Source organism: Lampetra fluviatilis, chromosome 6 (genome assembly GCF_964198595.1).
Source record: "Lampetra fluviatilis chromosome 6, kcLamFluv1.1, whole genome shotgun sequence".
NCBI classification, from domain to species: Eukaryota; Metazoa; Chordata; class Hyperoartia; order Petromyzontiformes; family Petromyzontidae; genus Lampetra; species Lampetra fluviatilis.
Genome location: NC_136280.1, coordinates 4,885,238 through 5,029,416, shown reverse-complemented (window position 1 = coordinate 5,029,416; position 144,179 = coordinate 4,885,238). Strand labels below are relative to the sequence as shown.

The 144,179-nt window shown below is 42.2% G+C and overlaps 1 protein-coding gene across 1 annotated transcript; it reads right to left on the bottom strand.

The window, feature by feature from the left end:
* Positions 1-47,702: 47,702 nt before the first annotated feature.
* On the bottom strand, positions 47,703-137,277 carry LOC144933073 (transmembrane protein 132C-like). The gene is made up of 9 exons (XM_078857573.1): positions 136,394-137,277; positions 121,328-122,201; positions 96,778-96,924; positions 86,521-86,719; positions 61,905-62,048; positions 55,789-55,994; positions 52,132-52,372; positions 50,124-50,315; positions 47,703-48,847 (listed from the first exon to the last, which is right to left on the bottom strand). Exons 1-9 carry the CDS (start codon positions 136,485-136,487, stop codon positions 47,792-47,794), a joined length of 3,153 nt encoding a protein of 1,050 aa, XP_078713699.1. The 5' UTR covers positions 136,488-137,277; the 3' UTR covers positions 47,703-47,791.
* Between the last annotated feature and the right edge of the window lie 6,902 nt (positions 137,278-144,179).

Here is a 144,179-nt window from a genome sequence, read left to right as displayed (position 1 = left end):
CAAAAATGACTACAAAAGATTTAGAAGTGAGTAGTTTTTCGAGATTTACGATTATACAGTAAATCATTTTCTAGGACCGGCCCCCAAATGTCGTCTCCCATCATGTTCTCGTTATACTGTCCTTGGTAGCGGCGTTCAAAGTCCAGTATATCCTGGTGGAAGCGCTCGCCTTGCTCCTCCGAGTATGCTTCCATGTTCTCCTTGAATTATCAAGATGAGCATCAAGGATATGGATTTTGAGGGACATCCTACAGCCCATTGTGCCGTAGTTCTTCACCAGAGTCTCAATCAGTTCCACATAGTTTTCGACCTTGTGATTGCCCAAGAAGCCACGAACCACTGCGACAAAGCTGTTCCAAGCCGCTTTCTCCTTACTAGTGAGCTTCTTGGGGAATTCATTGCACTCCAGGATCTTCTTTATCTGTGGTCCGACGAAGACACCGGCTTTGGCATTTGCCTCAGACAGATTAGGGAAGAAGTCTTGAAGGTACTTGAAGGCTGCCGACTCCTTATCTACAGCTCTGACAAATTGTTTCATAAGGCCCAATTTGATGTGCAGTGGTGGCATCAGCACCTTCCGCGGGTCCACCAGTGGCTCCCACTTGACATTGTTCCTCCCCACAGAGAACTCGGTCTGCTGTGGCCAGTCCCGCCTGTGGTAGTGTGACTTGGTGTCTAAATCTTTTGTAGTAAGATGTTGTATTACTTTAGTATAAATACATGTTAATTTTGATTAATATGTTGTTTTTTCTGACTTTACGTGACCGAAAATACACATTCGCCCGTTTTCTAATTGAAAATAGGTAAATTTGAAAATAGCGTTGTTCTGGTCACAAAAGCAAAGTTTGTGGGGAATAATAGCCATTTTCTGTACTTTTGAGCCATACGCAATTAGGAAATTACACTTACTACCAAGGAACAAAAACAAATTGTTACACAGTGTAATGTGCCGGAAAGTTTGTTGCAGTGAAAGGGGGCAAGGAGAGAGAGCCCGAAAGCGTAGATTGAGCACAAGGAGGAGGAGGAACAGAGATAGAGCAAAATTGAGAATGGGGAGGGCGAGAAGGTGACACGGAAAGATACAAGAGTGGCAAGATATGGCGGGGCAAAAGGTACAGCTTGGGGCTTATTGGGGAACAAAAAAAAAAGAATGACTTCATTCCATTTCCTGTCCTGTAATAAAAATTGTAAGCACCGGATCAGCAATATTCATTTCTCTCACGCATTAAAATTTAATCTACAGTATGTGTCTAGCTAGCTACCTATTTATATATTTATTAACTTTGCTCAGCGCTGTGTATACTGCCCAGGCATGCCAAGTAGCCTTGTAAAATATTAATTATGCAGACACCATCCCAAGTGGACCAACAAGGAAGGAAAATGTAACGTTTACATTAAAAAATCTATCCATAATACACATTTTAAATTACAAAACAAGATAGCTGTCCTTCTTCCCATGTGGATTATTCTTAGATAATATAGACGGCAAACTGATTAAAATGTGTAGGATTAAACATTAACAACGTGTTTTATTTACTTCACTAGATTTAATATTTTGAGTTGCAAGCATCCCCAGAGTTCACAAGAAATGTCACATTCTTTGCTGAATAATTTTGCTTCTGGCAGCAATTAGACGTATACGACTTAACACGGCATCTCAGTGGTGATATATATTTACAATGTTCAACTTCCACAACGGAATTACTGAAGGGGCCATATTTGAGCATGCAGACGGCATTCTATATCAACACACAGCATTTAGATTAAGGATGCAACAAGTCATCAAGTTCGAGGTCATACATTTTTGGGTGAACTCGACGCCTAAATAATTCATTAGAGGCATACCTCATCTATGCACACATCCGCTAATTTTGTTGAGGGTAAATTATGTATGAGAGTGGCAAGGCGCAGTATTTAGCGCACTGCTGTTATGAACTCAGCCGCCCAGGTTGACAATCACGGCTAACATCAGTGCAGAAAGATATTTGACCCAGACTTTTTCCCACCCACAGCACCACAACAAAGTGCTATGGCCAGCAGGGTGGAGAATGGCTATGTAACTCCCATGACAAACACGGTGTGAGGGAGGCCTGCATCCAACAGTTGACTGACAAAGGGCTGTAAATGTATGATGAGGATTACTGCTGATGGCGAGGTGTTACATTTTGAATGTTGTGCTATTGGCAGCAAAACAAGAATCAGAATATTAATTTCGAATCAGAATCTTTATGTAGACTGGAGGAATTCGATGAGCTATAAAAAATATTTTTTCATGTATGTATGTTGAACTTATTTTGCACCGTATGTAGCCAACCATGCAAATTTAGTCGGTTCACAAATGTGCAGTAGGTGCACAGATGTGCAGTAGGTTCACAAATGTGCAGGAGCTTCACAGATGTCCAGGAGGTTCACAGATGTCTAGAAGGTTCTCAGATGTGCAATAGATTCGCAGATGTGCAGGAGGTTCACATATGTCTAGAAGGTTCTCAGATGTCCAGAAGGTTCACAGATGTCCAGGAGGTTCACAGATGTGAAGTAGGTTCACAGATGTCCAGGAGGTTCACAGATGTGCAGTAACTTCACAGATGTCCAGGAGGATCACAGATGTGCAGGAGGTTGACAAATGTTCTTAGTGACCCTCTGACAATTGCTGATTGCCCTCCACGTCATTGCCTCATGTTCCCGTCGTTGTTGCCGCTTCCTCCCTCGACACAGTCTCCCTCCTTGCGGCTCTCTCCTCATGCTGTGCCTGGTTGCGGTGTGCAAGCCCTACCAGCTACTGGGGAAGACAAAGGTGGCCGGGTGTGGTGCAGCCCCACCTCACCGCTCTCTCGTGCACCACGCAGAACTTAATAGGTGCTCACGAACAGCACTTGCCCTAAAAGTCTGTTTAAATGCACGTGTGTTGAATTTCTCTCGCGCCGTACGTAGCCAACCCTGCAATTTGGAGGAGCAGGGGAAGGACCGCAAACTAAACCAAAAAAGCAGTTGTAAAGAAATGATATGTAGGCCACGTGGGTGATCTCTGTCTTTGTGTATTATGCATGCATTTGAATGATTTATGTTGTCCTTCCCCGCACCTCTGATTATCACGGTTGGCTGAGTACGATGCAAAAGAAGTTCAACATACACGTATATCACGTTTTAAAATTAATATTTTAACATTAAAATGCTGCAGCTTTAGATTATCGTGAATGTTTAAAACATAAGTCATGTTTTTATCAAGGAAAGTGACGGGGCAAAGAGGTGCAAGATACTTAAATCAATGCCATAATTCTGATGCCACCTTACGGGATATGTTTACATCTATTAAACATTTCACAAGCATGATATCATTATTGAGAGTGAAAAAATAAATACATTTGTTAATAAACACACGTATATGATCACAATTCTATCTCTCCTTGCAACATTGGGTGTTTGTTTTTCATTATCCTGCACTCCCGCATCTAGCACATTTTCACATCAACTTCTGCACGGTAGATTTTTTTTTCTCCCCCGCTCGAAGTGTGGAGTCAAATGTTGAAATCACCACTGGAACACGTGTATCCGAGAGCATTGGCAGCAATAAACTGCAACTTGAATCACTACATATGAGATCTTCACTCAAAACTGCTCTAGAGGAGTTGTACACCCATAGCTGCCACTGCTATTCAGTGGCCTAAAATAATATAAAATGTTTCGCTCCGGATGACCGCTGCAAAGTATGACCTGTGTTTTTAAATCCTTTATATTAAGTTCGCTTGCTTGCTTAGGACCGTGCAAATATTTCGGTCGTTTTTTAACCCACTTCCCGTGATCCAATCGAGCTGACATTTTCCACACAGACTCGTTGTGCGTGACAATTAATGTTCGTGAAAAAAAATTTTCTCAAAATTTTACACTTTTTAGGACAAAAATATTTTATTTAATTACCAATTGCTTAATGGTGCAATGCAATCATCTGACCCATAGGTGGCAGCCATCTCAAGCCAGAGGACGAGAGGACTCTAGCCGCCACGCATATAAAGGATTTATAGTGAAAAACTTTGTTTTTACGGGTTATACTTATGATTTAGTGTGCTGATCTTAAAGGTGCATTGAAAATGTTTGATACTTCGACTGATGCTCCTGCTGTTGTGGAGTGACTCATGCAGCCAGCTATGGCAGCAGGGTTTTGTGGTACATGTTGTTTATGTCGTTTATTGTGAAAATTCGGTCACAGTTCCTATGATCGCTTTTACATTTGCTTTTAAGGCTTTATTTTGGTGATTTCGAAAAGTTTTTTGGTTTGGCCATGTTTGTTTGTTGTAGTACGGGGTTAGACTGATGGCCTTAATCTAAATTGTCTTGTGATTTTTGCACACAATGTTGGTGTACGGTGCTTTTTCTGCAATATTTTGCTGTCTTTTCTTGGATTTTCTGTTTTCACATAATCACATAGTCACTTTAAGATGTTTTCTTGTTCATGTTTTAGTTTTTAGTTTGTTGCGGTTGCACCCGATTCAAGAGGCGAATGGCTCACAGGGCTATACCAAATAAATGAAACTGAAAATTAAACTGAAATGCAAAATTGACACCAAGTCCTGAGACTGATTCAGTTTACTCCTAAAAAGCGAGGTGATTTATCAAAGGACGATGTTTCGCTTGGCACGTCTTTATGTTTTTTTCCAAAGAAGGCCAGTCAGCCAAAACATACGTATTTCCTCTCACTGATGATGGTGTTAAACCTGAGATTATTATTTATTTATGGATAATTTTAAATCTAAGTTTACTTAACGGGGCAGCTGAATACCTTTTTTGGGGGGTTTTCACAATAATTGTTTTGTTTTAATACACAAAACAAACATCCAAACAACATTTAACAGCATGAGGCTTAATAATATTATTCACACATAAACCAAATTGATGTTTCAAAATTCCCAACATCAAAATTGCAATAATACTTAACACGTAGGGTTTATCAGCCAATAGTATGAATTAGAATAGATGATTGGGTTCGGCCATGTAGCGATCTAACTAAATTTGTGTCGGTAAGACCCTCCACCACCCAACACACCCAAACGATGTAATTGATTATTAAGTTACAATCTTTTCACGTGCTTACTATTATCGTTTTCAGCTCACTGGTAAATGGTAGGACGTCGTCAGGACAAGATCCAAGAAGTCAGAATAAAAATCCAAGAAGTAAGAATGACTAACGATATTAACACGTCATTAAGATGTATATTTTTAGAATCGCTGGATTGTAAAAGCGTGTTATGCTATTGTCTCGCCAATTAAAGACCTGCCTCAATAAGATATTGACTAAAATATTCTAATTTAAATGTAAAAAAAATTACGTGAAATATTAGCAGCGGCAGTAGGCGACGTTTACACATTTATTAGAGATTAAAATGTGTGCAACCTCACATGCATAGTACATGTTCTTACAGCAAATAATATGAAATTTATATCTGCACGAGCAAATTAAAGTTGATGCGTCTTACCACAATATAAATATAGATTGTATAAATTGAATATTGGGCACTCGGAGGCTATTTAAAATTTTGCACTCAGCAAATTCGTAAGATTGTGCAATGCAAATACCACACAGCACTTTACTTCATCACGCATGTCTCAGACTGCAGGCAGAATTGCATATAGAAGACGCACGCGATCATTATAAAAATGTACACACCCTGTGAAGCTCGTCATTTGTTGTTGTTTTGTAAAAAATTGTTCAAGCCACCGTTCTACAATTTTCTTTTCACACTTTTTTTTCTCCTGTACGGCGGCGTAAACGTACGTAGCAAGATGATATTTCATGAAATAGCTATTTAAAGAGTTAAACGCCTATTTAAACGATTGCATAGGGAGACGACAATGATGATTGCTGGCCTTGAGGGAGAAGAGAAAGGTAGTGTAAGGAGTACGGGTGGAGACGTTGGGTACATTTTTATTATTATAAGAACAAAATTAAATCGACAATCCACATGCCAACAATAATATTCTAATAATAAACGTTATACAAATAATATATAATGAGACATTCAAATTTTTACAAAGGAAAAATAAAGTACTATCCAAATGGGTTTCATGTTATGTTCTTTATATGTGTTTTCATCTGGCAGCCCAACTTCAGGAAGGACAGATGTGTGTCATGAGTGGAATCAAAGCAACACGCATTGGCTGTAACTGGCAATGTTTGGTAATCCGGCGATGTGTTTAATTTTGACTCGTGCGCATTGCATTGGAACGTTCTCACTTGTGTCGGCGCTAACGCAAGATACACCGAAATTCACCGTGTGGTTATTGCTTTGGAATTTCTTGAAATCTCAACAAAAAACAGGACACCATTCTTGATTGTTTTAGCCAAGAGGCGTTCATCAATCAAAAAAAGGTGATGACTAACTTGTTCTTCACTGTCGGCTTCATTTTAATGTCCGTATAGTACGCTAACTTCCACATAGCTATAAATGGAATAAATATGCATTAATTATTTATAGCGTTATTACATTTTAAACATGGAAAAAGGCCCGTGAAATTATGCTCACTTCACCTTTTTTTCTGCCTTCAGGGATTTCATGGGTAATGAATGTTTAATGGAGAGAATCAATGTCATATATTTTTTTAAATATTCAGCACAAATATTTCTTAATGAAATTGCATGCAAAGTACATAATAAGCATTTTAACAATGCATAAATTGTAAAGTTATTTAGGATCCTAGCTACAAGTATGCTTTATGGGGAGCTTTTTTATTTAATTTCCAAGCGTAGGTTGCGCGTATCTGCATGCACATAAAGCACTGTTATAAAAGTGTAACTAATGCCAATAGAGCTGCCAGGGACCGTTCAATCGGGTGTGTTTTCACATTCTCAGCTACTTGTCATGGAAATCCAATTTTTTTCACAATTATTTATTAAAAACAGATTTTGCCCCAAACACGTGCTTTCTCTGAAACTTATATTCTTAGCTGTAAACAAAAAGTTCCATGGATATCAACACTGTTTTCTTGATCTCAATATATTATTGCTGTGGTCTCTGATATCATGTACTCACAGATCAGGCTCCCTCCAGCAACATAACCTTTAAATAAATTATTATTTTGAAATACAATTTTATCTGGGAATGAAACATTAATTTTTAGTTTTTAGAAATAATGTATAAAAAAACTAGACGCAATAAAAAGGTTACATTTTGATTAAACTGCAAAAAACTATTATTATGTATTGATGGATGGGTTTGCAGCATAATGGAAAAATGGGGGACATTTCTTCGTAGACTGTTTCTATGTACGTGAAAACTAATGGAAATATATGGCTGGTGAGCTGTTGAAAACAAATGGTAGGTCAGAGCAATGCATATCCCAGCCATTACAAAAGCCACTCTTAGCTTGAAAGGAATGTATGTGGGAAAATCAGGATCAAGTACCATTACAGTATTGTTGTGCAAAACACATTTTCAAAGAATGTATGGCAATGTAAATCAAACATTTAATCACATTTCCCCCCATTCTTCATGATGTTAATTTGAACCAACTATCAAACAGCGATATCTTAACTAGCCTTAACGCCCCCTTCGCCAAGCTACACTGTCCAGGGTGGTGAGGTTTTGTAAAATGACCCCCCCATGACTGACATGGTGTGTAAGGAGGCCTTATACCATGAGTGGATAGACAAAGGGTTGTTTAAAAAAAAATCGACTTCCTGCAGGTTTCACCTTCAGTACCACATGCTGCTTATTCATTTGCATTTATTTTTGGTTGAATCTCCAACAGAGGCAATCATAAAAAGCTACGACCAGAGGCATGTCATAAATAGCTACTTGAGCTTCATGGCCGAGACATGCATGTATTCCTAATTTCTCTTTACTCTAAAAAGCGGTATTTTCTCAAATGAAATAAAATTGCCTCCAGGAAAAATCGTAGGTTCTGCTGGCTGGCACTCGAGCTCGGGCGAAAACATCAGTGAGAGGATCAGGTGCGGCGATCGCAGACTCCAGAGTTTCAGTTTTTTACTCGTCAAAAGAGGCCCAGCATCCTACTCGACCAGAATGTGCCGTTTGATCATCACGTGCAAAAATATAGTTGGGTCTCTGCAATTTTCATATCCGGGCTCTACGACACATTCGACCACTATTATTGAGTCGTGGCATTGCCAACACGCTTGATAATGTCGTCAAGGAGCATAAACCGTCATGCAAACTCCGGTCATCCTCGCAGTGGCTTTTGGCTAACCATCGAACAAAGACGGCCGCTGCATTGCGCGCTTTCAGATGCGCTTCTTCAGACATCTGGAATGTGCTTCCATCCGATATTAGGAAGCGACTGGAGCTATGCACTTTTAAATTTAGAATGAAAATTGTTTTCTTCTTGGTTCTTTCGATAAAGTCACGTAGAATGGAAATAATAAAATAATGAAAATAAAACATAATTAAATAATTCTCACGACGTTTCGGCCACAACGCAAGCAGCCGTCCTCAGGTGGAGAACAGGTCTGTCGAGAAGACAGAGTCTGTCTTCGTCACGTAGAATGGAAATAATAAAATAATAACAATAAAACATAATAAAATAATCCTCACAACGTTTCGGCCACAACGCAAGCAGCCGTCCTCAGGTGGAGAACAGGTCTGTCGAGAAGACAGAGTCGTGATAATTATTTTATTATGTTTTATTTTTATTATTTTATTATTTCCATTCTACGTGACTTTACCGAAAGAACCAAGAAGATGAATCCCTGCAGTCACGAAAGCTTTAAATCGAAAAGAAATGTTTTTCTTTATAGCTACGTATGGTGCAAAATAAGTTCAACATACACACAGAGTGCTCATGAATATATTAAATCAAACGTACCTGTCGTCAACAATAACAACCACCACAAACTGAGAGCTTTAATCACGTGTTCCTGGGCCCCCTCCAAGAACTGCTCGAGTCTGCAGGGATCCTCCATAAAATGTTATTCAATCAGCAACGTGTTCTATTCTCGGTCTGCACCCTTAAGATGGTGCAACAATGCCCGTTAGGTATCGGCGAGGCAGTAACATAGCGGCAAAGCTTTCCTTCGTTAGCGAAAATTTACGATCTTACGCACACACTGTGCAAATAACATAATGAATACATGTGTGTACTGCACGAGTATTAAGTGCGTGTATCATGACACTCGCCATTTGTATGGACAGATTCAGCTGCAGCAACACATTACTTGCTTACGTAACGAAACGTGCAAGCTGCCCGAACACGAGGTCAATAGATTTAGGCCACCAATTCTCGGATGAAGGATTTAATGCTGATATGCAAATGTTTATCCATTACACACGAAACAGCCCATAATTGTGAAAGGGCAGTTGAGAAAACCAAAAGCAAATGCATAAATAACAGTCATCAAACATATGGGGAAAGGGATTTAAAGTCTTAATTTTGACCGACTCGTACAAATGTATTTTCAATATAGCAATAGCAACATCAATCCATATATACACTGTATTCTAGTAATTAATTAAATAAGACTCGAGCAATTAGTTATTAATGACACTCAACACTATCAGTTCCTTATATCATTATTTACAACAACAACACCAGTTTTCACTGAACCGACGTGGGAAACGGACAATCTCAACATCGCCGTTACAATACGCGAAGACGTGGAATGCAACATAGCTGTTGTCTCGCCTGCGGTCAGGACTTGGTGTAAATTTTTCTGTTATTTATTCCGTTCGATACAAGAACTATGAAATGGCCGTATTTTTTTCCCCGCCTTCTATATAATTTGCAACCCGAGATTTCCATCCATTAAAGCTGTTCTTGGCCGTGTCTATCATTTCCCGGCCCTTAAATTTTTTTACGTACTTTTGCCATTTCACTAAAGCCAGCCAGCCCTCGCTCGTGACGTTGTTGGAAGGAAACGTCTTCAAGCTGATCTTGTTCAGGGTTACGGTACTTTTGAAAGTCAAGCGAGTCTGATGATTACCGATTCCTCTGAATACTTGAGGTTTAAAAAAAGATAATAATCTGATGTGTTGTTAGAAGTGATGAGACGATCACTTAATTGTTGTTTGTTGCGGTTTTATTTCTCTTTAAAGTGAACATTATCTTACGCGAGGTTGCTTTTAACAACCCTAATACTGTTTATGTAGAACACTCATATATTCTTAAATGGGCAAAATACAAATCAGTACTATATAACACGATTATACATATCATGCCTGTCACCAAATCACCCAGAATGCAACCGATCTCATCAGATGTCTTAAGCTGAGCAGGTTTGAGCCGAGATAGTGCTTGGAAGGGTGATCACTATGCATATGTAATAATCCTTCTTGAGACGGCTTCGGAATCAGTCCTTTTTATTTCCACTCCACAATACACTTTACTCACTCACTCTCCGTTGCTGGCAGACAACGGAGAGAGGACAGACTTCGCACTAAGTCCCCACCGCGCACGTGGCAACCCCAGCCCCCGTCCGCACGTGACCCTGCTCTTATCAGTCTCCAGTCTGCTCTCGATCGTTCTCTCTCACTCGCTCTTAATCCCTTCGTCACGTGGTTCCCCCAGCCAATCGTTCATGGACAGCTTCGACCATTCTCGATGGTTCCCTGTCAATCCCGGGACCACGCCCCTCATCCGGCTCCCCATTAGCTGGGGCCCCGAATGGCTAGGCCAATCACTCCTGATGACATGCCGTGATCACGCCCGGGCCATGCTCCCTATCTCAACCCTTATTGGCTACAAGCAGGACCGGCAAGCCAATCCCCACGTGAACCCTCTATGGCTGTTATTACACATAGATCAGGTGTTGTAAGCTGTTCCAAGGCTACATTGTTAGCTAAGGGAAGTGCAGCAAATTCGTTTGTTGTACTATGCTATATTCTAAACATATATAATCTCCCACTTCCCCAACCCACAATAACCAGAGTGGTGAAATATGGTTCGCTCCTTTAATGGTGATTTAAATTTGGTTATCTTCTTTAAAAGTACTTTCTTTTTTTTGGCTACAATGTAACAATATTATAGATGAATGCCATACCAGTCAATCTGAAATGTTATAAGTTTTTGTTCAAATACTACCAAATATGTTGGCTTAAAGATCAAAAGAACTCTAAATAGGAATTAATGTTTACAAAAATAATACACTAGAGAATAGGAATTAGGGTGGATTTATCCAGTTATGAACGGAGGCCTTGAGGGGGTGCCACTTACAAGTCCCTGGTGCCACTGGATGTCCGAAAGAAAAATCGCATTTAATGATGGTTTTGATATTCAGCCATTAGCGGCTAGCCTGAGACCAGCAGCTCATTACCGTGGTTATGAGAAACTGGTTTAATCTTCAGCGACTGCCAGAGTTCACGCAAGGAATCTTTCTATGGTGGCCGTTCAGTGTTCTGAAACCCTGAGCCAACTGGCCACCTCCACGGTTTTCCAAACTGAAGCACTTTTAGTAATAGGTTTTTACCCTTTAAACTGGTACAAAACTGACACCTTTATACAAGGCATCATGTTTGCAATAACCGCAACACAAGCAATCAAAATGCAAACAAAAAGAAACAACTCTTATAATGGTAATGATATGCACTGTCCTTGAATTTGATTGGTCCACACCCGAGACAGCTTTCTTTAGAGCCTAGTCTCCATTGGTGTTGGACCAGATGACGCCAAAAGGCGTACAACTCAAAAACAGTGCACTATCAGAGTATTGAGAGCTCGGGGTAAGCATTTACACTTTGAGACATCTCCTTTACTAGTGGCAAAATATAGTAGTAGGGTTTTCCCCTTTAAACTGGTACAAAACTGACACAAGACTGCTTGTGTTGCGGTTATTGCAAACATGATGCCTTGTATAAAGGTGTCAGTTTTGTACCAGTTTAAAGGGTAAAAACCTACTACTATATTTTGCCACTGGTAAAGGAGATGTCTCAAAGTGAAGCACTTTTAGTTATAACTATAGACGTTTCACATTTCTGAAATAGGATTATATGAGATAAATTAAGGATTCGCTGCACAAGATCATTAAAAGCAATGTAGCAGTTAGCAGCAGCCAACGATGTTGCTAATAGAGTTCGTCAGAACCGTCCTGTGATGCAATTTGCTCACTAATGTTAAAATTCTCGTTGTGCGTAAGGAAATACATCAATGAAATAACTCACTTATACTACTACACCATGAAAAGAGATGGATGGTCAGTGGTGACGATGAACAATTGCTGATGTAAGATTCATGGTGATGGATGGTTTTCGGATGGTGGATGATCGATTATGACAATGATCAAATTTACAAACTGGATCAGGTCTTATGTCCAAACCGTATTTAAACCAAGCACATTTTACATTTGCTTCCAATAAAGGCTAAATTAGTAATTATATCGAGCCCACACTAACAAGAATATCAGCAACGCAATTTAAATCCCATAGTAATACATTTTCATACTCACAGTGCACATGCTAACACGTTTCATATTGCCTGACTTGTATCGTGAAATACTGGGGGAGTGGAGATTGTGGTCCACTTATAAACTTGAAAAAAAAAACAGGACGCTCCAGGTGATGTGAGAGAAGACAAACTCGACGATTGATTTCTCAAGGTCGGATTGTAAAGGAATTTCCATGTATTTGCTTACATTGTTTGATGTGCTCGGCATATATTACTCATTTCAGCTATAGGTCACACCTGAACGTATATATGCATGTCATAACCTTTTCTGCGATCTTAATCTAAATCTCATTTGCTCATGTCTCACCCGAAGCAACAAAACCAGACAGACCTCAAGTACTTTTTTTACCTCCGAGCATTGCAGGTCAATGACTAATGTCCAAATGTCAGCTCTCTTAATACCGCCTGGAAAAATATATATATATTTAACATGACAGAAACAAAATCATGGCATCTTTAAATTGTTAGAGCGAAGGCTGGCAGCTATGCAAGTAGGTTAAGTGATTAATTGATGACTCGGCTTCTTTATACATTACACATCGAGGTAGTCAAAAATAATAAAAGTGCAAATAATTACACAGCTTCATAAACACGTGATATAACTAATACGTAATCATGTGCCTTCCTTTTTCCATTTCACCTGAGAAATTGACGTCGCAGCCATTTAAATGCACGCATTATCGAATCCCACTTGTGCATTGATGTTACTTAGTGTCACTTGTACGTACTGTATGCAACAAAAAAGAAAAACAATGTCGCACTGAAATGAAAACAATCAAAACGCATCTCTCAATGAGAATTTTAACCATCGACCACACCACACAAACCATTGCATAACGTTCGCGTGCTGCGGTCAACAGTCCTATCTTCTTAGCCGTGCGGTTATTGAAAGCAATTTTGCCGAACAATTCTTCTCGGATTCATTTTAAATATACGAATGACCCTAATGTTAATTGCCCCCCCCCCCCCCTAAACATAAATTAATAGATGAACTTATCAACGCTGTATTGTCAGCGCAGGCAGAAGAGTGAAAATTCTAACTAAACACAATTAAAAGCCTGCATTTTCCACCATGACTGTTTGGACTCCCCACCCTGGGGGTGGTGGTGGGGAGGGGGGGAAGGGGGTTGACCTTTGCTGCAGCGTTGTGCGTAATCAGTGTCAGCACAAGGCACTGGCTCACTCGCATGACTAGCTTAACATTTCTCCACCTAAGACACACGGGCTCCGATGTGTCAGATGCGTACGTAAGAAACGGTGCTCGTAAAATGACTGTACCGTGTAGCTGTCACGTCATCATTTTTTTTCCCATCACGGAGTCTTGCATATACTGCCCAAGATCACGATGTCACCATTGACCAAAGCCGTTGATGCTACGACCATATACCTCATTGCCAATGCTTTATACCCTCTGCCAGATTCTGCTGCTGCTGATGTACAGTAGACACGCGAACTCCAAACTGTTCTGACAGTCTCCCCAACCATCTGGTCTCGGTTCTCTCCCCCAATGCGCAACAGCAAACGCATAATGGGTTTGTGTTACGGTATTGCGTGTTGCGATGAACGGGGGTCCCATCGTTTCAGTGCAGCGCTCTTGCCAACACGATCTTGGTAATCGAGGTTTTGTGGTTAGATCGCGTAAATATAAATGTATCGTTAAGCCAGCCACCGCCCGACACAGCGAGTTGTGAGGTTTGTCACGTAAACTAACGCCTACGTGTTACACTGGAGATATTGGTAACCCAGCGGCATTTGTTTAGCAAGCCTGACTGCTGATTAGACCCAGAATTTGGAAACCAGTCCAGAGTTTGCTTTGTTTAAACAGATGCTGCTTGACAATCTTGGTCTGGGAAGCTAATACGCCGAGAGACTGAATGTTTGGTGTATTTGCGTGCAGAAACGGAACAGTTCTGCTAATTAACACATAATATTGCCTCATATTAGGTGATAAGAGTGTAATAAGCAGCTTTAATTAATGAGCACATGCTCTCAATGAATGAGTGCCAATTTTAAGGATAGCATGGTCAACTTGGAACGTTTTTTTAAGAAATAAAATACATTAAATTTTCTATCTACGTGACTTTACCGAAATAACCATAGAGTATGGATTCCTGCAGTTACGAAAGCTTCAAATCAAGATTAAAATACATAGGCGTTGACGACAGGAGTTAACATCTGGCAATCTAACGATGCCGGTCGTAATCACGAGTAAACGTCATCTGATTGTTAAATGGTTCTGGATTTCTCTTCAGCAAGAGCAATTGGTGTTTGTTCAGGTGCCAACTTGCATTGTTCTGGTTGTTGGGTGAAGGGTGTACGACACACTGGCATTGTACTCACACGGTAGGATCCATGAACAATTTACAAATCACTGTCTCCCGTATGTGCTCTGGACCAACATTAAACACTTTAGGGCAGTGGAAATATAGAAACTTCAACTCATCAATAACGCTCCCCTTAAGAGGGATAACTTGCGTATATATGTATTTTTTCAAACTTTATTTCAGTTGGTAGGGCCCTTTGGGCTAATATAATAGGTAGGCAATTTATCCAATGGCTCTCCTTAATAGCAGAGCCGGAAGAAGAGAGATTGCCCAAAACAACGCCTGTCACTTGCATGCGTTTTCAAATTTTTAAGGCGAGTGTTATAGGCGAATATGTTGTCCTCTTATCTTTCCTCGCACACCAGTGAAAAAATAATGCCAGTTAATTGAGGTGGACGAATACCATTTGGTTAAGGACGGTTGTATTTACATCCCACGATGAATAAAACACTGCGCTTGCACGCGGGAGTGGGATCATGGGTCACGGGACTTCAGGCCCTGGGCTATGAATCTGACCAACCCAAGTTTTGATTCCTGGCGAAGGCTCACATAGGTAGTGAGCGTTGACTGAATCGATTCAGGGAATTAACCTCCCCACCCCCTGCACCAACCCGCACTGCCCAGCGTGAAGACAACCCCCATGTTTTTATGGAAATGCGATGTGGCGCGACCTTTTATATAGTTGTAGTCAGGCTGGGCAAGGGGCCTCCCTTGGTGAGGAAAAAAATGTCTTATACACAAGATTTATGGATACACATTTACAACCTAATGCAATAATACACAGTGCTTTATTAGCCATGTTACTTATAAGAAAACCCCCATGGATTTTATTTTATAAATGAGCTTCGGTTGTGTCCGAATGTGGAATAAAATGTATTTTAGTCGCAAGGGAACATTTTTTCATTTTTACAATTCTTATTCTTCCCTGTCTCGCTCTTCTTAATATATTCAAAACAAGCTGAGATATATATATACGTTTATAAAAAAAATCATCCTGCATGCATTACGAGCGAGCAATTTTGTACACCAGTACACATCTGCAATGCACCAAGGTGTCCGTTGTGACATTATTTTTGAGGGGGCATAATGACAAACTTATTTTGATTATATTTACAGGATCCAATGTAATATTGGTTGTGTAGTGACATCGCGTGATGTCAACGTGCAGTGCCGGCCCTCGAGAGGCACGGCATGCGGTGTAACGACATCGCAGACACCACGGCGGTGTGGTTGTAGTACTGGCCCTATAGGGGCCCCGTCAGCACTGAGTGACAGCGCCGGATGGCACCACGCTTGGCGTGCAGTGCCAGCCCCTACAGGATAGGGTGTGGAAGTGCCGGCTGTAGGAAAGGGGTTACTAAAGGCCATGGCACTCCAGTTGACCCGAGACGACACGTGACCGGTCAAGTCTACAAAGGGGCCCCAAGTGGGGGCTAGGGGTGGTCACGTGGTCAGGGTCCAGCTCCTGCTGGAGGGTTCTGGAAGGTGGGCGTGGTCAAGGGAGGAGCCAGCCACTCCGCAGAGGATATAAGCCGGGTCCCCCAGAGGGATCGGCGTTGTTGTTCATCCTGAAGAAGCCTTCGTCTACGTTCTACCGAGTCTCCAACACGTGGACCTGGACACGAGCTGTGGTCCAGTCCGTAGTAGATAGTTACGTTGTGATTAGTGTAGTTAGCCTGGTGGTCACCACCCGGCTAACTACACCAGTTACGTTGTGATTAGTGTAGTTGGCCTGGTGGTCACCACCATAGGTTGTTATTCTGTTAAGGGGCAGTTACCCCGTGTGTTGGCGTTGAATAAATGTGTTGCCTCCAAGAGTACGTCTGTGCCTCGGTTGAATCCACTACACTTGTATTAAACAAATTCACTTGATTACGTGTTAAGCCCAATTTGCACACCTTGTGTGGTAAGAGGGACACACGACACTTTTGATCGAGATGGATACATTTGCATTTCGTTTCAGATATTTAAGAAACAGATTTTTTTTAAATGTTGTGAGTTGGATGCTTGCATTGTTATATCGAGTTTCAAAACTGATTCTGTGAAATACAGCTACTGTAAAACTTTCTTTGTATCTATTAAAGCTGTGACCATTGCCTAAAGGTGATTGTAAAAAAACAGACAAGCACCTGTAAACATTTCGACAAAGTACACAAATTAATCTTGAGGCATTAGCACGTAAAACATTTGTTTACAATTGTAAAGTGATCACAGCAGTAGCATTTCTAATTGATGTGTATTTCTTGATCTAACAGGGTGGGGGGGGGGCAACCCGCGGCTGCGAAGCCGCGCGTACGGCTCTTTAAGGACTGCGTCATAACGACGTTATTCACATTGCATGCATTGGTGGCTCTTGAAATATTAGTAATTTTTTTACCGAATTAGAAAAAAAAATCTCTATTCTTGTTATTTTGATTGCCGACCCCTGATCCAACAGATGCAAGTGTGTCTGCATGAGCACGTGGCCACTTCAGCGAAATGCAGTCTGAATTCTTAACAGTCGTGCCAAGGGAGGTATAAACTACCACTTCTGCCATGTGTTTTTGCTAAAGTCAAGCTGTAGGAATTAGATAATGCTGCTAGACATACAATTACACCCTCTGTGAACATGACAGAATGGATGGAATTTTCGAGTATTTATTGCAACACTAGGACAAGAACACTGGGATATGCATAGGGTTGTTTGGGAGAAATGCCTCAATAGCCAACAGTTAAGCACAATGGTTCTGAGCTGCCAAAATAAAATCTGGTTTCTAGAATTGTAGGTATTACTATTTTCATACAATTTATTTTGTGCTCTATATTTCAATACAGTAAAGGTGCATCCCTGCAATTTCTTGCTCATGCCACTGCTGACAGAAGGGACTTCGATAGAGAGAGCTCTGCAAAGTCCCTCTACGGGATATTTTGGCCTACTCTTCTATGTTAGCCAGACATCTTGGAAGAGTATCCACACTTGACCCTGCCAATCGAGTGTGGTGTGGGGGGGGGGGGGGCACAAATGTAAGAAGGTTGGTTTTTTATTGCTTCAACTACCACACCAGGAATTTGAATCGAACCTGTGACCTTCGGATTGCAATTCCACTGCCCTCACCACTGCACTACATTTGCTTCCCTTGATGGTACATGCATATTAATGTTTACTTTAATTTAACGTTCGTTAAATGTGTAGTGAGTCTAACTGAGTTGCAGATGCTGTCTTAGGAGCAACACTATTTATTTCACCAACTCAACATAAATAACACAACCTACACTTGGGTGTTGAATGCCCATCTAGCCACGCTACGGCAGAACTAGACACGGCTCGCTATCCCGGCCCGGACCACAAGCTGGGTCCCGGACCGCGTGGCTAGAGACAACTTTTACCCAACGTGGATCTTCTTCACCAGCAACACGAAGAACCCCTCGCCCCTCACGGGGCCCTGTTATAACGGCCTGGGCTGGGGCTGGCTCCGCCCCTCGCCCCGCCCACCTTCTAGATCTCTCGAGCTCTTTCCTGAAGGCTCCGAGAGCTCTTATATACCACGTGACCATCCAGCGGCCGCCGTCCACCGGTGGCCCCCCTCCAATATCATCCGGTCACGTGTCGGCAGGTCAACCAGCGTATCATGCTCCAACGTAACCCTGGCTGGCTGACACTCTCTCTCGCTCCCTCACCGGGAGCCCGCACCACACACTGTACGTGGTGCCTCCACGCTGACCAGCGCTCACCCAAGCCACGCTAGGGGTGGTATCTATGCCCAGTACGTGGGCTACACATAATGCCAACACATTCACAGTCACTACATATGTGAGAATACATTTTGCTGAATTGGAACCGCAAAGTAAGTGGCCTTGGGTAGAAGAGACTTGTGACAGAATGGCAGCCAAAGGACAGAACACAACCGAGAGGATGACAAGCGTAGAGACAGAGCGAAGAAACCGGCTGTTGTGGGGGAGTGAGATGGATTGTGGCATCTCTAGGCATGAGAGATGGTGGCAGCATGGGGAAGCTCTTCATCCAGCAGTGAATAGACTGGCTGATGGTGATGCTATGTTAATGGTACAAACTGCCGATGTAGACTAATTTAGCCATTCTCCCCAGAAATGTAACACGGAGGATAGATTATTGTATCACTGTACACACATGCGACTCTTCCAATAATAACATTGGTATCTGGTATCCATACACATGGCAGAAAAATTGTATGCAACATATTCAATTTATCTTTTAAGGTTTAACAAAATTGCATATATTTATTTTCGAGATGCCTAATTTAATTACTTGTGCTTGCAGTGCCATCTCTATATATCATCCAGGTAGCCAGGTCTAATATATTGTCCGGCATGGATTGAGATTAATAGGGCTGTCTTGATAAATTATTCTCAAGCGTACTACCCCTCCTAATCTTTTCCTTATTTTACCATCTTTCTTTTTTCAAACATGTTTCATAGCTTTTTTTGCCTCCCAGTTCAATACTACAGACCAGTTGGTTTAAACATGGGCATCTTGGGGGATTTAGTCAACGGTTGTCAGATTCATCTCTCCCCACCCCCAATAATTTCGGTCACAGTGTAAGTAAAGCGAGTTTAATACTCGCTTTAGTAAAGCGAGTTAATTGATATCTGGCTCCAAACCCATGGTACTGCATAAGCGTTCACGACACTTTGATTTAATGATCGAGAGCATATAATTGACTAATTCAAATCAGACACATCTGCTCATTTGTACTGGGCGAAGTGGCAGATGCCTACATTCCAGTGCTGATGAGGCAGTGTTTGGCAGATTGTGTAAGCAATGACATTTCAGTTAACATTACCGGGCAACAAGGTATGCCGTTGGTGCTAAGGCACGAAGTAGGCTGCTGACCTATCCGTGTTATTTGACTGTAACTGACTGTGTAGGGATCCTCCGAGTACTCCCAAGCCACACACTCTCTCTGGAAAACTCTCGTAAGGTAAAGGTACAGTTGTGCAATTGCTCACGCATGTTCATACTGGTGGAAAAGCCCCCATTAGAGAGAGGTAGAGCTCTATAGTCCCTTAAGAGGATATTTTGGTTTATTCTTCCATGCTGACCAAAGCATCTCAGAGGAGGTGGGAGTATTCACCCTTGACCTCACCAGATGGGAGCGACTCTTCAACTCACCGTCGTGTGTACCCATAATGCATTGCTACATTATGGAACTTGTCCTTTTCATTGATGAACATGCGATTGTTTAACACATTGGTAAACATACGGTACTTTTTGAATTGCATCTTATGTACAAATTACTTGTTCATGCCCCGCGGTGCCCATAGTGAATGGACTAGCTTTATAGGATATTACTCCTGCAACGGAAATGCATTTACTCTTCGACGATTGTTTTTTAAGCTGTTTTGGTAGAAACGTTAATCTAAAATACATTACCCAAAATGTAATGATCAAACAAAACAAAAACACGAGCGAAACCCTAATATATATGTTACAATGTAACCCTTACAAAATATTTGAATATGCAATAAATGATGTTCATATCTATATATGCATATTCAAATGGTGTCCCCAACAGTGAAACATAACAGAAACCCCATCTTTAAGGCGATACATCACATTGCTGTCCTAAAGTTGCAGCTGTTGCAATATAAAACACAAGCCAGCTGTGAAAATGTTCAACAAAATTACATCTACTGAAGTAGCAATGGTGCATTTCCAATTCGTAATTGTTTCGCTTAAAAAACAGCACGTTCAATTACGTGTCATTTGTTGAAAAATTTGGTGATGTGTAATATGAAATGAATGCAATGCTCCTCTAAGCCACCGTTAAGATTAAGCGTTCAATAGAAATATGAAATGAAGCTGGAAATGCCATAGGATTTAAGTTGACGTGCCACACTGTATGGCTTAAAATATCTGGCTTAATCAAGGTGTGTGATTTGGAAAATAAAAATAAAACGTCAAAGATATTTGAATCGAATACAAAAGAAAGCTGGTAAGTATTGCTAATCAATGGAATTCAGTCTAATTCACGGAACGGGGGTTAATAAATATGGTCTTATTGCTGAGCTGTGTTAATATTCCGTATTACCCCAGGGAGGCTTGAGACACTGGCACAGCAGAATCACGAGTGTGGTTTGGTTCAAAATATGATTTCATGACCACAACGATGCATTATCAGCGAGGAGCAAGAGAGGAGAACATCTATATATGCATAGTCAGCCAGGAGGGATGTGAAGATCATGAACACCTTTAAAAAAACACACACAAGCAGTCTCGAAAATGGACATGAGAGGAGCCCAAAGAGACAAACTCCATATTGTCAGAAGATGTCTCTAGCACTCGGCACGTTTAACACAGGAAGTGGTCACATCCCAGTAAATATGGAACGTTGGGCCAACGTTGATCCCAATTCAACGTTACCCAAGAGATGAAGCAGGGTATTACTGGCAAGAACAAGCCAGTTAATATCGAACGTCTAGTTCAGAAGATAAAAACTTGTTCTCTCATCCCTAGAGTGGCATTGTGATGAAATGGATTTAGAACTGGCCACTGTAATTAACTAAATGTGGTTGGTAATAGAAGATAGGGGACATGTTATCAACATGCATGTTGAAGAAAAGGAGATGTGAAAACATGTAATGATGGTAAACAGGTATGAATGACGATTATCTATATATATAAGGGAAATGTGTGAATATGTGTGTCGTTTCATGCTTTCACACCTGATGACGGACGCTTGTGTTGCGCCCGAAACGTGATTTATTTTATTTTATACCTACGTGACTTTACTGAAAGAACCAAAGAGTATAAAAGGGAAATTTGTGAATATGTGTCTGTTCGAAATGTTTAGTATACTTCCCAACATGCAACAAACTTGAAATTTGGCATGTGGGTAGCTTCCAGACTGTACACAATGCAAAACGTATAAAAATTTACTTTTGTTTTTTGGGGGGGGAGCGGGGGGCGCAATAATGCATATATTTTGCAAGGCAAGTGAGTGGTGATGTCACACCTGTGATGTCACCCGCATGCGGCAGCGTTCCGCAGTGTGCCTGCTGACATCACCCCCCCTCCATCCGCGTAGGCCGCGTATTAATCCAAGACAAGAATCCAAGTCCCGGGCGAAGCCGGGTAGTAAAGCTAGTATACGTATATAATGCGGCAAATACATCGTGAATATATCAACGACGTTAGTATCAATGGAGAAAGTCGTAACAAATTACTCCGATGAACGACGGGAAGTGGTTACATAACTTAATTTTGCCATTCACAGAGAAAGTTGCAGAGTAGTGATAAATATAATAATTTTAATTAAACTCCTTCCTCAACTTACGAATAAGATTCTGAAACACTTTTGTGGAGCACATAACCTATCCAATTTAGTTGAATGAAAAGGCAATTCAGAAATGTAATTATAAAAAACTCTTGAAAAAATCTAATTAGTTCATAATTGAATATCGTCATTGACCAATGTAGCATTTTCAGGCGCTGGTGTTGCCTTGCGATAGCAAATTTACCGCTTGTTGCAGATGTCCACAGTTCGGTGCCAGCGGCTGCCATGAGTGCATTAAGCAAAATATATATAGACCAGCTTTACTACCCTGCTTCGCCAAGGACTTGGATTCCACACGCCCGGCCGCCTTTGTCTCCCCAGTGGCGATGTTCACACACCACACCAGTTACTCGTTTGAGGCTGAGTCGACCTAGGGGAGGCCCAGGACCGGTTAAAATAATCGTCACCGGTGGTGGCCGTGAGCGGGAATCGAACTCGGGTCGCCGGGTTCGTAGCACGGCGGCGCTAACCACTACACGACAATGCGTTACGCTTCCACATGGGCGGGTCACGTGACAGATTTGACGTCACAGCTCACTTGCCGTGCAAAAATATATGCATTATTGAGCCCCCCCCCCCCCTAAAAAAAGTTTTTTTTATTTTATTTTTGCATGGTGTACAGTCTGGAAAGTACCCACATGGCAAATTTCAAGTTTGTTGCATGTCGGGAAGTACGCTAAAAATTTTGAACAGACACACATATTCACAACTTTGCCTTTTATATTTATGGAGATGTACCGTCTGCTTCACATTGGACGTTGAATATCCCGTTACTTTATTTGCAAGAGTAAGGCCATTGCATGGTCCAAGTTTGCCAATATTTGTTAACTTAACCCACAAATTACACCATTATAATATACACACGTGGCAATCATCACCCACCTTACTGCTCTGAAACTTTGCAGGAGCCTCCTGAAAAATAATAATAAAAAAAAAATCAATCACCAGATTCGGTGAGGTTTTAAATCACAGTGAGGTAAATAAGTATAACAATGAATAATAATTTGTCGGTAAAATTTGTTATACACTGTCTTCGTACATTCTTTTTATTCATATAAATGTTGTCACTATTGGAAACTGGTGCACTGGTGGGTCAATCTTCAAAGCATTTCAATTTCATCTACGCGCTTACCATCAAACGAGATCTAATTAATATATAATTTCCTTTCAAAGACTTGCATGCTGTTTGTGCTTTTTCCTCTCTTCAACTCGGCTCAAAACCCCATAGAGTGGCACCAGCTTTTAAAAATATAGGCAATTATAGTCAAGCTAGAGGTGATAAAAATGAAGTGGCTTTTTCTGACCGTTGTGGATTACGGCTCTGCTCGGTGATATGCAATTAACCAGTGCCATGCGAGATAAACAAACCATTAATGCAAGCTGATATTCTAATACTTCACCAACAAGTCGCTTTATTACGTGGGATCCATCGTCAGTAAAGGCTTTCCTTTGTACATTCTCATTTGCTATAAAACGAATTGACTTTCAATCACCAGGTATATAGCTTGTTTTCAGAGATATCCTCCAACAATGCCAAGCCCTCGCAAATTTAGCTATTGCCTAATTAAGTAGAGAGCATATATTACCACAATTAGATTACTGATGAGCATGTAAACTACACTCAATATTTTTTTAGCCATTGAAGGACATACATTCACAATTCACATTGTGTTTGGAGAAATGAAATGCCGATGTAATATTGTGCCAAGTGGGGGGATGATCATTTATCATCCTTGAACGATATGAATGAGTCATCTGAAAATATGATTGGATTGCTTTTTTTTAAAATAAAAAGTGAACATACATTTGGTTTTGCAAATCCGATATTTCTTAATTTTTAATTTTGTGTACATATTATCAACCCCCCCCCCCCCCCCCATAGAAATATCTTGACATCAAATGTCAACATTTAAATGTTTCACAGTACTAGCTACATTGTCAGTTCAATCACGTTCAATGCAAGAGAAAGTGTTTAACAATTTGACCAACAACTTCATGTGGAATTGCACTATGTGCTTTGCTACCAAAACTGTCTAGAACAATTCCTCCCAATATTGCGCAAAAATTGAAATGCGGACAACTGCCCAAAGTCGGACTAAAGACATTACAGCTTTTATTGCTTAAAAAAAAACAATGATAAAATCGTGATTATAAATAAAATGTATGATTACTACGTGAAGATAATCCTTGACTCCGCAGTCCACTTACTTTTACTTCAGGGCGAAAAGCTTTACCAAATGCACTCGGTGCTGAATGATGTCTTGACATTTTAAAACGTGGTGTCCGTTTGGCCGTACAATATGGGGACAGAGAGAAAGAGAGAGATTTATTTCTCAATACCGATGATGAGTAGTGTTATCACCAGTTAATTTTGGTGAAACCCGTGAAGTGGGTACACACTTGCCACTGTGATTTCTCTCCATGATGTACATTGCTTTGTTGTTTGTGGAATATAAAACAGCGTTGCGCTATGTTGGAGGCCAATGCTTCAAAGTAATATAAATAACCAAGTGTTAAGCCAGTAATACTGTGTGGCTATAGCAGCTGAAGCTTTACACGTTACACGTTATTGGAATGGACACTGTCGGCGCAAGGAGCCCTCCATTCACGTATCTCCCAAATTGAATCCCTGCCACCACGAGAAGCACCTGGAGAGAAAGACGCAAGCTGCAAAGCCAAACACTGTTGGATAATGTAATCATTGGCGCAACAAATAATCACCACTGTAATGTCATCAAACTGCGTTCAGTTGTGCCATAAATTCACGATAACGTGCAGACGTAAAAATGGTGGAAACTACTACCATTTGTGCTCATGTATTTTTTTGTTATATTATGTTAAACAGATTGGGTTTTTTTGCATAGCAAATATTCCTGCACATTGATTATTTTGCAGTGTTAAATATTGCACTGTTATTTTTCGTCAAGGTATTGGGGTTAGATTCTAAAAGTTATTTTCTTTATTATATTTTCACTATATTTGGGTGGATGAACAAATGAAGAGTAATTGGCCCACACAAAGCAATGTAATTTGACAAACATTTTACGTCTTAAAACATTTGGGAATTTATATGGTTTGAATGTATGCCCACAATGAGTTTATCAAAAAGAAAATGTTTATACAACGGAAACCCTTATGCACTCACTGTGTAAGGCAACATGATTGTTATGGTCATTTCTCTACCTTTTAGAGCAGATGGTTGCACTAATGTGAAACCAAATTAAATCCTTTGAGGCTATAACAGCTGTGACATTTCTTAAAGCCATTTGAAGCAGCTTCCACAAGTAAAGCTTTGCTGCTAAATACAATGGCTTTAAACAACCAACAGTGGAACAAGTCTTTAAAAAAACTAAAATAATTTTCAAAATCTAAACTTTTAAATGCAGCACCTATGAATTTAAGTTGACTGTAACGACACAATAATGTTTATATTATAGGTATGCATCGGTTAATATACGGGTGATATTCATATATATGTATCTATTTGATGTTATTGATTTTATGTATTCATCCGTGCGCTATATTACAAGAATGACCCAATGTGGAAGTTTTGTTTAAAAAAAGTTTCGGAATATAAATCATAAAATTGCAGACACTAAGTAGCAAACACCTTGGTGGAAAATATATCCCGAGTTTAAGGTGTCCAAATTGTATTTTATTACGAACCATGATGTGATACTTAATGTCCCATGGGCCAAGTGTAATGGTAAATGGAAGGCAGAACAAGAGCGACCGCCATTCGCCACTAAGTGGCGGTGACGTCACCGCGGTGCTCGTGCCAGGCTTGGTGCACGTTGAGGTCACGTGAAGTGTGGAAGGCTCCCTGGGCAGGAGGTCACAGGACAGACCCAGGGTGTGATAGATTGACCGACTGAGACGACTGACAGATGCACCATCTCTGCTCCCTAATGTGCCAACTTTGTACGTTTTAGCCGCCCGGCGCTCTGCTCGTTTGTTCTGAGAGTCACTTACTGGCCTCCATTGTTGTTGTTGTTGGAGAGCGACTGCCTCCAACTGCCCAACAGAGTCCCTTCATGAGCCTCCTCAGTATGGAAAACATATACTGTATATATATACATACCAAGGCCATAGCCATGGAGTCAACATTGGGGGGGACCAAATATTCTAGGGGGTCTGGGGGTCCCCCCTCAGAAAAAAAATCTAAATTTGAAAACTAATTTCCTGCCTGAAAAAAAAAATCACTAACACGTGGGATTGACTTTTTTATTTTTAACAATAATGTCTAATCGTGTATTGTATTACATTGCTCTGTTTTTTTCTTTTTTTACCTTTTATTGTTTCATTGTAGGTAATGGCAGAGATTAGGGATTTATAAAGTACAACCATAACCACATTCATATGAACAGAAATATATTTTATAGCAATATATTTGGGGGGGACATTTTGAGCATATTTGAATATTGGGGGGTGGATGTCCCCCCACCCCCCAATATATATTATAATTACGGCCTTGACACATAAAATCCAGCACTTAACATGAAACTGTAAAATCACAAAAATTTTGGCATGCAATGCTTCATTGATTAAAACTATAAACGATAAAAACTATACACTTTTTATTTTACCAGGTAAGGCCCACTGAGCTATTTACTGTAGCTCTTTTTCAGAAGCAACCTGGCCACAAATGATAGCTCAACGAAGTGGCTAATGTGGAAATGTATAGCGGCCACATATTCTATATGGACGTTGATTCTAAATGTGGAGAAAAACATCGGTTGGACCGACCACGTTGAGAGAGAACACACAAATTCCAAAATATACAGCGGGCATCAATGTCGGGATTGAACCCATGACCTCTGACATATTAGGCGAGATAGTTAACATCTCGCCACCGTGGCGCCCCTTTCACCTATGCTTAGAAAGGTGGGTGTGGTCGGGGGGTGGGCAGTTGTCGGCCCCAGAAAATATTCCGTAATAAATTAATCTCCTTGTTTAATGTAAACGTTGTAGGCACTACCGAGCGTTACCAGTCTGCAATAGCAACAAATACCCACATTTTTAAGTGGCAAACTTCTACACGCTCCACTCCAGTCTATAAATGACGAACCAAGAACAGTCAAAACAGGGAATGTGGGACAAAATGAAGAGACTCGAGTCGATAATAAACAACCAGGTAATGAGTCTAACAGCAGCTGCTAGGACATCCCTGCCAAACCTGGCGTTGTGCAAAGCCAACACAACGTAACAATAATACTTTACAAATGCCTTGCAAATCTGCAGGATGACACAAAGCGATACAGGCCCACGGAACTGCCATTGATCTAGGAGAGTGCACTTTACACCACCCTGCCAAGAGCAATCCTTAAAAATAGGTTTCTGACATACTGTCGTTTACCTACAAACCAATTCTCCGCTTCAATGCCTTCCAGCACCTTAAAATGTACAAAATGCTCACTCTGTGTCCACCCGAATTTTGTTTTCTACAGATAAAAGGTCCACGCCCTGACCACATGCAATCTATGTAATTGAGCCTGAAAATAAGAGGTTTTAAACAATGTCTTGATTAGAGTGACAGTCTGACAAGAATATATGGGCAAATCTAAAAGAGATGCATTGTCATCATCAGCCATTGTCGGTCCATTCCTGGATGAATGTTTCCCCAATATGTACTTCACCAACTGTTTCCATGCAATAATATAAAAGAAGGTTCTTCTATTAAAGCCTATATCTTACTAACCCGGGGGGGGGGGGGGGGGCACGGACCGTTGGAATGTTGCGAAGTTTAGGATTTGCAAAATTACTCGCGCTGATGTTGGCCATGGCTGGTAAACTGAACTCGGTAAACGCAAGTGACTAGATTCACAGTGAAGTGCGGAAAATGCAAACATTTGAAACTTTATCAAACTATTGCTTTTTTGTTTTACTGGGTAAGTCCCACTGAGCTGTATAGCTCTTTTCCATAAACGACCTGGCTATCACAAATTATAGCTCAACGAAGTGGCATATCGCGTGGGATTCATAGCAGCAAAATACTCTCAACGCGTTATGTTGATTCTAACTTTGGAGGAAAAAACCGGAGGACCTTGAGAAAAACCCACGCGGCCACGGGGGGAGAGAGAGATAGAGACGCAAGCTCCAAATACACAGGCATCAGGGTCGGGATCGAACCCACAACCTTATGCAAGCCCCTCTACTATAACTATTTTATTTTACCGGGTAAGGCCCACTGAGTGATATAGCTCTTTTTCAGAATCGACCTGGCCACAAATGATAGCTCAACGAAATTGTATATCATCACGTGGAAATGTATAGCAGCCGAATACTCGAAACACGTTTCTAAATGCGGGGGGGGGGGGAACTGGAGGACCCAGAAAAAAATCCACGTGACCACGGGGAGAACATACAAACTACAAATATACAGCAGCAGGCGTTAGGGTCGGAATCGCACCCACGACCTCCTGTATACCAGGCGAGGCAGTTTAAGATCTCGCCACCACGACACCCAATCCACTAATGGCTGCAGGCCTTCCCGCAATCTTCTCGGTCATGGTGTTATTTAACTTTACTTCCCCACACTGGTCAGTGCGGGTTGGTGAAGGAGGTGGTGGTGGCGCATGTCCCGTTTTTTTACATCACTTGCTGTTCGTGTGTGTCGCCATTGCCAGGAATCAACGGTGGGTTGCCGCGGTTAAATCACACAGCGCCCCAACCACTCGACCACTGCTCGCCAGGTGAAATAGGCAGCAGAACAAAAAAAAATTACTTGAGAAACTTTTCAGAACAAGTTGCCACAGTGCTCAGATCGATAATCACGGGACGTGTTTAAAGTTACCTGTAAATCTCACGGAGCCATCAGAGCCGCAATTGAGGGGATATCTTATTGCTCAGCACTCAATACCTTCACAATCATCCAGAGAGCCCTCGCTGAGCTTCCACAAACCTCTTGAACACTTCATCTACCGTGGCCTTAAGCATGGATGGATAATGGCTGTAGACTGACAATGGGTTAAGACTGTTCAAAACCAACAAATGCCTGCAAATCACTCTCTGCGTTATTTAAAAAGCAAGCCTCACCACCATTGTAAGACCTAGATCCCTGAAACAAGTCCTTTCAATCTCATTCCCGTTAAAGGAGAATTTTGCCAGCAATTTGACCGAGAGAGAACAGTTAGATGTGTGAAATGCCGCAGTTTGCCCATAGGCAGAGCTAAGAGATGCAAGCATCATGAGCTCATTGCGCAATGTGGCACCTCGTGATTTTGATCCCCTTGCCTGAAGTATCCTCAGAGTCGAGGCAAGAGGCGGAGAAGATGCATGCCCCCATCTCTTTCCCCGACAAATGTACCTCTTCAGGGCTTGATTTCTCACCGGAAATCTTCCGTGTGTAAATTAAGCCCTGAAGATACGTATTGGTTTATAAAAGCCACTGGTTCATAAGACAATGTTGTCATCTTCATATTAACTTATTATTTATTTGTATTTCAACCAATGGTCACATCATCATCAATCAGCCTTGGGCAATCCATCACTAGATAAAGGCCTTGTCAAGCAGTCGACACATCTCACGATTTTTGCGATGTGAAATATTATAGCATGTGCAACTTCTTCTTAGTTCTTTCGGTAAAGTCACGTAGAAGGGAAATAAAAACAAACATAACACCTGAGGACGGCTGCTTGCGTTGTGGCCGAAACGTCGTGAGAATGATTTTATTATGTTTTTTTATATTATTTTATTATTTCCCTTCTACGTGAGTTTACCGAAAGAACCAAGAAGATGAATCCCTGCAGTCACGAAAGCTTTAAATAATGTGCAACTTACATAGTTTTCATGACATCTAAACTCCGGTGCCTAATTTTTTTTACATTTAGCCTTGAATTGTGGGTGTTGGATGATTGTATGAATGTCATGGTGCAGAATTATGATTCAATTCCAGATTGCAACTATCATTTGTCCCCTAGTAATGTGTGCCTCACATGGTATCCTACGGATAATTGCTTTGAGTCACCTTATATTCTTACAATTTAATACATATGATGTATGATTCACTTTTGAGCATCTTGGGCCTCTGTCGCAGGGATCGCTAATTGTCTCCTATTGTTGATTGACTTCGGACTTGACAGTCTCACCGAATTATTTTTATTTTCCCTTACTCTTCTCTTTCCAATCCTCTTTCATTTTGGGTGGTGAGATGGCCCAGCGGTAGTGCGTTTGTCACTTTGTAGCAGAGGATTGCAGTTCTAATCCGGCAAGCCGCCCTGGTTACTACTCCAGGTGCAGTAACCCAATAAATACGCAACATTTACTTCACAGTGGGCAATAAAGATTCCGTGACATCATTCGAAAAGAGTTTGGCCATTTCGTGCCTGCGCCATGGGTTCACACATTTTCCAGTTTTAAATAATTACTTGCAAATAACTCAATTGGGATAACAAAGCGGCAAAATATTGCCCCTTACTGTGAAACTACTGCAGACTGCGTCTGTGAAACAAAATAGCGCCTTTGCGACATCACTATGTTCTAAGGATGGCACAAATACCAATTATACTCAATTCTAATTGTTATACATTGTATCCTTCTTCAAATTTATTTTCTCTCGCTATCCTGCCGTTTTCTTGATCATAACAGCTCCTAGTTATGTGAACTAGATGTTAACTACCTCGCCTGGTATACAGAAGGTCGTGGGTTCGATCGCGACCATGATGCCTGTATATTTGGAGTTTGCGTGTTCTTCCTGTGATTGTGTGGATTTTTCCCTGGGTCGACTGGTTTTCCCCTCCACATTTCGAATCAACACACGTTCAGAGTATTTGGCTGCTATACATTTCCACACGAGAAGCCACTTCGTCGGGCTATTATTTGTGGCCAGGTCGCTTCTGAAAAAGCTATATATCTCACTGGGCCTTACCTGGTATAATAAAAAATAGATAGTTTTAATAGTTTATGTAGGTCGTCAGGATGCTGTGTATCGCAGGTCTGGGTTATCCTCTGCTCGTCGTTGTTGACATTTTTTTAAACGAAATTGTGAATGAAGCAATCATGGGTGCCTGTTTGGTTCATGAGTGCCTGTAGGGTCCATTGCCTGGAACAAATAGGAACGAAACAATATTGATTCTTTCACATGCATGGTTTGTCAGATTGAGAATCGATATTAATTGCTCAATCAAAGCGTCTTTCCACTCCAAATTAAAATACACTTTCATAACATTTCTTGAGGACAATGTCAACTCTTTATCATTAAGACAATTTCGGTGATCAAATGTAAAAATCCATGACGTATCACAGAGCCTCTTAGCGTGGATGTAATCATGGCAATCAAGAGGATTGGTCTGAGATTCTCTTGATTAAAGGCCATAATTAAAATGTTAGGTTTGTGTTTTTTCTCTCCCTCCGCATCGTGGAAGATTTATATAGAATTATAACATGATGCATACGTTACTGTATAGTGTATGCAAATAATTCAAACGCATCGAAAACCCATGTATCCAGTAGGCATGTCTGTATCTTCGGGGAATCCTGCACATGGCCGTGTATTATCACGAGTTAAATTTTGATGTGCCATTTTAATGAGGGACTGTGTGTTGTCTTGCCGTGGACTGGGACTGTTTTGGTTGTTGTTTTGCTGCCTTGCCCAAGCTTGCATTAAGATGTTGACAAATCAACAGCAATGTATGCGGTTATACCATTTGTGTGTATATCCTTTATTCATAGATTTTTCGTGACGTTCATTTTTTTGTTACATTTTCTATATTTTGACATTCCTATGGGGTTGTTTTTTTGTACTGTTTGTTGTTGTAACTCGCTGACCCGCCCCTACTGGAACACATTCCTGCGGAGGGAGCTGGTAGGAACGTTGGGTTGCTCGGTCAATGGCCAGGGTCAACGGCGGCGTGGTGTATTCCGCAAATATGGCCGACTGTGAGGGCGGGCACAAGCCGGCGTGAGTAGGTTAAACGTTGAGTTTTATATAAGCCCTTCCCCACCCAGCCCCACCCCCCCACCCAGCCCCACCCTCCCCACCCAGCCCCTCCCCTCCCCACCCAGACCCTCCCCACCCAGCCCCTCCCCACCCTCCCCTCCCCTCTCCACCCAGCCCCACCCCTCCCATTTTTGGATGCACGACGGACGGACACAATAATCCCCTGCGGGCTGGTGGAACCAGGTGGTTCCCACCAGTACAATATCTCTCTGTTTATTCTTTGCTTCGTATTACCACCGCTTAGGAGATATTTGTCATAACACATATTTAAATCAATATTCGTTGGTTGTCATGCTTTATTTCAATGCAATATTCAGAGTAGTTGGTGAAACATCGCCCCATTTTTATTCGTGTGCTGGACTCAAAAGATATCTCATTTATGAAAGAGACCTCTTGTAACCTTCACCTAATTCTTTTTGAACTATTCTACAATGCACATTTGCCTTGCTATAGCCGCACGTTGTTAATAGCATAGAGCTCAAGTCTTTCGGCTGCATAATTTAATTATTTCGCGAGTAAATATAACCAAGACCGTCTAAGTAAATTTGCAAATAAGCACAACGCAACTGCGTCTTAAGCTCTTGCGGTCAATGTATCAGCTGAAAAAAGTTATTACAAACAGAAATTAGAACTTATGGAATCACTAAAGACAGCCCATCTGGAACAGGGGCCAACATTTATCTGGACTGAACTGTACTTGCAGCTTAACTGCAATATTCCTTATTCATATCAGTAACCACAAATGTGCTGCGTTTTTATTTTAAGTTGGATGCCTAATGTCAGAAAACCTCGTAAAAAAAGTTTGCCGATTCCGCACCAGAAGAGAGGTTTCTGAGAAAGCAATGCCAATTCAACTTTTGGCATGTTGAAGGTATTTTGTGATGAAAACACACAAGTAAGATGCTATGCAAGTGCATTAGTATGCATGCATTACATCTCGGTGTGGGGATCCTGCAATGGTGTGACGGCCAGTGCATTGGACTTGCAATCTCATAGGGTAGCACTTCCACAATACAAGTTTTTTGTTGTGTGTTAGATCACGTAAATATGAATGTGTCGTTAAACCCGCCACCACCCGACACAGCCAATTAGTAAACAAAACTTGCCAATTAGTTACTAGTTCAGTACACCGGTGTGTTGGAGAGCAAACCCACAACAGTTACAATTCTAGTAGGACGTTTCGCCAGTAATTACAACCAACCTCATCAGGCGACAGCCAGAGCTGTGTAGAAATCCTCCTGCTTCGGTCTTAAACATGGGGGGTTAATGTGATGTCGTCACTTGTGAGCAAATCCGGTGCAAAGACCAGAGGGGCGAGGTTGATGTAGTCATGTATCTTACAATGGACATCTGTCATCGGTTTAGTTATTCACAGTTAATCAACATACATAATGTATTTGCAGCGTCTTCTTGGTTTTTTCGGTAAAGTCACGTAGAAGGGAAGTAATAAATAATACAAATAAAACATAATAAAATAATTCTCACGACGTTTCGGCTACAACGTAAGCAGCCGTCTTCAGGTGAAGAATGAGACACTGCCAAGCTAGGAGCTTATATATAAGCTGGGTTGGAGGTGGAAGAAGAGCGCCTTAACAAAAGAATGTGCATATCTTGATATGCACATTCTTTTGTTATATATAAGCTCCTAGCTTGGCAGTCTCATTCTTCACCTGAAGACGGCTGCTTGCGTTGTAGCCGAAACGTCGTGAGAATTATTTTATTATGTTATATTTTTATGATTTTATTATTTCCCTTCTACGTGACTTTACCGAAAAAACCAAGAAGATGAATCCCTGCAGTCACGAAAGCTTTAAATCGAAAAAGTATTTGCAGCGGTTGAGACAGCTGTTGAGGTTCTGAAACACCCAACTGCCTTCATTCCACTCAGAAGTCTTGAAGGGGTATGTCACAGCTGATTGGCAGGTTGTGTATGGTGGGTTACAGTTCGGGTGCTCTGAGCGCAGCCACAGTAAATAGAAAGCGTGCCGAGTGCCCGCCTCTATCCAAGATGTACTGGCCAACATGGACGTCACCCTGCTGCTGCTGCTGCTCTATTTAAGACCGGGAGCAAGAGGAGAGCCTCACCATTCTGGCAAATTGCCCGATGAAGCTGGATGTAATTACCAGCGAAACGTCGTACTCACATTTTAAATGATGTTGATTCACTCTTCAACACACCGGTGGGCTAAAGTAGTGAATTATTTGTCAAAATTTTAAATGATGTTGATTTACTCTTCAACACACCGGTGGGCTAAAGTAGTGAATTATTTGTAAAAATTTTAAATGATGTTGATTCACTCTTCAACACACCGGTGGGCTAAAGTAGTGAATTATTTGTCAAAATTTTAAATGATGTTGATTTACTCTTCAACACACCGGTGGGCTAAAGTAGTGAATTATTTGTAAAAATTTTAAATGATGTTGATTCACTCTTCAACACACCGGTGGGCTAAAGTAGTGAATTATTTGTCAACATTTTAAATGATGTTGATTTACTCTTCAACACACCGGTGGGCTAAAGTAGTGAATTATTTGTCAAAATTTTAAATGATGTTGATTCACTCTTCAACACACCGGTGGGCTAAAGTAGTGAATTATTTGTCAACATTTTAAATGATGTTGATTTACTCTTCAACATACCGGTGGGCTAAAGTAGTGAATTACTCATCCTTTGCAAACGTGGGCCGTGTCGGGTGGTGGAGGGTTACGACACATTTATAAATAACGCGATCTAACCCAAAAAACATTATTCGGAATAATATTGGTCGCGAAAGCTGATGGAAGGATCGGTCAAAAGGGGCTCTCTCTCGAACTATTTTTAGTGGAGACCATTAAGCCAGCGGTGGCGTGAGCAACTCACGGTAACTCGGACCTTTAAGCGGTCACCTTCGATACATCAATATGCTGAAAATAACAAATGTTGTTTTGAATGACGGTCGTCTGGAATTCTACGTGACTTTACCGAAAGAACCAAGAAGATGAATCCCTGCAGTCACGAAAGCTTTAAATAATGTGCAACTTACATAGTTTTCATGGCATCTAAACTCCGGTGCCTAATTTTTTTTACATTTAGCCTTGAATTGTGTGTGTTGGATGATTGGATGAATGTCATGGTGCAGAATTATGATTCAATTCCAGATTGCGACTATCATTTGTTCCCCAGTGATGTGTGCCTCACATGGTATCCTACGGATAATTGCTTTGAGTCACCTTAGATTCTTACAATTTAATACATCCGATGTATGATTCACTTTTGAGCATCTTGGGCCTCTGTCGCAGGGATCGCTAATTGCGCCGGCACTCCACCCCTATGAGCAGTCGAATTATTAGCGAATGCAGTCAGGCGTGCTACTAAATCACTTAATGTTTGAAATGAACATTCGAAATATTAGCCCAAATAGATCTCTTGTTTGTTTTTCTCTCTCTCATTTCCAAGAAGCAAAACATGTCCAATCCATTGGCTCGCATGTTTTTCTATAAATCAGTGCCTTTTGATCGGCGCTCGCTGGCCACGGAATTACGCAGGCAGGGGTGGCCTCAACAGAGCACACGGCACAGTGGCTCAGCGTGAGGTTAGAGATCCCAATCTCCTCTCAGTGGAAATCCTTTTGTGTATTTTTTTTTTAACTCAGCGGTTACACCACGGCTGTGAAAATTCCCCGACAATGCACGAGGCCCTTTTCCCCCACTTTATCAGCATGCCGTTTAAATTGCTGCGAGTGCTCAGTGTTGCAGAGAAAACTTTTTCACCTCTCCGTTGCGCATTTTTTTTGGGGGGACCTGGGTAGCGAATACGGTGAAATGTCTCTCGACTCTGACTCCTGGTATCTCTCGATTGACCCTCCCGTTACTCGTGGGTTCCGTTGACACGAGGAAGAGTGAGCAAAGAACTGCAGACCTTGCAGCAGCAGATTCCAGCAAGGCTGCAAAGAGGCGCCGACATCTGTTCTTTCATTCCGGTGTTTTTTCTCACAACGTAGTGGAGATGGATGATGATTATGATGATTAATGACTGATTATGATAGTGATAGATAACAGATGGTTGTCATTGCTGACATCTTTGTCAGTTACTGCTAATGTTGGCACCACGTCTGCCAAGAATAAATCACGATTACGATGATGATTCTTTCAATAATACTTTCAGGAACATGTTTTTTTTTTAAGTACGTAAATACAACCACATCTCAAAACACTGTGTCGAGGGAAGCCGAAGCCATTGAGGTTCAACACCCACGAGGTCAAGAGGCACCAAGGTCATTCCCAGTAAACATGGACTGCCGAAGCGACGTTGAGCCAACGTTGAGCCAACGGTTCCATCGAGTGCCAACGTTGACCCCACGTTGCATGTCCACTGGGTTGAGGCCTGCCTTCGACGAGGTTGAGTCGTGCCCAGGGACCAGCAATTGACGATGTGCAGGACGGGCGAAGCGATGTGGTGGAAGCGTGCCGAGAGTTGCAAAGAATAACATAGAGAGGCAGAAAAGAGATGGATTCGAGACGATGCAGGTGAGAGACGTCGTCTTGACTGGAAGTGGGTTTCAGCAGGACACATGCCTCGAAGGGATGATAGCTCGTGGTCATTAATCATAACGATGGGACAGCCAAGGGAAGGAACTTCCCCAGGAGGACGTGAAGGTGGAGTGATGGCATCAGCTTGTGTGTGTCGGAGGTCGATGGATTGTTACATTGTGGGATTGTAAAAGATGGCGATGTTTTCTTTAGAGCCCTTCATCTAGCCGTGAATTGATCATGGCTGATGATGATATTACAAAGCAGAAGGCCAGGGGAGCAGGTGAGTCGGGGTGGTGCAAGAGAGCAATCTTTAATGTTTAAATTCTGCCTGCAAGTTCCGTATTATTTATGGATGTGCCCTTGCTCATTGGTAAGGGGCAGAGTGGGGAACGTGCTGCCACATAGTGACATCACACGTCAGGAATGGAGCACGCGGCACAGTGAAACGTTGCGCTCTATTTAATGTTGTTGCCTGCTTAAGATGAAAGAAAATTGCAGGTAGAAACGTCTGTGCGCTCGCTTCATTTGGTTGTTACGAGCATGAATAGTTGATTAGCTTGAGCAATCATTCTGTCCAGGATTTATAAATCGCCTTTCGCCAAGGCGCTTGACAACGCTTACCGACGACGGTACGACATGGCAAAAAAAATAATGGATGGGGGTGGCGTAGTGACGAGAGTGGAGGGAGCGGGGGGATTTGGCTGGGGAGGGGTTTAGGGGCGTTCGGTGGGGCTGGGTTCGAGTGGCGGAAGAGGAAGGAGATAGGAGCTGAGGGCAGTGCCAATAGAAGAGAGTGAAGGGGGATAGTCTGATGGGAAGAGAGAGTGTGTTATTTTGGTGATTTTCGAAAAGTTTTTTGGTTTGGCCATTTTGTTTGTTGTAGTACAGAGTTAGACTGATGGCCTTCATCCAAGTTGTCTTGTGGTTGTTGTTGTTTGACTTGCATCCCACTGGGATATTTGCACAGGATTGGTTTACGGTGATTTTTCTGCACTATTTTGCTGTCTTTTCTTGAATTTTCTGTTTGCACATAGTCACTTTAAGATGTTTTCTTGTTCATGTTTTTGTTTTTTGTTTGTTGCGGTTGCACCCAATTCAAGAGCCGAATGGCTCACAGGGCTATACCTAATAAATTAACTTTGAACTTTGTGTTCAAATTGTTCGTGATGGTTAATTACAAAAGGCCATGATTGTACCAAAGGATTATGAGAGTGTCACTATGACATGACAATTGAAAATATAAAACTTTGACATCTAACTGAATATAATGTAATTTTAACTTGAACTCTTTTCCGATATGACTGTTCTTTCCACCGCTGCAAAATAGAAAGCCATGCGGTGGTGAGCAATCAATAACTGTAAATTCACGACAAATAATAGGCAGCTGAAAGGGGAGAGGGCTGTGGCTATTACCTGCACATCAAGTTCGAAGGAAAAACAATTAATAGCAGCTCCCCGGTGAAGCTCTATAGGTGCCTGTAATTGAAATCAATATTTTCGTTGCACAAAAGTCTGGCTCGTCAAAGTCCGTTTTTCCACACATGAGGTCATAAACAACACTAAAATAGAACAAGTTTATTCTTAAACTATTTTTTTTCAATTGCCAATTTACGTTCATTAATGATCTGCCGTGTTTGCAAGTTGACTAATAAGCACGGTTTTAGGTTGCGTTACAACTAAAACTGATAAGATCCCAATATGTGTTTATTAAACTCCAATAGTTCACAACCCTTTGTCAATATACTTTTGGTTGAAGCAGTGGGGGGGGTGGGGGTTGGTCTAATACAGGCATCACTCGCCACCGATGTTTAGCAGTGGTCAGGAATTAAACTCGGGACACTGGTGGTTCACCGTGCAGCGCAGTGTGCTTACCAACGTATCGTCACTCCACCTGCTTTCTCATTCTGGATCAATATGTATGCATAGTGGGAATATAGCTGCCTTCCAGATGTATCCGTCTCCCACTCTCTGACCTTTCTTTGGATTTGAGATGGCTGTGCCCTGGCTTACAATGTTGCCACTGCCCCAACTCAAACTTTATCTGGTCCCCACCTCTCTGCCTCCCTCGTGTTCGATTTCCTTCGTGGGTTTGTTATTTATCCCCCCCTCCTCTTCCCCTGCCTTGTTAATTTAGTTTTCCTGCATCGCCTTGGGGCTCACCTCTCCGTTGTCCCTCGATCTCTGCATGCCCTCCTTTCCGCTTCCTCACTCCCGCAGCATCGCCTCTCGTCTGCCCCCGGGGTTCGTGTGTGTTACCAGGGGCTCCTCTGCAAACTCCCTGATGCAGTCTGACAGAATCGCTTTGGTGGAGTGCACGAGCATTCAAAATAGATGGTTTTTATGTGTTGGTTTAGATCGCGTAAATGTAAACGTGTCGTTAAACCCACCACCGACCGACACAGTCGATTAGTGAGGTTTGTCACGTGCATGAAACGGGCCAATTTGTTACTAGTTCAGCACACCGGTTTGTGCGTTGAAGAGTAAACCCACGACATTTACAATAACTCTCCAACACACCGGTGTGCTGGACTAGTAACGAATTGGCATGCTTTGTTTCCATTGACAAACTTTGCTAATCGGCTGTGTCGGGTGGTGGCGGGTTTAACGACACATTTATATTCACGCGATTTAACACAAAAAAACCTCTTATGGATTATATTGGTCGCGAAAGCCTACCACGTGTTAAACTGAAATATGAATTATTCCTGAAATGCCAGAAGCCTGCTGAAAATGTATATTCGTGCACAGTGAGGCTTCCTTGTATAAATGTGTAATGCGGGCGTAAACGGCCTCGCGGATATGACGTAACGGGGGGAGGAGTGAGGTCACGTGGGGGAGAAGGGAAAAAAGCTCTTAAGGGCGGGAACCGGAAGAGACGGGGGGGAGAGTGTGAGAATAAAGACGGGAGGAGGCCACGCAGGGCAGGGAGTGCAGAGTGGCGTGATCACCACAGGACGGGACTCGGCACCGTTGGCCAGCGGTGTCCGGGCACGGGGGAGACGGAGAGCAGCAGTGGGGCTGCAGAGAGAGCAGCCGAGAGACTGCATAAGGGCGGAGAGGCTGAGAGGAAAGCCAGCAGCGGAGCTGCATCGGGAGCCAGGAGAAAAGGCTACGTGAGCGACGGCAGCAGAAGGGCTGCCGAGCGGGAGGTGGAGAAGGCTCTGAGCGAGGGCCGTGCGGGGCGAAGTTGTAAGAACCCAAATAAAGGACAACGGAGACAGACACAGTGGAAGAGTCCTTTATTACAAATGGACATTATGTATCATGATTGCACACTCTGTCAGAAAGTTTGGGCCTAGGATTGCCACATGTGTCTTGATTTTGCCTAGGATTGTCATTATTTTGGGGTAGCTGTACTGACAAATCTGCAAATCGTCCTCGAAACATTAAACGTCCCAGTTGTTGTCAGTTACGTTATAATACACCACTTATTGAAACGCATTTATCCACTCTTCTGGTAATGTGAGATATATTGCTCTGTGATATGTCAAGGTTTTTGTACCTCAGGCAGTTCTGTATGCATGTACGTTAAGTTTCTTTCGCGCTATACGTAGCCAACCATGCTGATTAGAGGTGTGGGGGAAAGACAACAAGCTAAACACAACGCGGTTCTAAAGAAACGAGTTTGAATTTAGATTTAAAAGTGTAAAGCTTCAGTAGCCTCCTAAAATCAGAAGGAAGAGCGTTCCAGACGGCCGCAGAAGCGCATCTGAAAGTGCGCGATGCAGTCACCGTCTTTGTTCGATGGTTCACCAAAAGCACGCTCCTGCAAGGATGACCGGAGTTCTGGGACTCATTGGTGAAATACCCTGGTCCCCAAAGACTGCCCTGGGACTCATTGGTGCTGCCCTTGCTGCCCTGACTTCCCCTGGCTTTTCCTGGTGTTCATTGGTGTTGCATTCCCATCGTTACCCCTGGGAATTGTTGACTCGGGGTCCCCATTTACTTTCATCCCCTTGGACTTGGCCTCATTGGCCGCTGGGCTGTGTCAGGGCGATGCACTCTGCCCTCTCTCTCTCTCCCATGTGTCTCCCCCTTCATTCAGCCGCATGCTCTGGCTTCACTTTCGTCTCCGCAGTTGCATTTCGAGGCTATATACATTGAAAATATATAAACGTATTTTTTTTTAGACATCTCATCAGCCACACGGCCTTTTGGGAGTGCATAATTTCAGCAACATTAATTACTGAACGAATTATAATAATGATTATTATTTCGTGTGAAATGCATTTGTATTATTGTTGTTGTTATTGTAGCTATGGAAGTTGCAGAGGCCGTGGGGATGCGTTTGTAAAAAAAAATGAATTGTGTTTTATTTCCAAATAATATACCTTTGAGGTTTAAGTTAGGTGTATAAAAATAATAATTAAAGGTATGTTTTAAAACAAAGAAACGGCATTGCATCATACAGTTAATCACCTAACGAGGTCAACCTTCTTCTTTGAGAGGCGATTAGTGGCAACGCAGTCAATCAATACGTCACGTGTGGCGGGGTAAAGTGTCCTCCGACCAAGACATCTCGGCCAGCGTGGGGCTCTCACGACCTCCCGTCATTGGAGACCTCTGGAACCAGGAGTGTATTTGCGCAAGCAACGGCAAGGGCTGCTGCATCTTTACCTAATAACAACACGACTCACTTTACTTACACATTCACAGAGGGACAGAATCTCTTGTTGCCAAATACATCGCGTAAAAATAGGAAAAACGAAAAAATAAATATGGTAACTGGTGAGTTTCCTTAATCTCTGAAGGCTTAATTAGCAACGAGGTTTCCACAACCGTGCTCTTGGGGGTTAACACGGCAATAAAAATGATGATAATAAGATAGCACGTTCTCTTTTTTTCTTATCAAGCATGAAATGATACTCGTGCTCTTCTTCAATTGTTATTGCGGCAGTAAAACAATCGTAAATGTCCCATCACTGTTGGGCGACGGCAAGGTTCGTGAGAAATGTTGGGACGCTTTAATAGAGGCCACGGTCTATGATATACACGATGTCTTAGCCATTTTCGGTTGTGCCATGTGGAGCCAGTGTAGTAATATGGAGGGTAGCACACTGCATCTACTACAAAATGTCTGAACGCACGTTATGTTAGTAGTCTCAGGCGACTCTATATGAATCCAGTAGCGAAATGGCTACACCGTGGTAAGTTGATTGACATATTACTTCAAGCGGAATGCAATACATGACATCACGTCATTTAAACAGCGGCATTGAATTTCAAAAAGCCACTGAACAATGAGACGCTTTCTGATAGAGGTTTCTTTAACGCCGCGTGCACCATGTCGGGTACAGCTTGCGGTCGACCTATTCATGTTTTGTACGCTGGGATCATCATCCGACTTGGTTCAATGCAGCCCGATGGACAGACTTGCTTCTGTCAGAAGAATGTATAATTTCCACCACTTGCTTAGGGCCACTAAAAGTAATACCTGATCTGTTGTCGTTCGTGCATGCAGAAATAAGAAGAGATGTCAACATCGTATTATATTCTCAAAACGCGATTTTATGCATTTTCACACATTTTAATAACCAATATTCTGTTGCACGAGCCATAATTTGGATTATTTGAATATTCGAATGCATACTCTTCCAATTAAAAAGCAAACGCTTAATCTGTAGTAATTAATTTTGGTCATGTCCATGACGTGATCTCAAAAGCAAGTCGAGGCAAATTATATTCTGTTACCAAAATGACACAATTTTTATAGCAGATATTATTAAATTTCATGAGAACTTTAATAATGCACTTTAATTTGATTGCTGTTGCCGAGCTGATTAAATTAATATGAATTCAAAACTGGACACATGCTATACACAAATTCATTTTACAACAACTATACATTGAGCACAATTACCTGCGCATGTTAAATATAATCACTAAATCGTACAACATATGTAAGAATTGCTCTCATTGTTATACTGTCACCTGGATAGATAAAAGATGATGAAGGCGCTATAGAGTCTAGCACGTATCTGATTTATACATTGGATTTAATGAGGGGTGTGATGGAGGTCAGTGTGATTGTGGCCATACAACCCAAACTATTAACCATGTAGTAAAACCATTGCGAGTCTGCACTCCTTGAATGGAGAAGGAATAGCAAAACTACGCCAACTCTCTGCTGAAGCCCTCGCATGGCGAGCAGACCTCGACATTGGCATTTCGCTCCTGAACGCATTACACAAATACTAGAATGACGAGGAAGGGAAACGTTGTAATAAAAATGTAGTGGTCGTTCTAGATTTGAAGCTTTCGTGACTGCAAGAATTCATATTCCTATTTTTTTTCGGTAAAGTCACGTAGGTAAAAATTTAAAATTAAAATTAATAAAAGTAAAATTAAAATAAAATAAAAATCACGACGTGAATTTTTTACCTACGTGACTTTACCGAAAAAAACCTAAGAATATGTAGTGGTCGTGCCGGGTCTGAGAAATTCTAAGTTGAGGGGTAGGGGATGCTGTTCAATGTTATTTCATATACAAGACCGAGATACTACACTATATATTTATACTCTTTTGGTATTTCGGTAAAGTAACGTAGATAGAAAAATAATAAATGTTTATTTACGACATTTCAGACATAATTGCTGTGATAATAGCACCGTTCGACGCATCATGCAATTTCTAAAGTGTAAACATTTAATTAAAGTTGTACCGTGTTTCATTGTGCAAATACAATAACTCCTGTACCAGTAAGTTTTGCGGGCTGGGCCTGAAAACCCCAACAAAACCATATTGGTTTAACACGTGAGCTTTCGCGACCAACATTATCCATAATAGAGGTTTGTTGGGTGAGATAGCGTAAACATAAATGTGTCGTTAAACCCGCCACCACCCCGGCACAGCCAATTAGTAAGGTTTGTCATGTAAAGAAGACGTGTTAATTAGCTACTAGTTCAGCACACCGGTGTGTTGGCGAGTAAACCCACAACATTATTACCGAGTGTTTGTCAGCCTGTGTAAACAAGCTTTAATTAGCTGTTTCCATAGACCATTGGTGTCAAGCATCTTGAATGAAATAGGGTGCAATCGAGCTTGAGAGAGCTACTACGTTGGATAATTGTATGCAGTTGCGATTTGTAGCTTGACACTGGGTCCCCTTGATGTGAAGATATTGCACGCCTATGGAAACCATTTCACCCAGAAAGACAGCCTGTACCTAGTGAAAAGACAGTTCAGCAACATTTCTGTGGGGGGGGGGGGAAGCTGATAAATCTGCAAATAGTGGTGATGTGACCATTTTCCCACCAAATGTCAGTAGAAACTGCCTTTCCACCAACACATGAATTAATCCCTGACCATTACTCATTAGCGTGGAAGAATAGAACAAAATACCCTCTTCTGTTTGAGGGGATTTCTAGAGCTCACTCTCATGGAGAACCTTCGACCGCTAGTGGTTTTGAGCAAACAGTAACAGCCCTGTACCTTTACCTTTGCTCATCGACAAAATGGTGATCTGCCATGAATTGATTTTGATCGTGAACAATTTGTTTATTTAAAAAACAAACTTTATTGTGACAAAATTTTACAGCATTGTTTGCAGTAAATGGTCTTCATATTAACAGCAAGTTTGCATCTATATGTCCACTTTAATGGTACCTTTGATGATTACTTACAATACTTATGGAAACAGGAAAAAAATATTAAAAATTGAACATGCATTTTTAAAGCAGCGTATTTGCCAGTTCAACAGCTTTCTATGACACGTGAAGTTTTATAATACAATACATGTAACAATGGTATACCTGTACAGCAACGTACACCTCTGTAACTATAATCGATAACAGCACAGACCTGTGTTGTTGAACTGGATACTATGAGAATCTAGCATACACATGACCAAAAAAATTACACGCATCTGTGTGTAAGATCAAGTATGCCAAAAGTGGCTTTCATTTGTACAATAGGCATGTGAATAAGAATCCTATTTTTACCATTGTTTTAAACAATGCCATTATTATACAAGACTGCACAAAAGGCAACCCAATAGTATTTATAATGTTGTGTGTGTATACACCGTATCATGTTTCTGACTGATATTTGTTGAGGCCTTTGGTCTCGTTTTGTGATGTCGATGTGCTATTAAATTCCCACTGCCACCATCACAGCTACAATGATACTTTCAAAGACATCAAGAGAAAATTAGTTTAAAGTTGGAAAAGTGCTGGCTGGCAATCTGTAAGTGCCTCTAAATTGTTGGCCTCATGAAAGAGAGAGAGAGAAAACGAAATAAAGCAGACGTGAACTTAATTTAACGACAAATTAAAGTAAAAGTGCACTTATTTCTCAACTTTCACGAATGCAGTATAATTCAGCCGTCACCTATGTTCAAGAAAGATTGTTTATTTCAGCAATGATGCTTGCCTGACTTTTCGCTCAAAGCTGAAATGAACAGCCAATTCAAAGGTTTACAATTTAAGTGTTGAACTGAAATAGCCTGGGTGGCATTTTCAGTCACGATTAGCCAATGTATTAAAAACTCTTCATGCTCCTTGATTAAGTAGTGTTATATCCATATAAAAATAAACCAACATTTCCTCTCAAAGATTGTCATGGTATTTTAAATGAAAAGTTATATTCATATATAAATGCTAACACAATTTACACTACTCTATGAAAAATATAGCAGGCTGTTTTTTTGGTTTAGATAAGCCTTTACTGGGTAATAATAAAAGAAGAAAAAAATCCCTAGATTTCCTAATTTTATTAAACTTGGGTCTCTGATTAAACCTGTGATGGTTCAAAACATATCACTCCGGTCAGTTTTACATCACACAAACAAATATTGATTTATTTGTGTGGATATTACGTACACGAGTTTGCATAAAATTAAGTTTATTATTCATTTGCCGATAAGGTATTTTCGACTGAAAATTTGTCAGCAAATATCCAAAAATGTCGGTGGCCATATCTCTGCAATTTTTCACACAGTTGGCGAATTTACCACCGAATTTTGGTGGAAAATTACTTATTGCCACACCATGAATAAGGTCCGATATCTTCAGTATAATGCCAATTAAAACAAAGCCCCACTCATAATGGTTAATTAGAGCTTTTTTTGTGTCAGTACCAATTCTACATTTCAAAATACTATCTCAAACACTGCAAAAGCTTCATATGTCAACACATCACTGTTAATTTCTAATCCGGTGTAAGTTTAGGTATTTACAGTCTACATGTTTTCATGCCTATGACAAGGCACCATTATTGAGCATTGTGGGACAGTGTTTGTAAGGCATTAACATACTTATATAGATAAAAAAATCGTATCACATCGTAGCACAACACGCTAAAATAACAAGAACAAAAATACTGTTAACGTCACAGAAAATATAAATTTTGTGCCAAAAATGTCGGTGTTTCTTTCATTTTAACATATAGCGGTCTAGAAGGATATCTGGTGATGCGTTTGAATGAAAGTGTAGCGGTTCAAATTATTTTATTGAAGAAAATAATATAATGAAACAGGCATATTATATAATTATCAATATTGCTAAAATCTCATAATTGTAATTTTGTAGTGGAACTAACATATTATCCGGATTACAAGACACACTCACTTGAAAGTAAAATGCACCCAGACTTTGTGCTCGGTGTTAATAAAGTTTTACAAACAAATCTGATCCTGTACACACATACAAACACACACGCATACACCTACTGGATTTTCTGATTCACTTGCAACTTTTGGTAAAAAAAATACAGGGGAAAAATATGCGCCTTATAATTGGGAGAGTATCAGACATGCAATGTATGACGACGGAAAATGTTGCAACACACCATTTTTAAATAACCACTTAAACATATCTCGAAACTTATAACATTACAAAAAAAATTGTCTTGTGTTTCTGCTCTGCACCAGCATATATACAGTAATGTCTAAGATTTAGATTGAAAGCTTTCGTGACTGCAGGGATTCATATTCTTCGATGTGACTTTACCGAAAGAACCAATAATATAATGTCTAAGATGTAAAAAAGAAGAATGCTGTACGTGCTACATATTCCAGATTTACATATATAGAGAGAGTTTTTTTTTATCTTTACTGAGGAAATCCTGGCTAATCTTCATGTCTGTTTTAAAGAAAAAACTGCTTAGGCCATTGGACCTTCGAGTCGTTTTGCAAGTGAAAGGAAATTGGAGTGGGCAGAACATAAATTCGTGTATCTAACGAGAGCAGTTTAACTTCACAGAAAAAGCTCCGAACTCTACTTTCTGCATGATCCCGTCTCATTTCACAAGAAGTGGGTCATTCATGAATGTAATCGCTGTTGCTGTTATCCACTTTTGTAATCCAGAGACACAACCTACATATTTCCGTATTAAAGCTAGGTGTAGCGCCCCACCAAACCCAACACCAAAATGTGTGTTTGTTTTTGTATATTTGTTTTATCCAGATTTTAGTTTTTAGAGATTTGCACGTTTCAGCTAATTCAGTTATATATGAACTTATAATTAATTATCTTACAATGATGTGCCTATCCATTGTGTTATTTGAAATGGTTGTAAAAAAAAAACATTGTTTTAAAGCAAATTGTAGAGCACACTATTTGAGTGACTGTGTTATCAGTGTTTAAATAGGAGAAATATACCATTAATCAAGAACAGAGTGCTTTAAAAACGACAGCTGTCAAAATGTGTACGTCCCGTTTGACGTTGCTTGACAAATGTTTAGAAACCAATAAATATCGAGTTTTTATTTTACGATTAAAACATTTTTTTTAGCTAATAAGAGTAACAAATGACCATTAAACCATGGATATGCACACAAGCATGGCCTCGTAAATTGCATACACTAGCTCTAATTATTTACCAAAGCCTTGCACTTTTAATTAGACAGTATGTCTCCTTTATATATCTCTATCTCCACGTAAAAAAATGCACGTTTTATTTTTTTACACAACCAATCAGCCTCACGGCCTTCTGGGAGTACATAATTCCAGCAGCATTGATTCAGTAACATTGATTCAGTGCTGCTAAAATTATGCACTACTAGTAAGCCCGTGGGGCCGACGGACTGTGCAGAAAAATAACGTGAAATCTTCTATAGAGAGACGGATATGTAGGGAAACATATTGTCCGCTCATCCATTTCATTACTGACATTCTCCACAACAATTCTAATGATAATTGTGTATTTGCATTTATAAAAGACTGTTTTCTCCAAAGTATACAAACATTTACAGACACCATTAGATTGCCAGCTAACAGGTACAGTATGCAATAGAAAGAAAATTATGCTGGGACAGTCATAGAACAGTGCTACGGAAATCATATATATATACACATATATATTTATAGGTTGTTTCTTCAATCAGTAGCACTGCCGTATTGTTCATTCTCTTCTCTGTGCAAAATCTGTCACTGTTTTTACTTCTCCCATTATTTCTGCGTTGGATATAAAGGACGTGATCGCCTCATTTTCGCCGACAAGTCCACTGCAGCTGTGGTGCCGGGGGATTTCGCACGGGCTGGACGTCGTGAAGGTGGCAAATGTCACCTTTTTCCTCTGCGACGTGGGCGACGTGGACAGATCGAACTTGCGGTGCGACTCTTCTGACTGCGGAGGCGCTTCGAGTGCGTGCCTGTGTCGATGCGTTTGGATGTAAATCTTTGGGCTGCTGCCACTCCCGAAGCCTCCGTCGTCGACGATGTGATTGACGGTGGCAGGATACGGCTCCTTGGCGTCTAAGGCCCTTGCACTGATTGTGCTGCTTGAATTTTTGAGGGAGACCCATTCGTGAGAATGGGCCATCTCCTCCTGCTGACCCCTCCGCGTGTGCCTTTTCCTGTACTGTACTGCGTAGAACAAGCAGTTCACCAGGAACATCAGTATGGCCAGGCAGAATACACTCAACAAAGTGTACATTCCTATTTGCAGGTCAGATAGGCGACGGGGCTTTTGTGACAGCTGTTCCTCGAGGTCTTTGTTTCCCGAAGGACTCGTGTCAGGGACGTTTCGGTTGTCCGCAGGCCTCTCATTGTCTTCAGAGCCTCTTCTGTCCTGAGATCCATCGTTACCATTGTCCCCCTGGCCAGGGTGTGTCCTTCCAATGTCAGTGTTGGATGAGGTGCTAGGTTGTGCGTCATTTTCCAACGGCTGGCCTCCCAGATCGATAAAGTTGACCGGTACAAATATTGCAGATGTTATCAATGTACTTGGCTCCACGGAATTCTGGCACACGTGCGCATTTTTTAGTTCCACTTTTATCCTCCCATTACCCTCGCCTTCCGCTGTTATCATTGGCATCGGTGAGTGGGGATTCACGTCAATGGACAGGATATGTTTCTGCAATGTGCTAACGACGATGTTGTAATCCTTGGGCTGGTAAAAGTGGAGAGGCGATGTGGTGCCATCACTGAATTGTATCCAAGCACGCAGCGTTCCTTTCTGCAAAGGGGTTGAAAGAAGCGGCAGTCAAAGGATCGCGTGAAAGAAATTAACACAGTTAAATTGTGTGACGGTAGTTTATAAAAATATTGATGATAACTCTTATGAAATGTAAAATTACATTTTGCAGTAACATTTACGAGGTGTTAAATGTTGGCTTTTAATCATCATAAAGCCCCTTTAGGATGCATACGAAACCATAATAGTTTTTTTAATAGCACAATGATATTTTAGATTCTTCTCGGTATGGTTAAATGTAAAAAGCTCAAAATGTAAATTTTATATTTAGGTCCAGTCCATTGAGCCAAAAGCTGGTGTTTTCGATTTACACGTCTTAATATTGTAGCATGTCACCAGGTACTTGGACAACACTAAAAAAATAAGACTCTTTAGTCATTAGGTACGAACTAAAAAAACTATTTGTAACACAGAAAAACTCTTCAAAACAGATTATGTTAAGAGTTAGGATGTTTTCTTACCGAGTGTTAGATTATTTAAATTGCCAAGGTGTCATTGCAGATCTCATGCACATCAATTGCTTGATAATATAATTATTGCTAGATAACACACCTTCTAAATCAACACTCACTTCTATAAGGAAAAAAACATTCTATATACAATGATATAAGGACCTTTGTCAATGCTACGCTAGATGAAGGCCTCTCCATGCCACGTCGATCATGGGGGTTGTGCAACACACTTCACCTCGCTGGTCAGTGCAGGTTAGTGAAGGGAGGGGTAATAATGCCCAAAACAGTCACAGGCATCGCTCACTACCGATCTTGACCGTGGACGGGAATCTAACGCAGGAAAACACGTTCCTAAAGCGGTGCAATAACCATCATGCCCGCCGCTCGACTCCAAAATCTCCAATGGATCAATTTACATCATTGGATCAGCAGTGGCAGGCCTTCATGCAGCAGTGGCAGGCCTATGGCCGCAGTTGACGATGATGATAACAGTAAACACTCGGTGCAAATCTCCTCGCAAACAACTTCATTTTAGCTGCATGAAGGGGTAAAGGTGCGACAGAGATGTTGTCCTCTCCCCCGCTTCGTTGTTCTTCCCCTCGCACCGCCAACGAGCACGGTTGGCTTCGTACGGCGCGAAAGAAGTTCAACGTACGTACGTACAGATCTGCAAAAAAACGTTTGCTCCTGCCACTGCTGGAGGAAGAGCCTCCACCGGAGTTAGACCCTGACATCACCACCCCCTCCTCTCCCCCCCCCATTAGGTGGGTCAGGCTGCACCACCACAACCCCACTGCGGCTCGTACCTGCTTGCTGGCCGTAAAGATGCTGAGCCTCGTGGTGCTGGCGACGACGACGCCCGGCTCGCTGCTGCTGGGCCGCAGCGACAGGGAGAGGCCCGAGAGCAACGTCACGTGCAGCCCGCTCACGGAGACCTTCTCCTCGCTCACCGTCACCGCGCGCTCCCCCAGGATCGAGTCTGACAGCGGGGACAGCACCTGGGGGATGGGGTTTTGGAATCAATGGGGGATCGATGATTAAGAAAGGGATGTTGCACAATTCTCCTCGCATCGGATGGTTTGTAATTGGTCCGTGTGGCCATTAGGGGTCCGTGCGGCCATTAGGAGCCCGTGAGGACTAAACTGAAATGAGCACAATGGTCATTTGTACTTGGCAAGACAAAGGTTATCTCGAATGACTGGAATAAATGTGTTTGACCGAGTTAGATTAAGTGGAAGCTTAAATCACTGCTAATCGGTAGAATGGCATACAGAAATGACATCGTTTTAGATAACCGATTTGCTTTGCTATCGTGTACCTTATAGTTTTGCATATGTGAGTTTTGTATTGCGTTCACAAAGCATAGAACTGTAACTTTAATTTTAGAAAACATAGTTCCGACTGGTTAGCAGTGGGGAAGCTGGAGGTTATGGAGAATTAGCGATGTTGACACCAACTGTGAGAATTGGCTTAACAATTCGGTATATGAACACAATAGCCTAATCATACACTTCCAGTACGATATAGTAAGTAGCAGTGTTGATTTACATAAGAAAATGCTTATATGCTTCATGCATATTTATACCAGGGCCTTCATTAAGTTTTCATGAAGCTTGTTTACAAGACTGCCCCAGTTTGCCTCTGGGAATACTATTTTTATTGGGGGTAATTTTGCCATTACAGACGCCTATTAAGGTCTCCCTTTCGGGAAATCTCATGCAATCTTTATTATCTCTATACAGATAAGCCACAAGCTTAGGATACCTGTCACACAAGGGCACACTCCGTAGAGCTCTGCTTGCCGAGCAATATCACGAGTGAAATACACACAGTGCAGCACTTTGAAATTCATGAGCAAGTGCGCTCCCTTACTCCACATGCGTCCATTGAAAACCCTTCACGATATTAACTGCGGTACAGAATCAGATGAGCTACTCATAAAGTCATGCTAGGTTATCGCAGTTGTGCCACGAGAGCTCTCCGATGTGTTCTTGGGTTGTACAGCGCATTCCGCTCGCACTGATGCCCGACGTTTCGAGCCACGTGCTGGGATCTACTTCGGGAACTGGATGGAGAAGTTGTCAGCACGCGGCGTGATACACGCACATTGGAGAGTTGTGTGCACCACAACCGCATAGTGACCCCAACGAGCTGCAGTGCACCCATCTGCGTGCATGAGGCGTTTGGGCAAAATAACGTGGGGGGGGGGGGGAGGGGGGGGAAATGTGTCGCCCATTCTATGGCACAAACATAAACGCGGCTTTAAAGCGCGCACCAGCGTCGTGTGACGTTCGATCACCGGTTTGACCTCGGCTTCTCGTTGGTACGCGCACTGGTCGGTGCAGCTGTCACTCTGCGGACGCAGTATCGAGTGGGTTGTCTTGTTTTGTTTTGTTCTGGGGTGTTGTTGTTGTTGTTGCTGCTGCTGCAAACGGGTTTCTATGGTATACTCTTTGGTTTTTTCGTCACAGCAAAATTACTGTATCAAGTGATACAGTAATTTTGCTGTGACGGTGCCACCTGAAGACGGAAGCTTGTGTTGCCTCCGAAACGTCGTGATTTAATTTATTTTATTTTTTACCTACGTGACTTTACCGAAAAAACCAAACAGTATGGACCCTTGCAGTCACGAAAACTTCAAATCTAGAATTGGGTTTCTATGGTGTGACCGGGTCCCCATCGAAGATGAGCGTTTATTGCCCAATGGGTTTTGCCCGTGCCAGCATGAAACCTAACCTAAACCGTGGGGGCCGCCACCATGACAGCACCGGAAGGGAATGTTGTCGGGAGCGTCGGGGAATGTTGGCGTCTCACCTGCAGCATGGTAGAACCGGGCGCCGTTCCGATGAGAACGTCGCCTTCGCCTATGCTGGCCACTTTCTGGTCCTTCACGATGACGTTCTCCCGGACCAGCGCGGTCACGTCGAGCGTCCAGCCGGGACCCGCGAGGTAGGCGACTCGACTGCCCTCCTCGGGGGCGTCGGAGAAGAACCGCGTGTACACGCGCAGCACCGCGTGTTGGTACTGCGGGAGGCAATTCTTGTCCGGAGGTTTCCTGCGTGGATGTTAATCAATTTGTGATCACGGGAAGTAAGCATTGAGGCAATCGAGTTGATTTAATTACTATTTCATGTTATTAAATACGTTTTTTTTTAAACAAGATTTCCAATGTGTTTGGTAAGAGTTATTTTTTTTTATATGCATTTTAAAGGTTACTTCAAGAGTAAGGTTAGGAGCTCGCTAATGTATTGAATTTAATTATTTATTGAATTAAAATGTCAACTTTGCACGAGAGAATGTAGAGCAACAGCTACATTTGTAGCACTCTGTAAGAGTGTAGCATTTCATACATGAGTTGGAAAAAAAATTTAACCTCACCTCTGTGTTATAAATCTTTAAAATGTACACGTTATACGTTTGTACTTGTAATGGCATCACAGTTACATGTAGCAATCATTTACGTATCTAAGGATACGCGGTTAACACGTAGGCTTTCACGACCAATATCATCCATAACAGGTTTTTTTTTATTATATCGTGTAAATATAAAATGTGTCGTTAAACCCGCCACCACCCGACACAGCCAACTAGTAAGGGTTGTCACGTAAACAGAACGTGACCATTTCGTCACTAGTACAGCACACCGGTGTGTTGGAGAGCCAAGCCACAACATTTACAATCTGAGTACGACGTTTCGCCAATAATCACAACCGGCATCATCAGGCGGCAGCCAGATTTGTGGAGAAATCCTCCTGTTTTCGTTCCTTTAATAGAGGGGTAGATGTGATGACGTCAATTATAATAGGAGTAGCAGATAATAGGGAAACGGATATATAGGGCAATCCTATTTCCTGTATTACAGGCAACCATATTGCCTGTAAACTGTTACCCTAAATGTGTGTAATGTACAGTGCACGTTTTAGAAAAGTCATAGATATACAGTAGAGTAAGCAACTGGTTCAATTAGGCCAATGAATTCTAGAGTATAGGCCAATGAAGTTGGCAGTGGTGCTTACAATTTGGTTAATTGCTTCTGAGTACACACTTTTTAGGCAACCGACCACTATAAAGTATAGCCAATAGAAACGCATTTTAGTCGTAAATCATTCTCAGGTAGTGAATAAATGGACACGATGACTCAGTATACTATTCCATTATTTAGTATATTATTTCCAGGAAATTTAGATATATTGCTAAGCCTTTTAAGTACATTAATGTCGAATATGCGCCATTGTAATTGTATGGCTTTGAAAACTTTAATGGGAAGGGTTAATTTGTCTATGCCAAGATCGACAGTATAATTTAGTTTTTTGGGTATTAACTAATGACGATTGACATTTGTCAGGCACGTTTCAGCCATGGATACCGATGTGCTGTGCATGGAAAGCAGGAAGAGAAACATAACCTGCAGGGTATATTAGCCAGAAGTAGTGGGCGCTAAGCCAGTTTAAAAAGGTGAGTTTTCAAGACGGACGCAAATAGCTCAAACAACTATGATTGCCTTGTGGCCAAAGGCAACGCGGTCCATGGCTAATTATGGAAATTATGGAACTTGTGCTAACATCCAATGCCAATATACGAAATAATCCACTCCGGCGTGTTGCGACAACAGATGGGCAGTGGACATCCTAAAAGTTATACTAAACACGTTACATTCCATTTGTTAATCAGACGACCAATAATAATGGGAAACACTTGCGCGTGTTGCACGGTGCAGGGCTTTTTAGTAGTGACAGTGGAGGCACCCATAAAGAGCAAGGACCCATTTGGCAATTCAGTGGAGCATTTCACATCACGCTTTACCCCCATGTGCGAGTACATAACTCACGCGGAACACACATGGAGAGTGCCGATAGGATTGCATCAACAATGAACGCTACTCTCGTGCAATTGTGTAAATGGTCAAATTAAAACAACTAAGTGGAAGGAACAAATACCACACCCACACACACACTAACTGTACTTAAATCATGCTACAATTGAAATATCATGATTGTCCACCTCTCTCTGAATTTGGTTTATCAAGAGCTGTACACGTTGTACAATAAACGCGTTGCACATGGACAGCCCGTTTTGTCGAACCACTGCTGGAGGAGTGCCGACAGGAATGAGGACTAATTTGGCCATCCTCCCTCCACGTTGGGTCATCTGCAGGTTGATTAAAGTGGGGAGAGGGCAGAACAACGGATCGAGAACAATGGGAAAGCGGAGCTTTCCCACAGATTGTGTTCACGGGAGTGCTGTGCAATTCTGTAGACATAGAACCAATTCATAAATAGGAGGAAATATGCCTCATCTTCTTGGTTCTTTCGGTAAAGTCACGTATAAGGGAAGTAATAAAATAATAAAAATAAAACATAATTATTTTATTTTATTATGTTTTATTTTTATTATTTTATTACTTCCCTTCTACGTGACTTTACCAAAAGAACCAAGAAGATGAATCCCTGCCGTCACGAAAGCTTTAAATCGAGAAATATGCCTCCTTCGCATATCTCTGCCTCCACGTTAAAAAATTAAACAACACAAGGTTTTACACAGCCTCTCAGCCACAGGGGCATCTGGGAGCAAATATCTGTAGCAGTTCCGCTCCCAGTTCACCCAAACAGTGCACCCCTAGTAGTTTATGATACAAATATAACAAGTGGCTTGACAAGGTGCACTTCACTTGTTCCCTTATCTACATTATCTGGAAGATCGGCAGAGGCTCTGGCAGCCATTTTTTATTGAGTTAAAATGACACCACAAACACGGATCCAAAGAATTCATTATTTTGTTGCACAATCTGGAACAACGGTGCAATATCTTCTTGGTTCTTTCGGTAAAGTCACGTAGAATGGAAATAATAAAATAATAAAAATAAACATAATAAAATAATTCTCACGACGTTTCGGCCACAACGCAAGCAGCCGTCCTCAGGTGGAGAACAGGTCTGTCGAGAAGACAGAGTCATTCAGACTCTGTCTTTCAGACTCTGTCATTCAGACTCTGTCTTCGTTTACATCACTAAATATAAGGGGTGCACCATCTGGATCCATTGGAAGCGGAACTGGTTCAGATGTCACTCACCACCGATGTTATCTGTCGCTGGGAATTTAAGTTCGGGTCACCAGATTTAAACATCCATCCTGCTTCTAGATTTTAAGCTTTCGTGACTGCAAGGATTCATACTCTAAGTTCTTTCGGTAAAGTCACGTAGGTAAAAAATTAAATTTAAATTGTTGCCTCCGAAACGTCGTGATTTTATTATTTTTATTAATTTTAATTTCATTTTTTACCTACGTGACTTTACCGAAAGAACTAAGAGTATCCATCCTGCTACCACTCTCTCAATTTCCGAACCAAAAATATTTAGGACACTCTTTATTCCACCGCTGAATAAAGGCTTCCCCATTCCGTGAACGTCACAGGGGTCACCGTACGTAGCCAACCGTGCTAATCGGAGGTGCCGGGGAATCGGAGGCACTTTACCTTCCTGTTGAGGGTCCGAGTGTCTGCCATCCATTGATGGGGTTGAGTACGTTGTCAGAGATCTGTATTTGCAGGGGCAGCTTGGGCATCCAGACGGTCAGATCCAGGGAGGCGCGCATGTGCTCGTAGCTGACGTGAACGCGAGCCCGCGTGGAGCCCTGTCTCTCCTTGCCGTTGACGTACACGTACTCGCAGCCTGCTGACACCTGCACAGCATCGTGGGAAAATTACGAAACAATCAATATTTGTGATCCTCTGCACAGAGGGGAAAAAAAAGACTGAATCAACGTATTTGACAGAAATATTAGTGCTGTAATCTTCTTAGCACTGCAAGGCAGTTGTTATATTTTCTGGAATACCAATAAAACCGCCGAAATTGATTGTATTGAATGAATTATGGAAGGTCGTAACCATTCTGTGGTGTGAGTTACTAATATTTCGTGGAAAAAATATATATTATAAAGCCAAATTATTATTTTTCAGTATCATGAATGGTAACATTGCATTATGATTCATTGGAAGATCCATGTCCTGCACAATGTAAAAATGTAGTCATATGAGGTGTGAATTGCAAATTGAGCATGCATCACTCAGGTTAGTTGAAAATTGGCTTTTTTGTAATATTCACACACTTTGTATTTGTATCTGACATTTAATTGGTTTGTGCTATTTTAATGTAAGGCCTTCCTCAGCAAATCTAGTTCATTCATTATCTAAATTGCATTCTGGGTTGGCAAAACAATTAATAAGCCTCGGGTCATTGACAGAGCTGATCGTATCTTTCCAAAAAACACTTGACTGAGCCTGTAATGTGGCCTAATATAGAAAAATTTGCATACACTTTCATAAAGTCGTGTCACAGAGTGCGTTGGCAATTTAGCCATTCATCTAAAGACCCAATAAGACGCTTAACACAGCTGATCCCATTATTTTCCGCTGTCTCAACAGTATCGTTCAAAATTAAAGTACCCAGTGCAAAGTCACTACCCAAGTCATATACCCATTTCAAAGTAAATTCAAACCATACTCTCGGAATCGTGCAATGCACATCTAGATATTGATCTGCCTGCAGAGCATTTGCCTTGAGGGAAGAGGCCTGTTGCCCAGGTACATTTTAATGTCATCTGTCACAGAAATTAAGTTGTTCATTCCAAGAGGCATGTTTTCTTTTTTTTGTTGTTGCAATTTTTCAATAAAAATTACACATAATATTTTTGGTTATTTGCAGATTTTACTTAAACGTAAAACACGTTTTGGTAGCTGATGAGATGAATGTTTTTGCACTTTTCAATTATATACCCAGTCACCTGCGTGGATAGCATGAATTAAATGTTTTTTAATAGTATTCATATATCGTGAAAATACTAAGAGCAAAATGTCAGGCTGTCACACATAGGCGTTGGCTCTGTTACAAAAATGCATCCCATACGGTTATGTACTGAATTGTATTACAGCACATGTGCTGTACTGTATACCGTAAATAATAATAATGGTAATTCAAGTTCAAATCCTGGCCAGGTGTTGACTCAGTCCATCATCCGTCTGGAGTCAACAAAATGAATACCAATTTTTTGGGGATGTCACCAGTGGGCTGTCCTATTGATAGGCACACTCCTACCATGCGAATTGAAAATTCTACCACTGGCTCAGGAATATAAAGAATCGATAAAGCACCGCCTCAATACTTATTTGAGCAGGAAATCGCCTCGGCTCTTTTTTTTTTCTTCAATGATAATACACGTGATCAACTCTTTGTCAAATTTCGATTTAAAGCTTTCGTGACTGCAGGGATCCATCTTCTTGGTTCTTTCGGTAAAGTCACCACGTAGAAGGGAAGTAATAAAATAATAAAAATAAAACATAATAAAATAATTCTCACGACGTTTCGGCCACAACGCAAGCAGCCGTCCTCAGGTGAAAACCAGGTCTGTCGAGGCGACAGCGTCTGAATTAACTCTTTGTCAACCAACGGCTGAATCTTAATTTTAGAACTTTCGTGACTGCAGGAATTATTATTTGGTTCTTTTGGTTAAGTCACGTCTAAAGATAAAATAATAAATTAAGCATACGACGTTTCGATTGCAACACAAGCAATCATCAATATACCTGATGATGATTGCTTGTGTTGCAATCGAAACGTCGTATGCTTAATTTATTATTTTATCTTTAGACGTGACTTAACCGAAAGAACCAAATAATAACCAACGGCTGGATGAAGCCTTTCCCATGACATGTTAATTGTGCGGGTTTGCTTAACCGAACTTCGCCACCCTAATGAGTGCGTGGACAGCCGAGCAGTGGTTCGTGTGCTGTGCTGTGAACCCAGCGACCTGAGTTCTATTCAAAGTCACGACTAACATCAGTGGTGAGTGAAATCTGAACTCATCCTGCACACCCCCGTTCACCTCCTTACCTCTTCACTCTTTGTGCGTGGATGTATGCATGTATATTATCCGTGAGGCTGGGTAATCTGTGGTTGTATTCACAGCTCTCCAAGGGTCAACACAGCACAGACTCGAGACTTCTCGCCGTTGATGAGGCTTTCCCGCTGATAAGCAAAACTTCAAGGCTTCCCCGCTGATGAGTCAATGATGAGTCAATGGCCAGACCAAGACCCAAGCAATCCCTGCCCATTAGATCCAAATTAGCTAGCAGATAGAGGACACTTTTCCTCATCGACCTGCAGAGGTTCATAATGAGATACAGATGTCAGAGCTAAAATGACGCGTGATGCACGTAATGATTTCTGTAAATAGATTATGTATTTGGATACAAACAAAACTAAAGACCTTGGCTAACAGTAGGGCATTGTGGTGATGCGCATATTAATGTGACCTGGGTATTATGAAACTTGACCCAAAGGATGCCATTAATTTCTGCTTCGAATACAAATTACTGTCAACCCCCCCCCCCCCCCCCCGATTAATACAAATTGCATAGCAACAGAACCAAAGAGAATATAAATAGTGATTGTCCCATTGTTTGTAAGCCACGGTTGTCATTACAGCATTCCAGAATAGTAACAGTTGCTAATGATGTCTGTTGCCTCTCAACAATGTTTGGTGACGAGCTCAAATTGCATAGCATAGTTCTTACAACTGTAGTAATTTAAGAAACATTCCCAGAGGGAGCAACTATTTTTCGGCATTTTCTTTAAAGTCGTACAATGATTTCTTCTATATTCACTTACAAATGCAAATCGAGAATTGTTGTTTTAGATAAAAAATTACACATACAACCAGTCATGCTGTGTAATTTTATTAACTTCTAAAAACCTTACTCTGCAGCAGCAGCAGCCTAACGAGGCTAATGCATGTCCAGTGAAGTGTTAATTTAATGCGATGCAAAAATTTTTTTTACATATTTTATGCAGCGTATGCATACATATACATGGAGAGAGAGAGAGAAAGGGCGCGACCATGATTACAAAAAAAATCTATACCGCAGTAACGGCTATTTCCTACATCAAGGGACAAATAGCAACTGCCCACGGGGTGCAGCTAAGGTCACCCAATCTGAAACCATGGACAACATAGTGACGCCACTGTCCATTTCGTTCATTTGCTGGCAGCAGCGTTTAAGATATCCACCAGCCTACTCCCGAAGCCGTCCAATGGCTCACTCACTCACTCGCCAACCTTCGCAGAACGATGTAAGTGTTGCTGATAAACTCCCCACCATATGACAGCAGAAGGAGAGGCACACCTTTTGTATGCATCCCATTTATCCGGCTCATTTGGTTTATTCCCAAAGACAAACACCCGTTCATGGAAGAAATTAATAAACAGACAAGACGCCTCTGACCCATATTTGTGTCTCCACGTAAAACAATTAATCTTTTTTTTTACACGACCCATAGGCCACACGGGCCTTCTTGGAGTATTTGTTTTAGCATTAATGGTATTAACCCAACATTCCAATGTCAGAACCCTACTGAACACAAATATATCCTGAGACCCAGTGAGGCTTTCCTGTGTAAAAAGTTGGCAACATTATTTTAAGTCGGCTTATTTTCTTACGATGAATACATCATCCAATTGTCAACAAAGATCTCCCTTGGTTAGTTTTAAGGGATATCATGGCAAAGTGGCGGACAAAGGAACCGTGTGTTCAGGAATTCATTTTAGTCTTAGATATCCTCGTCACTACCATTGTGCATAGCCAAAGATGTAAATTCAGGTCACCAGCAGCAGAGCAGCGGAGAGCACTCACCGTAACACTCACCACCATTTCCCTCACGACGACAAATACACACGAATATTTGCCATTTATCCTTGCAGACTAATGGAATAAGTACTATTGAGTGCCTAATAAGGGCAGCAAGGCACATGATGGATTGTTGTGATCAACACCTAATCTGGCCATCCATGTCCGTCCAGGAGCGACGCTAACATGGTGTAATTAAAAAGGAGGCACGTCAAAATGTCTTTCTACTTAAATGTGAGCAAGTGGTGGCAATTCCACGTTCTTATGGTAGGATCTAGTCCATCCGCGGGATGACCACTGCTTGAAGTTCCCCATAGTGGCATTTATTTTCCAAATTCCAGAGGGATTGAAGGCTGAGTTAATTCAAAACAGCTGCAGTCAAGGGCTATAAATGTTTAGTGCCACTGCAGTATTATTGAAATGCAATAGCACTGGCAGCAATCAACATCTGCCGGGCGAGGGGGGACTATTCATGGACTTAAACCCCTTGACATGAAAATATAACCCATGCGGGTGATGCAAGGTGAGTGGAATTGGGCAAACAAAGGGGATATAAAGGGCCAGTTTGGAGTACTAGAGATCAGGAGGTGGAACATATGGACGCGTGGCGTGGCTGGTGCGAACACGAATTGGATTATGCTACTCCGTGGCCGTTCGCACCCCATGCTGCACAGCTCTCCGACGTGTTTTTTGGGGTTTCCACCTCCGGAAAAAACATTGGAGAGCAATGGGATTACATTCACGGCGATGAATTCAAATAGCGCCACCGTTCACAAGCAATTAAATTGGCTGGTCTCTTTGCTCTACCAATGCTCGACTTGCAAAATTGACAGCATCACCGTGTGTGTACACGGAGCGGCACCGATTTTACACAAGTCAGCCAAGACATGTAAGATGCACGCATCGTGCAATAACAGTCGTGCTGCTGTTGATTTATTGAGAAATGTTTCGTCATTTTTGCTGCAAAAAAAACATGGACTCCTGTAAACAGGAGTACACAGATAGGCAATGCACACCAATAATTTTTTTTTCTAAGTCTGACATGGAGAGCAGGAAAAATTGTTCAGTGGTGGGTTTGTTTGCTTTATGATCGCTATCAGCAGCTGGCTGAATTACATTGTTTGTTTAATTCATCATTATACTGTTGTTGACTTTTGAAAGATGTGTGCATATCATCAATCACATGCAGTTTGTTTTTATCCATTCATATTTTGTTAGCTCGTTTTTCAGCAATTACACTTTTATCTTATAAACCAAAAGCAGCAGCGTGGACAATGGAGTGCCTATGTACAAAGAAAGAGTGTCTGGGTACATTGCAGGAGTGTCTGTGCACATGGGATAGGTGCCTGTGTATACGGGTTGCCTTTCTATGCACAAGTTGGAGGCAGTGGGAGATATGGCTGGCAGTGACCTAACATTCCAATGAAGGACACATCCCATGAAATTTGGTTCCGCACTTAATTGGCTCAATTCGAACTGTGAGAATGAAATATCAGTTTCACTGTCATGGGACCAAAGTCACTCTCATACTCAGAGTGGGTGGGCAAGTGCTGCCCTCAACTGTGTGCACCAGAGGTCACTTGAAGAAGGGATCTCAGAGGTAGCTCTGTGGTATCCCGCTTCCGTGGCCCATGCGCTGTGAGAGATCTGCATGGATACATCATCTCGTGTTGCGAACATTGACAGCACATTTGGCATAAAACCAGGGAAAACATTGCAACAACAACAACACGTTTTTGGACACACACACACATGGCCTACTCATTTTTGATCCACGTCACGGGATCTTTTAGCACCTGCTGCGAGGCAGGCAGCGGCGTGCACGTTGTGGTTCACAACCAGGGGCGCCCGCTGGCTTCGAACAGCGAACCATCGCAACGAGCGGCTCGCGCCACTATCACCGTCCTCACCTTGAGCACGTCCTCGTCGAGCGAGTAGCACTGCGCCTCCTCGGAGACGTCGGTCACGAGGCCGCTCTCCTCCACGACGAGCACTCGCAGCGGCAGCGCCACGGTGCGGCCCGTCAGCACCGCCGTGTTGAGCAGCTCCTCCGCCTGCGGGGAGCCCGGGTCGTTCACGCGTCACACGCACGCCGCCGCCGCCGTCGTCACCACCGACGCTCTACAACGAAGGTTGTCCATGCACGAGCTCCGTCTGGTCTGACCCTCCGCGTGTGTATGTCTGTCTATCCGTCTGTCCGCCTGTAACTTGGCAGCGGCGATAACCCTCGTAACGACAGTCCAATACGAACCAAACTTGTGTACAGGATAATGGCACCACTGTTGCGACGAACCGTTATTAACTGAGCTTTAATGCATTTAGCTCTGCCTACTGGTGTGTTCGTCCGTCCACAAGGTGGGGGTCACGATAAGCCTCGCAACGATGATCCAATATGGACAAAACGTTAGAATGGGAGCAGCTCCTCCACCTGTGAAGTCTCCACCAGAATATCGAACCTCAATCTTTAAATGACCGCACCGGGCTCGCAATCCAGAAGCCGCCAGTTCAATTCGTTCTCCTGGTGCGGCGGTTGAAACAATAAAATCTCAACGCTCCTGTCCACCCGGCACTATAAATGGATCCAACCGTGGTTAGCCGATCGGAAGGTCGCATGCGGTGGAGTTAAGTGTGGGTAGTCGGACCTCTTCCAAAGATGTCGAGCGAGCATGAGCGAGTGGGGACAAGATAGCCTCCAGAGGAGCCATGTAGAGCTTCCGCTAGTGGAGGCCCTTCTGCCAGCAGTGGCGTGAGCAGGCAATTGTCCAGGCTGCATATTTACCTTATTTTTAATAACCTCATTATAAGCACCATGATAACAATGGATGTGGTGTACGTGTGCTTTTGCTTTGACATGTATAGGGAATGACAACGATTTCACTTTGACCAACAACCCTAATGACTACCGTCCCTGTCCAAACATTTATTTTAACGATCTCTAAATATATAGTATCATAACTAAATAAATGCTCGCATACGTTGTTTCACAATCCGTAGGCATATGCATCACAATTGTTCGGTTGAATTTCAAATGCTTTATGTAAATATGTACCCTTTGAATGTAAATCGTCAGCGTGTGCAATAAATAACAGGGTAATTAAAAATACAAAATAAACAACGAAACCACGGTTATTTAAGATGGGCTGTTACCCAACAAATTAGACAATTAAATAAAAAAACCCGTTATAACTGTCAATAAAAGGGGCACTAAGTAATCAGATACGCACACATTAAAGCCAGCGCAAGCATCTCCTCAGGGCCATATAACAGGGTACCTGTCATTAACAAACAAGATTTGGATTCCGAGCGTGAGCTTAATGAAGCACAAATAGAATTAATCCCAACATGCATCTCTCTAATGGAATTTCCTCAGAGCAGTCTATATGGGGCCACCCAAATACTGTACATTCTCCGTGCAGAACGTTATTGTCTTCGAACTTTTGGCAAGGGTCATTCAGTATGTGCGGCTGCTACACGGGCCTAGTATGTGGTCAATTTTTTTTTTACTCTGTCTGGGGTACTTGATTAATTTTAGTTCATATTTAGCATTCATTCAGGAAGATTACATTCCAAGTGTAATATATTCCTATTAATTTGAGATGATTAATTACATGTGCAGTATGGGGAAAAAATTAGATGGTAGACAAGACACTTTCATCATTCTAATGACCAGCCACTTTTAACATCATCATCATGAGCTATTGTCTATGCACTGACGGATTAAGACTTCTCCACATCATAGGAATCAGTCATGTTCTCGCGATGCCACAATCCATCTCGTTTCAATCAAAATCCATCTCAACAGTGGTCATCCTCTTGGCCGTGGTCACGCCTTTGGCTGCCATTCCATTACTGATCTCATCCGTCAGCCGTTATCCCTTACAGCAATTTGTCTTGCCAAAGTCCACTTACTTTTCATGCCTCTAATTGCATTTGCTCTCACATCCATGTGCCCCTCTTTCTTGTCTCTCCGTGTAATTCCCACCATGAAATCCTCAATGGTTCTCCGCATACTCTTCGCTTTTGTAAACGTTTCTTTGTCGGCATCCAAGTTTCCGATGCGGATCTTATGCACTGATTGAAAACATTACTTATTTTCGTATGAGCTTGGTGTTTTTCTTTAGTCACGCTGGTATGCTACATTCCATTATCAAATTAAATTGAATTACCAAATTCGATTAGCGTACATGAGGAAAGAGGTTGGGAAAACTGGGGTAAGGCTATGGTTAAACCACGGTGGGCTCGTTTGAGCAGGAATAGGTGAAGCCACTCGGGCAGCCATCCATGACATCATCAACAGATACATTCGCTGCACGAGTATTCCTTCAGGAATCCATCTCAACGTATTCCCATTGTGAGTGCACCATTTCAGAAACCATCTACAACATATGCAGTTCAGTGGGAGGCTGCTCACTCAGCTGCAGCTTCTGTCTGCAACACCTTTCTTTTGCCAGCCTACACCGCTCGCATTCTCCATGTGTTCAGTCTTTTTTTTGAGTAAGAGGTAAAAAAAAGGTAGAGTTTACAACCCTCCAATTGCTTGTTCAGTCCACTCCTGGCAGAAGGGCCTGCACTAGATGGAACCCAACAGAGCCGGGGTGTTTTGGCCGATTCTTTCACGTTGCCCAGATGTCTTGGAGGAGGTCTGAATTACCTCACTTTATGCCACCTGCCAATCGATTCGCTGTGGTGTATCCATTCATACTTCTGGCTGGACAGAGGCCCGGGCGACGCTGGGAGATTTAATAAACTTACCCATGTTTCGACTGCCGCACCCGGAGATCTAATCAAATTAACGACCTTTGAATCGCAAGTCTTAATGTACTCACTATTGAACCATGGCAGCATTCCTTTTTTTAAGTTGCTGATGGCTCCAAATCACAGCACATGCGCACAATAACTTGTTTTTCTCTCCCAATTGTCTCGTACATTCAACTATAAATAATAAGTGAATTCAACTGCCGTTCTTGAATTTGCTGTCAATTGTTGTGACTCGCCAGTGTCCCTGTCTTCATAATTCGTTGCCCTTGACTGCCGAGAAATATATATTTTTTCTTTTATCCTTGGTTCTTGTGCAGAATCTTGATGTTCTGATACAATGCATGGCATCCGAATGTAAGATTAGTCTATATGAAGTATTTTATATCCGTGATCATCGGTATTTTGGGAGTATTTATTGTTTCTCAGAACAATGGTGTTCCAATGCGTTACCCATGGGCAACATGTGGAATCACTTAGATGTTTTGTTTGCATTGAGGCCAGAGGGCAATTTTTACGAAACCTCTGGGGAACAAAGGAATATTTGTACAGCTATAGATTGCGTACACACGTACCTATGCTGTGAAGCTCTTTGCCAAACCATAGCTTTGACACCCTTAATTTACAATGATAATGAAAAACAATGTAAAGCACGCATCTTTGTCAATCCACTGCTAAATGAAGGCCTTCCCACGCTGCATCAGTCATAGGGGTTTTTTGACCATACTTCACCACGCGGATTGGTGAAGAGGGGGGGAATCGACCCAGAACAAGTTCAGATATCAGTCAGCACTGACGTTATCCGCGGCCAAGAATACAATTCAGGTCGCCGGGTTCATAGCGCAGCGCGCTAACTCTGTGCCACCGCTCCACGCCCCCCGGCACACCCCTTATATCAGTATAAATCGGCGAGAACGAATTCGGTGGATGATTATTTCATGATTAACGCGAAAGCCTTGACTGTGGCATTGTTTTCTGTGTGAGAAGAAGAAGAAGAAGAAAAACTCGGGATTTCATAATCCTCCAGGTGATTGTAAAAACCACACCAATAAAGCAGCAGGCGTGAATCAGTCGTGGAGCTTGTAAACTCAATGAGGCAATGAGCAGGCTAATAACATACTGTGCGATTTGAGAGCATAACAAAATACGAGGTGTGATTTAAGTGCAGCCGATTTTAATAAGCAGGTGATACTCAGGTGCATGGCAGCAGGCGGGAGTTATGGATGCGTCATTAAATATTTCCGCAACCCAGTGGCGGCTCCTGCAAAATCTCTCAGGGGGGGCTAATGTCTGGATGATTGATAAGGATAAAGTCCACCCATGCAATGGATAAATTAACAGCTTAAGCATGTAAAGGCAACTTCACTTCTTTAATATTAATGAAAAATAAAGTGACTCTTACAATACATCTTGTTTGTTTCTATACTCACTATTAATACAATCCACTCAAGTTTCTTTTATTAAAGATTCCACTAGGTGGCGACAAATAATATTGTTGGATGAAACGTGCTTACGTATGATGACGTAAGCACGTTAGTGCGAGCCCTCCCGGAAGCCATAGAGAATGCATTGCAGCGCCCGCCCTTCGAAAAAAAACATCTTTGAATGTAAGTCTATGGGGCCACTCGGGGCGATTCTCAGCCGGAGGGAAATCGCCCAAAAAGAGGCGGTACTCCACAGAACGTGACATGACGCTGATTGGACTATATCCAGAGGCACAGTGACGGCTAGCGTGACTCTGTGGTTGAATGACATTGGTGGTGCGTCGCCCAATCGCCCTAATGAAGAAACCGCCCCTGCCGCAAGCATAAATTTGGAATTTACAATTAAACCCACGTTAATGCAATATTAGGAGTTGGACTGTCCTTCAAGCAAAACTTTACGAATGTCTAAATAAAGGTGTTATCAATTTCATTACGAAAATAAGTAGGTGACAATACAATTGTTTCTTTTAATCCTGAATGCGATCTGTATATTAAAATGTATATTATAATTCACAGCTGTTGTTGGTCAATTGGATTGTTTGATCACACGTCCATACATGCTAATCAGTGCAAGCTGCTCCACTGATCAGATCTGCATTCGAATTAACGACATCCAATTCGCTGAGATGACGGTATAAGTTGTGTTTAAGGTAACATGAAAACAGGTAACAGGAAGCCCTCTCGCGGCTAGCAGACCTCGAAATTGCCATTTATCGCGTGAACATGTTGGCTGGCCATCGAACAAAGACGGTCGCTGCATCGCACGCTTTCAGATGCACTTCTGTGGCCGTCTGGAACGCTCTTCCTTCCGATATTAGGAAGCCACTGGAGCTTTGCACTTTTAAATATAGATTGAAAACTAATTTCTGTAGAACTGAATTTTTTGGTGTTTAGTTTGTTGTTCTTCCCTGCGCACCTCGGATTGGCACGGTTGGCTACATACGGTACGAAAGAAGTTCAACGTGCATTCAGCAGGTTGCTGCAGGAGTTGAGTTGGGGCGGAGGGGGGAGGCGCGGGAAGGGAGGATGGTGGGTGTGGGGGTGGCAGGACTGGTTCAAATATTACTCACAATTTTACCCATGCCTGTGAATTTAAATTAAGTTAGAGCAGGTTCATGGTGGAGTGGACTTGGTCACTGTGCCGCCAAACAGTGAAGCGGCAATCACCAACGCATTTAATTGCGATTCATAGCATAAACTCTTCAGGCTTGTGTGATAAATTATGCGATATCCAACATTTGAACGTTATATGAATGGATCAACAAAAAACTTCAATCACGATTTGAAGCTTTCGTGACTGCAGGAATCCATACTCTTTGGTTCTTTCGGTAAAGTCACGTGGGTAGAAAAAATAATAGATCACGACGTTTCGATCGCCACGCAAGCAATCGTCCTCAGGTGGACTTTTAACGAAAGAATCAAAGAGTAACAAAAAAAACTTATTTCGCACCGTACGTAGCCAACCGTGCTAATCGTAAACAGGAAACAACGGGAGTCGGTGGGATACGAAGTACAGTGATCCCTCGTTTATCGCGGTTAATGGGGACCGGAACCCCTCGTGATAGGTGAAAATCCGCGAAGTAGGATTGGCCCCCTAGGAATTTCCGTATATGTGTGTGTGTGGGTACCAGAATGTTTAAAATATGTATATTTATACTTTATACGTATATATTTTACTTAAATCTATTTAATTATACAACCTTAATATTATACATTCACTCTCTCTCTCTCTCATACGATACGTATAATGGTGTTCTACACTCACCAATGACAGTAGTATCTTGAGACTTGACTCCAGTAATGACGACGACGACGATGACAATGACGATGACAATGACGACGATGACAGACCTGTGCAGTTCGATGAATGTGATGATGAATGATGATGATGATGGTGTTACTGCACAGGTATAATGAGGCCTTTAAATCAGTTCGAAAAATCCGCGATGCACTGAGGCCGCAAAACTTGAACCGCGAAGTGGCGAGGGATTACTGTAATTGCTCATTTTAAATAACTCTGCATGATTTGATCAGTCCTATTGAAATGTAAGAAAGCACCGTCTCTGTTATTCACCAACATAAATGACCCCGAACCTTTTGGTCGCTTTCACTTTTGGGCTGTTGTGTATAAAGCACTCTATTTTTTTACATCAGTGCATTCATTCTCTGGGGGTGTTTTAATGTAACTGCCTTAGCTCTGGGCAAACCTTGTCAAGGCAAGAGTAATGATAGCTGCACGCTTCCCATGCTAGGGGTATCAACGGACAGCAAATGGATTGCATGGTCGATATTCATTTGAGCTAAAGCAATGTTCATCCTCATTTCAGTATAAGCTCCATTTAAAGCCTGCCCTCGGAGAAGCACTCGTTTGTTTCCAGATCGTGGCAGATTCGCAGAGTCCTTGATAGGGTCACATTTAAAAGGTGAAACCCATTGATTGCAATCACGATTGTCTGATAGACTGCTTAATGTTTAATGGGAAGAATGCATGCCCATTAATTGTTTCAACTTTTGTTGATGGGCATTAAAGAGACGGTAACATTACTCTCACAAATTAACATCTTACGATTTGTCATAGGGCCAATATATCCATGTCCCATATATGCCACTCTGATGTTGAGATAAAACATGTTTTTGTGAAAGTGCAATATGCAGGTGTACTGAAGAGCAAAGGGAGATTGAAAATCTCGTTTATTGCGTCACCCTATGTCATGGTCAGAAAATACCATATGCTCCCCCAATCCAGAAATATGAAAAGGCCTTTCACTGCCCAGTAAATTCATGATTTCCTAACAATAAATTGAATTCCATGCTTAGATATTTCACGAGCCTAAAATCCCTTTTTAGCGATACAAGTAACATCGGTAAAACGTGGAATGTCATACGGATCCGTAATTAACAAATACATTTACGTGCAATAAAACTAAAGTTTTCAGATTTTAACTAAAAAAACCTTAATAATACTTGTTTAGTCTAACCACAATGTGATTTTTTTGTGGTTGCACAAAAGTAACTGCGAAAAATAGGGATTTAAATCACAGTATGTTACGCAACTCAAATTGGTAACTATTCCCTGAGAGAATTTAATTAAAATGCTACGAGAACACGTCTTCATTTATTTCAGTAAACATTCAGAAAAGTAAAAAAAAATGCGTGCATTCCCCCCCCCCTATGAAAAATTATTCTACTGTGGCTCCCGTGAGTCCCCCCACCCCCCCCCCCTCGTGAACGACTTTACATGAGTGCTTTAGCAGGTAATTGCAGAGCTGTAGCTTTACTTAAAAAAAAACAGCATAAGAGAGTGCATCCAAAGCATGGGAATTTCGTACCAAAAATATCGGATCTAGCGGCAGCTTGCATTTGTCAGGCACAACTGTGGGTGTTTTTTTCTTCATTTTCTCCTGTTTTTAAGCTGAAGGTTTAAGGCATCGATGGAAAACAATTATGTCTCTTGACAGCTTCGCCTTAGAGTGCCAGCGATAAAGCTCCATCAGCAAATTTTCTGGTAAATAAATGTAGTCATTGTTGAAGAACAGCACGCTAGCCACCTGCAGCGAAGTGGATAATACACGCAGGGATTCGGCACAGCTTGTTTGGTGAAGCGGCAAGGACGGATCGATACAAACTATTTCCGGAGAGTACGGGAGACTTCTTCACATAAGAACGAAATAGAAAAAATAATTTGCCCAAATTTCTCACCGAATCACACATCAGAGACAACCAACAATAAAAAAAATAATCCCTGGGCAGATATTTAAGATGTAATTGTGTAAGCGTTAGGCCCTTTGTGAGTTGAAGGAACGATGAAAAGCGTGTTTTTGTAATCTCTGTACAAATATTTTTTTCTCATAATTGTTTCACACGTTCAAGAGCTCTTCATTAACCTGGAGAAATCGTGTATATGTGCAGCCCTTTCTGTCAATATAGTCACTGCACGATGGCTTTCCCCGGCCGTGCGGTTACTTAACCATACTTCACTACACCGGTACGTAACAAAATCCTTGTTGCGGTGAATGTGGATGGTCACATGCTAAACCGAATAGATTATTGGTTTCCAATGTGTAATTGTCCATTGCAAGAGTAATTTCTGATATTGTGATATTATGCCAATCCCATCTCAATTTCCTTGGAGTGACTGATGGACCCCGCTGTGATTGTTCAACTGAGAAAATTGTTTGCAAGAAAATGGATCGCCACACAGTGGGAATAAGCTCCATGTAGCATTCAATCACCTCAAAGCGATTCTAAGCGATGCAACAAGGTTGGCACAGAACAAAATAGCGAATGCATGCATTTTCACACGTGCGAAAATGTCAATGAACTTCAAAGTCCGTTGTAAGGAAACAATGTGGTACAGCATTGGCACCTTGGAATACAAACCGGACGGTCTGCAATTTGAGCAATTATGCAAATACATAAGGATCCACGGATGGATTCATTTTAATTCATGCAAATTATAGCTTCGTGTGCTTGAAAATGTTACCGCACTAAACGAAAACAAATTAATGTTTTGACCCTCAATTTTTATTTCGCCCTTTGCCATTAACGATCTAGGTAAACACGAGATATACAATTGCACACCACTGTGTAATTATGATACGAAAATTAAACTATATTTTTGTAACGATTAAAAGTAGTGATCACCCTTCACGTTCCCCTCCCTGTTGCTCAGGTTCCAAACACCGTGGTGGCGAGATGTTAACTACCTCGCCTGGTATGCAGGAGATCGTGGGTTCGATCCCTACCCTGACGCCTGTATATTTGGAGTTTGCATATTCTCCCCGTAGTCATGTGGATTTTTCTCCGGGTTCTCCAGGTTTTTTTCCTCCGCATTTGGAAACGTGCTTTTAGAGTATTTCGCTGCAATACATTTCCACGTGATGAGCCACAATCGTTTGTGGTCAGGTCACTTCTGAAAAAGCTCTGTAGCTCATTGAGCCTTACCTGGTAAAATAAAAATTACCTCAAATAAACCCACTAGCGGGCTCTCTACAGCTCCCACTAATGGAGGCCCTTCCACCAGCAGTGATGTGATGAAGCAAATTCAGGGCTGCACTTTTACCTTTTCAAAGGCCAATGTGTTTAAAATTTTTATCCATGAGGCTATTTTCATGAATACCATGATACATCCCGTACCAATGAGAATGTGGTTTGTCAGCTACAACACTATTTTTTGTCACATGGGGTTCACTGCCTTTCCGATAACTGGAATTGCTTAAAAGTCAAGTGGTTATTTTTGCATATTCTTTATTTAATTAATGACTCTGTGGTGCCACGGCCTCGGAACAACTCTGCAAGTGCCGCTACTCCCACCTGGCCCCCACACTGAGCACACACCCGCAGCGCAAACACGTAGTGTCCTGGCGGGGGATTGCCTGGCACAATGGGTTTTCATCCGAAGGGTCCCTAGAAGGAAAGTCCCGCGGTTTCCCGGTGCCAGGAGATTGGCCGACCCTCGCAGGACAAGTCACATTGTGGTTGGCTTAAAATTGTATGGGCGCACAAAGGTTCACCGGGCCAGCCGCAATGAGTCATGCACGACATCAGGGAGGGGGCTGGGGTGAAATATTAAGCGAACAGAGCAGAACATGAGGTCAGGGGATCTCAGCGCCACGACCTCCCTCGGCCCCAGACCGAACACACACTAGCAGGGTGTGTATTCGCCAGCTGGACGTCCTTCCAGATTAAAAAAGATGAGTCAGAAATGAATGAGTACGGGTGGATAGACAATAGGTCACAGAAGTAACCATCACAACACTCCATGTAAGGGAAGGAAAACGAGCGAGAATCATAGGTAGGGGCACGATTGGCCGCGCGGGATAACGTAACCCTGGACTTTTTGAAGTCAGGGGGCATAAAAAGGGGAGCCTGGAACCGTTCAGAGGAGATGTCATCTTCAACTTCTTGGCCGCCAAGACGGACTCCCTGCCGTCCTGCCTTCTCAAGCCGCTCGCAGCATCCATGAGACACCAGCGAGTGCCGCTACGAGGCAGCGATAGGTAAAGTTATCTTTCGTCTTCGTCCCTCCGACTCTCACAGCATCCTTGCGACGCCGTGAGTACAGCCGCGAGGTACGTGATAGGGCGTGTGAGTATTTGGAGACTTGGGTAGTAGTAGGCTAGGCTCTGTTCGCAGAATATTCCCTCCGGGCAGTGCGGAGTTTGCGCCGTGAATAAAAGTTAGCAGAGAGCATCGGTGTGGTGTCTGTGATTTATGTGTTCAGCGGCTGCGGGGGGGGGGGGGGGGAAACGCGCGGAGCCGCAGCACGAGTGCGCATTGAGGTAATCGCTTGCTGGCATGGGCGCGAGCCGCTGTGTGCTGTGTCAGTGTTAGCTGTGGTGTGCGCGCGCATTAGGAGATAATTGCCCGCAGGTGCGAGCGGTGTCGTGCCCCTGTGTTAACGATAGCTGCGGTGTGCACGGACGCTCGTTGAGGTAATCGCTCGAAGGTGTGGGCACTAGCGTGCCGCTGTCTGTTGCGTTAGCGTTGGCTGTGGTGTGCGCGGGTGCGGGGGGTTAACTCCGTGCGACGGTGAGCTAGCAGTACAGCTATGTCCCTCAGAGAGGGTGTTCGCATGGTGTGCCCGATCACTCGGTCGGCGGGAGCCAGGCGGGAGCTGACCGACGTGGTGGAGGAGGCAGCAGAAGGGGCGGACGTCACGCTCCACCTGCCTAGCGAGGGCGGTGGGGTGGATGTCGGCCTCCACAACTTCTTGTCCAGTGGTATTGTTTGATACGCCACACCTTGGTGATGAGAATATTAATGGTGAGGCCTAGTCCAGGGTGGATTCGTCTGTGCAGAGGCTACCGTGAGATTTTTCTATGGAAAAAAAATATAATAATATGTGGATCATGTTTAAATGCACAAAAATACTGTGCTCACGTAAGGACGATACAAAATAATGATTGCTAGTGGAGCACACAAACAATTGTTTTGTCACTCTTGACACCTCCGATTAGCACGGTTGGCTAGGTACGGTGCGAAAGAAGTTCAACATACGTACTTACACTTTTTTTAAATGAACATTTCTAAGCTAGAGCAGTACACAAACGTAACCCGCAATTATGCAAAGTGAATTGCAGGTGGACCAAATTATATTGGCAATCGTGGGCATAATGGCATCCAGGTGTGCGATGCTTGCAGATTATAATTAAAGAAATATCAACTTGATAAGAGGAATGACATTTCTTTTGCTGGCTTGTGACAAATGCAAATGTTGTCTGCGGTTAAGCGCATGCACAAAATATTCATAACCCAAGTCGAGAGTCTATTGGGCCCATTGAGATTTTTCAAGTGATAAACGAAACATGAAAATTAGATACAGCAGTGAAAAACATTGCAATACAATAACTGTTGGAATAGAATATCAAAGTAATATTATACGTTGAATAATATGTGCCAAAACAGACAGCGTTATGCATAAACATGAGCAATGATCTGAATAAACAAAAGCTAAATGTAAACAAGGAGTTTGACCATTAATACATGTATGAGAAAACTCTTAAACAATGATGAGGTAATGATTGGAAGCACTCAGAATTTGCAATGACCCAAGAAACGAGTGCAGTTGCACATTCAACACCAATTGAGGAGGTGACCAAGTGACTCAGAGGTCAGAGCACTAAGTCGAAACCTTTAAGGACCTGGTTCGAATGCAGGTTTAAATGTATCAGTCTAATAAACGCATCTTTTTTTTTCCGCAAGTAGGAGCACCCGTTTAACACGTGGGCTTTCGCAGCCATTGCTATCGACAATAGAGGTGTTTTGGGGTAGATCACGAGATTACAAATGTGTCGTTAAACCCACCACCACCTGATGCAGCCAATGAGCATGTTTTGTTTAGGTGACGAATCTTACTAGTTGGCTGCGTCGGGTGGCGGCGGATTTAACAACACATTTATATTTACACGATCTAACCCAAAACGACCTCTATTAAGGAATCCTAGTTCTCACTGAACGGTCTAGACCAGTGGCACTGGGGGAGTGGGAGAACGCTAATTTGATGGGGAACCACAGAGGCAATCCACTCTGAACATGCTGCTGTGAATCATCATTAGCTGCGATCAATCCACTGCTGAATGAAGGCCTTCCCACATTATTGCCATCATTCTCTTGGTACAGTTCTACAAAGTAAGACAATCCATACTCTTTGGTTCTTTCGGTAAAGTCACGTAGGTATAAAATAAAATAAATCACGACGTTTCGGGCGCAACATAAGCGTCTGTTGTCAGGTGGTAAAGCATGACCTACGTGACTTTACCGTAAAAAGTATGGATTCCTGCAGTCACGAAAGCCTCAAATCAAGATTAAGACAATCCACCCAATACCTGCACGAGGGCCGATTTGATCGCTCCATCTCCTCAGTGGACACGTTCTTGGATGAGTTCTATTACTTGACCGCCAGTCCATTACAATTCTAGCCGTGACTCAGCACATCAATAGAAAGGGCACAGCTTTGATGAATGTATGCTATGCGGAAAGAAAACGGAGGTTCACAAATTCGTGTCGTTAGGCTGGTTGATTGAGACGGCTGGTGTGCGTCACGAATCTCACCATTGCTCAATCTGCCCAATTGGCTATTTTATTTTACTCTTTATTTTTGTATCTATCTGATCTTCATGTCTATATGATTTCCCTTCAGCATCTTGACATCTTTTAATCGTGGTATTGAGATGCAATGTTTAAAAAATAAACTTAATTTACATAAACAAGGGATATATTTTTCTGTATGTGGTGTTATCACGTGATAAAGACATTCATTTTAAAATACAGTACTGTACTGCAAATGCACAAAAAATGCAGCTATCTGCCAATGTTAGCCTTTGCTAGCTTTGCACGTTTGTGTTGCTGGAAAATCTACACACGCATATGATGCAATAACAAGTTAAGTGAAAAAAAAGGATGATACCGTAATTATATTAATACCACCCCTGAGAGGAAAACAATATCTTTGGCTTTTTACCCGGCAAACTGATTTCATCACTCTGTCTCCCTCGGTGGACATTCTCCTCGGACGCATTGTTCCTTGGTTGGCCCTCGATTATTATTCTTGACCATGGGCCATCAATCCTTCTACAGTGGCTGTGACGTGCCAGGCCCAGGCCCACGTGGTTGTATTCACGGTTTTAACGATTTCATTAACCTGCGCGCGTCTCTTCGGCATGCACTCTCGTTCCGTTTCTCGGTCTAATCCCAAGAACGCATCTCTCACTCTCCATTCTTTGTGCACTTTTCACTTCTGTTTCAATACTTTTTTCATGAATGACCATGTTTCTGCACCTCCTGTCTTGAAACTAATAACTGTAAACTATTTATCATTAGACCAGGCAAGGCCCACTGAGCTAAATGGCGCTTTTTCAGAAGCCACCTGGCCACAAATATTAACTCGACGAAGTGGCTTATCAGGTGGCAATGCATAGCAGCCAAAAACTCTGAACGCATGTCTCTAAATGTGGAGGGAAAAAGCGAAGGACCCAGAGAAAAACCCTTGCGATCACGGGGAGAACATGTAAACTCCAAATATACAGGCGTCAGGGTTGGGCTCGTGATCGAACCCACGACTTTCTGTATACCAGGCAAGGTAGTTACCATATCGCCACCGCAGCACACCAATAGCAGGCAATATAGCACACAGTACACACCAATTAGTTCACTGAAGCAGAAATGTGCTAATATTTATACTTTAGAGGACATGGCATAATATACGTTTGCTTTGCATGAACAGAGTCACTTTGCATTGTAATGCCTGGCTAATGCTTTCAAATTCAATCCAAGTACATGAATTTTATCTTGAAGCAGTAAGCCCACGCACTTTTGCATGAATGAGCGACAAGACATGGCTATATATTAAATGAAAGAGGCACTTGATCATTCATTATTGGACTTATTGGGACGCAACTTAGTCACTTCACAGCCAACGTGTGAGCAACGATGAAGTGTCTTTTTTCCCCGTGAGAATTCATGATTTTCACGTAGGCTCAATGAAGTGAAAAATCGCCACTCATACCCATTAACTGCTCATATTAACATCTAACATGAAATAAACCGCATACTTTTCTTCTTACATATTTGCCCCAGTCAACGTCTAATTGTATATAAGAAAATTACGTAACATGTTCAGTTATGAAAAGGCCTTGGGCAAGGTCGACCCTTGAAATATATATAACTTGCCAAGTGGCTTGTGGAATTTCACATGGAATTAACTTGCTTAATATCCCATGACTAGTCGTGTAGGCCTTGATATTAATAATAATATACACACAACTGTCAATCCACTGCTGGATGAAGGCCTCTCCATGCCGTGTGAGTTGATTGGGGTTTGTTTGACGACACTTTACTATCCCAGTCAGTGGCAGGTTGGTGAACGGGGGGTGTCCCGGCTCCATTTCCGATGTCGCTCGTCACTGATGTTAACCGGGACTGGGAGTCAAACTCACGTCGCTGGGTTCATAGCGAAGTGCGCTGCTGCCTCACTGTGCCGCTGCTTTGATATTAATAATAATAATTCAAATTTATAATGCGCAATCCATCCTAGGATCTCAACGTGCAATCCATGGAAAGCAGGAAACAAAAACAGAACCAGGGGCAAGCGAGCAAACTAAGTGGGGAAGGCCACCTTAAAGAGATTGGTTTTCAAAGCAGACTTAAATATATCTATCTGATGCATACCAATATCCCTGAATATTTATAGATGCATGTTACTTTAAACACTGGGCAGTTCAAGGTTTGACACAGCATTTCCTTAATTCTAAAGCACCCTTAAGTGTGTTGTGCTGGCAGTCTGGAAGTGAATCAAAATCTGTGTGCGTCAGGAGAAGAAGCCAAGCGAGATAAGCGACATGTCAGCCATTAATCAATCTCCTTTGGCATACCGAACATAACAAGGCTGTTAACTGCATGTGTACGTGTGCAAATACAAAGATCCCCCGTATATCCTCCACAGGCTTTTGGGGCAAGTGCTGTTAACGAGCACCTATGAAGGTCGGCACGGTACACGAGAGGGTGGGTGGCCAGCACCATGCCTCGGCCGCCTTTGTCTCCCACAGTGGCGATATTCACACACTGCACCAGGTATTCGTTTGAGGCTGAGTCGACCTAGGGGAAGTCCAGGATTAGTTGGGATAATTGTCACTGGCGTTGACCATGAGTGGGAATCAAACTCGGATCGCTGGGTTCGTAGCACAGAGTACCAGTCCCCGCACGTGCAAACGTGCTCACACACACACACAAGTGACAGGTATTGTGCAAAAGGAAACAAAAGGGCTCATTGGTTTCCTGTTTACTAACATTACTTCAGTAGTTTTGAACTACAATATACAATACGATGCATCCTGTATATTATGGTTGTCATGTTGCATTGCCACAATATGAATGCGAGCTTTGCCTGTGTAACATTGCGGTGAAATGGTCGCACCTTGAGTGAAACGACCATTGCAACTCTCCTTTCTCTACGCCTCCCCAAATCCCTCATCTCCACGCTTTCGCTGATCCAACGTCCCATTGCCAGACTCCTCACGCGCACCCGTAAACAAGACCACATCCCCGCATCAGCTCCCAATGCAATGCTGCATCGATTTCAAGATCAGACTCAATGTGTCTTCAACATTAATCCATATCCCTTCTAATCTCACTCTACCCTCCTCCATGCGTTCGTTCTCTGTCCCAGTAACCAAGACTCTTTGTCGAAGCTCCCAGCCGAACTTATATTCGTGGGGGTGGGGGGGGGTGCTCATTCCTGTTTGCTGTGCCCATAGTCTGGAATCCGCCAGAGGTCTGTGCTGTCTATGGCTGACTCTCCCTACACAATAAATATTCCCACTGTGTATACACATTTTGGAAATTGGCTTGTTTTGTATGACATACAAGGTACATATATTATTCAGTCAGACTTATGTCTCGGTCTGAGTGAAATGAAAACAGTATTTGAGGCAGGAGCACTGTTTGTACTGCCGTATGGATCAGACAATTAGACCTGAACTAATGAGCTCGAAAGCACGTTGTTGATATTTGAACACAGGTGTCTCTACAGACTATGGCAAGGCGGAAAAGGCATTGCAGAGGTCCGGAAGTGGTGGAGACATGATGAGCAATTATCCTAGTAGCAAAAGTCGCATATGCTACGGGCGCCACACTTTCAAGGGACCCGCGCTAAATGCTTTCAAGCTATCAATTCTGGTTCAGTGCTTCTGGGTGTTTAAGGCTATCGATTTGTCGTATTATCTGACTGTATAGCAAATGAAAAAATACAATTACTTTACTATGCAAGTTTAAAATTTGTGTTTTAATATTTAAGTGTTTTTTTTTTAATTTAGGGCCCATTTATAACATTTGCTACAGGCCCCGCACTAGCTTAATCCGGCACTGATGATGAGGCAAAAACATGGCTGCACTGGGTGGGTGGGTGGGACATGCAAGAATGAGAGAGGGCCCATTGCCGAGTCAGATACTGGAATGGTCTCCATGAGCCCAGCATCCAAGGGGACAGTAGATCCTGGAGGCCCCATGTCTACTGTGCAACAGCTGTGGAATCTGATAGAGGGTAGGGGGCGCCATGGTGGCGAGGTGTTAACTCCCTCGCCTGGCATGCAGGAGGTCACGGATTCGATCCCGACCCTGACGCCTGCTCTATACTTGGAGTTTGCACGTCTCTCTCCCCGTGGTCGCGTGGATTTTTTACCCTCCGCAATAAGAAACGTATGTCTAGAGAATTTGGCTAATATGAACTTCCACTTGATAAGTCGCTTCGTTAAGCTATCATTTGTGGGCAGGTCGCTTCTGAATAAAAGCTATATAGCTCACTGGGCTTTAACTGGTGAAATAAAAAAAAATGCTTAGAATAGCATCGCTAAGTTAGTGAGTTGTGGTGGGGTCAGCAGCGGCTTTGGCCATGATCATATCTTGAACTTGACATGTATTAAATTTCGATTTAAAGCTTTCGTGACTGCAGGGATTCATCTTCTTGGTTCTTTCGGTAAAGTCACGTAGAAGGGAAGAAATAAAATAATAAAAATAAAACATAATAAAATAATTCTCACGACGTTTCGGCCACAACGTAAGCAGCCGTCCTCAGGTGAAGACCAGGTCTGTCGGGGAGAATGAATAAAAGCGTGGTGGTGTTTCATTCAGACGCTGTCTCCCTGACAGACCTGGTCTTCACCTGAGGACGGCTGCTTGCGTTGTGGCCGAAACGTCGTGAGAATTATTTTATTATGTTTTATTTTTATTATTTTATTACTTCCCTTCTACGTGACTTTACAGAAAAAACCAAGAAGTTGACATGTATTATTTACACAACCATTCGGACACACGTGTTGGTATGCACTCACCATGAGTTTAATAATGGATATTAACAGATGGATTGATGTATCGTTCCACCGCTACTTCAAATGAAATTTTAAAAGTGCTGCTATGCTTTCTGCTTCATCTCCTATCCCTCCGGTTTTGGGATGACGTCGACACCTATCAGTTGCTCTGCTGGATCTTCCCGTGGCCACGCAGATCAATACTGGAGAGACGGTGCCGGCCGTGTTGGATACACACAGCCATTCGCCTGGTCAGTCTGATATTGGACAAATGCCATTTTCGTTCTTTGGCAATGCATCTCTCGATCGCACAACGCGATTTCTTCCTGAATCCCGCACACCCACTTTGACGGCACCGTACCATTTGCTGTGGTCAGTTGCCTGCTGAAAACCATCGCTGACCACCGTGCCGTTGCCGGGCATGCCAAGCACGTCGTGCCAAGTAACATCTTAACAGCTGACGCGCGCACTGAAATCCCTTCGCGAGGTGTCGATTGGATCAGGTAATTCAGCCCCCTCCTCAGACTGAGGTCGGATGCGCTGTCGCTAAATAGGGCAGCCGAGTGAAGGTGCCGCCGAACTGCGGTGCCATCCCAGGTCAACGTAGGGCTGACCAAAGTCTCGATCTTCCCAATGCGCAGGTCCACGGCCATGGCTCCCAGCGGTATCCATCACCTGTCACTCTCGCCAGTTCTCTGTCGCCGCGGGGATTGTGAGATTGTCGAAGGCCGCGCGATAATTTGCTTAAAGTAAACGAACAGTCGCACCCCCTCTTGGTCAACAAGCAGCTTCCAGTGGCAGGGCAGGGACGAGATGACCGGAAGGGCTTGCGCCGGCCGCAGGTTTCTTTTCGGAATAACCTTCTCTACGACAAATTGTTGAAATAAGCTAACGAGTCTGGTTATCCCAGGGGCCACTGCTATTTGTCTGGCATCTGCCCATGGACCTGTCCGACTTCTGTGACCCCACCTGGAGTTCTCAGGATCAACAAAGCATGCAAGCTCCTCTCGACTAGGGCAGAGGGAGCAGTCAGGGGTAGCACGGCGGCGTGGTCTATACCGAACAATGGCGCAGTTAAAACGCACACCAATTCATGTGAAAGTGCCGCGCAATAGCTTTCTCATTTTGGTTGACCTGCTTTAGATCCTCCGCTGAATTGGAATCCCTGTTGTCCCTTGTGGGCAAATTGTTACAATGTGGAGCTGACAAAAGTCAAGTGAGAAAAAAACATATACACACACATGAATGCCTTTTTTAAAGGAAGAATGTATACAAATGATTGACGTATCAATATAGGTATACACTAGAAGGTGTACCCGTTCTTCGCACGGAAATTAATAGTTTAGTTCTAGTATATTATATCCATTATTTCCCCCTCCCACCCCAGCCAGGCATTTGTGTGGGATACACGGCCTACGCGGAGGGTTTGGGGGGCGGGTCGTGACCTCAGCAGGCACACTGCGTAACGCTGCCGCATGCGGGTGACATCACAGATGCGACGTCACCGCTCACTTGCCGTGCAATATATTAAATCCATTATTGCGCCCCCCCTCCCAAAAACAATACAAACGTCTATTTTTATACTTTTTCCATTGTGTACAGTCTGCAAACTATTCACGTGCCAAATTTAAAGTTTGTTGCATGTCGGGAAGTATGCTAAACATTTCGAACAGACACACATATTCACAAATTTCCCTTTCATGTATATATAGATATTCCAAAAACTCTATAATCTACAACTCCCCTTCCACCACCTGTTTGTGTTCAAATGGATACATGCATATCTGTGCAGCAGCCTGAATTGGTAGGTCGCAGAGTCAGAGTAATTGCCGCAATTGGGCACCTCTGACATCCACACACAACCTAACATATCGGCACATGTTCGGAGACACACGACTCAATCCCTCTGGCTGTCTGTCCCTTAACACATGGGTCATTTCCATCTTCGGTTCATCCAGGCTGTGGCGGGGTGTGGGGATTATTTGTGTTGACTTAAACATTCACCGCATACGCAATTTTCAGTGTCTACCTCCCCCCCCCCACGAACGTACTGTTTTAATAAAAAAAAATACAAAATGACTCACCATGTAATGAGTAGTGGAGTAAAGTGTGGGTACTTCAACTGCCTTCGTGGAAGAGGAGGCGAAATATCCATCTAGAGGGGCTCTCTAGATCTCTTTCAAGTGGAGGCTCTTGTGTGAGCAAGTAATTGCAGGGCTGCACCTTTACCTATACTTTGGGTGTAACCATGAATTCAACCATTAAGATAGATTATTTAAGCTCATGTACAAATCGTGTGTATGTGTGTGTGTAAGAATCTATATTAGTCAGTGCATATAAGTTGTATGTAATAGGTTCAAATGTCCCCCGCATCCTCTAGAGGCCACTACATTCACCAACATATATATATTAAACATATATATATATAAAACATATATATATATAAATATATTGAACTGAATTGTGTTCATGAATCGCGGCACTTCATCGAACGGCTACGGGAGGAACAGCGAATCATTAAAACTGTAATGTATGCTAATTTATTAAATTCCTTTATAGTCATCAATGTGTCTCATACAATCTTCAATGGCATAAAGATGAGGCCATATGCTAACCCCTTCGGAATGGAGTTGCAACGTTCACCCAAATTATTTTTGCCTGCTTTGGGGTTGCTTTTTTTGGGAGGGGATTGCACATATTACCGGATTCATATCGGAGAACATTTTTTATTAGTTTAACACGTAGGCTTTCGCGACCAATATCATCCATAAAATAGAGTTTTTTTTTTCGGTTAGATCGCGTAAATATATAAATGTGTTTATATATTGATTACCCATTGATATCCCACATTAACTGTTTACCTGCTAGTGTGCTTTAAGGTGACACGTGAGCGCTCACAGCTCTTACCATCCTATTTTCATCAACACCAAATTTACCGGCATTATTAGCATTTTTATAGTGAAATACAGTACGCCAATAGGATATAGTTTGGTAATATGCACCGTGCAATTTGATTTTCACACTGAATTCTTTCCTGCACACATTACATTGACACATTACATTCCAATCAAATGCAAGGCAATTTTTTTTCTTTAATGAATTTAAACTGAACCTGATTAGTTCCTCGTGTTTGCACCGCATTTATTTTTTCTAAAATATTATTAAAAAATTGGCAATTCATTTTAGCGAGGAGTGGTTAGTGCACCCCACTCTCGACACGGTGACCCGGGTTCGATTCTCAGCCACGGGTGTAGTGTGTGATATGTGAATTAATTCTGCCCCCCCCCCATCACCCCCTACTCTCCCCAGACCCTTCACCAACTCGCAAACAACTCCCATATCCAATGGTGGATTTGTTAAGGAGCTGTACACTCTCCATTATTTTATGAAATGTCATTTAGTGCATATATGGGAATTATTCTTTCTTGCAGACGTAGTGACATCGTTGGATGTCACTGTGTGAAGCCGGCCTGGGAGAGGCACGGGCGCGCGATGTCTCGACACCGCTGACACCACTTGAATGTGGATGCAGTAACGGCCCTAGCAGGGCTCGGTGAGCACTGATAGTGACCGATGGCACCACGCTCTGTGTGCAGTGCCAGCCCCTACAGGATAGAGGGCGAGAGCGCCCTGCACGGAACGGGGTTGCAAGGGGCCATGGCACTCCGGTTGACCACGGAGGACACATGACCGTATTCTTAGGTTTTATCGGTAAAAATCACGTAGGTAAAAAATTAAAATTTATAAAAGTAAAATAAAAATAAAATAAAAATCACGACGTTTCGGAGGCAACACAAGCTTCCGACTTCAGGTGGAAACACAAGCTTCCGCCCACCTGAAGACGGAAGCTTGTGTTGCCTCCGAAACGTCGTGATTTTTATTTTATTTTTATTTTACTTTTATTAATTTTAATTTTTTACCTACGTGACTTAACCGAAAAAAACCTAAGAATATGAATCCAGAAGAATCTCCAACACGTGGACCTTGGACCCAAGCAGTGCTCGGGTCCGTTGTAGCTAGCTACGGTGTGACTAGTGTACTTAGCCTGGTGGTCACCACCACCATAGGTTGTATAGTGTTACACCAGTGTTGGTGATAAATAAATGTGTTGCCGACAAATAGTACGTCTGCGAGTCAGTTTGAGCCCACTACACAAGTATTAATGGTTCATTGAAATGGTAATCGCCAATTAGATTATGAGCAATTAGATTCCGATTTCCTGGGCAATTTGTACTTTATTGTCTTTGGATAAAGTCACAGTCAGCAGACTAAAAACATACCAGCTTTGATATTATTCAGAGACGATTACACTTATTAAAAGCCTATGTCTGAAATCATTGCATCCCATTTATTATGAACAATTTCACACGAAGGTCGCAGATATTTGTGAAATGTGAATATACATGCACACGCGACGTCGTATACTTTTAAATTTACAAGACCTTTATTTACTCTTGTGTAAACACTAATATTGCATAAGTTGGAAGCTCCGGTAGGAAAAATACACGTGCGTTTTTAAACTGCATCACATATCCAGCAAATGTACCATTCGCTTGCCAGTGAATTGGGATACGTGACATGTTTATTGTGTGTTTTTGCTGTAAATTAAATTACGGATGCTCACACGGCATTCAATCAAACTGGCCAGCGTTAAGCCAATCAATACTGGCTATTCTGTCCGGCGAGCATTTTCTCCGGACGGCACAAGGGAGACTCATCAACATATTTAAAAAAAAAAATGCACAGTTTATTTTTTTTTCTTCAACGTATTTGCTTTATATCGAAGAGGCCAGGAGCTCCTGTAATGATAGCATGTACAGTGCTTCGTGCACTGCACTACGAACCCGGCGACCTGAGCTCTCGGTATGTGAGATGTTATCTGCCTTGCCTGATATACAGGAGGTCGTGGGTTCGATCCCAACCCTGATGCCTGCTGTATATTTGGAGTTTGCATGTTTTCCCCGTGGTCACGTGGATTTTTCACCGGGTCCTCCGGTTTTCCCTTAACATTTGGCTGCTATAAATGTCCACGTGATGATAAGCCACTTCGTTGAGTTATCGTTCGTGGCCAGGTCACTTCTGAAAAAGAGCTATAAACTTAGACTTAGTTGGACTTACCTTGTAAAATAACAATAAATATCAATTTAGTTTAATTCCTGGCCAAGGCTAAGAAGAGTGCCCCCACCCCCCCCCCCCCCAACGTACAGAATCTTTATCTTTATTTTATCCTGGAGAAACCCGATGAGCTAAGAAGCTTTTTTTTCCATAGATGTCCAGTAGGGGCAGGTCAGAAAGTTGCACGTACGCCTTACACTGGCCAGCATTGTGAATAATGGTCAAACAGCCCCCGTGATCTACATGGTGTGGAGGACCTTGGATTGACAAAGGACTGTCTGTTGTTTCCATTGCTCTGCAAAGACGTGAGAGTGCATGCCACGTGTGGTATGTGCCCTGTCTTTATCTACATATAATAATTATTGAATTACTATTAAATTATATAACAGCATGGCGGAGGTAAAAGAAATACATGTTCAGGAGAGGGATGCGGATAACCGTGCATGAATGGATGCTACTCCTTCAGTTAAGTTTTCTTTTTTAATTTCTTAATCTTGCAATTAAAATTACATTCAACGTATTAGTCCTTATATATAAGAACTGCAACTGTCTGTCATTCTGTCAGCTGGTTAGTGTCACGCAGATTTCATTTTGGGCTCATATTGACCAGAAGGAACAGGAGACCTATAGTATTGAAGATGAGCGATGTAAGACCTATTACATTTGACCTAGGTTTGGAGAGAAAACAAATCATTGCGTGGAATTGCCACAGACTTTTCGGAGACACCAGGCCAACTCACGTCACGTATCGTGCCGAATGTAAGAGGTGAACGGGTGGATTACGGCAGAGCATAACGAGGCTTCAGGTCTCCCATGCTGTATTTTTACAGAATATAAATATAAGCACGCCTGATATAAGCACAGTTCTGGTACAAGCAACAGATCCTTACAGCACACTCGTGGGGGGGTAAGTTCCGAGGGCTACTTCTGATACAAACAAACTCCTTCTGGTGTAAGCACAATTGGCCTTGCGCCCGAAAAAGGGTTGCGCTCTTAGCCAGCGTCAACGTCTCTAACTAATTCTAGTTCAAACAAGCAAATAAACAAGTGCCTGCGATATTTTATTCCTGATAAGGTTCATACCAAAAAAATTAACCCGTAAAAACAAAGTTTTTCACTATAAATCCTTCATATGCGTGGCATCGGTTTTATTTTATTATTCATTTCAGTTTTTCTTGAGTAAGAGTTTCATTTTTATCACATTGGTATTTTAAATAAAATATGAAAAATGATTTTTCCTAAAAAGTGGAAAATTTTTGAACATTTTTTTCACGAAAATAAATTGTCACGCACAACGAGTCTGCGTGCAAAATGTCAGCTCGATTGGATCACGAGAAGTGGGTTAAAAAACGACCGAAAGATTTGCACGGTCGTAAGCGCGCAAGCAAGCAAGCAAGCGTGCAAGCAAGCAAGTGAACTTAATATAAAGGATTTAATAAAGGATTTAAAAATATATTCGCCTGTGGAGGACGCGGGGATCGATCCCGCGACCTTTGGCATGGGAAGCGAGGGCGCTACCAACTGCGCTACTCCGCCACGGCCTGTGGAGGGGTTACGCTCTGGGCTCTTACACTCTGACGTTCAGCCAAAGCCATAAATGCGTTCTATTTGAATATATGTAAAATAAAAATGTTTTGCCTAAAAAGTGTAAAATTTTGGGAATTTTTTTTCATGAACAATAATTGTCTGGCACAACGAGTCTGTGTGGAAAATGTCAGCTCGATTGGATCACGGGAAGTGGGTTAAAAAACGACCGAAAGATTTGCACAGTCCTAAGCAAGCAAGCAAGCACGCAAGCAAGCACGCAAGCAAGCAAGCAAGCACGCGAACTTAATATAGAGGATTTAAAAAACAAAAGAGATGCCTCTTACCGGAGCTATGGCCACCAAGCCTACGATGTCGTGCTGGCTGACAGTCAGCTCACTGGTGATGCGCTCATGCTCCGAGGGCGCGCTCTGCCCATCGTAGGCCACGTGCCACAGGATGCGCCGCGTCACCGTCTGGCTGGTGATGTTCTCCAGCTCGAACTCCAGCTGCAGGACCTCCGTGCTGCTCGTCTCTCCGCTGGCGCTGGGCATCGGCGGGACAGAATGGCGTGCAAGTAACACCGGCATGTTTGACGACGGGAGGTTGACAGCAGTGCTATGCCGTTCAATATTACATTGCATTGAATAATAATGATCAGAAACAATATGAATAATGCGACACTTTATTCAGGATTCTGCCATGGTGTCTCTTAGGTTAGCACACTGGACTTGAAATCCTGAGGTCCGTCAGTTCGATCTCCTGGTGCGGAAGTTAAAACAATGGGCAGGTTTCTCTGTCCACCTCCTGCCCCCCCCCCCCCCCCAACGGAACGGTACACTACAAGAAATCGGACGTTCGCATGGGTAAAGTGTGGGTATTCCCCCATTTTCCAAGATGTCACGCCAACATGGAAGAGTAGGCCAAAATACCAGTTAGAGGGGCTCTCTGGGGCTCCTTCTAGTGGAGGCCCTTCCACCGGCAGTTGTGCAAGCAATACATTTCAGGGCTGCACCTTTGCCTTGTTTCCACTTTGTTTATCCAGGAAACGCTCACTGAATCATGAAACTGTCTTTAAGGAGGCTCCTGCATTGATATGTGTGCCCAAATTCCGCGAACAGGTGTTTGACTCGTGGGAGGAAAATCCGAAGCCAGGATAACACGAGACATGTGTTTGGACGTAACAGTTCTCTGCACAGATCAATTCAACACAGCGGCTGCAACTGCCACCTCGGGGCACTAACATTGGATGGTAGCAATATGTATTACTAACTAGCAGGAAATACCCGGCGTTGCCCGGGTACTTGCAGCTATCTTTTGCGAACGTAGAGTGGCTCAATCGCTGTTGTTCAGAAGGAGGGGGTCAGTGGCGTTATAGCTATTGTTGAGATTTCGCTGCACCGTGGGGCCCGCAATTAATGTAATATAACGTGTCCACCATGGGGTACGAAAGTAGCTAAGATTTTCCGCGGGGGTTCAAAAGGTAACCCTGCCAGGTTTGCTGGCGATAGCTTTAGCGGTGTGAATTTGTATTCAGAACACAGAGACAGACAGACTTTCATTTTTATAAATAAAAAAGATGTCTGGAACACACTACTGGAACTGTCCACGATAATGTATCGGTTGGCAAATGTGTTGACCATTCACATGCTAAATACACACAGGTATATAAGATTAGCCTGATGCTTAGCCAATGTGCTTTCCTATCTGTTGAAAGCTATACCATTGACAAACTGGATATCTTTCAGCTCTGTAAACCAATAATAGTATTATTTTAAACATGCACATTAAGCAAGTGATAAAAAACACCATAATTAAAAAAGGTACAATCCAATATTATATTGTATAACACCTCACTGTGTAATATTCTAACGTAAAGAAATGTATCAATCCCATACATTTCCCTTAGCTTTAAAATCTTACACGAGATTTTTTTTTAAACAATACTTAATTATATTAGTATAAAAAATAATTGACATTCTCAACAGGCTTAACAAACTTAATATTTCTAAAAGCAGTTCAATGTCAGAGCACAGCAGTTTATAGCCCTGTGTTGTCAAACTAATTAGCAAACTATAATGGTATTTTAAAAGAAGCCATAGGGGATTGCACGGTAATTATTAAACACACCGTGTACCTTCCTTTAGACACTACTTTGTTGAGGACACCGACACACTCAGGAATTAGCTAATGGTAAATTTCCCTCTGTGGGTTACGATAAGTCTTGAATTAGAGCAGTATAATGCGAATGTTTTTTTTTGCTCATGCATATCTTATTTCCGACCACTTTTTTACATCATTAATTATTGAGTGTTTTTTTTAACCTACTGAACGTTATTGAACGATATCTTACACACACACAAAAACTGTTATACACTCTTATTTTTTTTATTTAACGCATTTAATTACACTTTAGCGATAGAGCTTTTTAATATTAAAGAACCATAGACAAAATTAGTCATCATTGACCGGGTGTTTAGTGTTTTTGACACCAAAGCTGAGTAGCAGCTTAACCGCAAACATTACAAATGCGGCAACAATAAATGAATAAAAAAATTAATTCGAGGCATTATTTCCACTTCCTCAAATTAAGTGAACCGTAAAAGAGAATAGCTTCAGTGTCCGTTTAATAACGTTTATTATTTTTGTACTCTCGTTAGTCCGTGTACCTTGTCTGGATGCTGTATTGTTATTTTTCCAGGATGTATTTGGTCTGCACTCACTTCCTTACTAGGTAATTATACTGGTAGGAACCACCTGGTTCCACCAGCCCACAGGAGATTATTGTGTCCGTCCATCGTGCATCCAAAAATGGGAGGGGTGGGGCTGGGTGGAGAGGGGAGGGTGGGGAGGGGCTGGGTGGGGAGGGTGGGGAGGGACTGGGTGGGGAGGGTGGGGCTGGGTAGGGTGGGGCTGGGTGGGGGGTGGGAGGGGTGGGGCTGGGTGGGGAGGGGCTGGTCACCCCGTGGTGCCCTTATAAAACTCAACGTTTAACCTACTCACGCCGGCTTGTGCCCGCCCTCAAAGTCGGCCATATTTGCGGAATATACCACGCCGCCGTTGACCCTGGCCATTGACCGAGCAACACAACGTTCCTACCAGCTCCCTCCGCAGGAATGTGTTATTATCTCAAATGTCCCCGTTGTCCTGGCACCTTCAGATGCACTGTAATGTAGGTGTGGTATACATAATAAAGATGATGTTGTTAAATTAAAGAGGGATTACCACAAATAATGGAAGAGCAACGCTGCCTTCCCACATGATGGAACAATAAAGCAATTCAATTTGAGTGAATAATAATGAGAATGTTATTCTTACGTTGTGGTCTACGTATGAATCAAACATCAGGATGTATCATTGAATGACAGCAAATTACATTTTAACGATGTGAACATAAACACATAAAACAAAGACGTAAAGCAAAATCCCCCTACAATGACATTGCAATAATCCTGAAAAAGTGAGATCCCTGCTGAAAAACGAGTCTTCGTGCTTAGTGAGACTTCCCTGCACAAATAATGGACACTACGTATAGTTATTAATACGATGTCAGAAAGCATCTACCTCCGGTTGCCGTTTGTGCTGATTTTCCCAGGAGTATGCAAAGTCATCCAAGGACACTAAACGTTACAGTTTGTGTCAGTTGCCTAATAATGGCACCACTAAAGACGATGCATTTACATGCAGCTCCCCCCTCTTTCGATGTTGTGAAATATGTTTCTTCCCTTGATATGTCCTCGGTTATTTATATCTCAGAAGTCGCGACCTACTGCCTGCCTATCGGTAATCACATTAATATTGAAAGATACCAATGCTCGTGATCTTCTTGATGTCCATTCCCAAGTCACGTTGCAGTGCAGATAAACGCACAACGACTCCACTGTGATGAGGTCTTTGGAGCTGCCAACTCAGATCATCATCCGAGCACAGAGTTCGTGGTGGTTTTTAAATCCTTTATATTAAGTTTACTTGCTTGCTTGCGTACTTACGACCGTGCAAATCTTTCGGTCGTTTTTTAACCCACTTACCGTGATCCAATCGAGCTGACAATTTGCACAATTTATTTTCGTGAAAAAAAAATTCCAAAATTTTACACTTTTTAGGAAAAATGTATTATATTTAATTACCAATTGCTTAATGGTTGCAGGCAATCATCTGACCCATAGGTGGCAGCCATCTCAAGCCAGAGGACGAGTGGACTCTAGCCGCCACGCATATAAAGGATTTATAGTGAAAAACTTTGTTTTTACGGGTTAATTTTTATTTTCTTTAAAATAGAGGTGCAGCCCTGCAACTGCTTGCTCACACCACTGCTGGCATAAGGGTCACCGCTCGACGGAGCTCTATAGAGCCCCTCTATAAGGTATTTGGCCTACTCCTCCACACTGTGGTGTGTGGTGTACACATGTGCGGTACACATGTGTTGGTGTACACCACATGTGCGACTGCTGGGGCTAGGTCAGGGGTCGGCAACCTACGGCTCCGGAGCCGCATGCGGCTCTTTACGGGCTGCTTCTTGACGATATGTACGTATGTACATAGATGCATTGCGGCTCTTGAAATACTGAATTTTGTACCGAATTGGAAAGAAATGGCTCTTCTTGTTATTTTGGTTGCCGACCCCTGGGCTAGGTGAATGGGTGGGGGCATATTTAGGAAACGTGTCCATTGTATCAACTGCTGCACCGGGAGAATGAATCAAACCAGATACCTGGATTTCAAGGTCATTGTTCAATCCATTACACCATAGCCACCACCCCTTCTGCTTCAACAGGTCAACAATGTATGAATGCACTAAACTGGTCACTATTTCTTTGTAACCAAGAAAATTATTTAAATGATTCTTACCTGTAGTAGCAATAATTGCTAAATCTTTGGTAATAGGTGTGACAATATGTTGTTGTCTGCATCTGCGATCAATCATAGAGTTCACATTTTGGATGATTCGACAATAATAGGTATAGGCGCAGCGACAACTTAAATTGACAGTGAACATTGTCCGTGAACATTCTCAACATGGCCTCCCCTTCATGGACCTCATGGATTGTGAAAAAACGACATGTGTTATTTCTCGTCTATTCCGTTCCTCTGAACCTCGCGTGGCGCCTTTTTAAAATGTATTTTGGCAAACCGTAGAGGTTACGTCGACTTTTTTTCTTAAATGCATCAGTGTCTGCAGGACACCAGTGTCAGGTGTGATCACCGGCTATACGCCTGTCAATCTCTGCCCTCTGTGTCTGTTCTGAAGAAGAGGCATTGCTCAAGAGTCCGCTTTAAAAACACAATATATACAGTTTTTCCCCCTATAATTATGCGGTGATTTTGTTAAACTTCTTTGTGCTAAAAATAAAATGAAAGGCAACATTAATGGACAATCAGGGAAATTAGAAAACAGCTTGAATCTAATGGAAACACACTTCAAATGGTTTGTAATTTTTCACATATATTTCATGTGTATATTTTTGGTTAGAATCTGCAAGTGCTTTATGTAATTTGCATATGCTTTTGGCTGTCACCTGATGAAGCTAGTTGTAATTACTGGCGAAACGTCATAATAAGATTGTAAAGGTTGTGGACTTGCTCTCCAACATACCGGCGTGCTGAACTAGTGACGAATTGCCACGTTCTGTTTACGTGACAACCCTTACTAGTTGGCTGTGTCGGGTGGTGGCGCGTTTAACAACACATTTATATGTACGCGATCTAACCCAAAAAAAAACTATATTGTGGGTGCTTTACTTTCTTTGACTATAATGTGTTGTATAATGGAAAAGGATTTGATTACAATTATTGCACGTAATCACAAAAGTTTTGACGGTAAGTGAAAAAAAACCATTTTCGGAATGTTTGAAGAAATGAAGATGAAACACATTTTAATTCTCAGCTGTCTCGAAACTACAGAGGCATACGTTTAAAACATCTGTGCCTGAATATCATCTATTCGATTGTGAACAATCCCCACAACCATTTAATGGGTACCATTAAACTTGTTTATAGGACACTATAATAATCTAAGATATACTCTGCCCCAAATTAACGGTTGAATCAAAGCTTTAATATTAATTAAATTTTTACTGCTACCAATACTCATCTCGTATTTTTGGTTAAATGGATTTTTTTGTTAAGTGAAAAGGATATGCCAACACAAAGTCCTTTGTTTTTCCATTTACACGAAACAGGTATAGACATAATGAAAGCTTTCGTGACTGCAGGAATTCATATTCTTTGGGTCTTTTGGTAAAGTCACGTAGATAGGTTAAAAAAAATAACAAAAAACTACGACGTTTCGATCGCAACACAAGCGGTCGTCATCAGAAAAATGGAGGTCTGCTTCTTAAGGTAAACTATTTATAAAGGTTTGAAATGGGCGTAGCCCAAATGTCAGCAGCCAATGTTAATGTCAGTGGTGGGCAGCGACCGCGACGGTGGTGGGTTTTCCACCAATCAAAGGGCTGCCACGTAAAAATGTGCATGTTAATGTAAGATCGCTTAGCATCCTCCACGGCGGGCGTGCCAAGGTTGGGCTATGTTAATGTGAGAGATTATTGGGCTGTGTTCAACCCATATTTCCTTTTAAAGGAGGACTTGTATTCTCAATGAGCTCTTACCTGGTCACACTTGTCCGTATTCCAAGTAATTGAACTTTTATCCCTCAGTATATCGCTGTAATTTTTGTTACTGTTCGGAATTCTCATAAAGATTAGCCCATGCATGGCTCAAGATTGATTTATATGTAAATCCCTGCATCAATGTTTTAGCATTTACAACCGATGTTGTATTATTCCAATGCAAAACAGCTTAAATATATTATGTGGCTCAGGTCTTACGTGTCTCGTGCAAAAGGTTAGATAAAAAAATGTTAGAAATGCTTTAAGTACATTGCCTCTGTTTGATGGAATGAAATTGCATCTGCATCACATTTATCTTCCTTAGCCAGTAGATTAAATTGTATCTCCGACTGGAAACACGAAGGTACTGTAATTGTCTTTAGCAACATATAAAGGACATCGAAGCAATTTGCTTCAAGACTGGCAGGATGGATTAAAAACCTGTCGGTTTTCGTAATGTGCATGTCTCTGTTTGGTAAAAGTAAAATGGATATATGGTAATTGGAAAAATAGCAACGAAAGGTGAAAATAAAATATCTCTTTAGGTTATATGCTTTTATATATGATTTGTCCATCAGTTACTTTTAACATCTCACTTTTAACATCTTCCTCGAGAAGTTTAAAGTAATCGTCCACTGAGAGTACTGGTTTAGTATGAAACAATCCTGACTAAATCAAGCAATATTTTGATTACTGAATCCAGAAGTACACTGATATGTGAATCGGAATGTTCATGATTCATTTCAAGACGTGCAAATGAAGACGATGAAAAAGTAATTTTTTCCCCCAAAAATTGGAGCACGATTGGTTCCGACATGTTGCGGACATTTTGAGACATTGGAGCTGTTCCTACGAAGCAATGCAGACGTTCTTTCTTGTCGATTCTTTACCCAGATCATCCTGCACAAGAGGCTTGCTATCTGAAATGTTTCTCATCCCTCTAAATTACAGCTCCCCGGTCAACGGAATATCAGGTTCATATTCTTAGGTCACGTAGGTAAAAAATAAAAATAAAAATCACGATGTTTCGGAGGCAACACAAGCTTCCGTCTTCAAGCTTGTGTTGCCTCCGAAACATCGTGATTTTTATTTTTTACCTACGTGACCTAAAAATATGAACCTGATATTCCGTTGACCATGAAGACGGAAGCTTGTGTTGCCTCCGAAACGTCGTGATTTTTATTTTATTTTTATTTTACTTTTATTAATTTGAATTTTTTACCTACGTGACTTTACCGAAAAAACCTAAGAATATGAATCCTTGCAGTCACGAAAGCTTCAAATCTGGAATATCAGGTCACATTCTGATTGGGTTATATCGGATCAGTTGGTAAGAAGAAGCTGATAATGTTATGTCAAATGTTTCATTTTAAACAGTAAAATCCGTATATATCTTGGTACATACTTTTTTTCCTGGAAATAGATAATCTACGGGTTTTCATGAGGTTTTGTGCATTGTTAAATACTTATAATAAGACAGCGGTTTGACTCGCATGGTGGAAACGATAACGTATTTCTTATACATACTCAACACATTGTTTGGCGATGCTACATTGGCGGTGGCGTACAAGCACACTTTTCTCAGCCGTGATCGTTTCAGACGTTTCTGCTTTGTGTTGTTGAAGATTACTCAAGATTACCAGTAACACTTGAATACGAAACAAAACAAAAACTCAACGAGTTCGTCGATAACATAGCACACTGATAAATCACAGTGTAACACATTTTTTGTTTTGTTCCTGGGCACTAAGTGTTATTTTCCAATTGCTTATGCCTCAAAAGTAGAGAAAATGGCTATAATTCCTCACAAACTTTGTTTTTGTGACTAGGACACAAAAGAAAAGTGAATAATCCACTCCATTAATAACACTGTGGAACACATTTATTATATTTTGTTCCCTGGTTAGTAAGTGTTATTTCCGAATTGCTTATGCCTCAAAAGTACAGAAAATGGCTATTATTCCCCACAAACTTTGCTTTTGCGACCAGGACAGTGATATTTTGAAATGTACCTATTTTCAATGAGAAAACGTGGTGTGCATTTGTGTCTTTCCTTCACGTAAAGTCCTGGTCACAAAAGCAAAGTTTGTGGGGAATTATAGCCATTTTCTATACTTTTGAGGCATACGCAATTAGCAATTAACACTTACTACCCAGGAACAAAAATCGTGTTAATGTGCTAAGGAGAAGGGATCATTGCCCAAAATATCACCTATTATATATTCTACCTTTTTTAAGGCAGTGCTATTGACGAATCTGCAGAGTTGTTTTGTTACGTACTCAAGCTTTACCGAAAAAGCTTTAATGGTCTTCAACAGCGCCGTAGCAGCGTATGTGAAACAATCACAGCTGAGAGATGCTAACAAACACCTGGGACTCTCAAATCTAAATATGATGTGTGTCGCCAGATTAATAAAAAAAAGATATTCATACGAACAGACTACCAAGTGTGTGTGTGTAGTTTTTTTTGAGCGAACTCAAACTGATGTCTAATTATATACTATTTAATAATGGATGCCACAAATAAGGACACCTCGTATAACACACCCAAATTTGCACATTATAGATTATTTAAGCACATTATTTGACCCCATTACGGATGCATTGCTGAGGGGGTACGGTATAGGATGGCCGACTTTATATGCAAGAGATACGGGTTCGAAACCTGGCTTGAACATTCGTCGACAGCATGATTAGCCATGGTCAATCTCCTGTTAAAGAAATGCCTCCTGAAGCCACTGCCATCTCTACATTAAAAAAAATGTCGTTGTGTTTTTTTCTCCCCACAATTTTATTCCGAATAAAAATAATGATATCTGAACTTTTAACGAGCAATGCATTATTACATCTTGCTAGTAATAACACGCAACTACTTCTGAGAAACCTTCACTCGACCTATTTTATCTGCACTAAGACGGCCTGCACTTTCATCACTCGCATGTTGGAAATTCACAACAAATGCACCTGGCAAATTTCTTGAAATATTTCTCGAGCGGTGAAAAAAACCAGGGGGCCCACCCCAGATGTACCACTTCTTTGTCAACGAAACAATTAGTGGTAATCAGGCTGGGGGGGGGGCATGAACCGGTTTTGATATTCAGTTGCCACCAACTAAATCTCAGAGGTCGCAATCGGGTTCCCAATACCCGTACCCTACCCGATACCTGGCTACCCGTACCCGGCCGGGTACGGGTACCCGTTTGCGACCCTGGTGCGGCTGGGTACGGGTACGGGTAGACCGTGAGTCACTGGTGAGTAACCGTTTGTCACTCATTTCCCAACGTCTTGTCTCTTCTCCCAATTCAAGTTCCTAGAATCAACCCACCCGCACCTGCAACATGGCTTCATCCAAGAGGTCGCAATCAGGTACCCGATACCCGTACCCTACCCGTACCCGGCCGGGTACGGGTAGGGTACGGGTATCGGTTGCAAACGGGTACCCGTACCCGGCCGTACCCGTACCCTACCCATACCCTGCCGTACCCGTACCCTACCCGTACCCGGCCGTACCCGTACCCTACCCTACCCGTACCCGGCCGGGTACGGGTACCCGGGTAGGGGTACCCGTTTGCGACCCTGGTGCGGCCAGGTACGGGTAAGGAATCAAAACCCGTTTGCGACCTCTGCTATATCTGTGGCCGGGAAGCAAATTCGAGTCACGTGGCACCAATCACAGCTTTCCAACTCCTGCGCCACCCACTTTAATTGGCCATACAAAGCAAAGAATGCCTCCCGACGGTGTATCACCCCGCGCGGTACCAATTTGTACGCCAGCTCGAGGACTGTGACAGTTGAGACGAAAAAAGGCCAAAAAAAAAGTTAATTCTGAAAGGGAAGAATACATTCAAGACAGCGTCGTAAAGGCACTGCGAAGCTGTTCTCAAATGTCAATTACGTTACCGTTATACACTGCTGACGACGATAGCGTCCGACGATATTCATTAGTGCACAGTTTTGAATTAACCTCATGACAGTGCAATGCTTGATGGGACCAACCTAGCCGCAGGTGGAGAGGGCATCTTGCTGACTTCCACCAGGATCGTTGTGTGCTTGGCTCCACTGTTGATCTCCTTGTTGACTGCCCATACTTCTGGATTGCTGGGGTGAATTTCCAGGAGGTTCACGCCTTTCTTGCCTTTCACCCTGCAACGCAGACATGGGCTTTGATGAGAACCGGGTCGTGTTTTACCTGCGCAACAAAGGGGCGATGGCGCGCGAGGTGCTCGTCCATGACCTTGAGGCAATGTCAAATTCTGTTTGGCCATTGACTCAGCCCATCATCCCACGTGGGGGCGATAAAATTAGGTACCGTATTGTGGGGTAGTCAACAGGGGTTGTCCAAAAAGAATGTGTATTTTCCACCGGTGACTTAGAGATGTGAACGGTAGATGAGCACTGCCTCAATGCTCATCAAGCGGCGTTATGGTGGAGAGATATTAACTACCTCGCCTGTTATACAGGCGGTCATGGGTTCCATTCCGACACAGACACCTGCTGTATATTTGGAGTTTGCATATTTTCTTCCCCCCACATTTAGAAATATGCATTTAGAGTATTTGCCTGCAGTGCATTTCCACGTGATGTGCCATTAAGTCGAGCTATCATTCGTGGCCAAATTGCTTCTGAAAGGGAACTATGTATCTCGGTGGTAAAATAAAATAATTGAGTTTAAATTTCGATTTAAAGCTTTCGTGACTGCAGGGATTCATCTTCTTGGTTCTTTCGGTAAAGTCACGTAGAAGGGAAGTAATAAAATAATAAAAATAAAACAATAAAATGAAATAATTCTCACGACGTTTCGGCTACAACGCAAGCAGCCATCTTCTTTCTTCACCTGAAGATGGCTGCTTGCGTTGTAGCCGAAACGTCGTGAGAATTATTTCATTTTATTATGTTTTATTTTTATTATTTTATTACTTCCCTTCTACGTGACTTTACCGAAAGAACCAAGAAGATAATTGAGTTTATTTTGACTTTTTTTTATTTGATCCTCTACCTGTGAGCAATTAGAATTTGTTCTCTATTTGGGATAGTGATTGTAAATTCAGGAATACATTTAAAAATATAAATATTTACCATTTTGTTTGTATTATTTATAATGTTTTATTCTATCTCCTTTGTGCATCACTGTTTGCTCCGTGAGCCTAAATGTAACATTCTCAAATGTTTTGCATGTCATTCACATAAATAGTTAATAACCTTCTTCTACCCTCATGATTCCATGTATGTATCAACAGCATTGGAATATATTTTAACGTATGACTCAATGCGTTATTACATAACTAATGGGTTTATTGCTGTTGTTATTTATGCCTTTTGTACATTTTGTGCACCGGGTACTGATAAAAGTGCCAGTTTGCATAGCACTGTGCAAAATGACTTCTGCCCCAAATACTGGCAACATTTTGTATCTGTCATAATCCTGAAAATGTGTACATATACATACTTTCATATGAGCCTGTTTTATTAGTATTAGTAGTAGTATGATTGTAACAATGGAAATGATGGTATAAACGCTCATTAATTGACTTAAATGTCTTAATATATAGAGGACTGCAGAGCTTGGGCAATCATTGATGCCGGCTCACCACTGGCTGCCTTCCAGCTTGTCTGTGGTTAATTGGCAATTGTGGGATGCAATTTGTGTGACCGACGACACTTTATAAAACTCAACGTTACCATTATGCTTGCAAAGTGGCTCCAGATAGCATGAGCAAAACAATAGTTTTGTGAAACAAATTATAGTTGTTGATGGGACACAACTGAAGCAGACATCGCAATATGGACACCAAGAACAGTTGTTTAAAGTACACCAGGATCAATTGAAAAAGTAAAGAGACGGACAAAAGTAATTGGATTTCTTCGGGGGGAGGACCGTTTCAGAAATCACTTTGCCACGATTGCTAGGCACTGTAGTCGGTAAAACAACTCAGGTGTTCGGTTTTATAGTTCAGTCCGATAACTACTCACTCCGTGTCAAAACTTCGGCAACAAGTTGTCTTTGCCAATGTCAACAGAGGAAATAAAATGCTGGTGCTTCTTTCTGATTCCACCGAATTGCTATCGAGATGACGTAAAATTAAAATTCAAGGCAAGGACAATGGAGTCAAGTCCAAAGTAGCCAAAAAGCTTTCGTTATCGCAAAGCAGCAGCATATAAAACCAACACGCATTCCAGGTGTACTATTCCCAGTCGGGCTGCGTGTGTTGAGCATTTCCTGTCACGCTATCACCACGCAGCGGTTGAATGCAACTCCTGAAGGTATCTGCAGTCGTCCGTAGCGAGAGCTTAAGAGGAGGAAGCCTCAACAAGCAGGCCCAACCTATAAACTATACAACTATTAATATTTTATTTTATTTCATCAATCAGGTAAGGCCCGCTGAGCCATATATACGAATGATAGCCCAACAAAGTGGCTTATCATGTGGACATTTACAGCAGTCAAATAATCCAAACGCATGTTGATTCTAAATGTGGAGGGAAAAACCGGAGGACCCGGAGACAAATCGGCGCGACTACGGGGAGAGTGAAAATGCAAGCTCCCAATATGCAGGCGTCAGGATCGGTATCGAACCCACGACTTCCTGTACCCCAGGCGAGGTAATTAACATCTCGGCACTGTGGCGCCCCAACCGGCAGAGCAGCACTGCACAAGCAGCTGCGAAAGCTGCGTGTTATATGAACGTACATGTCTTGTTTCAAGGTTTGCGTGTTGGGCAAATGTTTTGCATTGTTTGTGAAATATAACATGGAGGCAGCATCATATTTACTATGAAGGTATACATAGAGTGAATTCTTGAAACGTATACTTTGTGTTGAACATTTTGGCTGTTGGCAGTCTCGGGATTTTTTTACAGACAACTGCAATTTGTCAACAACATTGTGATTCATGAACACTGGAAATCTAAAAATACTACAGAATATGCAAATATATAAAGTGGAATTAAAACAAAGATAATGAACAACACATTTCAAAGCATGCTGAGAATTCTTGCTGGCATTGCAATCTTAAAACACTTGTTTTACACAACATTATAATTTCTTTGCAGCCTGTCACCAACCTGTCTAGCTTTAGTGGCTGTTCTCATCAGCTACAGAAGACACTTACATGTGTTGAACAAACCGAGAGACCGTTCCTTGACGAAGGATATTGCGGGTCTTAATGTGCCGCGTATGAAATATAAAAAAACGTACCAAACAGATGGGCATATTCTATCAGGAAAAGGAGGGTAGAGTCGGGGAGCAAAGGGGAGCATGGAATAAACACGTGGCTCGGCACACGTGTATTTAGACACCTTATTTCCCTGCAGGCAGGCTGAGTGACGGACATAATGAGACGGCCGCGGGCTGTTTAGCTTTGAAGTGGCTACACACCGCCTTCGGCTGCCATAGAAGCCGCTCCTTTTGCATCCTCCCCGTGGTATGGTCACTGTGACTTTAGCTCAACCTTCATTTTTTTGTTTGCCAAAATACGTGAACGTTTACAATTCGCACTGACATGTGTATAAAATTGTTAGCTTCGGTGTTTGCATTGTTATTTGTTCATTTATGCAATGCCCTAACAAACGACATGCATGCGTATCTAAAAGCTGCCAGTTAATATGTTTGTTCATCTGTAACATGACTGTGTGCCGACAATACTTAGTGCCGCTACATGGGTTGTGAACGTGAGCTAGAAAACACTAAAATATAAACAGAACGCGAGCAAATGGTGTTCGGTACATTGTTCCCTATTATTTTGCAAACCACGTGCTTTAGATAACGTAAAAATATAGTTCCTTCAATTTCGTTGAAAATAAAAGTCCCGTCACCTGTGCTTCCCCATTCACCATGCAATTACGAGCGCGATAATTTACACGAACGATAATCAAAATTACTTGCACACAATTTATAAAGGGACATTGTCTCTCTGAATATAAACTGGGGTCTTTTTTTCTATTCCCGAAGGTAATTTTTCATTTACAAAAATATTTTAGTTTATAATTGTTTCGTCTATAATACGTACAGTTTTTATGACAAATGCCATGCATACTGAAAAGACAATGCATAATGGATTATGGGATGCATCATTAATAAGTATTTTTTTTAAATATCTGGCAGGTTACATTAACATAAAATTGACATTCATGCATTCAAACATTTAATTTCCAGACACGCATACATCACAATTTGTCAGAAAAGGGAAGCTCTAAATGTGCCCAAACATATTAGTTTACAAAGAAAACTCTTGTCAGTCACGTGCTTTTGAATGAGTTGAGGCGGCCTTCACTTGATCAACTTTAAGCTGTCAAACCTGACTGCACTGACACATTGATAGATACCCAAGCATTGGAATATTTCCTGCTAACACAAAGCCATGCGTCATGGTCAGCATATGTAACAACATGATAAATATGGTGTACTGACTGCACATTGGCTGACTTGTCCAAATTGTACCGTTGCAGACAACAAAAATCCATTCCGTTCATATCAATACGACAGCGTGTACATTTGCATTCATATAATTGAGTTGAACAATGGCATATGCACTTAAGAATGGGTCAAATTGAACAATTGTGCTTCCAGTATTATGTGAATTACTGGCCCTGCCATTCTGTGCTGTCGTGAGAGAAAACAAGACGGTTGTTGAATAATAAAGCAAACTTTAGTTTTAGGTAATACGTTCTAATACATTCGTTGCCTTTGTCGTAGAGGCCAGGACCAAAGATGCCTTAATTTCTCATCGAATATAATTTGGGCTGCCACTAGACTGGAGTAGGCACGTGACGAGCAGCCACAGCCACAGCAAGACATATCCTGGACGTTGTATGCAGTGGGCAGAAATAATTCCTAGGTCGCCAATGTGGACAAAGCGGGATAAAACTAAGTCCTGGAAAACACGGGGATGAGTAGAAATAAACATGAGAGCAGAGTAATTGCGAAGTGAACGTTTATTAGTTGCATTTTTAAGTACATCTCACGATAAAATGTATGAAGCACGGTAGTAAGATTAATTTAAAGCGTTGGTAATCCAGAGAGGCCATTCAAGGTGGCAGAGGTGATATTACTTTTTCTGTTTTGAAGAAATACAATTTACTGAGAAGTGTACTAGTTATTCTTTGGGTCTTTTGGTAAAATCCACGTAGATGGTTCAAAGAAAATAACAAAAAACTACGACGTTTCGATCAGAACACAAGCGGTCGTCATCAGGATTGAAGAGGAGGAAATCCGCTGAATGCAGACTGTTTTACAGGGTGTAGTGCTTGAGGCATAAACAAAGTGGGCGGGGCTAGTTATGTTAATGTGAGAAATTAGCATATTAATGTCAGGTCGTAGAGTCACCGCGACGTAGAGGTTCGCGTCCGTAGGTGGCCACGTTGGCGCGAGAAATTCAACCTTCTAATGTGAAATCGGAGAACCAAAGCTTTCCTCCTCGTTGCTACGCATTTCACAAGTAGTACTAATCGCAAATCTGCATTTCCCATAAATATGCTAAAATTCCTCTTGATATGCAAATTATTTTGTCAAGGCGCTCTTCCTCCTCCCTCCCAGCTTAAATATACGCTCCAAGCCTGGGGTGTGTCATTCAGACTCTGTCGTCTCGACAGAACTGTTCTTCACCTGAGGACGGCTGCTTGCATTGTGGCCAAAACGTCGTGAGAATTATTTTATTATGTTTAATTTGTATTATTTTATTATTTCCATTCTACGTGACTTTACCGAAAGAACCAAGAAGACATTTGCTTGTGTTGTGATCGAAACGTCGTAGTTTTTATTTTGATTTTCTTCGAACCTTTCTACGTGACTTTTACCGAAAGACCCCAAAAATATGAATTCCTGCGGTCACGAAAGCTTTAAGTCAAGATTTAAGTGTACTGGAGTCATGGATTAACTCAAAGTGGAAGTTAATTGATGTCACGTCTATTGGGGTTACTATATTAGTCATGGAAAACATGCTTGTTAACAACTTCAAACACTTCGCGCAGCATTAAATCATTTCTGTAGACTCCAGGCAGAAATATTTTAATTGAATATTTAAGTCTTCATATGCTGCTATACTCCATTCCTCGCTTGACGTTGTAAATAATCACGTTTGGTATAATTTAACTGTCCAATTGTTAAGGCAATGAAATCACGCACGTGCTCTCAAATATACCAAGAAAATATATATGTGTGCACGCAGACAATTGTTTTGCATCTCTGCACACAACTTGCTCGAAAATCAAAAGTATTACAGTGATGTCCTTTATTAAATAAGCTTTGAAGCGGTGTTCATCTGTTAACATCTCGCTATGTAAATAAAAAAATATGGGGGGAGGGGGGGAATGAATGCAGCTCATATCAATTGCATTTCTGAAATTGTTCAATGGCTTTTAAACATTGCACCGTATAAGGTTAGTTAACTAAAATCATCGTGAAACGGCAGCTGTTGAAGTGGTATGGTACAGTTATCCTATTATAACCATATGCTCGAGACCATCGTGGCAATTAAGCATGCAGCAGCATGATTATGTGCAATCCTCTATTTGTTTTGCAAAGAGAGGCTGTTGCCGCTGCATCGTTTTTATTTCGGCAACATAACACAGTGAGTGTCTCATGGTGACATTTTCAAGGTCCAGCATTTCCTTGCCTTTTAGAATTCTAGCAGAAATGTCAATTTGTATTCTTATTAGCTGTGCAGCCCAATCTTACACAGAGAGAACAGTTATGCCCAGTGTCTACAGTTAGGCGATTTAATTTCTTGACTTTGTTACTGCATTTAGAAAATTAAATATCTCCATAAGCAATGGCAATTACATTGCTGATTTATATGCCATGTGCACTTAGATTCAACATGTTCTTACAAATGCCCTTTGATGTATAGAAATGACGAAGCAATGAACGGAAATCCTTTTAAAGAAATGTCTCTTTGGATTCTGCGAAAGCCCCTATATTCCAGAACAATCGCATCGTTTGAGCTTCAGTGTCATTTGCGTTATGTTGGAAACGGGGAAATCAATCAGAGCGAGCCCATGTTGTATTGTACTCACTATAGGAACCTGGCTAAAACTAGATGGAATATTCTGAGGCCAAGGAAATTTATATTCTGGTTTTAACCCATGTTGCCCTCAGCATCAAGCTGAACATGGGCTTATCAAAGTTGAAATACATTAAGTCGCAGCCTTACATTGGAAATCCAATAGCCTGCAGCTGTCTATCAAAACAATATAATACAATGTAATTAAATAAATGCGTAAATAAATAAATAAGCACATTTATAAATAAACCAATAACCGAGGGAGCTTCGCCAATTCAATTTTGCAACTATGACCTTTTAGATGAAACTGCTTAAACACTTTACTAGATACTCTAAATGAACACAACTGCATTGCTGACCACAGTACTGGATTGGTATTTTTTGGTGAAGCACATTGCAGATTCAACGTCTTAAAATTCCTCAACCACCTCTGTCCACCCAGCAGTAGAAATAGATATGCCACGGTTAGTCGATTAGCAGGCTGCGCGTGGTGGGGTAAAGTGTGGGTCATTCTCAGCTCTTCCAAGATGCCCGGGCTTGCGCGATAGAGTAGGCCCAAAAATAGCCTCCAGACATCCTCTCTCGAGCTCCCTCGAGTTGGAGGACCTTCCCCAAGAAACGGCATGAGCAAGAATTCGCAGGGCTGCACCTTTGGCTTTTCAATGCAGATGAATAGATTTGCTTTGCTAAACATTCCCAGATTTTTTATATTTTTCTCATCACACTATAATCTTGCAGCAAATATGGTGTAGCACATAAATAATCCAATGACCATATAATATGTAACATTGACCATGTGAAACCTGGCCAATAAAATGTTAGACATTTTGTCGGCTGCTTGCTAAAATAAATCCACGAATGTGACGACAGTGTTTACATAAACCATCAATGGCCGTTATTTACATGTTTATTATGGAGAAAACATTTGATACGCTGTAAAATCAATTTCTTAGCAGCACTTATATATGGATATTTTCCAACTGGAGAAATACACTATTATTAACATGTTCAGTGTCTTCAGCAAAAACAAGTCCAGTAGCAATAATAATAATGACTTGTTTATTCAGGAAAGCCATAGTGAGTCCAAGCACTATTTTTCATGAAGGGTCCTGCACGGTTCTTTTTTCACCTAAGATGTTTTCAACTAATTTCTGAGCATTTATATGTGCGAGAGGAAACTGGAGCACCCGGAAAAAAACCCGGCACGCTCACCAGGGGGTAACATTATCTCTGTACAGATGAAAAGAGAATGGACTTTAGTCTTACTCGCTGTACTGCCTTCTGCTGGAAAGCCACAAGGTGTAGTGCCTCGACGCACACGGGAAGGGAGTTTCACAATGTGTGTGTGCGCCATGGATCCACCAACTTCTCTCTGCCTCCGCGGTGCTCGATTACACGTCACGTGCTCGATTACACGCCACGTGCTAGATTAGAGACCACGTGTTAGATTACACGCCACGTGCTAGATTAGAGACCACGTGCTAGATTACACGCCACGTGTTAGATTACAGACCACGTGCTCGATTAGAGACCACGTGTTAGATTACAGACCACGTGCTCGATTAGAGACCACGTGCTAGATTACACGCCACGTGCGCGAACACCGCACCATCTATATATGTACATGTTGTGCAGATAAGATGAGGTTTTGGCACTGTGATGTGGGTAGGTGAACCTAATCACGAAATATCTTTGTGAAATGATTATTTACTGTATTTAATAATAATAATAATCAACAGTGTGTTCTGGACACAATATCCAAGTGCAATGTTCTCCTGCTATTATGAGAGTTCAGTGGGAACATGTGCTGAGCAGGTTCGGGGAATATGACGTGAGAACAATAATGGCAGCAGGGTGCCTGAGCTTTGTAGTGGCTGGATGTGGATACTCGCTGACGGTATGATTGAAGCACTGATAGAGGACAACTTGACAAGAGCACAGTAAGTCCGTTCGAAATAACTTTTGTACAGGTCTATTGAATACAGGATAAGAATCACAACCTGGGCAAAAAGTCTCAATACGTCATCATGTGCACCAACAGGGGCTTGCGCACAAACACGTCCACGTCTACGTACACCTCGTGCTCTCTTTTAGCCCCGCCCCCCCTCCCAATACGTTCCATTCATTGGCTACCACATTCTGATAAGCTCCCCCCCTCCTCCCCCTTAACTTGTATTTAAGAACTTGCATCTTGGAATCCCTGCCTCACTTGATACAGCAAATCTGGCTGTGACGGTCCCACCTGATGACGGAGACTTGTGTTGCCTCCGAAACGTCGTGATTTTTATTATTTTATTTTCATTAATTTTAATTTAATTTTTTACCTACGTGACTTTACCGAGAAAAAACTAAGAGTATAAGTACGAATGAGCAAGACGTGCAGATGTACACTTTGTGATGCATCAAAGTTAAAGAAGTCTAAATTCCAACAACAATTCAAGATACGCATTGGAGGCGGGTGTGTAGCCAAGGCAAACGCAGGCGGGACTCGAAATTCAATAAATCTAGGAGCACACCTGGAAAAGCAGTTGCGAGTAGCAACATCATCATTACCAGCTAACATCACACGCCTCGCCAAAGAGAAGCAGTTCCAGTCATCGCATTAGGGGTGAGTTAATTAAATGTTTGACCAAATATAACGGGCTAATTTTTTAGTTGATAATTTTGTATGGCCCGCGAATGATGTTAGAAATATCCAAATGGCCCTTGGCAGAAAAAATGTTCCCCACCCCTGCCTTACGGGAACGATGCTAAATGGCTGTGATTGAGACAGTGGCATAAGTGATAGAAATAAACCTGGCCGCGTGTTCAAACCAAAGAGTCAATAGATAAGGGCAGAAAAAAACACAGATGCTTGAGATGGATATTTAAAGAAACTCAGCAGAGGGTGCAGGCAAAGTTGTGGATAGGCAAGCAATTAGAGAAATAATGGCTCGAGATAGGACTGATTAATTTTCTGAACCAATTTTTATTTTGCCAGGGTAAGGCCCACTGAGCTATATAGAAACTTTTTTAGAAGCGATCTGACCACAAATGATTGGTCAACGATGTGGCTTATCACTTGGGAATTTAAACGCAGCGAAATACTCTAAATGCATGTTTCTAAATGTCGAGGGAAAACCCGGAGGAAACCAGAGAAAAATCCAGGCGACCTCGAAGAGAACATCCAAACTCCACATACACAGCATCAGCGTCGTGATCGAACTAATGACCTCCTGCATACCAGGCGAGTAAATTGGCATCTCGCCACCACGGTGAAGGCAGGCATAAACATTAGAAATTGTAGTAAAGAGAGAGGGATATTGAGTATAGTTAGCATAATTAGTGTCAATTTGAATCCTGAGAATAAAAGTTTGAAACCAGCAAAGGATAGCAGCAGCAGATTGTTCAGAAACTGAGTGCTGCAGTGCTTGGCTGAGTTGTTCAGCAACCGGGTCGAAGAGAAAGCAAACGCAGTGGGATGATGAAAGGTCATTTGGAAACGGTGGGATAATGCCGCGGAGTTAAAGGCTGTAAGAAGATGTTGATACAGCAGTGAAGACGCTGAAACCTTGTAAAGCACTCTGCAGCGTGGTGTGGTGACTATTGCCAATAAGGAAGGCAGTCAGGCAGGTGCTGGCGGAGCTGTGCGCGATAATAGAAGCTCCAAGGAGGAAGGGAACTACTTTCCACAGCACTGGAAAAGGCTATTGTCATAATATTGCGTGTGGAGGAGCGGAAAGTAGTTCAGTAGCTCGGGAGAGAAACGTTTACTGAGCAATATAGGGAAGTTCTTTACCAGAGTTTCTGTTTGAATAGGGTAAACAAGAAGGTGGAATCTTCTTGGTTATTTCGGTAAAGTCACGTAGAAGGGAAGTAATAAAATAATAAAAATAAAACATAATACAATAATTCGACGTTTCGGCCACAACGCAAGCAGCCGTCCAGGATAATTATTTTATTATGTTTTATTTGTATTATTGTATTACTTCCCTTCTATGTGACATTACCGAAAGAACCAAGAAGATGAATCCCTGCAGTCACGAAAGCTTTAAATCGGAAAAAGAAAGTGGAAGTGCATTTAAGGGGATGCCAATCTGGGTTTAGAGTGGGAGCGGCTTGTAGCAATCGAAAGTTGACAGTCGGCTAGATAACACAGAAGAGATGTGAATACGCAGCCGGACGTTTAAATTTAATGGGTGGACTGGGGGCGTAGCTTCTCGTGGACTATTCAATGAGGCCCGCTAATCCCAACCATCCCAGCCCCCTCAAACTCCACCTCGCCGCCGCCATCAGCTGGTGCAGGGGGGACTATTTGATGGAACTCGGCAACCCCGGGGGCAGGTCCAGCTGAACTTGACCTTTAAACCTGGCTTAAAATGTGTCCCATGTCTGCGGAAGGGGGCCATCCATTGAGTAGGTACGCAAAAATCTGTTAAAGCTTGACCCCTCCCCACCCTCACTGTACGCACGCGGACTTTTTACACCCCCCCCCCCCCCCGAATCCACGCAGAAACGATCAAGGATTAATATTAACGTGTTTAAGCAAACAGATAGTCCACCGCCGGCTGCATTAAAGAATTAAGTTGCGTACATTGGCCACTTATTTTGCTGAGCTGCGTGACAGCTGCAGTCAGGGGCACGGTGGCACACAAAGTGACACCTCTCCCACAGTCCCACTTCTCTCGCTAGTACTTGTTGTCTCACAGCTGAAGACACTGAACTGTGGCTCATTTGAAGGCTAATGTAGACAAATTATTATCGAGGCTTCACCCCCCCCCCCCTGTTTTCTATGCGTACGAACATTGTCAGTAGACTCCCCCATACGCAAGCGTACGCATTTGGGTTACCCTCCCCCGTCCCCCCCTCCATGCGTACGTACTAAATGGATGGCCTCTAGCGGGGCCTGCTCCCACCCCACCTGTATCTCCCTCCCTGCCCCCCTGTTTTCCATAACCGGTTCGAGCTCATGTCGACGGTTCGAGCACGCATCACAACGTGATGTGACGGGCCCGCGTTTTGCTTTTAATTGAAAAAATGTGGCCTTTTCTAGGGTACAGAAAATTAATTACTTGAAAGATCCTATGTATTTTTCACTGTAATAACGCGTTTTGTCAATGGCACCAATTCACAAATGCAGTGTCTAATACATATTGATGATTTTGACTGACTTGAGTGATTTATGTAAATATCTAACGATGTTTTAAAAGGTATATAAAGTGGAATTTAATGCATGAATATAGCCAGGTTCGTGCTTATAACTAGAACCCAAAAATCCATTAACCTCATGGCCTCGAGTTAGTCTACAGTTCTAAATTGCTTTAAATTTTGTCCTTAAGCACTTAACATATATAATCCCCCATCATCACCATCAAAATAATTTGCTCCTGTGGAGTATGATGCAAAAGCCATTATTTAGTAGGCAATGTCTGCTTCTGGTTACTTTCAATGTGTACATGTGCACATTGCTAAATATATTTAAGTCATTTTAATATTCATATATATTTCATGTTAATTAACGATACATTGTATAGCCCCCTATTTTAGTTAGGTGTGCAACCATATTCACAAATCATCGTTAAAGTGCTATGCTGCAAACTGAACACCATTTGACTCCAATTGCTGGAAACGTGGCCGGAATTGTTTTCAACTCGGCAAAATAGTTGTCAAACTGGAGTTCGCAATTACAGTAGCTACTGTGAGCCTCTAATACGTGATGATATGAACATGCGTAATGTAATATCACATTTTTAGTATCCACTCAATGTATTGACATTTGCACTACAATGTAATCCATTACAGTAATTGCCATACTAAACTTCACCCTTCTTCCATAACGACTTATGGAGACTGAATTATTTCGTATTGAGCGAAGAGTTTACCAATAGATGCAGGTCTTTGTTTTGATAGAATATGTGAATGCTTTTTTCAATACTTTCCAATGTGCATCTCGATCAGGGGTGTCCAAATGTTTTGCAGGAGGACTGGATGAACTATCGTGCTGAGAGCCATGGGACACAGACATATCACGTATAAAGGAGGAAAATGTATTCAGTAGAGATTGAGAGATAGGATTAAACTAAAAGCTTATTATTTTATTTTACCAGCTAATGCACAATTAACTATATAGCTCATTTTCAGAAGTGACCTGTACACAAATGATTGCTCATTTGTGGACATTTTAAGCAGCCAAATACTCTAAACAGGTGATGTTGATTCTCAATGCGAATGTGACATCCATGCGACCACAGGGAGAACATGCAAACTCGAAATATACAGGGGTCAGGGTCGTTATCGAACCCACGGGATCGAACTCACGATATGCTGCATACCGGGCGAGGTCGTTCACATATCACCACCGTGGCACCCCCCATGGTGAGAGATGTTTCATGTACTTATACTGCAGTACTACAGTCCTCATTCCATAGGCCCACATCGCCATCAACATCCACCTCACGTAATTGGCAGAGCCGACGTAATGATGAACATAGATTCATCTTGATTTGAAGCTTTCGTGACTACAGGAATCCATACTCTTTGGTTCTTTCGGTAAAGTCACGTAGATAGAAAATTAATAGATCACGACGTTTCGATCGCGACACAAGCGACCGTCTTCAGGTGAGAGAGAGAAAGCTACTGAAACTCAAGGTCTTATGTAGGCCTGAGATGAGTGCAGCCTCAGGGTAAGAGGGCGGTACTAGAGACGGTCTGTCTGAGGCTGTGGAAGTGGCTATTGTATTGTGAGAGATTACTTCACACGGTTGTTGTGGGAATACAATTATTCTTCTTGGTTCTTTCGGTAAAGTCACGTAGAAGGGAAGTAATAAAATAATAAAAATAAAACATAATAAATTATTTTATTACTTCCCTTCTACGTGACTTTACCGAAAGAACCAAGAAGATGAATCCCTGCAGTCACGAAAGCTTTAAATCGAAATACAATTATTAATCCTTTAAAAGCCATGATACCTCCACTTTCTGATGCTGGCGAAAATACATCTCGCTCCTGCACGTGTGCAAATCTCATTGCTCCATCTTTGCGATGGTCACTCTCTGGCAGAGGTGTGGACTCGAGTCATGTGACTTGGACTCGAGTCAGACTCGAGTCATGAATTTGATGACTTGCGACTCGACTTGGACTTGCATAACAATGACTTTGTCCCACCTATGAGATGTGGACTCGAGTCATGTGACTTGGACTCGAGTCAGACTCGAGTCATGAATTTGATGACTTGCGACTCGACTTGGACTTGCATAACAATGACTTTGTCCCACCTATGAGATGTTGACTCGAGTCATGTGACTTGGACTCGAGTCAGACTCGAGTCATGAATTTGATGACTTGCGACTCGACTTGGACTTGCATAACAATGACTTTGTCCCACCTCTGCTCTCTGGTACGTGGGGTGGTTCCTTCGTTTGTCTGACACTCGTCGTCAAGGAGCATACACCATCAAGCGAACTCCGGTCAACCTCTCAACGGCTTCTGGCTGCTGGCCATCGAATAAAGACGCTCACCGCATCGCAGTCTGGAATGCTCTTCCGATATTAGGAAGCCACTGGAGCGATGCACTTTAAAATCTAGATTGAAAACTAATTTCTTTAGAATTGCTTTTTGTGTTCAGTTTGTTGTCCTTTTCCCGTGTCTCCAATTAGCGCGGTTAGCTATGTACAGTAGGCTATTCCGTCAACAGTCTCGATCATTATTCCGTCTGGCGATGTATCCTACCCAAGTCCACTTACTTTTCGTGACGGTTCATACAGTGTATCTCATTGTCTGCTAGAAACGTTGCTTTTTAAATCCTTTATATTGAGTTCACTTGCTTGCTTGCTTGCGCGCTTACGACCGTGCAAATCTTTCGGTCGTTTTTAACCCACTTCCCGTGATTCAATCGAGCTGACATTTTGCACAGACTCGTTGTGCGTGACAATTTATTTTCGTGAAAATTTTTTCTAAAATTTTCCACTTTTTAGGAATTTTTTTTCATATTTCATTTAAAATACCAATGTGATAAAAATGAAACTCTTACTCAAGAAAAACAGAAATGAATAATAAAATAAAACCGATGCCACGCATATAAAATATTTATAGTGAAAAACTTTGTTTTTACGGGTTAATTTTTCTGTCTCTAGACAAACCGTGCGAATCAGAGGTGCGGGACAATTAAAGGTGAACAAATTTGGAAGATGTTTAAGTGGTTCCTCGTCTGTTTTTTCCCCATTTGAAAAACATGCCTTTTCAACTTTTTTCCCCTCAAGGAAATGAAAGTGCAGAAACATATTCTATCACCTATGTGTGTATGCGCACCTATAAATATACGTGGAATGTTACCTGATTACTACGGTAAAATCAATGTAACCAAAAAACGATCTGCAATTTCAGATTAATATATTTGCTTGGCAAATTTAACACGTTGTGAAGGTGTGGAGGGAAAGTTCAGATATTTTATCTTATTTTGGTAATGAAGTTAGGTGAACATTATACACTTTACTTTTGATTAATTAAATGAAGTTGTTATTAAAAAGAAAACTATTGCAATTTGAATAATCAATGGAATTTTTATTTAAAAAAATTCAACATTCTCAACAGGCCACAGAATATAACATAAAACTAAACGACAAAGCAAACATAGGCTGCTTTCTGTCGTTTCATGTACACATTCAGTTTGTCTGTTCTCAATTTTTGATACCATCACAAAAAAAACCCTAGCAAACACCGCTACATGGCCTCTTCATGATTATTCATGATAAAATCTGGGCTTCACGTATGAGTGGCCACACGTACTCATGAATATTAATGAGCTTGTTTGTTTTGGCGCTGCCCTCCCAACTCGCTCTACAACGCCCCCCCGCCCAACCCTTCCCTATGCCCACAATGATGGGGAATGGGAGCAAGTGGTGTTATATGTTTTAGCCTGACACTCCACTTTTACCGTGCTTATACGAATAGATAATAGGTAAATTAATAGATGCTTTTGACAGATGCTTTTACAGTGGTACATTTGTACATTTCACAGCTCTGAGTAAAAGCACCCAGCTTTTTGGTTTACTTTTTTAAACTATAGATTTTTATTTTTTAACCAGGTAAGGCCTACTGAGCTATATAGCTCTTTTTCAGTAGCGACCTGTTCAGTAGCGACCTGGCCACAAATCGAAACGCATATCTCTATATGTGGAGGGAAAAACCGGAGGACTAAGAGAAAATTCCACACGACCACAGGGATAATATGTAAACTCAAAATATACAGGCATCAGAGTCAGGATCGAACCCACGACTTCCTGCATACCGGGCAATGTAGTTATCCTGTTGCCACCATTTTTACATATCAAGGAATAAATAAATATATATTTCTACCTGCATCTAAATATAGCAATCATATGCTTGTGGGAAGAACACACAAGAATAATAATCCTTTAATTGTTCAATTTATTCAATCTAATCAAATATTAGGACTGTAATAATGACAAATAAAAAGGAGAATTTGTCCGACAACTATGATCTTTGGCAGACCGAACAAGATCTGAAGAGATCCCAAGATCTTTCTATGGAATAGGACCAAGGTCATGGTGTGTGAGTGGATGATCATTCCACGACTGAGTGCTGGACGACAAGGAAACTCTATGAAAAAATATATATTGGCGAGGGCGAGATGGGCTGGCTGAGGATTCTAAGAATGTCAAGACTGCCGAGACTGATAAATGACAAAGTCCCAGACAAGGAGACTGCAGTGGTTTTGGACACGTTGCGAGAATGAGCCCAGACGGGATAACCGTACCCGGTGTCGCAAGCGTACGTGGAAAGGAAACAGGAGCAGGGGAATAGAGAAAAACCAGGGTGGACAGATGCAGCGGTCAAATATCTAGAAGAGGAATGATCGAGGTTGAATGAAGCAGTAACACTGGCTGAAGAAAGAAAACCACGGCGGAAATTAGTTCGGATCATCATCGCTAACCATCTGACAGAAGGGGTCAAATGATAATGATCAGGACTGATATGGTCAAACAGGAAAGCGGAGTATGTTCTATAACTTTATCCTAATTTTCATCCATTATAATTCCGTCTACCAGTGTACATTTGAATTTTACCAGAGGTTCATTTCAGCCGGAGCAGTTCGGCGCTGACCTTCCGGAAAATATTCCAAGGCGTAAGTCAAACCCTGTGCTGTTTTAACATTTAACAATGTTATTTCCCCACGTGAGAACCCGCTGATACAACAGTCTCTTTTGAAAGGTTTGCCACGGGTAGACAATTAACAACGCAGTGCTATTGCCATATACACCCTAACCCAGAGCTAGGAGTTCTACAGAAGGGGAGTATCTATCCCTCAGTAATAAACCGCAGGCTGTCCAGGCATTCAAAAACAACACGACGTCATGCAGAAACATGACGTGGAAGACAAAGGCGTACGTTAGTCTGCTACTGCTCTATTATAAAAAAAAAGTCTGTCATAACTACAGAAGGTTTGCTTTGCATCCTAACCCATCTTAAAATACTTGCACTTTTTTTGGGGGGGGGGGGGCAGGGGACATTAACGACGCAATTTCTACACAACTGTGCACACATTTGGAGTGAAACCCGGTAAACTGTCATACAAAGTTTGCTCGGATTATGCAATCGTGCTTGGAAATTTCCCATGAGACAAGGCATGCTGTATGTGACGGGATATAAACCCTCTGGGGCATCTGCACAGAGTAGCCCAGCACAAGGCTAGGTTTCTGTATGACAATGCAGCAATTGTGGCTCTCATCAAGCAGATGGCCACGAAGATGCTGAGAAAGGATTTCCATTGTTTATATCATACAGTGCAACATTTCCAATGCAAATACTGTTTATAGTAAGATCACAAAATTGCTTGGTTAGCGCTCCGTGCTTCGAATCCGTTGAACTTCGTTATTCCTTTGGCCACAGCAAACATCAGCAGCGAGTAATATCAGAAAAGGTTCTAAATTCCTACTTTACCAACCCCGCACTGACCAGCCAAGTGAAGTATGCTCAAACAACCCCGATGACAAACACGGCACAGGGAGGTATTCATCCAACAGTGGATTGGCAGAGGGCTTTAAATTTTTAATTAAATACATACATGGAATTAACTTTATACACAATTGCCTTTTTTAATTTGTGGAGCATCGCGTGGTTCTCAATTCCAAAAGTGACCCCTAAGCCAATGGTGAAACTTCCACATTCTATGTGGTGGGGGCCGGCCAGTCTCATCCCAGGACAACAAGCATTGGCATCCTACAGTGGTGCACATGTTGTTATCAACCCCCATATGGATGATAGACCGATTTAGCTCCCAACTAGAATTGCAGCTCACAACCTTCTGCTTGTGCATCAAATGTTCCACCACACTGCGACCCAGCCAAACAGCACACGAGTACCCATCAGTAATTGGGTGGGAGACTGCCAGGGAATACGAGGTGTTGTTGGCCAGGATTACAAGGTGGCCTGGAGATGGCAACTCAGAGATGGATTCTGGAATCTTATCTGAGCAGAGCTTTGAGTATTATCCCATATGCCAAACACTCACTAATGGTGTTGGCACAAAATGCCAGTGTTGGATTCTCCTCAAGAGGTCTTGAGACTTGGTGAGGCTTTACTAGGTAAATAAAGGCCATGATTATGATTATTATTCAATTAGCAAAGACCAATCTTCTACATATTGTGTCTGAAGTTTCACAGTGGTCACTATAGAAGAGTATTTACGGGAAACATAATGTAATTTTTTCATTGATTATTGCCAATGGTGAAAGTCCCACCTTCCTATGGCAGGGGCCAGTCTAATTCCAGGACAGCAACTCTGGATATATCATAGTCGTGCAGTGGCTAGAGCATTGCACTGGGAACCAGGTCACCTGAGTTCAATTCCCAACCACGGCCTGCCATCCCTGGCGAGTTATATCTGACCTGGCCCTGCCCACCCCCTCCCTACACCATCTTGTATTGACCGGCATGGGGGAAGAATGGTGATATCAATCTTGGGACTGACACGGCGTGGGGAGGACTGTGGGCTATATTTTTCCCCCCCGCCTCACAAATGCTCATGGAATAAGTAATTAATAAGAATAAAACCATTTGGGGAACCATCTGTTAAGAATTACTCAAGGCTTAACGCCAATAAACTGTGAAGTTATAGTCTGAGCAATCAGAGGAGGTGATGAGGAATGTATGTGCCTGTCTGCTCCCAGCGTGGCGAGAGAGCCGCGTGTCATGTGACACTAAAAGTGATTTGAAAATGAACATCACAAGCCAGGCGTAACCAACGTCGAGGGAGAGTTCACCACAAGTGACACCCAGCGCCATGAGTGGCCAGACACATGAAAGCGAAAAATGTCACAGTGTGATTTTAATTGGTGTATAAAGTGCATTTTCACAATTGCATGTCATGCCATGACTCAAAACAGAGATAAAAAAATATGAATTTTTTTTTTACAGAATTGTCGCTCTGCGTATAAACATTGTCACGATAACTCATTTCAAATGCTGAAACAATGTACGCTATGATGAATGTGGACAATGTGCTACGGTCACAAAGAAATATGGACCTGGCAATGCATGGTCAATGGTGCAACACCGTAGTGGGCCATTGAGTTTCAATGTGAAGTCAAATTACATATTTAGTAAACTTACCGGTCATTGGTATTGCTGAAAGTATGCATTAAATCTCATAATTAACAACAGGCACCCTCTTCTAATAGATGCATTACGTCACAATACAGTATTAATTTCTGGAAAATGCACACGTACAGCAATTCCAACAAAAGTTGAAAACTTAAGTGCGTTAGTTCTGTCAATTTGTCTCTCTGTAACGGGCACTGACCCAACAATTCTTGTGAAGAGTTGTCGCTAATAGGAACTTTCCCTACAGAAAAGTGACCATATCGATCAAGTGGTTCCCCGACACGTGATGGCAAATGCCAGCGCTAAAGGGATAACACAAAAGCCAGCGTTAAAAGGGAGACGACACCTATCCCCCGAACCGATGACCACTCCCCCTTCCCCTTGTGATGCTGTCTGACGACGTCGCACGTCACGTGCTGTGTGACGTCATCTCATTGCCTGGCTTGAAATATAACGTTACGCTTGTAATTTCTAAGCAATAATTTCTGAAGACAAATGCCCGTTCGAAAAGTTCGAAAAGTGTTTCACAGAAACTATTAATATGTACGATCTTTGTGCATTGTTTATGTCGATAATTTCTAAAACCCCAATATGGTCATGATAAAAAGACATTTCATTTATTGCTCTGACTAACAAGACACCATTAATTATTAACTGAAGCCTGTTGATGAAACGTCAATAACTATTTTGTAATCGGCATTCGTTAAGGAGCAAAGATAAAGGTGCAGCCCTGTATTTGTTTGCTTGTGCTACTGCTGGCAGAAGGGCCTCCACTCTCTCTCTCGAGAGACACTCTAAAGGGCACTTGTTCCCCTCTTTCACGCTAGCCAGACATTTTGGAAGAGGTGACAGGACCCACACTTAACCGGCCACACGCAACCTGCCGATCAACTGCGGAGTGCCCATTCATTCTGTTGCGTGGACAGAGGTGGGGTGGGTCTTAGAAACGAGCCCCGTTGTTTCCACTGCCACGCCAGGATATCGAATCGAGCTGTATTGCGAGTCCAGTGTGCTAATCATTCAACCATGGCAGCATCTTCTTGGTTCTTTCGGTAAAGTCACGTAGAAGGGAAGTAATAAAATAATAAAAATAAAACATAATAAAATAATTCTCACGACGTTTCGGCTACAACGCAAGCGGCCGTCTTCAGGTTTCTTCACCTGAAGACGGCCGCTTGCGTTGTAGCCGAAACGTCGTGAGAATTATTTCGGCTACAACGCAAGCGGCCGTCTTCAGGTTTCTTCACCTGAAGACGGCCGCTTGCGTTGTAGCCGAAACGTCGTGAGAATTATTTTATGTTTTATTTTTATTATTTTATTACTTCCCTTCTACGTGACTTTTACCGAAAGAACCAAGAAGATGAATCCCTGCAGTCACGAAAGCTTTAAATCGAAATCATGGCAGCGTCCTGTCTTGGTTTCGCAGTAACGTGTTAAAACATTGTGGTCACCTAAAGGCCTGCTACTCTGCTAAAAGCCTGCAAGTAATGACTTTACTACTTGTTGTTATTTACATGATCAGTTTTTTTTCTCCCAGCAAACAAATCGCTTAAACAAACACACATTTGTCAATAACACTGCCTGAAATGGAGAGATCTATATTGGTTAATTGTGCTCGTGTTAGTTGTGTTTTTGTGTTCATTTTGCTCGTGCACCAACTGCCAACACAGCAGCATCGCCAGATAATTTGCCTCTAATTAAGGGCTGCACCAAAGATCGACTAAACGTTTTGACGGTGGCTGTTGCAACATTTGGAATATATAAAGCAAAAAAAGTAAAACCGTGTTCATGATAATATAGATATGATATGAATTGTTTGTTCCAACGCAGTACCTTTATCATTTCAGTACATACGTTATAAAAGAATATGCAATTTTTTAAATATATATTTAGGTATCCCTCGATTTACGAAAGGCATACGTTAAAAAAACCCACTACATTTTGTAAATTGTAAAGGCTTTTCTATTAATGTAATACAAAAAAATTGATGTATTTAGGACAGTCATTCCAACTCTACTCCTAACCTAAAAATATTTACCCATATCACTTTTCAGAACAAAATAAAAATAATGAACACAAGTATTAAAACGATTAAATAACAATGAACTTAAAACAAAAATAATGAACCTTTTCAGGGAGCTCACCAAAAAAAAGATATGCGTATTGGAATACCTGGCAAGGTGATGTAGATACATTACTGTTACACTGTAGAGATAACCGTGACATCGTTGCGGATGGATGACTCAGACTCCGGGTGGTTGTTGTTTGATCTCACGGTGCGTGCCGTAGTGCAATTTCGTTCACGCGGAAATTCGATTTCGTTCATCGAAAAGTGTCCATAATTTGTCGATTGTCGTTAACGCGAAATTTCGTAAAACCGAACGTTCGTAAATCTAGGGATACCTGTAGTAAGTGCAGCACAACAATCTATCTGGCGCCTGAACTCGTCTGAACGCTCAATATCTGCAGACGTCGACTGATGGGGGCCTTCACCCAGCAGTAGGTAGATCATTGTCCGAGGATAGATGAGTATTATGAACTGATAAGTGGCCAAAAATGTTCCTGTTTAGAACTCTTCGCGAAAATAAATATGCTGTCGTGCAGCAGTGGAATCACAGTGCAGTATAATTTGAAGGCAATGTCTCATTGAAATGCCTTGCAGTCACAAAAAATCAAATGTTTTTTTTATTTCCATCAACAATATACGTTAAATATTGTTTTGGCTTATTTATGTGACTGGTCATAATATGCATGAAATACTGATGACATTCATTCTTTATGTATTGGTTTCACAACTTTCTCACTCTGTAAAATTTTCAGATTTATTGCAGACATTTTAAAAAAGTTTTCTTTCTAAATAGATTACGAAAAAAAAAACAATTCAAGCATACAATTAGATTCGTTATTTGAAGTAGGATATTGCCACCTATGTATAACATGCAGAACAATGTAATTTCGGTTGAAGTAATAATGCGGTATTTACAAGCACTGCCCGCACGTTTGAGCCGGAAACACGGTAGGGTGGAGGATGGGCGGGAGGGGGGTGACGTCAGTACGCAACAACCCTGCTCAACAATGTGGAATGTGGGTGACATCATCACGCAGATGTGCGCAGTGACATCACCCGCGCGCCAGCAGACAGGCCAGCCAGCAAAACTTTTTTTTTTCTAATATAGCATTCAATTTCACAGAATTAGCTTTAAAACATTAGGGCAGCACCCCAATGTGGTGGCTAATACCACCTGTTTTGCACGGACTGTTTTTGATCTGTTTTGTATTTACATCACGTCAACAATTAAAACCGATGTTCTTTGTAAAATAATTATTCCCATCACATTTTAGCTCATATAGCTGCGAGTGCTATGAATCATACCTTGTGTGCAACATACATATTGCGCTGCATCCTTGTATTATAGATTACAAGGATAAGAGCTTTCATGAATACAAATCAACATAATAGAGAGGCCATAATATTTGGCATCTATACCAGTTTAATTAGATTCTCCCATATTTCTGCTAAAAATGTAATTTTGCCGATGCAGGGGGTATCTCAGCACATGTCATTTCTGCAGACATTGTGAATATGTCCATGATAATTAAAATGTAGGTGGTGGGTAATTTGTTTGAATGGCAGGGGTAAACATCTGTGAGTGTGCAATGCAAGCTTATTTACAGCCACGGCTGAAAAACTACCTTCGGCATTTTTTACGCATTTCCTTTGACTTTCAAGTGGGTACTGATCAAAGGGCCACATACACATTTCCTGATAAAAGCCGCCAGGCAAATAGCTGCAAAATATTTAATTTCGTAGTCGTGGTAATTATGCATGCCTTAAATGTTTGGGTTTACCTGCACCTGACAGTGAAGATTAATCAAAACGGATACGACAATATTTCAAAGACTTGGTTTGAGATGAACATTCAAAGTCAGACACGCCTCATCTCTCTCTTACACAATCAGTTGTTGTTTTGCCACCACATCTGTAATATGCATAATTAGAGATAATAACGTCGCGGTTTAGATTGTCATATCAGATCAAGTTTGTTACTTAAGTGATAAGAGTAAAAAAAGTTGAGCATCTTCTGAAAATCTCGCATTTTCATTTGTTTAAGGCAATGCCTTAACAATTAGAATTCTATCGATTTGCTGAAGCACAATGCAATTTCATTACACCTATACACTGTCTGTCAATATCCAGTTTGTATGAGCTCATTCCATTTCATTTATTTTTAATCATAAGTTATATTTGTTTCAACGGCTAAATTGATCCATGTTTTTTTCCTGTAAATAAGTATTGTGTTTTCAATTTTTATCGATTTTTATCCATGAAGCAATTAATACTGCATTTTATTCTGAAAGTGAGCATTTTTATTTATTAATGAAACATTGTAAATGTTATTATAAATGATGTTGAACCGTTTAATTGTGCGAGTGTATTTTCACATTCACTCAACGAAGCAATGCATATTTTCAACGGTAGCGTACAAAACCGTTTAACTCTAATAATGCAATGGTAACAAGCATTTTATTTTATGCAACAAAAATATTTAAAACTACACAATTTCCACACACTCGTGAAACTTTACATGGCATTAAAGTAATTTGACCAATCTCTACTGCAGAGGCAGGTATTATTAAAATCAAATTTTCCCAAGCTCTAAACTCCACTTTAAAACCATTTATATAAAAAAGTGTCACAATCTATATGTACTTTATTATCATTATTTACTCCGTGAGAAGCTTTGAACGAGTGATGTAGATTTGCACACGAATTGAAAAGTAGCAAGGGGAAGAAGACATGTTCATTTCCATATTTGCTTGGCGAGCCGAACATCAACACATTGAACGTTTTACAGCCTGCATTGACGCACTCGTGGGACAGAACAAGCTGTCAAATGCTTTCACGGTCCTAAGCCATCAGCTGAGTAGAAAACAGACAGGTGGCTCACCTTAGGGCAAAGTGTTCCACGCTGGAATTTTTCAGGAGCCCCACAGGAATGCGTATAATCTCCCCATGTCTGATAGATCTGGCTGGCAGGTAGATCACCACATTGTCATCCAACCTGACCTCATGGCGAGGTGGTGACTTTGGAGGTTGCAGCAGCTGTACACTTCCAACCCATTGTAGATCTGTCCGGGTTTCTTCCTTGCCGAGAACGTGGACATATGTGAGCCCTTGGCTACCCGCGGGTGCACAATTTCCAGACTCCTCGGGGCTCCTCAGGGCGTAGTACAAATCCACTGGCAGCGACTCGGGAGAATCTCCATTGGAGGTCATATCATCTGGCAAAAACCAGCTGGATGGTAAATCGATCTCTCCTAAACACATTCCCAACTTTCCTTTCAACTGGCAGGATGTCCTCAGCTCCTGGGCTCCAAAGAAAACGTGCAGGTCAACACACGGCATCTTTTCAGAAGCGCTGTGTTTATCCCAGTCTCGCCCCAGAAGACAAAATAAAACCTGAATGATTGGCCTGTTTGAGAAAATAATGTTCTCCGTGAGAAAGGACTTGAGCTTCCAGTTGGAATTCAGATCAGATAAACTCTGCTGCTGTGATGGGTTTCTGAGTCCCTGAATAGACATAGGTACTGGCTTCCAGGTAGAGAAAGGTCCGTAGGTGACGTTGAAGATAGGCTGCATGCTGGTACTGAAGACAAAGAAGGGTTGGACGTGCACTTGCAATGTCGTGGGGTCGATCTCAACGTCTTCGTTCGTGTGCTTAAGAAAGAAGGAGGTCTCCGCATTTAAAAGTTCATAGTTAAACACGGAATTGGTGGACGTTCGACTGGAATCCGAAGAGACTTTGGCAGCTTCTAATAAGCCTGTGAATAAGATTAAAAGTGCACAAAGAACAAAAGCATGTCAGTCAAAACGAATAGAAGGATTTTTTCAGGTAACGTGTAACAATGCATAGCACGTATCATCAATATTTAATATGTACACATGTGCAATTTTACATATACAGACATCAATTAATTACATTTGTTACTATTCCAAATAAAATCAGTTTTGCTGCTGTTCCCAAAAAATAAATCAGTGGCTTATCTCTGCAACTCACCATTAGAAAACATTTACTCATAATAAACCAACTTATTTATTTATATTATCAGGTAAGGCCCACTGAGACATATAGCTCTTTTTCAGAAACGACCTGGTCACAAACGATAGCTCATTGAAGTGGCTTATCACGTGGATATTTATAGCACCCAAATACTGTAAACATACATCGTTTCTAAATGTGGAGGGAAAAACCGAAGGACCCGGAGAAAAATCCACGCGACCGAGGGGAGAACATGCACACTTCAAATATACAGACACGAGGGTCTGGTTTGAACCCACAATCTCCTGCATACCAGGTGAGATAGTTAACATCTCATAGCAGTTCTGAAGAAGTAAGTGTCTATTTAGAAAACTGTTTTCTGCTTCCAACCGCATCACTGACATAACGCACAGAATAAGCGCGCATGTATTTCTGCGCGAACCCCACAAATACTCCCGAGGCAATCATCCAAGCGACACCTTTGTCTGAAATAGCCAGAAAATATGCTGATGCCACTTACACGTACCTGCTTGATTTACGAGCATCACGACATTGGAATTTGAAGTCGCATTCAATCGCCGTACTTATTATGATACAGCTGTAGATAGTCGATCTTCCGTTTGGGGCAGTGGTAATGATCTCGCCGAATCTTTCTTTGTGAAACCCTCCAACAACATTTTCGATGAGACCGCTGCAAGGCCTCACCCAAATGTCAATTATGGCGTGTGCTGTCAAATTGGCTGCTTGTGTAGTGACGATCTTGCCTGTAAGGCTTGCCAAAGGGACGCGACAAATGCAGTTACTGCTCATGATTAAGCAAACGTCACGTTTTTTGCTTCGTAATTTTTTTTTTAAACAACATGTTATTAATTAATTTTAGTGTACCAATAGGGTTTTCCTATTGGTATATTTTGGTACTGGCAAAGGAGGTCCCAAATTGATTTAATTTTAGTGTGTCTTTCTCCTGATTTTCAGGCTTGCTTGCCGTGTCATCGTACTTGCAGCACCACGTCTGTTGACCACTCATTGATATGCTAATTTTTTCTCTAACCCCCCTCCCTCTCTCTGCCTCCGCCCCCCCTCTGTCTATTTAAGGCCACCCCACAGAGATGATCACCCCTCTCTGTTACCTGTGTTGCTCTCGCTATGTATCTTGGTGATATCTGTCTGCTAATATGTCTGTCTATAGTTTTCTGGTTAGATTTTATGTCGCTATTTCATTATACCTGATGATGATTGCTTGTGTTGCAATCGAAACGTCGTATTCTATAATTTAATTTAATTTATTATTTTATCTTTAGACGTGACTTAACCGAAAGAACCAAATAATAACATGTTATTACTACGATGTTTCGCATGGTCCAGTTTGTTGGCAATGTGAAGGTGGTCTGTAACCACTTTCTTGTTGGACCTGGAGGGAGAATATATATTTGATGCCACTGCTGTTTGGGGATTAAGATGTGTGGTTCAATAGATAATGATGCCAGCATGGATGCACATGAAACGCGCTTGGGATGTAATCACTTGTCGGTGACATCAGACTCCCCACTCAATTTTATCGGGGGGGGGGCAAAACCAGCAGGAAGCTGCCATAGAAGCACTTCAAAAGTTTCCAAACTATTCTTTTTTTTAAATCCTTTATATTAGGTTCACTTGCTTGCTTGCTTGCACGCTTACAACCGTGCAAATCTTTCGGTCGTTTTTTAAGCCACTTCCCGTGATCCAATCGAGCTGACATTTTGCACACAGACTCGTTGTGCGTGACAATTTATTTTCGTGAAAAACTTTTTCAAAAATGTTCCACTTTTTAGGAAAAAAAAAAGTCATATTTAATTTAAAATACCAATGTGATAAAAATGAAACTCTTACTCAAGAAAAACAGAAATGAATAATAAAATAAAACCGATGCCACGCATATAAAGGATTTATAGTGAAAAACTTTGTTTTTACGGGTTAATTTTTTAAACCATATGGAAAGTGTGTTTTTCGCACGAGCTGATGTTTACTTCGGACGTTAGCCATGTCAGGGTGGGGTTTAGCCAAACTTCAAGAAAGACTAAACTTTTGCGCTTTAACTCTTGCTCTACACCTGCTCAGGGCTTTGCGATGGCATGCACAATGGGGTAAGTGTTGGTTCATACTGAGCTCTCAACAAGAATTTGACGAGGAATTATTTTCCATCAACACACACTCGCCAATTAAGCCCCCCCCCCCCCCCCCGATGTGCGTATCTACCCAATTAACGGGCAGCTGTACGAAAGCCGCGTTGGCAGTTTGTGACGTGATGGGCCGAGCCCGTGCAAACGAACAGCCTCGCACTCACATTAGTCCATGGCGTGCGTGAGAAATGTAATTGCAAATCGAGTAAAATGCAATGGAATTTTGGTGTTGTTTTGATGATACATTCTAGATTTGAAGCTTTCGTGACTGCAAGGATTCATATTCTTAGGTTTTTTCGGTAAAGTCACGTAGGTAAAAAATTAAAATTAAGCCTCACCTTACCATCTTAATAAAAAGTGTGCCGTACTTGGCCCTTCCCCTCTTCAACCATTATATATACGGAGTGGTAGCTCTTGTAATCTCTCATTTACTTGATACAGCTGTCGTGGCTGTGACGGTTCCACCTGAAGACGGAAGCTTGTGTTGCCTCCGAAACGTCGTGATTTTTATTTTATTTTACTTTTATTAATTTTTTACCTACGTGACTTTACCGAAAAAACCTAAGAATATTGATGATACATTCCATCGTTTGCAGCCCTTTGCCAAAACCGCAGCTGGATGAAGGTCACCCCCTCCCCATGCGGTGTCAATCGTGGGGGATGATCAGTGCGGGGTGGTGAAGGTGCGGGGGGGGTTGAACTAGTTCAGAATGTGACGCACCACCGACGCTAGCTATTACTCTTAGCTTTTTTCGGTAAAGTCATCGTGTAGGTAAAATATTGAAATAAAATTTTTTAAAAATAAAATAATAAAAAATCACGACGTTTCGGAGGCAACACAAGTCTCCGTCATCAGGTGGTACCGTCACAGCCAGATTTGCTGCATCAAGTGAGGCAGGGATTCAAGATGCAAGCTCTTAATACAAGTTTTCCATTCATTGGCTACCACATTCTGATAAGCCCCCCCCCCCCTCTCCTCCCCCTTAACTTGTATTTAAGAGCTTGCATCTTGAATCCCTGCCTCACTTGATGCAGCAAATCTGGCTGTGATGGTCCCACCTGATGACGGAGACTTGTGTTGCCTCCGAAACGTCGTGATTTTATAATTTAATTTTGTATTAATTTTAATTTCATTTTTTACCTACGTGACTTTACCGAAGTAACTAAGAGTATGAATCCTTGCAGTCACGAACGCTTCAATTCTAGAGTTAGCTATTACCTTGAATCAAACTCATGTCATCGGATTCAAAGCGTAGTGCGATGATAACACCGCACCGCCACTCCCCCGCTTGGTGTTTCAATCATAAAGAAATCATATATGCCAGGAGAAATATTTCATTCATTGTAAATGCACACACTTATTAATAGCAAGAGTCAGACTGGCGCTGTTTTAAAATCTCTCACTGCACTCGGACAATCGTCAATATTTTCCAAGCGTCGGGGAATGCTGAACAGAGAGGGTCAAATGCAGTACTCGATAGACAAGATGCAAATCTTGTCATCTCTTAATATGCCAAACGGAGCCAATTTGTTTCGCACTGATTATTGCTAATATGGTCTTAACATACCATATTAGCAACGCCGATGTGGTTATAATTTGCAATATACGAGCATGACAGATACCTAACATTCGTGAATTTAGTTTCCCTTAAATAGCACTTGAATTGTAAATTAGCAACTGCAATTTTATGTATTTTTTAAAAGTATGGATGTCTCAGTGTCATTTGAGAATGCTCCTTATTAAGAAATCTGAACATATATCAATGCAGGAACCTCCTGAAAAAACATATGGATATATTTTGAGACTTGTTCAAGCTTCACTTGAAAATGTAATGACATTGTTATCATAGCTATATTACTATAGTGAGAATTATTTGCCAAAATATCCCAAAACATGAAAACATTATGCAAACATGTATGGAATATTAATAACCACAGTATATTAGGCTTCTCCAGTGTGAGCTCTCATGCCCTTTCAAAACATCTGGCTAGTTTATAGCCAGATGTTTGGAAAAACAAAACATCCGAGTCAGATTTGGCATGGTACATAAAATACAGAAATTTATATCTGGTACAAAATATGTATTACCGAAGCTATCAACAGAAGGTGTGTACAGGATTAACTGCACGTGTGGTAAATGTTATGTTGGGCAAACAGGACGAATGATCAGCACGAGACTAAAATAACATTAGAGAAAAATTAAATTCTCCCAAGGACACTCAATTGATTTTGATAATGTTGAAGTTCTGTCCAAAAACTAGCTATTAATGGCCAAGACTAATTAGAGAATCTTTCGAAATTTAAATAAATAAAAATTAATTTAATCGTTCGGGTAGCTACCGCCTTAGTGTTGCGTGGCAGCGAATCATCAAATAATACATTACTTAAATGCATGCCTACAAAGGGCAGCGTACTTCAATAGGGATAACCGTTGGTAGGCTATTTTAATACACACAATAGGCAGGAAGGACAAGTTCAAAGAGCTCGCATAATGCATAATGTACGTTGACTCAGTAACCCCCCCCACCCCCACATTGTGCAAGAGCACGTGGTAAACACATCGACGCCTCTATATAAGGAACGAAACAGTAGACTTCTCCACTAAACTGGCTGTCGCCTGATGAAGCTAGTTGTAATTACTGGCGAAACGTCGTACTCAGATTGTAAATGTTGTGGCTTGGCTCTCCAACACACCGACGAATTGGCATGTTCTGTTTCCGTGACAACCCTTACTAGCTGACTGTGTCGGGTGGTGGCGGGTTTTAACGGCACATTTATATATTTACGCGATCTAACCCAAAACACCTCTATTATGAATGTGTATTTTATAATATTTCGCATTGATAAGCATCAATTATTCTCATTGACGGATATAAGCGATATCAATTTTGAAATTACTTTAACACGGCATTGTTTCAGTTCAATGTATGTATTTGTTTTTAAAGCAACGGTTAAACCATCAAAACCTGATTCTAGATTTGAAGCTTTCGTGACTGCAATGATTCATATTCTTAGGTTTTTTCGGTAAAGTCACGTAGGTAAAAACATTAAAAAGTAAAATAAAATAAAAATCACGACGTTTCGGAGGCAACACAAGCTTCCGTCTTCAGGTGGTACCGTCACAGCCACGACAGCTGAATCAAGTAAATGAGAGATTGCAGGAGTTACCACCTTCTCCAACCATTATATAAACGCAGTGGTAACTCCTGCAATCTCTCATTTACTTGATACAGCTGTAGTGGCTGTGACGGTACCACCTGAAGACGGAAGCTTGTGTTGCCTCCGAAACGTCGTGATTTTTTATTTATTTTTTATTTTACTTTTTAATGTTTTTACCTACGTGACTTTACCGAAAAAACCTAAGAATACATAAAAACCTGCACTGAGGATGTAGGCCATTCATCCTCCCCTCAATCGCTTGTTTTCCGAGTCATTTTAAACGAAGTCGTGCAATTAGATGCTATCCAAAGATAGAATTCTAAACCGCAGCAGTTTTCCACGTACGCCATCTCATTTCTCTCTTTGGGCCCCAGATTTAATTTCTGCTATACATTCTAGACATTGCTTACATAAAATAAATATTTGTGTACGCAGAAAAATATTGTTTTCCAATAGTGTAAAAAAAAATTAACCTTTGTGAATGTCATGGCTTCCATTCAAAACATGTGAAGCGAGCCCTTATTACTCTGGTAGTGCATTGTCTTGAACTGTGCGCCTTTTGGCGTCATCTGGTCGAACACCATATGAGACGAGGCTCCAAAGAAAGCTGTCTCTGGTGTGGACCAATCAGTTTCAAAGTCAATGCATAAATTATCAGAGTATTGTGTTTTTGTTTGCATTTGACTGCAAGTATTGCGGTTAATGTAGACACGATTCCTTGCAAAAGGTGTCAGTTTTGTTGCCAGAAAAAAGGGGAAAACCCCTATTGGTATGTGAAGCGTTGCCTAATGTATGGTATAATTATTAATCGGCCATATCTTAAAAATGTGTTTATGTGAGGCTATGGTAATCATTGACATTTAAAAAGTGCCTTGTGCTTAAATGTGCAAAAATCATCTTAACTTCCAGAATGAGATTAACTATACAGTACAGTATTGTAGTTCGTATGTTTCTAAAAGGAAGTAAATGTAATTCGTTAATCTCTAAGCCATTCAGATGAATATTTGTGAGGAATTACTGCTTAAGCAAGGCAACATTGCATGGCTTTTATTACTGTGCTATCTCAAGAGTGAAGGCAAAACCATTAAGCATGAGGCTGAAATACAGAGCTGTGCCGATTTGTAAAGAATTCCCACAATATATTGTGGCTATTGCAGTGAATTATTTGCTAAATAACCAACAGGAGATACAACACTTGTCTATTGCCTTGAAATGTATTTAAATTTGTGGATATTATAATTTTATCCTACGTATGATATGAAATAAATGAGAAAAAAAAACCAGTTTGGAAAGGTAAAAGGACTCGTGCGGGAAAATAAAGGTTAGAAGAGATGATGACCGCTGGTCAGGAATAAGTGTGAAGTTTGCAGCCAAGGCAAGGAACGTGCCCGAGACGAGGTCTACAACGTAGATGGAGCGATGAAATCGGCTCGTGGATAATAACGTTGCAGAGATCACGAGAGGTGTTGAGTGGCTTGAGGAGGCTTGTATCCAGCAGTGCATTGACCATCGCTGTAAGCTGATGATTTTGATGTGTTTTTTTTTTATACATTTGTATTCAGATGCTAACTGATAATGAGGTGGCCCAGTAAAGTATAAAAAAAGTAAAAGCAGTAGTTAAGGGTAAGCAGAGGGTGTTACGGCACCCGAACAGCTGGATGCTCAATCCTGTCCAAACTCTCATGATAATTAGACATCTGCTTCGGCATCTGTAAACACAATGGCCGTGAATCATATGTTGGTTAAAAAAAGAAAGGGAGGTCCCACCAAATGTTTAAGAACGGACGCATAAAAAGAAAGCAATTAGGCAACTTTTACATCAACACGTTTTTCTTTCTTTATTTCCGTGACACAACCACCAAAACCCACGTAAATGCCAATGTTCCTTTGAAACCTGCATATGGTTATTGCCTCTTTGGGACTGCCCTATTGGCGCCGCTCTTTGCTACGGCAGAGGATGGCACTGGATGGTACCGCCTTGACAGTTCGGACGTCGGCTGAGGGAATTGCGGTCATTGCCAATGTTTAGGCACCGGTGCTAGCACATTAAAAAACGAGCTGTCCAAAAAAATCGATTTGGGATTTCGCACATTCGACACAGGCGTCAGAAGGGCGATGTGCATTTGTAGGAAACAATATACATGTTCTCAGAAGTATTGTTTTTGCAGTTAGTTTTTGATGGACTATATATAAACCACGACGGAGGAGTCGAGTTCAACTTGCAGTGTTAAAAGTCGGGTGTTAAATGTGAAATAATGCCCGTGTTACTGTGTGGGTTGGAGAGCTGCACTTTAACAAAAGAACGGGACGAAAGACAACTTCTGGCCTTTAAATGCAGGTGCGCGTCAAGGAGATGTACGGAGGGACAGGGAAAGTTACTTGCAAGTTTTCAAACACGAAGTTGAAAGTGTTGTAGATGTAATCAGGGAGAGGAGATTGCGATGTTAGGGCAAATGTCTGGCACACAGTGGTTGGGTTAGCGAGACGGGAATCAGATGGTGGGGACGTCTCGGGGGGGAGGGGGGGCGTCAGTTGTGGCATCGCGATGTGGCGGCGTCAACAAATTTGGCCGCGATCAATTTTCGGACACTGCGCTTTGATATATCAGCAACTTTATTTCTAGATTTGAAGCTTTCGTGACTGCAAGGATTCATACTCTTAGTGTTTTTCGGTAAAGTCACGTAGGTTAAAAAATGAAATTAAAATTAATAAAAATAATATAATAATAAATCACGACGTTTCGGAGGCAACACAAGTCTCCGTCATCAGGTGGGACCGTCACAGCCAGATTTGCTGTATCAAAAATTTGCTGTATCAAACAGAAAAACTAAGAGTATATATCAGCAACTGGATCCCAGGCGGGGTACTGCCGTGACGTCACGCCGAGGTCGCCGGTTCGATCTTGCGGTGCTGAAGTTGAAATAACGTTGCACATTTATTCATAACCCTGCCACTGCTCACCCAGCAGCCATAAATGCACACACCGGAGTTGGCCGATACGCGGTGAGACAAAGCGTGCCTAACTCCCACCTCTTCCCAGGAATGTCTGTTCAACGTGGGAGAGTAGGCCAAAGCACCCTCTGGACTACAGCTTCATCCAGTAAAGGCCCGTTACGCCAGCAGACGTGTGAGAAATTCATTACAGGGTTGCGCCTTTACCTCTTTTAAATTATCGACAGAAATCGATGCAATGGCAGAGGTCCCTTATCCAGGAAACGACTCTGAATGTGAAGACTCTGGAGGGTTCCTGCTTAAAATGCCAAATCTTTATTGAGTATTTGTTGAGGAGTGGAGGGGGTGTGGGGTGCGCCTGAAAACGACATTAAATTTCTGCACGAAGAACATCAACGGTGCACTTAGTGCACTGCCGATGAATGGCTACTTATCTCTGTCCTGACTGCCAGGAAGGTTTTCGTACTCACGCGACACTAGTTGCATCATCTACCAACTCCACCTCCCAGTTCACTGGATTATATTGCATGATCTGCATAATTGAAGTTCTTTTTTTAATATGGTTAACGGAGGCTATTTAAACTTGAAAACATACTTTGGTCTAGAATGATTATAACCCATATTTATTATTGAAGTAAAAAAAAATTACAACTCGGGATGAAACGATCCACCCCCACCCCCTGGTGAGTTGATGAATCGTCGTGATTACGAGGCGACAGTTCAATTCAAGAATCTATGATTCCATTGCTCTGAGATGTGTTTAAAGATGTCGTGAAGCTGCCCCCACGCTTACCCCCCCACTGTCCCCCACCTACTCCCACCCCGGCCCCCCAGCTCACCCCCTCCCGCAACCCCCGGCCACTAGCAAAACAAATCCTGTGGAAAGGGTGAGGGGGGTGGGGCGAAACATAGAGGCGTGGCCTAAAAAAGGAAAGTTACGGAGCTAAAATAGGAAAGAGACAATGTGGGTGGGGGGGGCTCCAGAAGGAATAATGTCTAAGGAGTTAGTGTGAGTACGGCCTAAAGAGGAAGAGGCAGGGGGCCTAGAAACTTACGAACCTCCCTGTTTGAAATTCGGGTAGTAAGCGTCGAGTAAAACACGCGTGGCAGGCAGCACCATTTGAGTGCTGCAGATGAAGCCACAGGGAAACTCGTCTATTGTATTGACATTGCAGTGAGTGATGGCACCTCCAGTAGCTGCAAGGGTAATGTGGAACCCATGAAGTGCATGCAAATGAATTCCACTCGTTTTTTATAATGTATTGTATAGTCGTATAATTCCCATGAGTGCACCGTAATATCCGTAGTCGTACTATACCCATTATATATATAGTACTTGTTCATACAATCTGGATTCTTCGGCCAGTTGCATGTGCGTGCATGTAAACGGCGATATTGATCATTCTATATTAAAGCAGTAGCAGTAAAACAGTGCAAGGCAGTGGTCTCAACCCGTGAGGGCACAGGCAGCATTGATACCGTGCAGGGGAAAAAAAGAATCTTGAATGCATAGTGGACGTTAAGCACCACGTTGTTGCGACGTAACACACGAATGCACAAAGTGAAACATGCCTTAGCAACAACTGCGTTGGTAAGACGTTTGAGAAGTACTGGCATACGAGCAAGGCCATTCATTTTTTTCAATTGCTATCTATATTGTTTTATTGCAGAACATTGGAGGGAAACGTTGCATGCAAAATTGTTTACGAGTACGTACGATTTTGTTGCAATTGAAAAAAAAAACCATGCTTACGAATAATGCAAATGGAAGCTATGCGCTGAGCCTAATCTGTCAGAAGTATGATTCTTTATTCGGGCAAGGGTAAGAACTGTATCCCTCACACATAATCAGAGTTCCATTGAGACTACTAATGTGTAATCAATGTCTATCCAATGGCCAGATCGCCTCGTATTAAGAACACGCAATCGGTCTTTAATCCGGAGGTCACATTGGGCCATTGTTACACCGTGCTTTCTTGACCTAAACGCTACCACCGGGTCAATTGATTGAGCCATTCAATAAGCGAATAAATATGTGGCCGATGGCCCCCGAAGCTGGCATATTCACAGAGAATGACTGCACAGTTGAGAGTACTGTATTTTATAAATTATCAAATGAAACAGGAAATGGGAAAAATGCAGGTTGGCTGATGCAAATAATTACAGTAATAATGTCGAATATGGTACTCTATGTTTCTAATTGCAGGTTGTGCTCATTTACATACAAAGTGCAGTGACGTACACCAAAGAGAGCACGATGAAAAATCGTCTTGATTAGTCTTCACTTTTACCAGATCATTTACCTCTAAACTACAACGAGACATTTCACTGCAAAAAATATATATCTCAAATGCAGAATCTGGACATTCAAGTCTTGCTCTCCAAAATAAATGCACGTCAATTGCTGCAACCCATATTAAACATTCAACCCATTATTTTGTCTGTGAATGCTGTGGCAATAACTCGGTAAACAATGGAACGTTGGGCAAACATTAGCCTCATGGTTCCAGCCACATGCCAATGGAACGTTGAACCCAAAGTGAGCACGCTTCCCCGGGTTGCTGTGCATTCATCACAAAAACATGCAATCTGAAATGACGTATACTATGCGAATACATGGAGTTCGCATGAGCGCAACAGTATATGACGTAGTCTGTGCAAATGTGTATTTAAAGCCTCTTTATTCAGACTTTGAAGTGATGGTTAATGCGGTCAGTGGCATTCTATGGACGTCGCTGACGTCACGCCCACACGTGTAACGCGTCAGTGCAGCAGTGGCGTCACTAGAGTGTGCTAGCCACAGAGGAGTGCCTGGCTGTGAGTTTAAAGTAAAATTTTTTTTTTTCGATTTAAAGCTTTCATGACTGCAGGGATTCATCTTCTTGGTTCTTTCGGTAAAGTCACGTGGCGTTCATTCAGACGCTGTCTTTCCGACAGACCTGTCCTTCACCTGAGGACGGCTGCTTGCGTTGTGGCCGAAACGTCGTGAGAATTATTTTATTATGTTTTATTTTTATTCTTTTATTATTTCCCTTCTACGTGACTTTACCGAAAGAACCAAGAAGATCAAACATGTATATGTAATAAATAAATAAAACCTGTGTCGTTGGCCAACTACCCAAACCTAGCTAGTAGGTGTGTATTGATCACAAATATTGGCCTGAAAAGCCAATAGACCACAAACGTGTTTGTGTTGACAGAGCAGAAGCAGAGTTCTGCTTATACAATATTTGCTTTTATCAAAAATATAAAATCTACGGTATTTATTGTGGGTTTCATATTACTTTAATCATATACTAAACAAACAAAATGGAATACACTGCATTGGCCATGCCTATTCTTTCACTTGTTGGTATTGTATTGTCTGGACTTAGAGACAATTTAACATAGAGAAAACATTCTGACAGTGAATAGCAGTGGTTGGATGACTCGGAGTGTTTTTATTTCAAAGATGCACGCATTACAATGAATGTTCTCGTTAATTATTCTGTTTCCAGTTGTAATGAAATATGTGCTCAATATCACGCCGCAATGTGGACCGCATGCAAAATAATCGCGTGTATTAAAACGTATCCAGAGAGGCATTTATTAAAACATAAAACAAGGAATAGCTTTGATGTGACTGACCAGTAATTTTAACAGGTGGATGAACCAGAACTAATATTTATCAAGTTGGACACAAGATACTGTAATCTACACGTTAAAACATGCCAGTGTTATGTTCGCAAATATAGTGTGCTTCAATTTAAGATATGCATAATCTGAAACATGTAATAAAAAATTTGTAATAACTATTTCTTTTGGTCCTGCTTCGGCTTGCAGGCATTAACCTATTTATTCATAGATTATTTAGAAAACCAAAACGATTACATTTTTGTTGTCGTGCTAAGACAAATTGAATACAGTATTACCCCTACCGACAGGAACAAATAGCCATTGCATGTGTACGGTGTTCGGCGAAGGGACACCAGCAACGCATACATTCACACTTGCCGAGGTAACCATTGCCGGGACACGTGCAATGACTCCCTACATAACAGCTAAGCGGGGGGGGGTAAGAGAGAGAGAGAGCGAGCGAGCGAGCAACCAGATTAAATCATCTTGCATAAGGGAGTCTAACGCAACCGCGTGCGTCCCAATGCGTGAAAGAACCCGACCAATAGTTGCAGAACACCAGTGTCAATCGCTGACGCCCCAATGTAAATCCTAAAAAAAAAAGAAACTGCCTGCAGTTACCGCTGGGAACAGGACCTGTTATCCGTTTAACCGCACGCGTCTTCGTGGAGCTATTATCATTATTGTTCTCCTAGGGACGCTGTCGCACAGCCTCTACGGTTGGATTCAAGCAAAAAACACACGCAATTTAAAGATTTGTTTCGAGTGGATTGCTCAGCTGAGCGTTGATTTAAAACATGCATATGGAATTGCGGCACCCGCGGCTCAGTGGATGAATTGTTTATTCGTTGCATGATAACGCAGTGTGCGTTCTGCGGGTGTTAATATAAACGCGTAAATGTGACTTTGTGCCTCGCTGGATGTGGAGACTAATAAAAAAAAGAGATAATCAAACAAGCATCCATGAATACGATTATGTAATGCGACTGCTACACACATCCCTGGTAAGCATATCTAATTTCACTTGCCAAGTCCGCTACGTCGTCGGTATAATTGACAAATCTACAGAGCATTCAAATCATGCTGGCTTGCGAGCACAGACAGCACTGTCGGCTGCACGTGATTTATAAAACATAACCCCGGATTCACTGTTCGTCGGTTGATATTTTAAAAATACTTTTATTTCAGTGCGGATTATGGAGCGGTGACCAAAGTTTGATTCCTGGCCACGGCGTGCATGCCATGAAGTCGGTGGTGATATCTGAACCGGCTTGATCTCCCCACCCATCCCCAAGAGATAACAGTTTCAGATACTTTCATGAATTGACTCTTTGAATTTTACAATGCCCACTTAAATATATAAACGCCTTACAAATGTCGCTATATTTCACTGGAGTGGCGTGGTGGCACAGTTGGTTCTTCCACGTTGTATTTAATTCGATTCATAGGACCACCCTCCCCAAATCAACCCGCACTGGCCACTGATCAGCGGGGTAAAGTATAGCAAGTCGTAAAATAATCAACACGACCGACAGACACAATGTGGTGAAGCCTTATCCAGCAGTGGATCGACGTTGGTGAAATTTGAATTTTCTTTAAAAATTCCAGCGGAGCCAATGGCGACAAAAGCGGTGATGCATCTAACTGCACAACAGCGCAACACGGCGAGGGGAGGTAATTTTAGTGAAAACAATCAGTTCTAATGTCTAAAGTTTGGCATCCAATGACAAATATCCCCCCGTGTGGCCTTGTCAGACTGTTGGGGCAATTGCTGTTAGCGAGCACCTATGAATGCCGGCACGACACGCGAGGCTGGGTGGTGTGACCAGAACCCAGGTCCGGCCACTTTTTTGTCTCCCCAGCGCTGATGTTTAACGCACGGCGCACCAGGTACTCATTTAAGGCCGAGCCGACCTAAGTAGCAGTGGATGCTCTGGTGACACTACTCTGAGTCTCTCACGCCGCTGACGTTACAGCCGCGAGCGAGACTCCTGGAGCTCGGGTCAATCCGGGTTCGTAGCGCAGTGCGATACAACCATGACAGCTACCGCTTGTCCGCCACTCCTCTCACCACCACACCATGCTTACCGTTCAGGAGCAGCAGCAGCAGTACGGGCAGATGTATTCGCAGCAACGCGGCACCACATTGCGCGGCGCCCGGAGCGACTCCGGTAGCGCTCATCACGGCGCTCCTAAGTGTGCCTGCCGCTGCCTCTCAGGCGGCGAAGAAGTGGACCGCAGGAAAATCTCTTCTCGCCAACACCGCCACCGGTCCTTGACTCTCTCCTCGCCTCCTCCACCAAACACCAGCACCACCAGCACCACCACCACTCCTTGCCGCTGCTTCTCGGAGTCCACGCGCAGCGTACATCCGAAGCGGCTCGAACTTGAAAAGAAAACTGGGCAAGGCGCGCTTCTCTTCTCGCACGCGCAATAGCGGCAGAGTTGTGTCGCGCCGGATGAGAAACCAGTGTGGCAAGAGCTGTGCTGCTGAAGAAGCGACGCCCCGTATCTCTATCTCGCCGCGTCTTGTTTATCCATTGTAAAAGCCCGCCTCTGCTGCGAGTCTGTGCGAGCCATGGGCTGCATCAATTGTTATTGGTATTTAAGGAGCGCGCCACCTCGATCCGTCATTACAGTACATGCAATCTGAACAGCACTTCTCTTCTCACCGAGCTGACCGCCGCCGCCTTCTTCTGTCGTTTGCAGCTGATCGCTGCGTAGTTCGCGCTTCTGGACTTTCAATTCGCAAATATCCACTTCCTCCCCCTTCGCCCAAACCCCGAGACCCCCTCGACAGAGATCCCAGCAGCGATTTCGTGAACGGCAGTGAGCCTTATCTTCCTCCGTTAAAGCGACGCTGTTTGTGGCCGAGGGCTTGCTTTGGCTTGGCCCCGGGTTTGGGACCTCGGAGCGGGAGAAGAGTGTGGTGGGGTGGGTGGGATGTAGAGGCGGGGGGGGGGAGGAGGTGGGGGCGAGGTTGGGTTTTGCTCGGTGTGTGGATGGAGGAGCGGTGGCGGTGACGGCGGCGGCTTGGAGCGTGCGGGGTGGTTGTGGTGGCGGGGATGATGGGGGTGCAGTGTGGCGTTGGAATGAAAAGCGGAGAGGGAAGGCTGACGGGAGGAAAGGAGGAGTCAAGTGGGATGGGTAGGGGACGAGCGAGCGAGCGAGCAACAGCAGCAGCAACAGCAGCAGGAGGAGGTATCTTGCATTCAAATACCAGGGATTCGACTTGTACACGCAGCTTATAACGCCACGTCGCGCAGTATTCAGTGCGCATTTCGTCTGGTTATTAGCTTTCGGCCAGAGGGGGCTGCTACAATCCCTGTGACACTGCTTCACGTGGTTTTTTTTCCCCTCCGTATTTTAATCATCACATTCCACGACCCCCTCCACCACCACCACCAACCACCGCCAATCCATCCCCCTCCTTTTGAATGTGTTTTTTTCTCTCTTCTCGAGCATTGCCCTGCGGTTGTTGTTGTTGTTGTTGCTCGTGCATTCTACCACCGCTCCGCACACAATGTCCAGCCACAGTAACCAAGCGGCCAGCCTTTGCGAATGTTTATTAAAACCATTTATTTTTCTGCCGTTAATTGGCAGCCCTGGCAAAATAATGAATGCGTCGGCGGTCGGTGAACCCGGGCTCTCGATTCCCCGCTCACGGCCAGCACCAGCTCCTAGGTCGACTCGGCCTCAAATGAGTACCTGGTGCGGTGTGTAGTAATGGGGCGTGGTTGCTGGCCACCCACCCTCTCGTGTGCCGTTCCGGCCTTAATAGGTGCTCGCGAACAGCACTTGCCTCAACAGTCTGTGAAGGCTATACGGAGGATCTTTGTCTTTTTTTATTCGGTGGTTGGTGTCGTGAGCGGTTTTGTGCATGAACAACTCAGTGACGATGAGTTTGATTACTGGCCACGGCTAACATCAGTGGGGAGTGATGTCTGAACCAATCCTGGGTGCGACCCCCACTTCACAAACCCTCACTCACCAGAATGGTGAAGTATGGTCAAACAACCCCCATGGCTGACACAGCATGGTGAAGGCCTTCATCCAACAGAGGATTGACAAACAGCTGAAAGGAATGTCGACTATTGTTTGTTTTTCGGACACAAGAAAGAATAATCAGCGAAGCAACAAAACATTTACTCTGTTCGCGGTGTTAGCGCTGAGCCAGTTGTGGCAATTCCATATTCCTATGACAGGGAACGACGTTACTTCCCACAATGTCCTATTGTGCACATTTTACCTACTACAGAAGGGTGTTGGGCTGTCACACCACGCCCCCCCCTTATTGGAATTTAAATGAAGGCTTTTGCCAGACACGTTTTTTTAAGGAGTCGAATGCTGTATGGTGTTCTGAAAGCATTGCACTTAAAATAGAAACACACTGGCCAAGTTATTTGGGGGGGGGGGGGGTTAAGACAAAAGAGGATTGACAACGCTAAAAAGGAGACAATCTGACCTTGCCATCCGAGCCAAAAGGTTCATCAGGCGCGTTGTGACATCACGGCCGGAAAGCGTGGACCCCTATTTGCCCGCACCCGTCCACGGCTGAATGATATTTTTGATTTTAATTTCACCTCGCCACTCTCGTGGACACGTGTGAAATCAATAAGGCGACGGGGGCCCTTCTCGTGCCCAAAACCATTTCCCTGGCTATGGGAGGAGTCGTCTGTGATAAGAATAACACGGGATTGCAGAAAATCGCTCTTCCTCATGTTGTAGTGAGGGCGAGCAATTACTGCTTCACCTTGGGTATCCACAGATAATGGAAATAATCTCGGATCCTCAGGCCCCCATAGATTGTTTTTTCTAGATAAGGAGTTATCATATAATGTATAGGACATAGAAAAAAAGGGAACGTGACGGAGAGAGAACGTTCATCGCGGAGATGGAGCGATGAAAGAAGCTTTTGTCGTGCAGGAGCTGAGTGGCGTGTCCCAAGACTGCAACAACTGGGGGGGGGGGCGGGGAACCTTCATCCAGCAGTGGATATGTCATGGCTGAAGTTGAGAACGATGACGTGAACTCATCATGATACCTCATCATCGTGCGTGCGCATGTCACGTTGAGTGTGCCGCAATAATTGTCACGCTAATGCGGGCAGCTGCAAACTGCAGGGCAATAGAGCATGTTGCAGACACCTGCTCTAGGACACCATTACATCTGAAAAGGGTTATTTTCTACATTAACACCGCACACAGCTGGTAATCCTTAGCCTTCATTTTGTCGCATTACAATGACAAATCCCGTACCTCATGGCTCAATAACACCCGTAACAAAAGTCGTTTGGCTATAATGCCGTAATGGTCTGCAGTAAATTAAAACGGAGCGGTGCTTCTGTATTAGGCTACTTAATTTATGCACATCTTCCACTCGATGCGTGAGTGTGCAAACTTTTGTTTCCCCCTCGTAACTTCGCAGAAAACGTTGAAAGGGTTTACAATGCGAGAGAAAAATAAATGTTGATTACACTCATCACCACGTGAAGTGAGAGTGGAAATTGAAAACACCAGCTTGCGCTAATGGTCAATAAAGCACTGCAGCAGTTAACGTAGTTATTGGGTGCAACTTGCAAGGTTGATGACCCATTTGATTTGACAAGGTATTGCGGAATCGATCACTCTCATAAGCAGTGCATATGATGCCTTGAAGACATTTGATTGTGTTGACAGGAATCTTAAAACATGATGCCAAAAAATGTCAGAAAGTCAATACATTTGATTTTTTGAAATTCGCCCAGAGTTGGACTAATGCACTGGCTGGTCTAAACAAAGCTGAAGGGGTCTCGTTTTAAGTCGAGTTGGAGTGGATCTGCACGACTGAATCCATATAAAGCGAAAAATATTCAAATGGGATGATGAAACATGGAATTTAATTCACCGACATCGTTCTACAGTTTAAGTCGTGCAGTAGAATGCCAGTTCAGTGCAAGTATTTGTTTAACAGGACCCGGGGGATCTTGAGCTCATATACCAATCATCACATGACAGGTTTCCTTTGCAAAAGAGCCATCATAATGCCGGCATGGATCCTCTTTTTTTTTACATATATAGCTGCTCACAGCATCTGCAATCGCGGACAGGAGCGGAGAGCGGTATTTATTATCTGTCATCTAATTTATCTGCAAATCCTTGGGGTTGCACAGATAAGCGGAAGAATAGTGGCTCCCCAGACTTCCACGGATTATAGTAATCATGATTAAAAGGATGATGGATAACAGGTGTTTCCCTGTCCAGTACTGTATACATCTTGGAGGTGAACGTTTACATTGTTTTCGAAGGTAAATAGGAACGCATCGGTTTCCTCCGTTTAACGTGTTTCTGGATGTTAACGGGGTACCCCAAATGTTAATTGGGGTAGATTACCAGAATAATTAAGATATCGGTTGGAGGAAACATAACCGCGGGGTGGGAGGCCCCATCAGAGTCTGAATACCTCAGGCAGAGACAAGCTGGCGTGGAAACAAAATGGTAATTCAAGGACAAGAGGCAAGTTGGAGTGCATTTGAAAAGCTAAACATAATAATCATGATCAATCTCGTCATGTGTTCAGAGAATAAAGCTTTTGATTAGTGCATATTACCATTCTTGATTTGAAGCTTTCGTGACTGCAGGAAGCCATACTCTTTGATACTTTCGGTAAAGTCACGTAGTTATATTACTTTATTTTATACCTACGTGACTTTACCGAAAGAACCAAAGAGTATGCATATTAGCAGCTTATGACATTGTTTGAAAAGGGAAAAAAACACGTTTCAACAAAAGTTGAAAAGTGCATAGAGAATGGAGGGATGGATGGATGGATGCGTGCTTAGAATTACACGGAGATGATGGGCTGGTGGTTGAGGCTGATGAGGAAGTGGTCGGCCAAAGGAGAGAACGGTGCCCGGGGAGATGTCCACAGTGGAGAAGGAGATCAACTCGTGTGTTAGGAGCTACAGCAGTGGAGATACGAAGTGATTAAAGTATGAATAGGTGCAGAATACAGTGGATAAAGCTGGGCTTGGCATTTGTTAAAAGAAAAATGTTGAAAACAATTAACCAAAAATAAGCTATACAATGCGGTAATATTACAGGTAAAATATGAATTTGGTGTCATCTGACAGCAACGTTTGCAAAAAGGATTGATAGTAACCGATTTCGTTAAGTAAGAGAGCCGACTTTTTCCTCGGAATATAGACGAAAGATACGGCCGACATGGCACACATTACAAGTACATTTAGAGGTGATGCTTCAGTGGGCTTAAAGATCTGAAGGAAAGTGACGTGAGCTTCTCTCGGCCTATCAGAGCCAGTACGCATCAGCAGCACTAAACAAATACAGTCACTGTGAAGAAGTTGAAAAATATCCATGCGAGTTGCGTATATTGTACATGGGACAACACGAGATTTAATATTATGTGCCCCAGGACAGTGCACTTCTAAGTTAAACTTGCTTGCGAGAAAATTGCATACTGTGCATTTTAGCGTAATGTTCTCCCAGCTCGAGAATTACTGAAACAATAATTGTGCAGAATTAATAATACATGTGTGCGTATAATAATTTGAAAGTGTATTTTATGAACGTCAGACATTTCAATATAATGTGCGGAGTTCCATTTGTGTGTGCGTTTAAGATCAAATTAAACTGAAATGCTCTTGCCTGTTGGTCTTGGCCTAGAATAGGACGAATATCCTAAAGATAAGAACATCATCATTTGTGACGTGTTCATATTATTAGCACATCATTGCCACCTGTAAAGCAATGCGTTTGTCTCCTCTCTGATAGCGTCACTGCTATATTGCGTCCTTAATTATTACCTTCATAGAATCACATCCTAAAATGAGTTAAAGAAGTGGGGACATGTTGAGCGTTGCACACATTTGAGAGCGCTCTTGTCTGTGTGGTTTTCCATTCGCCCCACCAAGACGGAGTAATCTGCCGGGATTAAATGGCCCTCCGCTAACGCGTGAATCACACCCTTTGAGTCAGAAGACCCTATATTTACCCAGCCTTCTGTAGTTGAATTGCTTTGTTGAGCATGCACAATAGACATGCATCACTGTTTTAAAGTCGAGTTTACCATTACGTGGAAGACAATGGACAATTTGCTTTTTTTAGAGCCTAAAATTTAACGTCATTAAATGTGCGCGTGGTTTGTTTTCGTTAACCGCGAACAGCTTATTTAATGGAATTGAATGTTAGAAATTTAGATGTATTCGTGACCAAGTTATTCACAACGCGTGGCTTATTCGCAGAATAAAACAAAGCGTAAAATACGATTCCGCACTAAACACTACGGGTATGAATACAAACAATTATTACCAACAATAATCACGGGGTGAATAGGAAAACATTTTAGCGCATTTCTCATCGACGAGACACGGGCACGAAGCTTCGCTGGGTGCCGCTCCAGATCGTCGTCATCGTCGTCATCAATTGCGTAACGACAGCACTCCACCACGATGACAAAGTCGGCGACACTGTTTCGTTGAGTTGACCTTGCACAGTGTGTCGCGAACTTATACCCGGGGCTGAGCTCTTTACGCGGGATCAAATGTCATTGGCTATCAAAAGCCATTATAGGAGTTTTATTGATATTCTGTATGATCCTCCCAAAAAACGTCCCGTGATGATGGAATTGCATTGCTGCTTTGTGCAGCAGAGTGCAGCTGAAACACATCGGGCTGAAACACCTTAAGAACCGAGATTGGTAATTTCGGCTTTTGTTGCAACTTTTTGTACGGCGTGTGACATAGTTAAGCGACTGGTTTTTTGGGGGAACAGCAAGACACCCTGTAGACCGATGTGTAATAAACACACGTCTCACATATTTTGTGTTTGTGGAACTCGAGTTCTATTACACATGTATCTTCCGCAAGAAATGCAACATTACTTTTTCGTCATCCATTATCAACAGCAGCTGCTCCGTCGTTCGCAAATAATCGTGCATAATATGATGCATTGCGCGCTTCATCGTCTGCAGCGTTGATATAACCCGCAGGTCCCTCTCTCACGCCTCTGTCCTCTTATCTGAAAAGGTGCAGCTCACATGAAGCCGATCGGTGGGTAAATTGTAGAACGGCAGGATCTGCCAGAATGCGCGAAATGGCCAGAAGCCACATTAGGCGTCGCAGATAACAGGCTAATTTATATGAGAGGATATCCACGGTTGTGCGCTTGCCAATAAATCATGAAAACAACATGAACGCAATATTATTCTTGACAAATAAGTAATTTGCAGAAATACTATTTTAGCTACGATATCCCCAAATAAACTTTCGCAGTTTTAGAAACATAATGAAGAGATGCAATTATTTAGAGTGATGTTCCGCTTAATAGCCAGTCTTGCAATTTTTAAGCTTAATTGAAAGTTACTGTATGGGCGTGCTATTTTACAGTGATTGTAAATACCGAGGCTGCATGCTTATAATAACTGTTTTATGTTGTCTGCCATGTAAAACATTGCAGCTACCTTCATTGCCTTCCCCAAGCATTGATTTTTGTTACCTTATTAACCGCATGCCTTAGACAAGCTATTATCAGCTTCATCTAAAACTGCAACTGAGAATAAAACAGACATGCAATATACGTGATGAAAAGACATGTAAAACCATCAGGATGATAATTTGCTGATTTTTTTTTTAAACAAAGCAATTTATAAATGCACAGATCATCCCTGATATACCTCAAGCGAATCCATACCTCGAGATGACCATGGCCATGTCATTATTACCGTTAAGTATTTACCGTAAAAAAAAAACTAATAATACATTGATTTATCACAACGCCCCAATTTGAATTTGTAATGCAAGATTAGTAAAACGCTTGCTGAGCCTTACAAAATAAGCATGTTGTTTTCTCTTAATTCCCCTCCAGCTAGAAGCAAA

Bases quoted from the DNA above. Each gene is read 5' to 3' on its own strand.
- LOC144933073 (XM_078857573.1), bottom strand. From the start codon at position 136,487: ATGAGCGCTACCGGAGTCGCTCCGGGCGCCGCGCAATGTGGTGCCGCG. The intron at 122,202-136,393 runs GTAAGCATGGTG...TCTTATTCACAG, and splicing joins GCTGCTGCTGCTCCTGAACG to GCTTATTAGAAGCTGCCAAA. The intron at 52,373-55,788 runs GTAAAGTGCCTC...ACATCCACGCAG, and splicing joins CTCGGACCCTCAACAGGAAG to GAAACCTCCGGACAAGAATT.